Below are 113,535 nucleotides of genomic sequence, written 5' to 3' on the forward strand. Positions count from 1 at the left end.
GATACAACGGCGGAGGTGTGGTGGTTCGCCGGCGGCGCCACCACACCTGAATGTTTTCTGCAAATTTTTTACACCGTTGTGTTCACCTGAGCTTCCTCTTTACGATTTCGAAACTGATTTTTTGAAAACAGGCCTGGATTTGAACGGATCTACGCTTGAAGCTACATCCTAGGGTTTCGAAATTTTCTTCTAATCTCTTTGAAATTAAACCCTATCTTGACTTATTTTTCACACTGATGACGAATTTATACTTTGATTTGAAAGATAAACGGTGAATCTTCATGATCTTTTGAAATTAGGGTTTCGTTTCAACTCTTTAGAATCTTTTCGAATTTTCACTTCAATCCACCGTTTATCTTCCACTCAGAACCTTCGATGACGATTACGAATGAAAATGAGAAGGTTTACATGAGTTTACCTGGATTTGTTTGGAGATTCGAACAAAAGAGATCCTGCGTTCGTTCTTGATTGCTCTGGTGAGTATTCGAAGCCTCTTGTAACCGAAAATAAATCGGTGAATCTTCTTCTCTCTCTTGACTGGTTCAATTCTTCTTCAGTTCTTCTTCTTCTCTCTCTTGAACATTCTTCTTGTGATCGTTTCTGACTTGAATTGCAAGAAGATACGAAAAAACGTTCGATGATGATGATTTTCGTGGAAAATCACTGAGAACAAACTTAGTTCCAAGAAGTACTTCTTCGAATTGGATGCTTCAGTCTTTGTTTTCTGGAAATTTGTATTGATTTTCTGTATGAATTTGATGGAAGATTGGTGCTAATTTGAGAGTTTGTTATGGTGGTTTATGGTTCTATTGTGGTGGTTTTTCAATTCTGTTACGGTGGCTGTATTCTGTTACGGTGGCTGATGATTTGGGAGAGAGAGGGTTTGTTAGAACCTTCTCTGTGATGATGTGTCGTTCTTGGAATGGTGAATCTTCTGCATTGAATGATGTGGCCTCTATTTATAGGCCAAGTGTGATACTCTGGACCAATAGCCTTGTGACACCTGGATTATTTCTGGACTTTGAGGGCCTCTTTGCAATTTTGAAAATTCGAAGGGCTGACCTGCAATTTAAAAAAAAAAGACCACTCTGCAAACTTTGGACAAAAAGGACTTAATTGCAATTTTAAAAAAATGTTTAAAGGACTGTGGAAGAAAAATGGACCAAAAATGCAATTATTAAAAATTAAAGGGCTAAAAGAGAAGTAACAAAAAGGACTAACATGCAAATTTTAGGAATTAAAAGGGCTAAAGTGCAAAAATGAAAATGAAAAATAAAATTGAGTTAAAATTGGTAAAATTGACTAAACGTAAAGTGAAACGATTAAAATTGACAAAACGGACTAAAATGAACCAATGGCTTAAATGAGGTACTTTAAAGTAACCTCTCTCTGTCGAAATTTCGTGTGAAATGACCAAAATGCCCCTAGGGGCTAGAACGACTCAAAATGTCTCAGATGCAATTTTAAAATGGATTTTTAACAGAGGATTAAAGCAAACATTTATACAAGCACATTAAAAGACTCAGAGACAAATTTAGGGGATCAAACAGAGTTTTAACACATGAAAAGACTAAAATGCCCTCTAGGGGCAAAACTGACTCAAAATGACTTCAAATGCAACTTTTAAACTGGATTTTGTCATAGAATTGAAATAAAGACTTATTCAAACTATTTGAAAGGACTCAAACAATTCTTTTTTTAAAAGACTGAAAGAAGTTTTAACATAGGAAATGACTAAAATGCCCTTTTTCATGAATTTTGCAAGTAATATTGAAATAAAATGCAGAGAAAGATGTAATTGATCAGAGATAGTTCAAATGAATTGAAATGCAAGATAAGAAGAATTGAGTTGGTATTTTTAGGTCCAAAATTAGGGTATAACACCGCCCTCTCCCTTTCTTGGTCTACCTCATCATTTTCACTCCAATCCATGAAAGTTCATCATGTAAGCTTGCTTCTAGAGCACTCAAGGGTGGAATAATCACAAGGTAAATAGCATAATCACTTTTCATGGAATTTTATTCAATCCAAGCTTGGTGTATGTTGTATGTGTTTTTGAAGATGATTACGTGTAGTAATGGTGTTTAGAAACATGGTATGAAGTATGATAGAAAGCTAGACGCAATGGTGTGTGAATTTAGGACTTAAGAGTGTGTAAATTGTTCTCATAAGCCATTATAAGTGATTATTGAGTATAGCATGCTGTAATTTCGTATAATTGGTCCAGAAGGTGTGTAAACATGTTTGTATTCTTTCTGGAAAATTTGAGCATAAATTGAATTGTTTAGAGGGCATAAGTTGTCAGTTAAGCTGTTTTGATCAAAATGCCTTAAATGACTAAGTTGTGTATTCAAACTTCTGTATAAGTGGTTCATAGGGCTAATAATACATGTTGGAAATTCTGTGTTAAAGGTTGGGTCGAAATTTATGTGATAGAAGTTATAAGTTGGTAGTTAAGCCGTTGAAGAATAGCTTAAGTTGGAAGTTAAGTTGTTTCAAGTATTACTTTCTGAAGAACAGCTTATGAGAGATATGTGTAATTGACATATGAGTCATGGAAAAATGATAAGCTGTTTTAGTAATGGTAAAAGTGCTTAAATGATAATTAAGCTGTTTTGGAAGTGCTTAAATAGCCAAACGGTGAACTTCTGGTGCAGGAACTGAAATAAGAATTTTTGTATATGCTAGTTGATGAAGTAGGAGTATGTGACAAGTGGGTTGGAATGTTTCAGAAAAGGCAAGACCTAAAAGTCAAGGCATAAGCTATTTTCGAAAGTGATTATGGAGTTTTGGAGATAGCAAAAACTGTAGATTGTGGATAAGCTGCGTTGCAATTTCCGGGAGTGATTCACGGTGAGTTCCTTTAGATAGAAACCCCACCTTGGGTAGTTTAATTCTCCATGAAACTACATTAATTTATTTATTCTAGCTTATTAATTTATATATTAGTTTCTTATGTCAATATAAATTTATCAGGGCTTGGGAAATTATTTATAACTTTTAGGAATGGCATATGACAACGATATGCCTAGAACCAGAACAGGTTAGTATGATTAGACACAGGAAAATATTAGAATTTTCAGATTAATTACCAGTTGAAAACGAAATTCACTTCGTCTTTATTATCATTGTAAGAAAATCAGTTAAGATAAGTTATTCCTCTCTAGCTCCCCGTTAGTAGTGGAGTTGACGATTAACTCAGTTATCAGAAATCAGTTAAGTTATGGCTCTCTAACTCCCCGTTAGTAGTGGAGTTGAGATTAATCCATATTTATAAGAAATCAGTTCAGGTTATAATATTAAAACATGTTTAAGCCGTGACTTTCGCTATCCCGTCAGTTGGATACGAAAGGTTCCCGCCAGTTGGAACGGGCACTATCCGTGAGGATGACCCCACGATAATCAAAGGAGTCCGGTATCCCCATCAGTTGGAATTTACCGATTAGCAGTGGAATAAATTCCAGGGTTACTCCACTTGGGTTTATTCCGTAATAAATTCCCGCCAGTTGGGTTTATTCCCCCTGATCGCTGAGTTATGCAGATAAGAACAATATAAACCCGAAACGGGTTGAGATTAGTAACATATGACGATCCTAGGTTTTCCCGAGATTGCCTACAACCTAGGATAGGTGGAACTCACTGAGACATCTTGTCTCACCCCAATCTCTTTTATTTTATTTCAGATGCTCAGGTGGCGCGCAAGCTGAACAGTTCGTGAAGAAGTAGCAAAAGGAGTTGGACAATTGCGTTACTTGACATGTATATATATATATATATATATATATATATATATATATTTTGTTTACGTAAGTGGGATTTTTTCAGATGTATAAGACAAGTAATTATATAATTTGTTCGGAGGAATTTTGTTTATTGTAATTTTAATGTATCCAGTACTAAGTTTAACGCACATGCTAAATATTCTAGATAAATCTAGTATGGTTGTTACACTAACAAATTCCATCTAAGATGCAGCGCACCAATTTAACCTAACAAATTCCCTCTAAAATGCAACAATCCCTGATATTTCTCCTCACTGATGAGCTTTTCATTCATATCTTGTTGTGTCATCGTTTGTATATATCTATTGTTTCTATAGACTTTTTTTTGACAAGTTGTTGTACATTTATTTAATACGTTTACAAACAGAATACCCTAATTTTCATGCAAACTCGGCTACGCTAATTTTCATGCAAACTCGACTATATATAGCAAACCCTAAACCGTGTTTTCTTGGTTAAAAGATTTTAAACAATAATATGGTATGTCTGTGAATGATTTTATTTGTAAATTTAAATCATTCTAAATCAAATATGCTTATATATGCGTCTGTGCAAACGACCTTATTTAATATGTCTAATCCGGACAACGTCGGGTCTCTATCCTAGTTGCATTAATTTCCATTGAAACTAACGGTACAAGGAAATATGGTGCATCGTGATAAACATTACGGCTACAAAAATTAGTTATCTGATTCAAACACAATTTGACATTAAATACGGCAAAAGTTATGGTGCATAAGCCAAAACTTATGCACCATGCATAAGTTAATCACAACCATCAGATAATTGGACACGTGTAATGATCCTGTGGTTCTCAATTCATACCCCACAATTTTTCTCTGTTTTCGCGAAACCTCATTCTTCTCCGTTTTCGCCGATTCCGACGTCGTTTTCTGCCTACGTCACGGCGTGATTGCGCAATATTTCAAGCACTGTCCTGTAACAAAGCAAAAGCTGGACGGAAACGAAACCACTGTTTTTCATCGACAACCACAAACCGTTACAAAGTACGTTCAAATTTCCTTTTTTTCTTCTTCCGATTATCTTGTCACTCTCGATGATGCTATTCCGGTGCGTTTCCCGGCCGTTGTAAATGGCGGTGTGCTGGAGAATTGCGTTGGAGAAGAGATCCACTCCGCGACGCAATTCTGAGATTGCGCGATTTGCGATATTAACTGATTAAATTATCGTGATTTTTATATTTGAATAATATCAGTTTTATTGTTAATGGTTAATTTGAATCAGCTAATTAGCGTAAATGATTCACTGAAAATGATTATCATCGGTTTAGTGGGATTCTAATTCACAATTTCGCGAGCTTTGACGATTCTTAATAGAGAATTTTGATATGAAATTGTGTTTTACCGTTATTTTTGGATTAAATTTTATTTTGTTATCATTTTTTTATTTTGATTATCACTATTTTTTGTTAATCTGCTCAGCTAATTACATTATACTTGATAGTTTCACTTGATTTCTCAACTAATTACATTATACTTGATAGTTTCACTTGATTTCTCACTTGATTATCAGCTTAGCATGATTGTAATTTACAATTTGCAAAATTTGGCATTTTTTCTAGAGAATTATGATAAGAATTCACGTTTTATATATTTACTTTCATTATCACTATCTTTTGTTCATCTGGCACAGCTAATTACATTACACTTGGTGGTGATTTTCACTTGATTTCTTACTTCATGAATAGCATCGGTGTAGCGTGATTCTGATCTATAATCTCGCGAGATTTACCATTTTTTCTAGATAATTCTAATATGAATTTGTGTTTTACTATTGTTTTTGGATTACATTTTGTTTTATTATTGTTTTTTAATTTTGATTATAGTGAGGCATTGGAATATTCCTGACACTATCATCCCTTCCCTCCATATGACAGTTGCTGATTGTATTGAGGAGGGCAGGTGGTGCCTCCCTAATTTCATTGCAAACAGGGATGCTGCATTGGCTTCTCAGATTCAAAAAATTATCCTGCCGGTTGATGATGCCCCTGACAAGTTATGCTGGACTTGATCTCCTGATGGGGAACTTAACAGTTCAATTGCGTATAGAATTATATTTGGCCACAACCCTAAGGTTCCTTGGGCTAAACTTCTCTGGAACTCTTACATTCCTCCCTCTAGATCCTTCATCACATGGAGGCTGATCCATAACAAGCTCCCCACTGATGAAAATCTCAGAAGGAGGGGATGCCTCATTGTATCCATTTGTAATTTCTGCTGCAAAGCCACTGAATCCTCCCATCACATCTTCTTTGACTGCCCTGTCACATCCAGACTATGGGAATGGCTAGAAAAGGGCACTGAACAGGTTTTAGACTGCACTAGCTGCTTACACTTGATACTTGGCAGGGTGGGAGTTGGCAGCAAGCTTGTGCAACAGTTATTAAACTCTGCTATCATTCATACTATATGGGCTATATGGATAGAGAGGAACCAAAGGTATTTTCACAACAAGCAACAAGCTATGTCTACTTTATTTAACATAGTTCTAGCTGGAGTCAAGCTCAGCTTTAGCTTGAGTTTGGCCAAAGGGAGATCTGCTATGCAAGACTATAATGTAGCCAAACTTTTTAACATCCCCCTGAAGATCAAGAGAGTCAATCCTCTTCTTGAAATTGTTTGGATTCCTCCTACTGGTGCAACAGTTAAAATCAACTGTGATGGCTCTTCAATTGGTAGCCAACCTTGTGGAGCAATTGGAGTGGTGTTTAGAGATTCATCCTCTAACTTTTTAGGAGCAATTTCTGGTAACATTGCTCATGCCACTCCTTTAGAAGCTGAGTTTTGTGCAGGTATAGTTGCTCTGGAAAAAGCCCAAAACATGCACCTGATGAATATATGCTTAGAAACTGATTCTATTAAAGTCTTCAAAGCCTTCAAGACAGATCATGGAGTTCCCTGGAAACTGAGAGCTAGATGGCATAACTACATGGCATACGGCAGAAGCATCTCCTGCACTTGTGTTCACACTCTTAGAGAGGGCAACAAGGTGGCAAATGCTCTAGCTAAGCATTGCCAAGGTCTTTCCTTGCATTCAATTCAGTGGTGGCCTCTCCCACCCCTTTTATTTCCTCTCTCCTATTAAGAGACAGGCTTGGTCTACCCTTTACTAGAATTGCTTTGAATTAGTTGTTCTCCCCTCCTTATTGGTTTGGGGATGCTCTGTCTTTGAGTTGTTGGTTTTGTTTGGATTTTACTTGTATTTGGATCAGGCCTCTCCTGGCATGTTAATAAATTTATAGCTTGATCAAAAAAAAAAATTTTGATTATCACTCTATTTACAGGGAGTTGAATTTTGTGAATTTGCAATATGACGTCATTTTTGAAGCCTGAGAATGCTCTCAAAAGAGCAGAAGGTTTGTTCAGAAGATGACTTTTCTGTTTTTCTTTATAAACCGGAAGAAACAAAAGAGAGAATATGAAGCCTTAAACCAAAAAGTGGTCACCGATTGATTGTTTTTATGTTATAAGTTTGTACTATTATAAGTTTGTACTAGATTTTATTGGGAATATTTTGATATGATGTAATGAAAATTATACATTTCACATTCTTTATAACATTCTTTATTTTGATATTGATGCTTATAGGTTGTTACAAAACCATTATTCAATTAGTTTGGTTTCACAAAGAACACTATCAAAACCATTAAACCATACTTATGGTTTCAACAATAGTCTTTATTTAAAACCATTTATCAATAATGATTTTCACTATTCTTTTAGGAGCACTTGTTGTGGAGCACTTGTTATTGGAAATTATAACATTCACATTCTTTGTTGTTACGTATTCATGATTATAGGTTGTTACAAAACCATTGGACAGTTAGTTTGGTTTTGCATAGGACACTATCAAAACCATTGAACCATACTTATGGTTTCAGTAATAGTTTTTATTTAAAACCATTTATCAATAATAATTTTTATTATTCTTTTATTTTATTTACCATTTGACAATTATTTAATAGGTTATAAGTGTGTACTATTAAGTGGTTACTTAATAATGATTTTAATGTTTATTACAAAACCATTAGACAATTATTTTGGTTTCACATTGAAAACTATCAAAATGTGTACTATTAAGTGGTTACATTGAAAACTAATTTTAATAAAATTGAACATTCTTGGGCCAAAAATTAAATAAAATGAACGGTATACTATGATAGATACTATAAAAAGACACAACCAACTGATTATGTCACTTTTCGTAGAAACTCGAGAGGTTTAACACGAAAAACAAACATAAATTAAAGCAAAAGTATGTTTTCTTTTTCTAGAAGATAAATTGTTTAAAACAAATTAATAATTTCATTTAAAACCATTAGGCAGTTATTTTGGTTTCACATAGAACACTATCAAAACCATTTAACCGTACTTATGGTTTCAGTATTCCATACCCCTAATTTTAGTAAAATTAAATTAAATTGAACATTATTGGGCCAAAAATTAAATAAGATGAACATTATAATATGATAGATACTATAAAAAGACACACCTAACTATCAAAACCATTAAACCATACTTATGGTTTCAGTATTCCATACCCCTAAGTTTGTTTCACCATAAACTTGATATAAATCCATAAATTCATAAACTTGATTAACAAGAAACTTAACACTAATCTAGACATCCAGAAATTCAATAAAAAAAAAACATTAACGTGCTAGCTTTTGAATCAATTCTTCATAGTATGAAGTTGTTGCCTTCTCCACATAGTTTCTTTTGCAATTGCTTGAGTTGCTTAATATTGATGAACAAATTCCAATTCTCAAATCCATAGTTTTTGCAGCCTTGCCATTCTTCCCATGCTTTCTCGTTTTGGACCAATCTTTGAAAAAATCTATTTCGGTATTGCCACCCTCCCATTCAACAAGAAACTTCATGCAAAAGACTCCACAATTGTCTTTATCACATTGATTAGGCATCTTTGGGGTTTCCCACTTAAATGTGCTAAACTTGAAAGGCATTCTGATTTTTCTTTTCTTGTACAATTCTGTCACAAATGCTTCCACCTCCTTCAGCCATATATCAAACATCTTCTTGTACGTTGTCGCTTCGCCATTCTTCATGTGCAATGTCTCTCCTTTCAAGCTGTTCAGGAATTGAAATTATTGGCTCTTGAGATTCACAACAAAGCATATGTAATGATAACCCGGATATTATTGCTAGCGTCATTACCTATTTCACCAATAAAATAATCAACACCATATAATTCAAACAATCAATATGTAGAAATTTCCAAAACTATAATGAACTGAGTCTTACATATTCTAGACATGTAGGGTCAATAGCCTTCCAATCCATGTATTTGAACTTTTTCAGTCTTTCGATGAATCTTTTGCATGCAGCTGGGTTCGTTATTTCTAGGGCATCAGGTCTTTCTAAGTCAACCTGTTTATATAAAATGATTAAAATCAATTCCAAAAAGACCAAACAGTATGTAAACTTTTAACATTAATTTAATGTAATACATAATTTATTAATGGTGTAACCAGTCTTGTCATTTTTCCAGTTGGTTGATTCCAGTTTAAGCAATTGACCCAGGCATTTATCACAAAGAATGACACCCATTCATCTTTTTGAAGTGACCACAAGTATCTCCTTTGTAGAGTGAAAGCATGAGCCTTGTTATCCGAGCAGTACAAAATCTCCTCCCTAAATTATTCATGTAGTATTCACACACACATACAATAAAACCAAATATATTAGTGTCAGGCTTCATAAGGACGGAGCAAGTAATTGAAATGCGGCAAAACCATTGAAAGAAAACAACCGTTGGCGGGGCATCTTATGATTTTGAACTTACACTCAGTTTGGTGCTTTCCAGTTATATAGGGAAAAAGGAGGAACAAAAATGCTAATCTTACGATGAAATGCTACTCAATTCCTAGGGCTACTAAGAGTCTAACATCTCTCAACATATGCTCTTCTACCAATCTCTATTCGAATCTCTAACCGCATGTTTATGTGATCTAGTTATATACCAACCGTGTAACTACAAGATAGAATGTTTACTCTTTAAGACAGAACATAACAATAATATGATATATCAATTAAAGCAATAATAGCATGATCTACTTGATCAATTTATATAATGAATTAAAATCCCTACTTAATTTCAGTTGATTTCAATCGGAACACATGAATTTGACAATCGGTTGGTTTTGCAAAATCTAAATTACTACAGATGTTAGAGTTGTCTAACATCATCTTTAACATCGTATTTATGTTAGAGTATGTTAAAGAAATTGTTAAAAACAGTTCCAAAGAAAATCAACACTCCAAAACCATTTCAACAGCAAAATGGTTTCATAGTAGAACTTACAAAAACCATTTACAAAGCACATTGGTTTTGGCATAATTTTTAAACAAAAACATACTATAATAAGCACATTTAAACACTCTGAAACCATTTGTTTGAGTTGATTTTCCCCAATTCGAAAATAAAATCTCGATTTAGGGTTACACAGATGCAATTACTTCCAATCTAAACAAAAACCATTGTAATTACTAACAAAAACACTTTGTAATTACATGAAAGCACAAGATAAGTTCAAACATGTTTTGCTTTCATCATTTTGCAGTTTTGTTGAGTTTCAATGGTGAAATGTTGAAGATGCTTGAGCGAAGATGATGGAAATGCGGTGTTGATACTTGTCGAAGATGACGGAAATGCATAACGTCTAAAACTTTTATACCGATGCTGCAATTGGGGTTGCGAACCAGAATTAAGAGCTATTTTGTGACAGATTAATAATCATGATGCAATTATGAATAGCAAATTGAACAGTATAAAAATGAAGAGGTACTAAAATTCAGAGTCAGAACTTACAGAATTGAATTCAAATATGGAGCATAGATGAGTTTCAACACAATAATATCCTAAAAAAAGTTGCAAAATTAACGTGATCCTGATTCAAATGCTGCATCAAAACCGTGCCTCTAAAACAATAGTTTTCAATTCTGTAGATGCTTAGGGCTACGGTTGCGTGAAGATGCTTGCGAGAAAATGCGAAGGATGATGATGATGATGCTTGCGTTAGCTTATGCTTGCGTGAAAAACGACGGTGGTGATGATGATAGTGAATGACGGTGGTGTTGATTTGGTGAACGGCGACGGTGAACGACGGTGGTGGGAGTTGGTGGGAGTTGAACAACGGTCGTGTTCTAAGAGAAGTTTGTTTTTGGTTCCGGTGGGAGTTCATTTTCTTCAGTTTTGGGGAAGAAAGAAATTTTGGTTTTTTCTAGGGTGTAGAAAGCAATTTTGTTGGGCTAGGTGTTAATGGGCTGGACTTATGCATGGTGCATAAGTTTTGGCTTATGTATGATAACCACACCCATTAAATACGGTCCACATGTAATGTTCATCATATTTAAAATACTTTTTTGATCGTTTTTTTATTTTTTTTATTTTTAAATTAAATATATAGAGAAGTATATGTTGTAACACAGATATTTCAATATCTTTTTTGTGTTTTTATTTTTTATTTTTAAATAAAAAATATAGAGAAGTATATGTTGTACACAATTTTTTTTTAAGAAGCTAAATTAGCCCATCTAAATTGGCACCGGAGAGAAGCTAAAGTACGGAGGTTGAAGGTGAGAAAAACACAAGAAGGGGGTTGAATTGTGTTGGCTTCTCTAAAAACTTTATAAGTGTTTAACAAAATCAGTTCAAAGTCTGATCATAAATAGAGTTTGAAGATCAGAGAAAACACAAGAAGATGGATTGGATTGTGTTGCCTTTTTCAAAAACTTTTCTAAGTGTTTTTAAAAGGTTAAGAGTCTGAAGCAAAACAGAGTCTTGCTTAGAGTCTGAAATAGTGTTATGCAGTGAATTAAAATTAAACACAAAAAAAAGAGACAAAAAAATTACACTGGTTCCTCCACAAATCAAGAGTAGTCCATGTTGAGGCAAAATCCCTAATTTATTTTAAATATAATAAACCTTGATGATTAAGGAATTAATGGACTTTGATTAATTTCTTAGTATTTAACTTGTGCTATTGAGTGTTTTCACTAAGACAGGAACAATGTTTAAATCATACCAAGATACAAAAAATCAAAGGACATTTGGATTCATGAACTAACTCTGAGTTCAAAAAGTTAGTTCAGAATGTTGCTCATAGTTTAGATTGTTCAAGCAGAGCTCAGAAGGTTGTTCTTATATAAGCCCAGAAACTCAAGAACATTATCAAGAACATATAAGGCACATGTGACATGAATAAATGTTCAGTAAAGTACATTGTCATGGATCAATCAAGCAATAAATGCATTTACAAGATTAATGTAAAAAAGGATCTACAATGTTCAATTAAGACTAAGAACATTGAAGTACAAGGAATATTCCAAATAGGATATCATCCTAGATGTTATAATCACTGCTCTTCATTGTTGTTTCACTATTATGATTTGATTACCTTAAATGGAAGTCTTACAAATCATCCTAAGTGAAACAAAAGGAACATTCTGATGTTCAGAATGTTCAGCTCAGCACATGCTTTAACTGTGAACAGTATAGTTGGTGAGCGTTAGTATAGTACATGGATCACACAATCCCTCAAAAAATGGGCATGAAGATGCATATCCACTTTTCTCTCTCCTACACACATTCCAAGGCAAATCTGGAAAGGCATTGTCCAGCAACATTCTGATGTAGGTTCAAATGACACTACACTTGGACAAAGCACATAAATGATCATCTGACATGCATATGATGAAACCAGAAACTCATCATAAATTCATACATGATGAACCCAGGTGAAGATCATGATGAACCCAAATGAATATCATCAAGAACACAACAACATTCTGATGTTCAGAATGTTCACCCAGATTTTCAAGTAAAAATTGGTGGAGCCTAGGACACATGGCACAATACTATTGGTTACTCTCCAACGGCTACAAGAGGTCAAGAAACTCTATAAATAGGAGTGGAAGGCTCACCATTAAACACATTTGCAAAGCATACAAGAAAACAACATAAGAGTGTTTGAAGCATTCGCAAAAAATTGATCTCACTAAGATTCCTAAAATCTTTAAGAGTGTGAATCAATTCTCTCTTATCTTTTTAAAGATAAATTTCCCCCTCCATTCTTCTTCTTCTCTTGTCTGATTTCAATCATTCAAACTTCACAAATCATTGTAAAGAAAGTCTCATCTAGCTTTAGAGGTACTAAAGTGTTAGTTTGAGCAAAAGATGTAAAAGTCTAAGTGGGCAACTTAGCAAGAAAGGTGTAAGCCTGCTGAGGCTAAGAGAATACAGTTATTGTAATTGTTCAGATGAACAAGTTTATAAGGTGCAGGATTTGAGAGGTTATCTTAAGAATGATAGTGGAAACTCTCACAAGATTTTGATGAGTGGATTAACCTACATTGGGTGAACCACTATAAAATTTTGCGTGTTCTTCTTTTCTTCCCTAAACTCTTTACATACTGTATACACTACACACACAAACACATTTATTTATTTAAACAGTTTTTTCATAAACACTTTAGAACGTTTTGAAGTCTATTTACTAACTTAACTATTCCAAGTCAACAACTTGAGAATTAATTTTAAGTTATAGGTTTTAATTTTAAAGGGTCACACAATTCAACCCCCCCCCTCCCTCCCATGTGATTATTTTATCTACTTCAATCCAGTCTCCTTGCACTTTCAAAAGATATTCACTATAATCTCACAGATCAAAAATTGCTCAAACACACAAGCAATAGACTTTCTTCGCTCAATCACACAAGAAAGAGACGTTTATGGGTCAATAACACAAGAAAGAGACTTCTATGATCTAACTTAATCAAATAAAAATATTGTTGGTTTTTATAATTGATATACAATCAGATGTGTAATACAATAAAGTTTAGATGAACTCTAAAACATAAGAAATTCTAAAATATGAAATTTATAATAATTTCTCTAAGTGTTTTGTGCGCTATTTGATTTTGACAGAATAAGGGAACTTGTAAAATTTAGAGTGTTGTCTTGTACTTCTTTAACTTCTTAGGTCCATATGTAAGATAAATTCCGAGAGCCATTTTTGAAGAGTGCCACTGCATCAACTGAGTCTTTGAGAAGCTTAATCAGAGGAATTGAGATGCTGCCTCAACAGGTTAATGACAATGACTCATTCGAAATTTTATTGCTTCTAATAGAATGGTCTATTACATTCTTTCTGACCATGAATTCCTTTGTTTGATTATGCACGTGGTCAAAAGAAGACAAATTGTACAACTCAGAGTCTAATAATTACCTTTCTCTAGAAGACAACAAACTGGAGTCTTCAGATTCTAGAGTCCTTCAGAGTCTTCAATTCATCAGAGTCTGATGGAAATTCTCTTCAGAATCTTGACTTTCTGGTTGACTTTTTTAAGTCTTCACCTTCCCACTTACTTTAGATGCACTCAGAATCTTGATATTTCAGAACCAAAACTTAATTTAACAATTAGAATTAAATTCTATGAACCTGCATACTTGAACACACATTAGCATATTTAAATGTTCTTTTCATACTTTGTTATCTTCAAAACTTCAGAGGCATTGTACAAAACCTATCTTGGTTCAACAAAGTTCTTCTCAAAGTCTGAAATTGAGAATGCAGCAAAATTAACTTAAACACAAAGAGAGAGAGAGAGAGAGAGAGAGAGAGAGAGAGAGAGAGAGAGAGAGAGAGAGAGAATGTATAAAGAGACGATACAAGTCAATTATATTGGTTCCTCTCACAATCTGAGAGTTGTCCTGTTGATATGCGTATTAGGCCAGTGTACCAAATCGTCACCAAGTAATAAAGTGATAAGTAGAGTATCGTGTCCACAAGGATTGTCGTTTCATTCAAACAATTCACATTACTTATTTTTAGTTGACGATATAATAAAAGAGTAAAGAGTTAGAGATTTGCAATTTTTATTTGTTAGCACATGGCAAGTTTACCTGTTTTTGGTTGCAGAAAAGTAAGCAACAGTTAGGATTCTTCGAATCTCCCTATTTATATTGTTGGATATTAAATAACAGTAATGTTGCGTTTATTTATCTTATGTAGACTATACAAGTGATGAGGCTGTTGGGATGTTACTAACATAATCGGTCGCCAAGCTGCACATACTGTTCACACGGTAATCCTTACGTGTGGGGTCTTACCACCTCAAAGGCAATTGAAAGCATAGACTTTATATTGGCTTTCCACGATTTCCCAAGGCAATGAATGTCAAGGTTCTTGTAGGTCTACTTATATATGAATCTTAGGACACTCATAACTCTCTCTCTCTCTCTCTCTCTCTCTCTCTCTCTCTCTCTCTCTCTCTCTCTCGTACTTAGTATTTCTACAAACGGGCAACTCTACCAGCGTCTACCTTACCAAGGGTTTAAGAGAATGGTTCTACTAGGCTACGACTTATTTCCATCAAGCAGACACTTGTTTCCTTAATTATTAACTAGTTACCTCCTAGGTTCATAAGATTTTACTCAATATTAGTAATGTCACCTCCTAAGTACTTACTACTAGGGTCAACTCGTTTTCGGTATCTTTCGCTAGTTATAACTATTTACTTTCTAGACATATAGATATTAGTATCGAGATATAAATATCAAGATATAAGCATCAGGATAGTAATATCAATATTAGGCCCTGTCACAACCTAAATATCTAATCTAGGGTTGCGCTACTACAGATACAAAATAAATTCCTAATAAAACTTAATAGCAAACAAAAGATAAATAAAATATAAACCACATTAAATTAAATAAATATCCAACAAAAATAAATAGAGGTTCATCTTAGAACTCTAACCTAAAAATAATTAGTTACACATGGTAATTAAAAACGAATTACTAAAGATGAAAACATGCCCTAGAAAATCAAAGAGAAGATAGAAACTCCTCTGAAGCTCTAGAATTGCCTTCCTATTGAATTCTCCAATTCTGAACGAGACTTTCTGAATGAGGAAAGTTGGTATTTATAGTGAGTTTTTCTAACTAGGTTTGGGCTAAAAACACGGGCTTTACCCATAAAAAACAGGAAAAGACGCCTACACCTTCACATTTTGGATGCTCGGGGCGCATGAGCAAAGCTCTAGGCGCATGTGAGTGTGGAAAAAGCTATGCTCTAGGCGCATGGCCATGATCTAGGCGCATGGAAAGTTTTTGCCATGCTGTAGCTGTATGGCATGTGCTATAGGCGCGTGTTGCTGCCTCGCGGGAATAGTTTCTCTGATTTTTCGTCGTTTTAGGTCTTCGTCTTCAAATAACTTGCCTCAGAACTTGGGAACAAAATTCCTCCAACTGTAAAGTCTCTTGAGGCCTCTTAAATCTTCATTCTTGGTCTTCCCAAAGTATTCACAAATCTTCAGATGTTCTTGATTTGCCGATTTGCATGATTTCTTCGTGAATTACTTCAAACCCCCCCTCCCCCCTAAAATTGCTATGTTTCGGGAAATCCAGAATTACAGATTCAAATATAGAAAACATTACAAAAGTTCTGAAATCATAGGCAATCGTTCTAATACTCCTCCTTTTTGCTTCTGAAACATACTGAAAATGACTAAAAAACATGTAAAGAATAACGTAAGATGACCTGTCCCCTTGCATCTCTAAGGGATTTTTTACTATAGTCACACAAGATTACAATTTACTCAAACACACAACAAAAGACTTCCTTTACTTAAACACACAAGTAAGAGACTTCTGCAATTTGAGTTTAAAAACTAAATAAGATTGTGTTTACCCTTGATATACAATCAAATATGTAAGAAGCTTAAAGTGCAAGCAACTTCTGAGTGCTTAAGAGATTTTAGGATTGAAAGTTTGTAAGAGTTTCTCTACGTGATTGTGCGCTATTTAATTTGACAGAGTAAGAGCATTTATATTATCATAGAAGTATTCTTATTTTTCTTCAAATTCTCAGGTCCTTATATATGAGGGAATGGGAAATTGTTGTTGAAGAAGTGTCAGCACATCAAATTAGTCATTGAGAAGCTTGATCACAGACATTGAAGATTTTCCTCAAATGGATAATGTCGTTGAGTAGTAATTTGAAAATCACGTGCTTCTAATATAATGATTTGTTACATTTTCTTTGTCCTTGAATTTTATTGTTTGTTTCTGCAAGATGGACAGAAGACGACAAACTGTACTACTTAGAGTTCGAATGCAACCTTCCTTCAGAAGACGATTAGTGAGAGTCTTCTGCTGCTAACGTCATCTTTCGATGCTTCAACCTTCAGAGACTTGATTCCATCAGAAGCTTCTTAGAGGCAAACTTCTTTTGATTAGAGTGTTGACTTAACGATTGAACTTTCTTTAGATCATGTTCCAAGTTCCAACATTTTCTCCTTTTCGTTAGATAATTTCTCATGAGTCTAAAGTCTTGATATTTCAGAACCAGAACATGACTTTGAGAGCCAAAATTTAATTTTATGGTCCAGCATACTTAAACACACATTAGCATATCCAATTCTGCTTTCATACTTTGTTATCATAAAAAATTCTGAGGCATTGTGCAAAACCCATTTTGGTTCAACAGACGTGTGTAACTCCTAACTTTGATGGTGAGAAACTCTCGGCCTGCATGGCGTGAGAAACACTCAGACCGGTGAGCAACTCTTGGCCCGCAACGCAATCTGGTGGATTCTAATTTGTGTCCATCGTGTGGAATCACCTGCTTAATGGTCTCAGGTCAGATCCGAGTATAGTTGGATTGGGCCTTGGTCCAGTCCGAAATAATATCATTATTTGCTTGGAGTATTCTTCGCAACAGGCTGCCCTCCAAGGATAATTTATTTATAAGAGGCATAATCAATAATGACACTCATCTTTGTGTGTTGGTGGTTACAACAACTTTGAATTAGCAAATCATTTGAGTTTGGCTCTTAAATTTTTTAGTTCACTTTGACATCTTGTGCATAATTGGCTTAGTATTTTTGCGGTAGATCCTTTTGGTGTTACAATCATTTTCTTTAATTTGGTCACTCAGTAAGTGTTTCAAAACCTCGGAGATCTATAATGTATTTAATTTGACTCTCTTTTTCTTGGGTAATAAGGAATGAACGGATTCGGAGGATTTTCAACAATAAGACATGCTCAACTCATCGGCTTCTGGATGAAATAAAGTCGCTTTCTTTTTGGCTGAAGACAATTTGTTAACAATGCTTTCGTTTATCATAGTTGATGGCTTAATCTTTCTGTTTGTTTAGGCATGATTTAATTTCTTTATTTTGTGCTTTTTGGCGTGTTTGTTAACCCGGTTCGGTGCAACTTCACCTACATCTGGGGGCTACCAAGCCAGGAAGGAAATTCACTATAGTAGTATTAATTCAAAGCATACATAAAAACCATTGGTCTACTAGCTTCTCAGTTAATCACTACTCGTACAATTTCTACCCAAGACTCTCACTAGTCCTACATATTTTAATCACAACCCAGTGATTGTCATGTAAACAAAAGATAATGGAGACATACTCCGTGAAAGATAAAATTCATTCTTGCTTCAAAGCTTACGAGTGATTCAAAAATTACAACTCAAAGACAGTCCAACTCTAGCATCAATATGACACTGGAGTGACTCACATATCACAAAGACTAAAACCCAAAAAGACTCTTTTGTAAATTGCGGCTTCAGTACTCAATTAGGTCTTCTGTCTTTGTTTATATAACATGCTTGCTGAATGGGCTTGACGCACAAATCCGGCTAAAGATCGGCTGAATCACGATATTTCAGCACAAATATTATGAAGCAGATCAGATGGTTCCTTAAATGTTGTAACAACATTCTTAAGGACTAAGCTAAGTATAAACCGCCTTTCTCTGCTTCTAGAACCACGCTTTCTTGGTCAACTCTTCACGTGAAACAAATATCTAGATAATATATGAAAATCTTCACGTTTAAAACGAGTCTCCAAGTAAGCGGAAAAAGGTACGCTTTGATCTCGAACCAACATGTTAAGATATCGTGTCTGACATCTTGCTAGAAGTAAAGTTTTAACAAATTGCAGCTAATCGATGTCTAAAACCCTAACATGCCGGCTTCATTTATTCCATCGGAATCTGAGATGGAAAATTGAACAAAAATATTAATTCTGTTATAAATATTAATAGTGGATGTCCAAATAGAAAATGGCTTAATGAGCCATACTTCTAGATTATTGGGCTTAGTCCATAAGATATTCTATTTCCCTATAAATAGATATCATTTGTAACATTCTCAAACAAACCGAAAAATTAATAATATTTCTCTCTATTCTCTCTTCCTCTTCTTCTCTCTATTACTGTTTCTATTTACTTAGTTTAATAACAATTTCTTTATATTTATTTTTTTACCTTTTTCATTTCAACAATAAAAAAAAATTTAACAAAAAAATACATACGATGTTAGTATTTGAAACTAATTTCTGTGTTTAAATAACATTTTTTATATAACATGAACGCCTTAATTAAACCATGACAACCATATTCACTTTGCTTTGTCAAAAAAAAAAAACACCATATTCACTTGCGTTTAAACTTTAAAAAGGTCCTATTATTTTTTTTAATTATATTACAACATATTACCTACTTTAGTAACATCGTAGTAATCATCATTCAGAGTGCACTCTGTTATTTCCTGTAATCTGATCCGAAAAAATGAGTAATATATAATCTCTTCGGTCACATTTATAAGTAAATATTTTTTTTCTTCAGATTCATCGAGTAACCAATGTATATGAACAATATTATAGTCAGATACATTAGTTATACAATGATCTTAAAAAAAGATATTTGTTTATAAATATGATGAGAAAGAGTATTGATTTTTTTACGATAGAGCACTGGGCGGGTACAAACTTTCCAAAAAGATATTTTTTTCAATTTTTTTTTATTTCTTAATATTTTTGTGGTCATATTTTTTTAGCCCAAAACTCATTGAGCTGAAACTAAAAAAATAGAATTTTAGTAAAAAAAGAGTACTAATAATATAATAATTTCTAGTCTTATAATAAACATCAGAAAAGTTAAAAATAAATAAGGTTAAATAAGTAAATGGTCCCCTTAAATATACAAACATTTGATTTTAGTCTCTCTAAAATATTTTTTAGGTTTTAGGTCCCCCTAAAATTTTTCATCGATGAAATTAATCTCTACTTTTTATTCAACTCATATCTAACTTTCATATTTTTCAATGAAATTTTTCAGAAAAGTGTAGAATATTATGACAATCTCTCCCCATAAAAAATTGAATTTTTTTAAAAAACATGAATTTTTAAGTTTTAGGTGCTAAAAAATTCATATTAAATTCATGTTATGTAAAAAATTCTATTTTTTTTTAAAAATATTGTCAGAACTTTATACACATTTCTGGAAAATTTCATTAAAAAATATAAAGGTTAGATATGAGTTGAATAGAAAATAGGAACTAATGTCATGAATGAAAAATTTTAGAGGGACCAAAAACCTAAGAAATTTTTTAGAAGGACTAAAATCAAATATTGGTATATTTAGGGGACCATTTCCATATTTAACACAAATAAATATAATGCATTTTTAGAATGGTACTAATATTATAATATAATAATTACATGTGAAAGAGCTACATGCACTTGTCTAGCCATAGCATCAACAAAGCAAGTTTAGTCCTGTTACAATTATAACAAATTTATCATTGAAATATATTCCTTACAGTCCCAGATTAGAACAAAATCTAGACAATTCACAACACGACATACTTCCAAGGTCAGTGCCTATACAAAAATAATAGATATTAATAAATTTATCTATCTACTTACTATATATAAAAAATAAGTCCCCATGACTTTACCATTTTATCCCTAAGAGGGGCATTTTTGTAATTTTCTATTGATGGGGTGTGGTTAGTGCCACCTCATCATTTTTAGGGTGCATTTCCCATTTTGCCCCTCACCTTTTTTTGATTATTTTATAATTTTTATATTTTTAATAACTTTTATAATTTTTATATTTTTAATAACTTTTAACTATTTTCCAATTTTTATTTTTTTTTAACTATTTTTCAATTTTTTCACTCAAATTCAGTTGTTTCTACATTGCCGTTGTGGGAGATTAATGTATCGTTTGATCCGACTTTTTTCCAACTTCTCTAAATTTTTAAGGAGAAGTTAGGTCAAACACTCTATCACCTATTTTAATTTTAATATTGTTTAATCATCACAACCTCACAAATATTTTTATTCACATTGTCATTTAATGATACCAAATACTTTTATTTCCTTTCTTCAACCTCGCAAATATTTACACACACACATTAACGTTTAGAGTAATATTTTATGTTCGTCTGTCTGTGATTTTGTTACGCTGATGCATATAATTTTTTTTAGTGTTGCTTGGTTGAGTGCTACCTCACCGATTTTTTTAACTATTTTCCAATTTTTATATTTTTAAAAACATTTAACTATTTTCATATTTTTTTATTTTTAACTATTTTCATATTTTTAACTATTTTCATATTATTTACTGGAATATAAGGGGAATCGGTAACAATGATTCTCGTCTTGCGTTTGCTGATATGTATCGGTTGCATAATCCGTTGTTGGTTTTTATTTCGGAACCTATGGTGGAGTATGATTCTGTTCCTAACTGGTTTTGGAGAAATATACATGTTAATAATTATTGTCTGAATAACAGGGATCCTCTCATTCCAAACCTCTCGGCTGTGTGGGGTTCGGAGTATGTCTTTAATGTGAATTTTGTCTCTTCTCAATGTCTGGTTCTGGAGTATATTTGCAGAGGAACTAGATTATATATTGCTGGAATTTATGCTAGCACGTCGTACATTCTTCGGAGAAATCTTTGGGCGGATTTGACTAGGCTACAAAACTCTTTATTGGGTCCGTGGATTTTTTTGGGTGATTTCAACGCGGTTCTTGGTGCTCATGAAAAAAGGGGACGTCGTTTAGCTCCTTCGTTATCTTGTAATGACTTCATGTCGTGGACTAATGCTAACTTGTTGTTGCATCTGAATACTAATGGGGTTCAGTTTACTTGGAAAAATGGCAGGATGGACTCCGATTCGGTTTTTCTTCGACTTGACCGTGCTATATGTAATGAAGCTTGGACAGATTTTTGGGGCATTACTTCGTGCACATCACTTTTGCGATCTCACTCTGATCATCATCCTCTCTTACTTCATTCGGATTTCTCTTCGATTCGGAGAACATCATCTTTTAAATTTTTTAAGACTTGGACCGCACATGAGGATTGTCTGCAGTTACTCTTGAAAATTTGGAATAAAGAGGTTGTTGGAACCGGAATGCATAGGCTACAGACAAAGTTGCTTCGTGTCAAGGATGCTTTCAAAGTTTGGAATAGGTCGGTTTTTGGTGATGTCCAGAAACAAGTGCAACTCGCATATGATGAGGTAGTGCGAATTCAGCAGCTTATTGATGAGTCGGGAATAGATGCAAACCTTCACCACATGGAATTACAAGCTCAGATGATTTTGACTAGAGCATTGAATTGTCAGGATCAGTTTTGGCGTGAAAAGGTGAGAAATTAAAGCTTTATTCATGGTGATCGTAATACAGCTTACTTTCACCGTATGTCCCGTATTAAAACTGCAGCTAAGCCGATTTCGCTTCTTCTTGATGGGGATGTGCACATCACTGATCAGAGGGAAATGGAAAATCATGTTGTGAATTATTTTCAAAATATTTTTGGTACTCTTAATGAATGTACGAGCAATGATTTGATTGAGAGAGCTATTCCATTGATGGTGACTGATGATGACAATACTCTGTTGACAGCTATGCCTCTAGCGGATGAGATGAAGAAGGCAGTGTTTGATATGAATGCTGATGGCGCCCCAGGTCCTGACGGATTTGGGGGACACTTTTATCAACACTTTTGGGACATCGTAGCAGCTGATGTGGTGAGTTCCGTTCAGGAATTTTTTTACACTGGAGTTATTATTCCGAATCTAAATGCAAATATATTGGTTCTTATTCCTAAAATTCCCGGTGCTGCTTCTATGGCTGACTTTCGCCCTATTGCATTGGCCAATTTCCAATTCAAAATTGTCATGAAAATTCTAGCGGAGCGTCTTGCAATTATATGTATGCGCATCATATCCCCGGAGCAAAGAGGTTTTGTTCGTGACCGTAATATTTCTGATTGTGTAATTTTGGCTTCTGAGATGATTAATTTGCTACCTAAGAAGCAATTTGGAGGAAATATAGTGATCAAGGTTGATATTCGCAAGGCCTTTGACACATTGGATTTGAAGTTTTTGATTGACGTATTACATCAGTTTGGGTTCAGCAATTTATTTTGTGACTGGATCATGGCTATTCTGCGTTCCGCTCATTTGTCTATTCTTATGAATGGTAATGCGGTGGGTTATTTTAATTGTACCAGAGGTGTCCGACAGGGGGATCCCTTATCGCCCCTCTTATTTTGTCTTGCCGAAGAGGTTCTTAGTAGGGTGCTCAAGATGGAGCGGAGTTCTAGTGCACTTCAGCCTATGTCTTATTGTCGGGGTGTTTCCCTCCCGACACACATACTTTATACTGATGACGTGTTGATTTGTTGTGTGCGATCAAAGAAAAACATCCACTGTCTGTTGAAAGTTTTCCATGACTACTCTGAGGTGTCAGGTCAGGTAGTGAATTTTGACAAAAGTAAAATATTTACTGGTGCTATGACAACTGCAAGGAGAACTATGCTTGCTCACTTTTCAGGATTCACGGTGGGATATATTCCGTTTCAATACCTTGGCTGTCCCATCTTCCAAGGAAAGCCAAAATGCATACACTTCCAGCATATTATTGATAGAATTAAAGTGAAGCTTGCTACTTGGAAAGGTGTCTTAATGTCAATTATGGGTAGGATTCAGCTAGTAAAATCAATTGTTCATGGTATGTTAGTCTATTCCTTCCACATTTCTCGGTGGCCGGTTCGTTTATTGAAAATGCTTGATAGGTGGATATAGAATTTTGTTTGGAGTGGAGACATCAACACTCGCAAAATATGTACAGTTTCTTGGTCTCAAGTTTGTCGACCTTGGGATGCTGGTGGTTTGGATCTTAAACCCATTCGTGACATCAATGATGCTTTATTACTTCAGCTCGCTCTTTACACACGACTCTCATTGCTCCAATTTATTTCAGAAGCGGTATCTTTCCTATGGCAGGCCTATAAATCGATACTTCAAGTCTTCTATTTGGCTAGGGGTGAAAGATAAATTCTCTTTGGTGAGTGCCAATACTCGATGGATCATTGGTAGTGGTGAAAATATACATTTATGGTTTGATAATTGGATGGGTAGCTCTCTCGTTTCCATCATGGATCTGCTCTCGCACTTGTTTCACGGTTTGAACGCTAATCTTTCTTATATTATTGCTGATGGTAAATGGAACCTCCCTCCCATCATTCTTGATTTCCCATTGGTGGCTGAAAAAATTAGGCAAGTCATTCTTCCGGTTTCCCCATTGCCGGATAAGTGTGTCTGGATTCACTCTACGGATGGTGAGCTTTCTTCTAAACTAGCTTTCCAATTTCTTAACCCACCTCCTCCAAAACTGGATTGGTCCTTGGCTATATGGCGCCCTTGCATTCCACCGTCTCATTCCTTTGTTTTTTGGCGGTTCATGTTATCCAAGCTTTCAACGGATGAAAATTTACAGTCAAGAGGTTGCACTCTGGTTTCTATGTGTCCGTTATGTTCCAAGCAGGCAGAATCGTCTCAACATTTGTTCTTGGAGTGCTCTTTCTCACAAAGTATCTGGTTATGGCTCGGCAGCAAGCTTCAAAGAACCATTTCTCTTACTTCTCCAGCAGCGCTGCTGAATTGTATCCCGCATAGGTGCAGCTCCCAGCTGCGTGATATCATGGTTGTTGCCATTGTGCATACGGTGCACTCTATTTGGCTTGCCCGTAACGCGGTTCGCTTTAATGCTTCTTCTATATCCCTGCATGCGACTTTGGCAAAGATTTCTTCGATGATTGCAATGTCAGGAGGCATTTCAAAAGGTTATTGTTTACTTTCAGATGTTGTTATTTTGGAAAATCTGTTTGTTTCTCCTTTGCATAGGCGTGTTCGAGACATTATACCGGTTGTTTGGAAAGCTCCCACATTCCCTTGGGTAAAGGCTAACACGGACGGATCAGTTAGAAATTCGATGTCTGCTTGCGGTGGTATTTTTCGAGATTCTCGAGGAACTTTTCTTGGTGGAATTGCTAGTAATATTGGTATGGTCTCTATCTTTGAAGCTGAAATTTTGGGACTTATAATAGCTATTGAGTATGCAGCCACCAACAGCTGGTCTCATGTATGGCTCGAAAGTGATTCTTTTAGCGTGGTTCAGGCCTTCCATAAATCGTCTCTTATTCCTGTTTGTTTGCCAAACTGGTGGCACAATTGTTCTAAAAACAAGTTGTTTCTTATTTGTTCGCATATTTTACGTGGAGGAAATGTATGTGCCGATGGCCTTGCAGCTTTGGGACATGATATTCACGACACGGTCTGGTTCACTTTGTTGCCTCCATCTTTAGGAGCGGATTTTGCTAGGGACAGACATGGGTTATCGAACTTTAGATTTCCTTGAATGTTTGGTCCTTAGCTCTCTGTATATATTTCTTTTTCTTCTTTGTTGGAGGGTATTGGCTTAGTCCCCCCTCTTTGTAAATTTTTTCTCCTTTTTTTTAATAAAATATACGTATTGGAAAGGCGGCAGAGGATGGGGGTTTCTGTTGGGTGCCAACCTAGTTGGGATGTTTCAGTTTCCCCCGGATGCCTAACCTTTCTCTTGGCCTTATCAAAAAAAAAAAAAAATTCTCCCAAATTCAGTTGCTTCTACACTGCCGTTGTGGGAGATTAAGATACCATTTGACCCGGTTTTTTTTTCCTTCTCTACATTTTTAAGGAGAAGTTAGGTTAAACACAATATAAATTAAATACTTACTAGAAAGGGAACTTTTTTTTTAATGCATAAAATTGAATGGAATGAGCTTTGGCCAAAAGATGTTGAATGCTACTTCAAAAAACTACTTCTCGACAATTTATTTCACAAGCATCTCTCTTCAATTCACGTTGAGAACCTTTTCTTTTATTTTCTAATATTATATTTCAATATGTTTTTTTCTTCCATTTAATTTTTTTTAGCCGTTCCATTTAATTTTTTTAAGGAGGTTCCATTTAATTTTATTAACTTTTTTTCAAAGAAATTTTATTATCTTTTTATCAGTTATATATTTAATTTAAATATCGATTAATCATAACAACCTCACAAATATTTTTATTCACGCTATCATTTAATGATAAAAAATATTTTTATTTTCTTTCTTTAACCTCGCAAATATATAGACACACATATTAGCGTTTAGAGTAATACTTTATGTGTGTCTGTTTTTTTGTTACGCTAATGCGTATAATTTTTATAAAATTTTGATTTTAATTAAAAGTAAAATTGTAGATGTCTTTTCTTCAAAAAATGTATAGATGCCTAAAAAAATTATGCTTATCTTTTATATGTATATATATATATATATATGTATATATATATATATGTATATATATATATATGTATATATATATATATATATATGTATATATATATATACATACACACACACATAAAAGGTATAGATGCCTAAAAAATTATACTTATCTTTTATATATATATATATATATATATATATATATATATATATATATATATATATATGTTGCACCTTTATATTGTAACAAACTATGCATATCTTTTTCTTATTCAAAAAAACTAAACATTGCTAAATAGAAAAGGTATTATTTTCTATTTTGTCAGCATCAGATGATAGGAATTTGTATAAGTTTGATAATGACTCGAAAGATGTCTTTCCTTATGTAGTGGGAATATAGTTGATGTAACACTATGGGAAAAATACTTCGTAGTTTTATCATTTACCATCTATTTACCTTGAGTTCTTTGCTTCCATTTTGTAGTCAATGGCAACCCAAATATATGTAACAATTGGTCAGGTTCGAGGCTGCTCATCAACCTACATCATCCGGTTGTTGAGAAATTTAAGATTTAGTAAGTTTGCATTATGATTTCACAATACAGTGTTAGAGTAACTTATTATTTCACAATCCGATTTGATTGTTTTTTGACCATTTTTCTTGAATTGTTGTCGTGACCTTAACACTTCTCAAGCTCAGAGTCAAAGCTTCAGTTAGAACTTAAGTCAGAGTTCGATTTCTTCTCAACGTACTTCGTACAATGATTTTTCCAAACTGTCTCAAGTTAGGCCAATTGTTGAATTTATAAACTTAGTCAATGTCTGCTTTTTTTATGCACAAACATGCCTTGAGTTTTTTTACGCACATATTAAACATACATATTGCATTATTCTTTATTTCATGTGCAAAATCTGTGTTAGGAAACATACTGCATCACGATTTGGAAAACAACTAAATTCAATCCTAACCAGTTTGGATTGTATTATGAGAGTTGCACCAAATGTTTGAAGACATCAATGTCAAATGGTGCTAGCTATATATGCACATGCGGAAGTGATGCTTAATTGGTCAACGGGGTACATATAATGTACATGCATGCATTTATCTAAACTTTATAGGAATATAATAGGAAGATAAATTAGAAGTCATGCTACATTTTCTTTAGCTTAAAATCAGTTATGCTTCCTTTATTTTATAAATTATATGTAACTATATTCGCATACATCTTATCCATGTAAATATGCATTAGACTAATATTGCAGTTATTTTCCTGTTTAACATTTCCCAAACGAGGTGTCAAGAACAATTCTGAAAGGAAAGCGCAAAACAATCACTCTCATTGATGACTAGACACAGAGACAGTATAACTGTCACCTCATTATCGCCGATGGAGCAAGCTTTGAAAATTACTTGGGTGGGCAGTGGTTCAATTTCTTCAGATAACGAGTGATGGAAGACGGTGGTAAGTGTAACACCCCGTTCTCCCAACAATGTAATATTAATTATTATAATCAGAGTAATCACACAACGGAGTGTCACACTACTTTTCAAAAATTCATAAATAGAAAATATCTATTTATTTAAGGCCAACATAAAGAATCTTAATAAACTGCAGCGGAATAATTCTTTAAAATATAATTTCAACCAAAATTCAACATTAATGAAAATCTTGGCACAAAGGCCCCAACATAATTCAACTTTATTTTCAACAACGATAAACTCTAATAGCAAGTCTTTTCCAAAATATGTGATACATAAAAGAATGAGAAGACATTCGCAACGATTTCCCCATCCTAGTATGTATCAGAGCCCTAGACACTTGAGCCGAACAAACCTACAAGTCATCAGTACCTGCACATTACCCACGGTCGAGGCAACATATACGCAGAAGGGGTGAGAAACTTATCCAATAATAATAATATATAATTCATCAAATTAATGAAAACATCAACAATTCAACAACAAGCATTCTCAAGTTCATATATACATATATATAACTCAGCATCATATTCATTTTCAACAGCATTAGACAACATCCACCACAACATAAACGTCATTATCAACAAAGAACACCAACTCGACTATGCAACATCATCAACTTAACATCATTTAATAAGGATAAAGCATCCTACCACATCTTAGACATCAACAACATATATATTCATCATTATATAACATCAATTAATATCATCCATTAACGTCAGAACAACAACAACATCATCAAGAACAACAACAACATCTTCAAGAACAATAACAACAACATCATCAAGAACAACAACAACATCAACCTCAACATGTCCGAAACAAACAACAACATATCACAGCATGCATCATTAACAATGTATATAAAAATATACATATAGCAACAACATAATCATCTCCAACAACGCTGAACAACAACAACAACAAATTCGTTATCAATAACGACATCGACAACTCGACAATGCAACGACGGCAATGACAACAACAACAACTCGACAATGCAACGACAACAACGACAACTCGACAATGCAATAACAACAACGACAACTAATGCATCATGCATGTGGTACCAATCTACGCGCGTTGAATGCTAAGCATTCCAGGGCATAAGCCCCCAACAAATTGGATGGTTAAAGCATCCCAGGGCATAAGCCCCCAACGGTTGAATGATAAACATTCCAGGGCATGAGCCCCCAACAGATGTGAGTATGCAAATGGACTCAACTTGTGTATATCAACATACAACTCCAACAACGACTACAACAACAACATATGTGCCTACAACAATTATGACACACTCCCCAACTTCGACATTAGATGATATGACGACATCAACAACGGAAATCAGCAACATAGCATATATATAAATCAACTACATTCATCTCAAGTCTAAAACATCCCCCAAAAGCAATTAAGTTTTGATCAATAGAACATAAGTCAAATATCCATAAAACACCTCAACTTAATCCCTAACACTTAAGTTTGAAGTTGGAAAACCAACCATAAGTTTTTGGACTAACTAGAGATTAGTTACGCTAAGTTTTCTTAAAATTTTCTGAATACCCACCTGAACTATTTTTATCATAACTCAAAATCTACAAATCTTTTCCACTCCAAACCAAGGCCATTATAAAGCTAACTTAATTATCTACAACTTTCATGTTTACACCGAAAGCTAATTCAACACAGAAACAGGTGAAAATCAGTGAACAATCGAGGAAAAAGTTTGCAGAAAACGTGTCACGATTTTGGAAAACGTGCCACGTTTTTACGACCAGAAAAACCCAACTTTCGACATTTTAAAATTGTGCCACGATGCCCAAAACGTGCCACGTTTTTGACAGTACCAGGTCAAAAAAAACAGCTTTTCAAAAGTGCGATTTCAACATAGTTTCACCCAAAAATCCCATCTTTGATCCCTTAATCACCCAAATTGTCTTAGAAACATGTTTACAGGTTTAGTATACAACATAGGGAACAAAACAACATATAATTATGCAATTCAACAACAAGTTTCATCATAATTCATCATCTATCATAACTTCTCAAACCCTAGAAACCATGAACAACAAATTCATCAATTTTCAAATTATATATCACGATTATTGAAAGGAATCCCACCCTTACCTTAATTCAGCAAAAATGAACGAATAGCTACAACAATCGATTCCTTCCTAGCTCTCTCTTGGTTCTTCTCCTCTTCCTCTCCAAAACCAGTTGTTTCTCAATTGTACGTGAAAATGTTTCTGTTCTCACTTTTCTTTCTTTTACTCTCAAAAATATAACTCTTTCCTTTTCTCACTTAACTCCCACTAAACTCTCATAATTATTTACTTAATTCTCATTAACTAAAATAAATACTATTTCTACCTATTTCTATTTCTCCTATTATTTCCACAAATAATAAGACAATATTCATTCAAATAAAACACAACTCTATAAATCATATAATAAAATAGCATCACACCATATATCACATAAAATCACCCAAAACACATATTTCACGTAAAATCATCTATTTAACAAATAAATTCATATAAAAATACTCACACATCTACTAAAAATAATTAAATAAAAATGGGGTATTACAATAAGCTCATCTTTGATCTCGAAAAGTCACAGAAGAACTTGAAAATTCGAGTTGTTCCAAAGTCTATCTTTGTTGTTTAACTATTTGAACTTCTACTGTTTTGACGTATCGCTTTGGACTGTAGTCGTAAACTATCTTGACTTTGGTATGTCATTTGTTCTTTTCATTCTGTCTGATGTAAATACTGGCAAAAATCCCTTTTTGGTTAGTCTATGAAACTTGCAATCTCTTTTATAAACCTAACTATTATGTAACGTTAATCTGCACATTGTTGGTTCCTTCATTGGTTCCAATTAGTATCATCTTAATTGTAATGTTGTTTTCATAATCTCTTGAACAAAATAAAACATGCTCTTTTAATACAGTAAATCTTTATAATGCTTTGGTAAATATTTTAGAAATGTACATATATATAACTTCTAATTAACACTGCAATTTGTTTTGTACCTAGCACTTCTCAAATGAGATATCAATGACATTTCTAAAAGGAACACGGAAAACAATCACACTCATCGACAAAAATCTCAAAAAAGGTATAAATGTCACTTGATAACGGCAAATAGAGCAAGTTACAAAAAATACTTAGGCGGTCAATGGTTCAAATTTTGCGGAGAACATATGTTAGAGGTAGGTGATAAGTTAATTTTTGATCTAGAGAAGCCACCTAAAAATATGCGCGTTCAAGTCGTTTCCAAATAAAGATTTGGTGTTCATGATCCGCACTTTCAACATATCACCTTAACTCTAATCCTAGACTAGATTATCTTCACTCACCGATGCTACTTCTTTGCTTGATTTCATTTGATGTAAATATGAGTATCAATCATTTTTTGGTAACTCTATAACAACAACACTCTTTTTTATAATTTTGGATAATATGTAAATTCACACATCATTGGTTCCTTTATTGGTTCCAATTGTTTTCATCCTAAATATTATGTCAATTCCTAATCTCATAAACTGATTATATGCTCTCTTAATCAGCACATACATATTTTATGATGAATCACAATGTTCCGTCGTTTTAACATCTCTTCTTTCGAAGATTTTTTTTATCGAATACGTTAGTAAACCCGTGCGAAGCACGGGTTTGTAACTAGTTGATATAAGAAATAAACAACCAGTACATGCTTGTATTAAATTGTTATGTTACCATTGACATTTAATATCAATTTATCACCTCACTTGAAACTTGTATCCATATTTGATCAGGCAGCATCATCCTTTTAAAATCAAATTAAAAATTGTTTGCATTATTTCTAAATCACAATCAAGAAGTAAAATTCACCATTTCAAGGATTAGAGAAAATTGTCCAAAAGTTGCATCACGAACCTATGCAAGGGGATAAGTAATAGGATGGACATATATCATAACCAAGTAATAGCCTTATCTGCTATAAATAGATGTGTAATCATAATTTTTCAGCTATCACTTGTAATATAATATATTGAGAGAGAAATAAAGAGAAAGGCGTGAGCAACACCATAGGAGAGCTAGGGAGTTTGGATTCAAGTTTGTTGATACTTCTCCAACACATATCAAGTTTGTCTTGTTAGTTATGTTTTACATGGGTAATTAAACTCTTTTTGTGTTGGATTAGATGTAAATAACTAGGATTTTATGCAATACTCTTAATTGAGCTGGTTGTATATGATTTATGTATGAATTCAATATAATATTTGATTTATATCCGTTCTTAATGCTTCGATCGACGAGCACTCCACAAATGAACTTTTGATTTAGTTTGAGCAAGGAATTGTCTTATTATATAAGGGATCTGGTTTAAATAATGTATAGATCCTATCACTCTAGGAATAGCGGGTAGGTTTATATTCATGTGTAACTACCTGTGTCTATATCATTGAAACAATAAGCTATTTTGCCATTGAGCATCAGAAGTTTGTTGGTTTAGTGGATCTCGTGTAGTTGTTCATGAATGGAGACACATCTTGAGGGATAGATGGAGTTATATCTGAATCAAAAAAAGTGTCGATGAAAAGCTATCCAAATCTAATCCCAACACAACTTTCTCTAACTTGCTGTATTTTACTTGCGATCACGATACTAAAACAACTTTTAAGAACCTAATTTAGAATTTCTATGAACTTGAGTAATATCGAAATTAAGCATGGTGTATATGGTTCGACACAATTTATTTTTGATAAAACTGACATAATAGTTACTGTCGTACGAGGATTTGTTACATCCTCGTTATCACAAATCATTAAAGTTAAGAACATAATAAATCCATGCGGGTACAATTTTTTTACTACTTGTTGACTTAATGTACACTTGAACTCTACATGTTAAAAAAAAAATTGCAACAAGTTTTTGGCTCCCGTTTTTGGAGATCGCATGGTGTTAAAATTTCAAGTATTTTTATGAATATATAAAATAAATTATTTGTTTCATGGGTTCGATTCATGAAGGGGAAAGTAGAGAATACTATATATCCTTTTCAATAGAAAAAAAAACTAACTTGTTCTTTTTAATATTTTGGTGATTTGCTAGCAAGTGTGACTTATATGAATATATGTCACGATCATCACAAGAATTTCATATTGACCTGGAAATAGGGAGGCTATTTAGAAGAAATGGTGCCTTAAATAGGTCCAATATTGATCTTTTGCAAATCATGAAACCAACTTTCATCATCCTAGAGTCATGGCTTTCGTTCCTACAACAATTGAATTGGAAGATGACAAAGAGAAGACCATCAAAGAGTATGTAGTGTTTGATCCAAAGACATTGCTTACTAACATTGTTATTCCAAAAATGACACAGTCAGAAGTGTAGGCAAGCAAGCGCTAAAAATAGATCGAAAAGAAACAGGTTTGTAAGCGACAAACTTGTGAAAATATGGTCCCTGAATCCACCAGAAATTAAGAAAACTCTCTAAAATATAATATTATTGAATGAATAAAAGTTGCCTCTTTGGCTACAAGTGTTAAGTTTAAATAGGGAAATAACAAAACCCTAGTGATGCATGGAAGATGCTGGAAGCCATTGGATAGTGATGCATGAACAAATGACCTACATCTACATCTGAAGCAAAGAATGTTGCTAGAAATTTCAAGATCCCTGATGTGAATGAAGATGCATTCAAACTAGGGTCATTCCTTATTCCTTGAGAGGTGGAGTATATCCAAAGCTTGGGTCAACTCTTTGGAACCCAACTTTATAAATAATTGGTAAGAACTTGTAGAGAAGTTCTTGGTGAAATAATTATCTCCTCTCCCAAGTTCTATAAAGGGGAATGTTGTCATATCTTTCAAGGAAACTAATGAAGAAAATATATGTAGCCCATGTGAAAGGTTTAAAGAGATCCCTATACAGTTTCATCTTCATGGTATACTTGTATGTATTCAAATGAAAACTTTTTAGGTTTAAATTCAATTTTGACCCCCCTATTTACATATTTTTGAAATTTTAGTCCTCTTTTAAAATCAACTTTTTAGTCCCTCTATTATGAAAGTCAACAAAAACTTTTAGCCCCCTCTAAATTAAATGATGTGGCGCTGATTTGGCATTAATGAGTTGGAATAAATATTTTCCATGCCATTATTTTCTTTATTATTTTTCTTATTCATTTCATTAATATATTAAATTAAAACATAAAAAATCAATAAAATAACGGTTGTTAAGTTCTCTCCATCATCGTAAACACCCAGAATCCTCATCACTATCACTCTTCGCTTCAATTACCACCATCTTCATAAACACACACCATCAACATTATCCTTACCTTCCATCTCTCAATTTCTTTTCTGAAGGCTAAACCAAATAAATCACACGGTAAAAAACAATCAGATAATAATATTAAACTTCTAGGATGAACAACATCAAACAACACCAACCCACTTGGGTTGGTCTGGTGGTATTGATTTGAGATATGGGAGTGTGCTCCTCCTCAAGATCTCAGGTTCGATTCTCTCCGATGTCAATTTGGTGGGCTAATTTAGCTTCCTTCTTCAAAAAATAAAAAATCAAACAACACCATTCATGTCCATCAATAATTTTACCATCGTTTTCAGCTTCCTTCTTCAAAAAATAAAAAATCAAACAACACCATTCATGTCCATCATGTCCATCAATAATTTTACCATCGTTTTCAAAATAAAAATTTCAAACACTTATAAAATTACCATTCAAGATAAGGAATAAGCCAAAGATGTAAAATTCACATTTTAACCAATACAAAAATGTTAGCAACACACATTTTAACACACACTTTTCTATCCACTCTATTTGATTGGTTAAAATTCGCGTGGAGATTTTGTGAGTCCCATGTAAATTTTAACCAATCAAAAATAGTGTGTTGAAAAATGTGTGTTAAAATGTGTGTTGTTGGCATTTCTCATCTAAATAAAGTTTGATCTTCAACTTTTGGATAATCTAAATGAAGTCTAAGCAAAAGTAATAACCACTCATGTTTCAAAATTTATAAATATGTGACATTTTTTTAATGTTACTGATCGATGATCATATATAGCAAAATGTAAACAAGTAACATTTTTTAATTGCTACTAATATACTAAAAATTTCTAGATGAAACTCCTTAGTAAAATAGGATTGACCTAACAATTGTTCAAATGTTATTCTGTATAATTAGTAACATTTTTTCATTATGAAGTAACATTTTTCAAATGTTACTAGATGCTTATGTTGTAGTGATGTATGAGTGAAGTATGTTGAAAAGGATGGTTACCCAAAAAAATAACGTCAAAAGGGACAGTTATCCATCAAAAGTAATGTCTTAAAATGATTGCTTGCCCTACAAATTTTGAGCATGGAAAATATGTTTTGTATGGGATTTACGGTGTTGATACATATCTTATTCTGAATTATAGACCCTCAAATATCTATCACTTGTTTATTTTTATTATTTTTGTAAAATAAATTTGGTATCCTAAAATAATTGGTAGTGTATCTTTTTTTGTGTGTTAAGTTTTCGGTTTTTAGGAAAAATGAACTTTAGTAATTTAGAGTTTGACTTGAAAGTTGCTTTTGTTAAAAATTAAACTCAAATTCTCTTGAACAATTTGTCTTTGATTGATCTCATTAACCATTTAAGTTAATTGCTAGGTTAAATGGTATTGAATCTAACACTTATGTTATATAATGTTTATGAATAGAAAGTAAATTCCGTACGTATCCTAAAAATTATGACTCTTATAAACAATTAGCACCATCCATCCACTTTCACCATCGGACCAGTGTTGATATAATTTCTTTGTAAGGATCTCTTCTAAGTGGATAAATATAGTGGTTGAAAATGTCAATGCCATTCAAATTTTTCATCTAAGATTGATTAATGAAAAGATGAAGGTGTCACAATTTTTAACCATCAATTTAACACAATTAATTACAATTTTGAACGTTATTAATAAAAATAAATTGTGATTTTACAAGAATAACCAGAAGACTCAAGTGTTCTTTTTCAAGAATGTTGATAATCAACTCAGGGAGGAGATTTTACAACATACATAATTTTCCCAGGTTAACAATTTGGGCAGGTATCTTGGAGCTAACATAGCACCAGGACACACTTCGAGGGGGCATTTTAGTCATATAATCAGCAAGATCCAAAACAAATTGAGTGGGTGGAAACAACAATGTTTGAGCTTAGCTGGTAGAATCACGCTTTCTAATTCTGTCCTTAGTTCTATACCCTACTATCATATGCAGTATGCTAAACTTCCAAGAACCCTCTGTGCTGAAATGGAAAAAAATCCAATGAGGTTTTCTTTGGGGAGATACTGACCAGGGACGTAAACCTCACTTAGTTGGATGCGATGTTGTTTGTTTACCTAAAGCAGATGGAGGGTTGGGTTTTAAGCGCCCACATCTTATGAATGAAGCCGTTTTAATGAAGATGCTTTGGAATCTCACTACCAAACCAAATGATCTATGGTGTAGAGTGATCTACAGTAAGTATGGAAGGAATAATGACTTGAGTAATTCCATTCGCGCCCAAACCTATTACTCTCCTTTGTGGAAAGCCCTTGTGTTGAGTTGGGGGAGTTTCAAAGCAATATACTGTGGCAAATTAGGGATGGGCTTCGTACCAATTTCTGGCTGGATAAATGGGGGTCAAACAACTTTTCTCTCATCACTATTGCTACTCAATTTTTTATTAATACCACTCTTAATGTTAAGGATGTGACTAATTCCTATGGAGATTGGGACAATAATTTTTTGTTTAATAATCTTCCCGATAACATTGCAAATAAAGTGATAGCACTCCCTGCACCAGCTGAAGCTGATGGGCCTGACACTATTGGATGGGGAGGCACTAGTACTTGTCAATTCTCGATTAAGAGTGCCTATAATCTACTTACTCAGAGCCAGTATAGTGTGGAAGGGGATTGGAAAATCCTTTGGAGTTGGAAGGGTTCACATTGTATTCAAACTTTCATGTGGTTAGTGGCACACGGTCGTATTCTCACTAACTATCGTCGTAGTAGGTAGGGGGTGGGTATATCACCTACTTGTCCCTGTTGTGGGAATGCAGATGAGACTGTTCTTCATGTGCTTCGTGACTGCTCGACGTCTTTTGTTCCTTCGGATCGGAAAACTAATTTCTTTTCTTTTGTTGATTGCAGAGATTGGGTTTTCAAAAACCTTAGTAAAAAATGCAATGGAGTTTCTAAGTCTACGTGGCAAACAACTTTCATGTCAACCTGTTGGCATTTGTGGACTTGGCGAAACAAATCAATTTATGAAGAAGGATTCCAAAGACCGGCTAATCCAGCTTATGTTATCCAAAATTAGATCAGGTTCATTGAAGAAAGTTCTTAAAATCATTTGCAAATCAATCCTCAACCCAAGGAAACTATGTATATTGGATGGAAGATGCCAGTTGATGGTTGGGTGAAACTCAATTGTGATGGAGCATGTAAAGGTAATGGGGAGCATGCAGGTTGTGGCGGACTTCTTCGTCAATCTGACGGGAAATGGATTAAAGGATTTAGTCACAAAATTGGAGCATGTGACGCGTTACATGCTGAGATGTGGGGCCTCTATATTGGGCTTGACATGGCATGGAGAGAAGGTCTATCTCATTTAATAGTAGAGAGTGACTCGAAGGTGCTTGTCGATATGGTTTCTCACAATTGCAAGATCAATGGAGTCATTCCTTCCTTGATAAGACGTATTCAAGAGATTCTTCGACGAGATTGGCATACTGAAGTTATTCACATGTGGCATGAAGGCAGCAGATGTGCTGACTGGCTAGCAAACTTCAGTTTTTCTTCGAATTCTTGGAATTTGCTTGTTTTGGAGACTCCTCCTAGTGAGCTTCGAAGACTCCTTTTTGATGATATTTCTAGGGCTTGTATTTCTAGAAATATACATCTAGCTCCTTAGTTTTTTTTTTCTCTTTGGGCCTTTGGCCCTCTTTTGTACCAAAAAAAAATCGTGATTAATGAATATTATGTATTGTGGGAAAAATAGTTAAAAAAGAAAGTTAAAATTATTTTTCAGTAATATGGAATGAGTTGTAAACTAGGTCATTCTCTTTAAGATGTTTTCTGAAACTGTAAAAAATTATGCATGTAGACTATCAAATATGATGTCCCTATGATAAAGCAACCTAGCTACAACTGTATCAAAGTCTTACTGCAGTGTAGGATCCGTTCTAAAAATACACCATAAAATATGATACTGAGATCACCCAAGTATGACACAACGATCACTCTATAATTTCCAAAATGCCAACTCGAGGGGATTATGGTTTGATGACAAATCTATAACTTTCGAAGGGTTAACTCTTAGGGACTGTGGTCGATGATCGCCCTTAGAGGAACCAGAGGGACTAAATATCTCGAAATGGACTATGGCCGTAACACCAATCATTAAACCCTAAGGGACAAAAATTGACAAGCTAAAATTGTTAGACACGCATATGCGTGTGCCAAACGCGTGCACAAACAAAAAAATACCAAAAAAATAATTTATTAAATTTTAGATTTCGAGATATTACCTATGGAACTGCGACGATCATGTTGAGTGCGTCATCACTTGTTTACAAAACTCAATACCCCGAAGGACACACCCTTGGAAGTCCTACCTAGGGGTGTTCACGGGTTGGGTCAACCCTGAAAACCCAGTCAAACCCACCCAAAAAACCCAAAAAAATGGGTTGGGTTGGGTAAATGGATGGGTATGGTTTCTAAAAATGGAAAACCCTTAAAAATAAATGGGTTTCAGGTGAAACCAGACTTAAACCCAAAAAATCCACTTACCCAATAATGTTAATATTTTTTATCTTTATTTTCATAGGGTAGAAGAAAGTTATATTTCCAAAACATACACATTGTACCCTATATATTGAAAATCAAAACATACTAGAATTACAAATTAATATGTTGCATTTTTTGGATATTTTGATACTAATGCAATTTTATGTCCTGCAACATTAGTTTGTTGCAAGTATTTTATGATGGAGTTTACTATTTGATATTCTATGATGCATAAAATTATAGTAAAATAAGTTAAACATCTTTTTTAAGAAAATTAAAAAGTAGAGTACTATTTTAAAACAAAATTATGAGGACTTGTCATTTAGTTATTTAATATTAAAAAAATAGAAAAATAAGTTGGGTAACCCATTACTCAATCCAACCCAACCCAAAAATTAGTGGGTTTGCCCAAACCCACCCAATAATATAACAGGTGGTTATTTTTACCTCACCCAAACCGGAGTACTCTATTTAGTTTGGTTTTGGATTTGACCAAACCCAACCCAAACCCACCCACGAACACCCCTAATCCTACCTCCACCATATAAACACTAATGTTGTGTGTAAACTATCTAATGTGTGACATATGAATTATTATTTTTTTTGTCAAGTAGTCTAGTGGCTAGAATTCACCGTATAAGATGAATTTTTTGTCAAGTAGCCTAGTGGCTAGAATTCACCGTATAAGATGAATAAGTGAGGTGTCCGGGATTCGAACCCCGGCCCCTGCATATAATAATGCATTGTCCTACCAGCTGAGCTATGCTTACGGGACACCTCACAACACACATAGTGTTCCAACATGTATATTTGAACGTTTGAAAATCATGTATATATAAATCACAACCTGAATGGTTAACTAATGTGTGTGTTACTTCAAAAAAAAAAAACTAATGTGTGTATATGTATATTTAAACACTTAAAAATTGTTAGTTAAAGCCTTTTAAAAATTGGTTCATATCTTTCTTCAAAAAAAAATTGGTTCATATCTCTCAAAAAAAAAAAAAAAATTCGTTCATATAAGTCTTAGTTCAATTGTCAAAAATACGAAAATTTTCAGATTGGACACTATGATTGGGATTTGAATCCCGACTCCTCTACTTATGAATCTTTCCCATGACTATTGTTATTTCATATATAATATAAAATATGTTTTGCTTAGATGTGTTCAATATATTACAGCTCATTATATATTCATTAACTTATCAAAGTGGTGTCTCATATGTTGTTTGCAGACGATTGTTTCTTGTTTTGCAGGGCCAATGTGGTGGAAACACAATGTTTACTCACTATTCTTAACACTTATGAGGTAGCATCTGGACAAGAAATTAACTTATCAAAGTCTGAGGTGTTTTTTAGTCGCAATATGAGTGAGGCGGCGCAAAAGGATTTGTCACACATTATTGGTGTCCGACATGTGATGGGTATCGGAAAGTATTTGGGGTTACCTTCACTACTACAAAATACCCCCTTTAATAGCACTTATTTTGGCTCTTAATAGCGCTTCTCAAGCGCTAAGAAAGCCCCCGCTATAAAAGGTCAGGAGCCTATAATAGCGCTTTGCAAACGCTATTAAATAGCAACACGTTAATAGCGCTTTCAGAAAAGCGCTAATATAGCCTTATTCTAGTGCTATTAAAGTAGCTTTTCTAACAATTGTTTCTTAGCACTTTCTGATAAGCGCTATCGTAGCCTTTCTACTCAAATAGGGGTTTCTTAGCGTTTTACTAAAAGCGCTAATAAAAGTTGCGTATTTTTTTTTTTTTAAATTTGTAACCAAAAATGCTATAATTAAACACTGAAATATGAATATAGCAAATTACATTCATGAGTATTAATCAATTTTTTTTTCCAAAGTCTAAACAAAAGAAATATATCTAACTCAATCTGTTGAACTTAAAATTATAGATGTTACAAGGGAGAGAACTACAAAATCAAAACTACAGGAACATGGCCGCAACACTGAACGACTCAAATAATCCCAAATAAAATAAACAAATAAGCAGAGTTGCAGAGCAAACCTCTTCTAACTAAGCAGCTGCTACACGGCCAGCATCACGACCACGTCCACGGCCTCTTCCCCTTCCACGACCTTGGCCTACAAGTAATTAACACACCATTACTACAACGTGAACTTGAAGTTTTTATGAAATTATTTCAAAAATAAGCAAACAGCAGCACAAGAAGTGCTTGAAAATATTACTACAACGTCTACTTTAGTAAGGAGAAAAACTTAAAATGCCAGCAAAGAAAACTAACAAATAAATACGACAAGGAAAACAGTTTATGAATTCAAACCAAGTAATTTTTCTTCTGTCGCATATTTAATAGGAAGCATCATGTAATGCAAACAGCACACAGCAAAAAACTAGACAAGAGTGGTACACTGATCTTATCAAATTCCATACAATAATATAACATCAAATTCGTGCTCTCGCATTCTTACCACGTGGGGCAGGTGGTGCATCATATTCACCATTGTCATAATACCCAACCGGCTGGGCACCATAGCCAAGTCCTCGTCCCCGGAAAGCACGACCCCATGCACGGCCACGCCCTCTGCCACCATAGCCACGTCCACCATCATAACCATCACCATATTCCATACCCCCATTGTACATTCCTACAAAGAATACATTTTGTATTAATAAGAAAATTTTGTATTTTAAAGGAAATTATAAAATCTTTCAAGAAAGCATTTCTGATCATTCTACAATCTATATGTCACGGCCCAACGGCACATGACCGGCGCTCAAACTATAATTCAGTTGGCAAGCCTTAAAATACATGAATTGACATCAAACAATAATAGCAACAATACTAGAATTAATAAAAACATGTAATTTACAATATTTTCTACCGATAATTCGACAGAGTTTTCCCCTAGTATATAGAGGTTTCAAAATATCATGAACCTGTACATAATTGGCTCAAACAGTTCAGACCAACCAGTTCAGACCGCCGGTAACTAGTAATGATAGGCTCCCCGCCAAAGTGGCTCCCCGCCAGTAAATTACTATTAATAATAATGATGATGATGATGATGATGATGATGATGATAATAATAATAATAATAATAATAATAATAATAATAATAATAATAATAATAAGCTTTCGGACTTTAAGTAAGTCATAGTGTACCAATGACATTATCTACAAATACAACAACTACAATGTTCTGATAACATTTCTCAAAAACATTCCAAACCCAACATTATTCCACAATTTAATCTCCCAAAAGTATCCAACTAAATTCATGCATTTAACTTTATTAAACCCCAATTCAAAGTCATATTACCATGTCCTTCTAAGAATCAATGAATCAGACAGTGTAAATTGATAGATAGAGAGAAACTTAAAGTGATAACCTAGGACTTGTTATAGTCCCCATTATTAACTCACAAGTTTTCTAAGTTGTTGAGAAATGGATTGAGAGCTGAAGCTGGTAGATCAGATTCACCGTATAAACACAAATCCTTGTTCTCCCTCTTCTATCCTTAGTTTCCGAAAGTAACCGAATTCAGCCATCCCTTCCTTATTGCACGTTACACTACCCAGCAATAAACTTGATCTACACCTCTAATTTCATTAAATCTCTAGCTAATACCTTCAATTAAGACATTGATTTGGTGACCTTCTGCTGCTACAGTTCACTCTCTTTCTTAGTTTTTCCTTTTTGACTCCCCTTCGTACTCTCTTCTTTTTCTACTCCTAATTTCTTTTCTTTTATTGCTTCTTAATTGTTTTTTTTTTATTAACAACTAATTGGGGGTTTTTTTTTTTTGGGCTTCTTTGGAAGCTTCGCTGTCACCAAGATCATTTCACTTCATCTATATAAAAGTGAGAATACATATATAAACTCTTATATTATATGATAAAATTAGAGCATGTATAATATATATATATATATATATATATATATATATATAGTATAACTTATCTCTAACATTGGATACTAGTATTTTATTTTATTTTATATTTTTTTTATACTAAGAGTCTATGTAAAGTTCTTGTAAGCTTTCACTACTACATATACTAACTATTTTAACTTCTCTAAATTTAGTAACACTTTTGAGGGTATTACACTATAGGTTGAGATATTCTCTCCTGTATTTTCTTCCACATAGATATTTCCTATTTTCTTGCATATATCACTGATGTAGTCAATCACATGTAGACCATATTTAATCCCTTTAATTATTTAAATTCGTCTGTACATTTTTTATAAGTACAGCATGTTGATTGCTAATTTTTCAATCAATTCAGAACCAAAACCTTATTCTCAAGTCATCCGATCACAATTAAATAAGCAAAACAAAGTAGTGAGCAATACCTCTACCTCTACCTCTGCCCCTTCCACGACCACGCCCCCTTCCTCGCATCCTTGGCGAGCCTTCTGTGTATCAAAATTACAGTTAACAACTACACATGCCATAAAAATCACAACTTCTCACTCTTTTACAAAAATCAAAGACATCTATTAATTCACCTCCTTCCTCTTCATATTCATTTAAAGGTTTTACTTGATCAGCCGGAAGAGGAGGTTGATATCTGCATGAAGAAAAACAACTTAGATCTTGCCACAGATGATACATTTAAAGAAATAAACAAAAAACAAAACTATCAAACATAGTGGGAAAGACGGCAACACTAGTATAAATCATGACTAGACCTTAATACTTACAGAGTTGAAAATGTAATTGAATCCTTATTAGAAAACAAAAGTTAAAAGTACAAAATTACAAACATTAGAAACTGATACACTACTAAGACAGTGAAATCAAACCCTTCTATCAATCTACATTGAAGTCAAGTGACAATAAATACAGCAGCACGATAGAAGTAGTATTTACCACACTCCTTGAAGCAAGGGTCTAACATGTTATGAAGCATTTACACAAACACAGACCGGACACAACACTAACACATGGACAACAATAATAATTTAAGAAAATAAGTAACTAAACGTAATCTAATGTGTTAGAGTCATGTTAATCTTGGACACCAACTGCTTCAATCTGAAGCGTCAATATGCCACGTAGCTAACATGTTTCCTAATCCTTATGTAGTTTGCTTCAAAAATAACTAGGCCAATCAAAAGATAAGGCATGAAACAACATAATTTAGAGATGCAAATGTCATCCAACATCATGAAAGTTCATACCCAGTGGAGGATGTATCCAGCTCTTTCTTTGACAAAGTAATTGTGATCATTGAAACATGACGAGTAGTTTCCAAACTACGCAAGTAAAATGAAAACAATAACGCCCATGCTGTGCATATATAAACTATTTGACAAAGTAACACAGGGAAAACAATGAAAACATACGGAAGAAGGCCTTCTTCAAGTGGTTCCCATGTGTCAGTTATATCAGTTGATCCAATAATAGTGTTCTGATGCAGACCAACAATCCTTCTCTGAAACAAATAGACATGATAACAGTCATTCAAAATTTTAGAACAAACAAAACTCCAACCAATTTAATCCATAGTGATATCTATCTACCCTCTCACCTTAATTAGCTCAGTAATTGTCAGTCTTATTAATCGCTTGTCCCATTGCTTTGAGGACGATTTCTTCAGTTCCTTTCTCCTACAGAAAACACATAGTGCAAAATCAAATTAAATTACACACAAAATACCAAAATATTATAGTTAAATTAAGATCAATTGTTACTTGCATGTATGAATCACACTAAACAAAATAAAAGAGAAATATCCTATAACCTAAATCAAATCACTATAAAATAAAAATAAAAAAAACAAGTTTCACTCGGCAATTAATACACTGGCAGCGACAATGTTTTTAACACTATCAATCAATTATGTCCCTCGGAACATTAAAAACCTAATCATACCCAGTGGTTCCCACATATGAGTGGTATTTAAATTAATCTGATTATCTAATACGAATGAATTAAATTGTTACTAACCTGAAAAAGAGTGGTAGCATAAGTGATATAGTTTCTCATCCTTCCTTGAGTGGTAATGCGGATCTCATTTTCGTTGATAGGGCTATCTGCCTTGGGTTTCTCCACCCTCTGATACCCATCCATCTGAATAACACAAACACACGAAATCAAATTAATCAATTAACGATTACCATAAACAATTAAATCGAAACATTAATTGAATAAATCTAGTATCTCTTATTTGTTTATTTCTTTTAAACAATTGGAAACCTATCTATGCTTCTCGATTTCCCCTTTTATGAATCAGAATTCTGAATTATTATGACCTAAAAACAATATCAAAAACAGAAAAAATAATTAACACATTGAAATCATAGCAAAAACAATTGAGAAAAAACACAAGGAAACTTTTTCCATTTTCAATTTCAGGCATTAGCGACAAATGAAACTTTTTCCATTTTCAATTTCAGAAATTAGCTGGAATGAACTCAAAACCCTAAGTTATGTAATTCATGCATAATAAAGAGAGAGAAGATCAAGAGAGTGAAGATCTAACCAGAGAAGAAAGAGAGAAAGCGTTTTCCAACTTCGATTTCGACTTCGACTTCGATTTCGAGTGAGTGAGTGACCGAAGCAAGGAAGGACGGTGAGTTTTGGGAGAAGGAAAGGTGACCGAAGCAAGGAAGGACGGTGAGTTTTGGGAGAAGGAAAGGTGACTTCTGACTTTGACAGAAGCAAGGACGGTGGAAGATTTTTGAAGGACGGTGGAAGGAGGGTGAGTGAGTGAGTGAGTTTTGTTATGTGTTTTGGAAGGAGTGTTGTGTGTTTTTTCACACTTTTGTTATATGTGCGCGAAAATGAAAAAGTATACGCCCTTTTTTAATTTTCATAAAACCCAAACACAGCGTTTGTGAAAACGCTATCTATACCCCTTCAACAATAGCGTTTTCTTAAAAGCGCTATTAGTGCGAACAAGAATAATAGCACTTATAGAAAAGCGCTATCTAACCCAATTTTTTACAAGGTTTTTTTAGCGCTTTTTAAAGAGTGCTATAACAGGTCTATAATTTGCATTTTTAATAGCATTTATCCAGAAACGCTATTAAAATTGTGCTATTAAAAGTCAAAATTGTGGTAGTGCTTCCATGATCGGTAGAGATAAGAGGTCTGTTTTTTCTTTTATCAAGGATCATATTTGGAAACGAATAAATGCATGGAGGGGACGAGCATTATAGACACTACTACAAAAATGGGCTTATATAGCGCTTTTTTTTGGCTTTAGGTAGCGCTTTTGAAGCGCTATTGTACATGGCGCTGGTAAAGGTAATATAGCGCTTTTTTTTCCTGTATAAAGCGCTAGCTATATCAGGGTTTATATAGCGTTTTATGTCAAAAAGTGCTAGCAAAGGTTCTCCTTAGATAGCGCTTTCAAAAATAAACGTCATCTAAGACAAGTTTAAAAACAGCGTTTTTGTTTTAAAAGCGCTATGTAACAATAGGTTTAGATAACGCTTTATAAAGGAAAAAAAGCGCTAGGAAAAGCATTTATTTTATTTTATTTTTGTCAAAAAAATTCCTTTCCAGATAGCGTTTTTTTATTAATTTAAAGTAATATATATATATATATATATATATATATATATATATATATATATAAAGTCTGAAATTTAAAGGGAAATGTATATAATTTAGGCACATTATAATTGAGACTATTATTTATCAAATAAAACATAACCATATCATAAAAAATGTATGTATATATATAGCATAAAAGTCAGAAATGTATAGCCTCTAATATGGTAACATGGATATCTCTAAGAGTTACAACTAATTAGTTGACATAAAGATCAAAATCTTCTATGGTTTCATGCAGTCTTCATCTATCTTCTTGGTCTTCTCAACATTTTTATCCAAAACAAGCATGCAAATCATCATTCATTTCCAAATTTCGTTCACTCTCCTCCACCTGAATATATACCAGAAAACGCCATTAAGCAACAACGCTATACTATATTAGAGATAAATTCAAAGTACTACTGATCATGAGTACAAATTAAAGCAAGATTATAAATTAAAACAACTACCACTTCTAGCAAATATATTTAGAAACATTAAACTCACCTTATTATAAAAAAAAATCATATAACTTTTAGGCTGATCATGAACCGACACCATTCTTCTTAGATTTCTATTAGTTTATCTTTTGAGTATGTCACACACTTGAAACCATCAATGTACTGTATATATTATAACATTAAAAATAACCATGTTACTTAATAAACTTAATTATACATAGATATTATACTTTAATATAAAAAAAACATACCAACTTTGGGATCTCATTCAGTTTTGAAATGAGAATATCTTTCATAAACCTCATCACAAAGTACCCGACATCTATACCATTTTCTTGGCGAGGACACTACAAAAAATAAAATAATAAGTAATTGTATAAGTTAGTTTATTTGGTATGCCATGTAGAAGTCACGATGGACGATTATGGAATTGATTAGTAGGTTATACAAAAGGCATATGCATAGTGTATATCATATTATCACATCATTCAATTAGTTTATTAGAAAATAATTCTAGTCACACACAAAAAGTGTTATTGTTTATATATATAAAAAAAAAATTTGAACCAAAAGAAAAATTATTCATCTTACTGGTTGTGTAGAGTTTAATTAAACCCAAAATCTTTAATAAACAATTGTCAAATTTCAGTAATTATTCATCAAACAAAAATTTTGAATTTTCGATTGTCAAATTCATCCTAATCACTAACAGTGCAGTCTTAAATTTAGTTTGAACCTTGAAAACCTAAAATATCCAGATGAAAATATGAAAAAATTAAAGAATATTTGAGTTAAATTGAGGTAAGGAAAGAATGAAGATGGTACCTGAGATGAAGAATTGAGTATTGAAAAAGATGTAACCAGACGACGGGAGCGAAGATATGATGTACCGCAATTAAGAGTGAGATAGAGGTGGTTGTTCTGGAATGAATTGAAAGAGACGGTTATGGTTTTGGAATAGATCGAAGGAATCGAGTGATGGTGATGAATGAATTGATAGATATAGGTGGTTGGTGATGAATGAATCGATAGAGGTGGTGGTTCTGGACTGAATTGTCTGCACACGATCTAATGAAAGTTTTGAGTAAAGTAGTTTTGGGTTATGTTATTAATTGCTTTAAAAAATACGTTTAATGAAAATTATGTTATAGTTTTTATTTTATCTTTAGGATGCATTAAAATAGGGATTTCCATTAAAATTGGGATTCTTTGTTACTTTTGAGTATATAACAAAAAGGAGTTACGCTTTGTTGTTAGTGTATAAAGCGTTTTTTTTGTGTAACAAAAAAAGCATTTTTTTTTCAAATATAAATAAAAAAACAAAAAACGCAAACTTCATGAAAATTATGTTATAGTTTTTATTTTATCTTTAGGATGCATTAAAATAGGGATTTCCATTAAAATTGGGATTCTTTGTTACTTTTGAGTATATAACAAAAAGAAGTTACGCTTTGTTGTTAGTGTATAAAGCGTTTTTTTTTCAAATATAAATAAGAAAACAAAAAACGCAACCTGCAAAGTAGGATTTATGGAAAAGTAGGATTTAGTGGGACCATGACATTTGATTGTTTTTTTAGTTTGGATTTGTTTTTTGGGAAAAAAGTTTAGATTTGTTTTTTATTTTTTTTGAAAAGTTTAGATTTAGTTTGTTATATATATGATAAAAGAATTAAAAAAGGTTTGTACCAAATTTTTTTAAAAAAAAAGGTGTGCTTTGTTACTGCAATCCATTTTTCATAAAAATTCAAAAAATATTTGAAATATGCTATGCAGGAGATCGAACAGGGGACCTGTTAGTTAATGTACATTAAATCAGTTATATAAAATGGCGCTTTTTTTAACCTATAAGCGCTATCTTTCTCAAGCATACAATAGCGCTTTTTTAACCTATAAGCGCTATTTAAGGTTGAGTTATATATAGCGCTTTTCATAAAAAGTGTCATATACGATTAATCATGTTTTTTATTTAAATAACTATTATTTTTATTTAACCTATACTGACGCTTTCAATACAAAGCGCTATATATACTTAAAATGATAGATAGCGCTTTTTCAAAAAAGCGCTAGCTAAGACCTCCGTGTTTTAATTTACAGCGCTTTAGTCTTAAAAGCGCTATTTATGAGGCGCTATATTTTCCCAATTTTGTAGTAGTGAGAAGGCGGGAAAGGAAGTTATGATCAAATCTGTGTTACAATTTATTTCTTCATACATAATGAGTATTTATCTTTTGCCGAATTCAATTATAGATGATATTGAAAAGATGATCAATGCATTTTGGTGGGGAGGAAGGAGTAACAATCGAGGGATTAAATGGATGGTATGGGAGCGTGTGGCATGCCCCAAAGAATTTGGTGGAATGGGGTTTCGGAATTTCAAAGCTTTTAATCTCGCTATGGTAGCTAAGCGAGGATGGAGTATTCTGTCTAAACTTGAATCTCTGGTTGCTAGAGTCTTTAAATCGAGGTACTTTCCACGTTCCTTGTTTTTGAGTGCTAAACTAGGCCATAACCCGAGCTTTGCCTGGCGAAGTATTTGGAATTCGCGTCAGTTACTTTTATATGGATGTAGGTGGACAATTGGAAATGGGCAGCAAGTCAGCGTGATGAATGATCCATGGGTTCGAGGTGTTCATGGTAGCTGGATTCAATCTCCACAAAGTCAGGGTGTACATAGTTTGCGTGTGTTTGATTTGATAGTTGACGAGGAACAAGTTTGGGATATTGATAAGCTTGAATCTCTCCTTCTAGATGATATGGTGCAAGCTATTCTGACACACCACTCTTTGCAGAAGTTTAGAATGATAAAATAGTGTGGATGATGGAACGTAACGGGAGGTATACTGTTAAGACTGGTTATAAACTTGCAATGATTGAGTTGTTACATACTGATCGGTTCCATGTCGAAGGTGAGTGGCATGGAATTTGGAATGTGAATTCCCATCATAAAGCACGTAATTTGCTATGGAGGATTTGCAGAGGGTGTGTTCTGACGTGTCTCCGACTACAATCACGGCATGTACAATGTGAGGTGATATGTCCCTGGCGTGATATGGCTATTGAGGATGATTGGCATGCTTTTGTGGGTTGTACGGTGGAGTGTGAGAGTGGGTATTATGCAGGGCTTTCGACTGTGCTGCAACCGCGAGTTGGAACTGTGAGCAGTTTGGCAGATTTTGTTTTTGATATATGTCGTTCCGAAAGCCGAGACATTGCTGGTCGGGTGGCTTCACTTCTTTGGCAAATTTGGAATGCACGTAATGATGTCATTTGGAATGCCACTTATCATATTTCAACAAGCATTGGGAGGACGACATTACATGCATGGCAGCAATGGCAGGAGGTTCATAAACATCCCCCACAACCGGTTGTGCAACACGAGCAAAATAAAGTGCAAGGTAACAGCTCAATTTGGGAGAAACCACGCGAGACATGGTTGAAGTGCAATGTGGATGCCCCGTTCCATGACTGTAACCATATTACATCTTTTGCGTGTTGTGTAAGGGACTCCCGCGGGCAATTTATTCGTGCTCAAACGAAATGGCAGCGGGCAAATATGACATTTTTGGAGGGGGAGGCAGTAGCCTTACTCGAGGCTCTTCACTTTGCTGATGCGAACAGATGGGACCGGGTTGTCTTCGAGTCCGACTCATCTACTCTAGTGCAAGCTTTATCGGCTCCGGCCATGGTGATTCGGAATTCTATGCTATTGTTTCTAGTATTATTTATCAGTTATCTTTACATTCCAACTTCGAGGTGAAGTTTGTTAGGAGACAAGCGAACATGGTTTCTCATAGTTTAGCTAGGGCGGCCTGTTCTTGGGCTAGTCATCGTATTTTTGATTCTTATCCTTCTTGTATTGAACACTAGTTTAGAGACCCGGCGTTGCCCGGGTTAGATATTAAATAAGTTTTATAAGTTTGTGTGCACGAATACACGTGTCAGTATATTAGATTGAATTTATTTAAATTTACAATTATAATAATATCATAAAAATAAATATAAATATTTCAAAAAAAAATTAAAAATAAATATAAATGATGAGATGAATGCCCAATGTAAGAATAAAAAGTGTACCAAAATCAATAATGAATTAGTTCAAGTGGTAATAGTTTTGGGTCCTTTAAACATGGACTATTACTTTCCCACCCTATTGCCTTCTCCCGCGCCCTGTAAAATTTCTAAAAATGCCCTTGTGCATTCCGGATTTTAAAATTTGGATTCATGTTTACTATTTCGGATTTTATAATACGGACAATTCTTATGTATAATCAGCCATCACACTCTCTCACATTTCAATAGTTTTGAGTTTTCCTTTTAAAAACAACAAAAAACTAAGTAAAAAATGCTAAAAACATGTCAAATAAAATCATAAAAATATAAAAAAATAGTACCAAAAAATTCTAAAAATCAAATAAAACTAATGGAAATTTTTTTGGATTTTTCTGAGAATATGAAAAATTAATAAAAATGAAAAATGGGTCTAAACGATGGAATTTTGGATTTTGAGGGGCGGAGTCCCGTAAGAAGTCCCTTCTACGGGAGTCATGGTCCTTGAATTTTTTCTGATTTTCTGGGAATGTTTCAGAGCAATCCGATCAAGTAGCCCGAAAATCCGATTTTTGTTAAATAAAATATTGGTTTTTAAAAATAGAAAAAATAATAAAAATATTGAGAATGAATGTGGAAGTGACATGTGGCATAAAAAACCTTACTTTATATATATACTATTGATTGATTGATTGATGTGTAGTTTGTTGAGATAAAAAATACTGAGTGCATAAGATCAAAAGTTTGTTGAGATATTTATGTTAAATAAAATCAATCAATAGTATATATATAAAGTAAGGTTTTTTATGCCACATGTCACTTCCACATTCATTCTCAATATTTTTATTATTTTTTCTATTTTATTTAACATAAATATCTCAACAAACTACACATCAATCAATCAATAGTATCAATAGTATATATATAAAGTAAGGTTTTTTATGCCACATGTCGCTTCCACGTTTATTCTCAATATTTTTATATTTTTTCTATATTTTATTTAACATCTTATTTGACATAAAAATCTCAGCAAATTTTTGATCTTATCCACTACATATTTTATTTAATTTTATATTTAATTCCTAATATTTTGTGTAGCCAAAATATCTCAACAAACTATATATAATACTTTCAATACTATCCATTAAATCTTACTTTATTTTTTTTCTTTCTTTTTTTTAGGAAAAGAAGTTGCAATTAGTTTTTTTCATTGAGGAAAAAAAGGCTTCAAATTGTTTTTTTTAACTATAAATAAAGGAGAATTTTTTAATCACGTAAACACATATTTTGAGCAGAAACTAAAACTCAAACCTTTCTTTTGCGAAGGGACGAGAACGAAAGACAAGAGACCTGGACCAAGTGAAGTGTATTAAGGATGAAGAGGGTATAGTTTTGGTGCGAGAGAGAGATATTAAGGATAGATGGAAGAAGTATTTCCACAACTTATTTAATGAAGGATATGAGATCTTACCAGACTCTAACAGGTTAGACATCAGAGAGGAGGACCGAAACTATAACTATTATCGCCGGATTCAGGAGCACGAGGTGAAAGAAGCGTTGAAAAGGATGAGTAATGGCAAGGCAGTTGGGCCGGACAACATACCTATTGAAGTGTGGAAAAGTCTTGGCGATAGAGGAATTGGGTGGCTCACAAAACTTTTCAACGAGATTATGAGGACGAAGAAAATGCCGGACGAGTGGAGAAGAAGCACCTTAATTCCAATCTATAAGAACAAGGGGGATATACAAGATTGCGCGAATTATAGGGGAATTAAGCTAATGAGTCATACCATGAAGTTATGGGAAAGGGTAATTGAGCGAAGACTAAGAAAAGAGACTCACGTTACGGATAACCAATTTGGTTTTATGCCTGGGAGGTCGACTATGGAAGCGATCTACTTACTTCGACGCGTGATGGAGCGATATCGGACGGATAAAAAAGACTTGCACTTAGTTTTCATTGATTTGGAGAAGGCGTATGATAGAGTACCTAGAGAGATTTTGTGGAAAGCCCTGGAGAAGAAAGGGGTGAGGATTGCCTATATTAGAGCTATCCAGGATATGTATGAGGGGGCTTCGACTAGTGTGAGGACGCAGGATGGGGATACCGGAGATTTTCCCATAACAATAGGACTGCACCAAGGGTCAACCCTAAGTCCTTATCTTTTTACTTTAGTTTTGGATGTACTGACGGAACACATCCAAGAGTTAGCACCGAGATGTATGCTTTTTGCAGATGATGTAGTCTTGCTTGGTGAGTCGAGGGAGGAGTTAAACGGGAGGCTAGAGACTTGGAGGCAAGCCTTAGAAGCGTACGGTTTCCGCCTGAGTAGAAACAAGACGGAATATATGGAATGTAACTTCAGTAAAAGGAGAAGTGGGTCTACCTTAGAGGTGAAAGTTGGAGATCATATCATACCCCAAGTTACACGGTTTAGATATCTTGGGTCCATAGTACAAAATGACGGAGAAATAGAAGCTGATGTACATCATCGTATTCAAGCTGGGTGGTTGAAATGGAGAAGAGCCTCAGGTGTTTTGTGCGATAAGAAAGTACCACTTAAGCTGAAAGGAAAGTTCTATCGGACAACAGTCAGACCGGCAATGTTGTATGGTACGGAGTGTTGGGCGATTAAGAGCCAACACGAGAGTAAAGTAAGCGTAGCGGAGATGAGGATGTTGCGTTGGATGAGTGGTAAGACTAGACATGATAGGATTAGGAATGACATCATTAGAGAGAGAGTGGGGGTAGCACCTATAGTAGAAAAGTTGGTAGAAAATAGGCTTAGATGGTTTGGACATGTAGAGAGAAGGCCCGTAGACGCCGTGGTAAGAAGAGTAGATCAAATGGAGGAGAGTCAGGTTAAAAGAGGTAGAGGAAGACCTAAGAAAACTATTAGAGAAACCATTAGAAAAGATTTAGAGGTCAATGAGTTGGATCCAAATATGGTCTTTGATAGAACATTATGGCGGCATTTGATCCATGTAGCCGACCCCACTTAGTGGGATAAGGCGTTGTTGTTGTTGTTGTTTGGTTTGACAAACACCTATACTATTGTTTCTTTTACTTATGCTTATGCTTAGATTTTTATTTTTATATTATGAGAGGGAACTAACACCTACGTGTGAGTTTACCGATTGTTTTTTTTTTCCTTTCAGGTCCTTGAACTATTGTTGCTGGCATCCATTACAAACACCTACGAGTTTCAGGTCCTTAACTAACACCTATACTATTGTTTCTGTTTCAAGTCCTTGAACTAACACCTATACTATTTTTTTTTCTTTTCGTTTCAATAGTAGCGTTTTTATATTATTAATCACCTATACTGTTATCACCTATACTATTTTTTTCAAGTCCTTTTCGTTTTAATATTATTAATCAGTAGCGTTTTGATTTTAATAATAATATTTCAGGACTTGAAATATTTTTATTTAATTTTATATTTAATTCCTAATATTTTATGTAGTCAAACTGTCTCAACAAACTATATATGATACTTTCAATACTATCCTCCTTCAAAAAATAAAAATACTTTCAATACTATCTATTAAATATTACTTTTTTTTTAGGAAAAGAAGTTTCAATTAGTTACTATCTAATCTTTTAGCACCATATTATTCAATTAGTTTTTTTCATTGAGGAAAAAAAGGCTTCAATTTTTTTTTAACTATAAATAAAGGAGAATTTTTTAATCACGTAATCACATATTTTGAGCAAAAACTGAAACTCAAACCTTCTTTTGATCTAAGCTTTTTCTTTCTTCAGGTTTGACAAACACCTATACTTATGCTTAGATTTTTATTTTTATATATAATATAAGAGGGAACTAACACCTACGAGTGAGTTTACTGATTGTTTTTTTTCTTCAGGTCCTTGAATTATTGTTGTTGGCATCTATTACAAACACCTACGAGTTTCAGGTGCTTGAACTAACACCTATACTATTTTTTTTCTCTTTTCGATTCAACAGTAGCGTTTTAATATTATTAATCACCTATACTATTATCACATATACTATTTTTTCAGGTCCTTTTTGTTTCAATATTATTAATCAGTAGCGTTTTGATTTTATTAATAATATTTCAGGTCCTAAAATATTATTATTTCACGAATAGCGTTTTAATATTATTAATCAACTATACTATTATTTCAGGTCTTTATTTCTAAATAATTATTATACACATATATCAACCACTTTTTAATCCTGCTTTTTAATATAACATATTTTCATCTTTTTGTTATTTTTATTTTTCGATTTTTGTAGACAAATTTTTAAACTGCATTTTAAAAATTTTAATCATGTTTACGCACACTTGCAATACCTTCATTCAAATTTGATTCCTATTTAACCAATAAGTTTCATCAATTTGGTTTCTAATTTTCTTTTTCAGAAATTATGGCTGCCAAATTTGACCTCATTGATAGCATAACAATCAATAATAAGTACAGAGTATGGAGATTCAAGATTAGGATCATTAGAATGTGGAGAATGCCAAACTTTAAATATAGAGACCAGGTTGATTTAATCGATATGGTTTTCATGGATGAAAAAGTATGCATCGGTTCTTTTTCCTTATTAACTTTTATTTGTTTTGTTTTATTATTGTTTTATTATTCACAATTTTTGTTGACTGAAAGTAGGAGTCCCAATAATGTTGATGAGAAATATTGACCAAGCCAATGGATTGTGTAATGGAACAAGATTGAAGGTACGAAAATTGGGAAACAACGTCTTTGAGTGCACAATTCTGACTGGGACAAATATCGGAGACATTGTTCTCATTCCTAGAATGAGCATGATTACAGACAACCTTAATCTACCATTCAAGTTTAAAAGAAGAAAATTTCCAGTATCCATTTGTTTTTGTATGACCATTAACAAATCTCAAGGACAAACACTTTCAGTTGTTGGGTTGTATCTTTCAAGACCAGTCTTTAGTCATGGTCAACTGTATATTGCTCTTTCAAGGGTTAAAAGTAAGCAAGAGCTAAGATACTTATTGAAAATAGTGTTGATCTTCTTCCGAATACAACAATTAATGTTGTATACAAAGAAGTATTTGAAAACTTAATATAGAAAGATATGTAGCATTTGTCTTTTATACATTAGTTGGGATTTAATTTTATCGACAAAGTACTATTCCTTTCAATTATTACATTATTATATTTTATTTTTGCATACTACACTTATTAATTACTACTTTTGTATTCCAAGATTAGATAGCTTATTTTATGTTCGTTAATAATTTTTATTTTTAAATTTAAATCATTTCAATTTTTTTCATGTATGTGTCCATGAACATAACCTTATTTAATATTTTCTATGACTATCCCGGGCAACGCCGGGTCACTACACTAATATTTTCTATGACTATCCCTGGCAACGCCGGGTCACTACACTAGTAGAAAAAATAATAAAAATATTGAGAATGAATGTGGAAGTGACATGTGGCATAAAAAACCTTACTTTATATATATACTATTGATTGATTGATTGATTGATTGATCTGTAGTTTGTTGAGATAAAAAATACTGAGTGCATAAGATCAAAAGTTTGTTGAGATATTTATGTTAAATAAAATAGAAAAAATAATAAAAATATTGAGAATGAATGTGGAAGTGACATGTGGCATACAAAACCTTACTTTATATATATACTATTGATTGATTGATTGATTGATTGATGTGTAGTTTGTTGAGATAAAAAATAATGAGTGCATAAGATCAAAAGTTTGTTGAGATATTTATGTTAAATAAAATAGAAAAAATAATAAAAATATTGAGAATGAATGTGGAAGTGACATGTGGCATAAAAAACCTTACTTTATATATATACAATTGATTGATTGATTGATTGATGTGTAGTTTGTTGAGATAAAAAATACTGAGTGCATAAGATCAAAAGTTTGTTGAGATATTTATGTTAAATAAAATAGAAAAAATAATAAAAATATTGAGAATGAATGTGGAAGTGACATGTGGCATAAAAAACCTTACTTTATATATATACAATTGATTGATTGATTGATTGATTGATGTGTAGTTTGTTGAGATAAAAAATACTGAGTGCATAAGATCAAAAGTTTGTTGAGATATTTATGTTAAATAAAATAGAAAAAATAATAAAAATATTGAGAATGAATGTGGAAGTGACATGTGGCATAAAAAACCTTACTTTATATATATATTATTGATATTATTGATTGGTTGATTAATGATATTAGTTAACTTTGTTTCAGTCAAAAAAAAAATTTTCAATCACTACTTTTGGTCCCAATTTTTAATTTAATTTTTGTATTTTTTAATGAAATTGTTTAGAAATGTGTAAAATATTATAAAAAAATTTCCTAAAAAAAATAAGAATTTTTTAACAAAACACAAATTAAATATGAATTTTTAACTGTAAAAAATATGAAAATTCATATTAAATTCATGTTTTATAAAAAAATTATAAATTTTTTTGGGTGTGTAAAATATTCTAAAAAAATTTCCTAAAAAAAATTAGAATTTTTTAACAAAACACAAATTAAATATGAATTTTTAACCGTAAATAATATAAAAATTCATATTAAATTCATGTTTGATAAAAAAAATTCTAATTTTTTTGGGTGTGATTCTTCTAATTTTTTGAATTTTTCTGAAAAATTTTATTAAAAAAATATGAATTCTACATAATAGTTTACTTTAAAAGAGAGACCAAAAATGAGGATTAAAAATTTTATAGGGACTAAAAGTTGAATGAAAATTTTAGAGGGATTAAAACGAAAAGTTGACAAATTTATGGAGACCAAAAACATATATAACCCTATAATTTTTTTTAATATTTTAAGAGTGTGAATGAAAAAAAAATATCGTTGAAAAAGATATTCAGATTCCCTACATCATTAAACCATGCACCAACTTTGCAAGACAATTTAACCAAACAAAATAAAAGAGTACAAAATGAATTAAATCTTGTTCAAAAAAAAAAATGAATTAAATGAGTGGATAGAATAATTGACCCTTTCTTCAAAAAAAAATAAAAATAAAATAATTAACCCTCAAAGTCGTTAGCATAAGTTAAAATAATATCTAATTTTGGGGATAGACAAAATACATCTTTCAAACTGTAAAGTGTCTGTTAAATATTCTCTTTGTAAATGTAAACTTAAATGTTTTAAATTATCACATGATATGTTAGCTGCATGTTTGGCTCTTCTACATTGATATCACATCAATGTCACAATATATTAACTCTAACTTGCCAATAAAATTTGGTCTTTCACGACTAATAATCTTCCAATAATGATCATTACACAATTACACATTTGCAAATAAAATTACATAAATTTCATAGACTAGATATTCTCTATTTACTTGACATTGATGTTGGATTAACATGTAATGTGATATGTCTAATCTAACAACGTTTCATGACATAGGTGCGTTTGATTCCTAAAATAGTAAGTATTACACAAGACAATAAAATACAGAACAAGATAAAATTGTATTCGAGAGAGAGATGGAGATATGATATTTTTTATGTTAGAACATAAAAAGGATAGGCAAATTCTAACTTAAGCCTTCATAGGCACATGTTATGTAACTCATTATAGAAATATATGTATCAAAAGTCATGCATTGAATTTATTAAACGTTGACATATTATGTTTTCCAATATAAACTTGCTCTTTTTGAGATGCTTAACATGTGCCATAAGAGCACAAGTTAACATGACCTAAAAGATATTATAGTATTTTTGATGGATTGTACTCTTGATAAAAGTTGTCCCATGACCAATTTTTAAATCAAACAGGGTACACAAAAAGTTGTTCAGTCCCTTTTGTAATGAATTTTACCATTTTAACGATGTATATGTTGACAAGAAGTGCTAGGACCATTTTTTCATAAAGACCATTTAATTTCTAACAAAATCAATGTCCATCAATTCACTATAGCATACTCAAACTAAGTTCGTACACCATCACTCTTCCTATATAGACGGAGTTATATTTAGCACACAACATAAAATACAGACAAACCTAGTTTCATGCACTTATTGGTTTTCTCTATTTGATGTTTGCAACAATCATCTACTTCTCCTTTTAGAAGTATACACTAAACTGTTCACATTCTAAGGTATATGGCCTTTTCATCTTTGTTTTTTCTTATGGCTTATTTATATTGTTTTCGAATATTTTTCTTCTTTTTTTACTAATTCAATTTTTTCTTTTTATTTATATGTATCGACAAAAAATATAAATAAAAACACTACTTCCATCTCATTATTATTATTTTTAAATATATTTTGAATAACTCCTTTCATACAATTTTGAGTAACCCAATAAATGAGTTCAACTTCCAATTTTCAACATAAGCTTAATCTTTTTAAGTATACACTCTAATTAATAATATGTCCGTCTTGTCAAAAAAAAAATATAATATGTGCGTCTAAGTTTTTTTTGAGTCACTTCTATGTTAATGTTGGGATGTGACTCAAAATTGAATGTCGAACTCCCTGGAAAAATCGTCACACGATTTGGAAAAATCGCGGCTGCTAGATGAAACTTTATTGTGTACGAATTGGAACCTTGGCACGATCCGGGAACACCGTGGCAAGATTTGCTCGGGATTTAGATATTATATAAGCATTTAATCCATTTGTTGCAAAATCTCGTGAAACGAAATGAGGGAACTTTTAAGAAACTTAGAGACTAAATGCTCAGGGACGTTAGATGAACCAAAATAGGGGGCTCTTGGGAACGAGTTGGTGTCATTTGGGGAGAGATTCATGACTTGGAAAAGTTGGGGAACACATAATAGGTTGAATCTTGGGAGACCAAAAGAGGATAACCTTAGGAATTCAAAGGCTAAGGGTTGGTTTCTTTTGGGGTTCGATTCTAGAGTTCGGAAACAATTTGTAAACACCTTATGTAGTAAAATTATTGACTCTTTTGGTCACAGGAAGAGATTCGGAAAAATGGTAGAAATTAGGATTGCTCTTTGTATCACTTTATAAAGAAACTCATTGATGGTGAAGTGGAGATCTCACTCTCCTTCAGATGTTGGTCATTGTTGGGTCGAACCGTGTGAACAATTTCTTGGTGTGTTGTTCTCTATTCTCTACCATCTTTATATTATTTTTTGGTTAAAATGTGGTTTTGCTTTACACTTGGTTGCTAGATTAGATCTAGATCTGTTGTTATTGCTTGCGACTGTTTTGATTATTGGTTGCCATTGATACTTTCCCCAACACATTTAATTTCATTGACAAGAAATCAAATACTTGTTAAGCTTAAATGCATTTTTAACCCCTTAACTTTTAAAAAGTTGTGATCTTGGCTCCCTAACAAAAAAAATAACAATTTTACCCCCTAACTTTACAAAACGTTACAAAACTACATAGAAGACGCCACAAGTCCCAAAACAATGGGCCAAAATCGCAACTTTTTGTAAAGATAAGGGGAGCAAAAGAGCATATTTCTTTAAAGATAGAGGGCTCAAGAACATATTTCCCTATTGATATAGGGTCAGAAGAACATATTACCCTAAAGATAGCGGGCAAAATTGTTATTTTTTTTGTAGGGGGTCAAAATCACAACTTTTTAAAAGTTAAGGGGTCAAAAATGCATTTAAGCCTACTTGATAAAGTTAGTTTGATAAATATTGTTATTCTATTTCTTTCATATATAGCTTATACTCACTTGTAAAAAATAATCAAATGTGACATTCATAATGTGCTAGGTGAGGATAATAAGGCTTTGAGAGGAAGAATTGATCACTTATCATATAGTAGCTAGTATCAAGTTTTAGGAAAATGTTTTCTCAAAATAGTCATGATTATGTTTTTCCATTTTTATTATAGGGATTGAACAACAGAAAGAACATAAAAAGAAGATGGATAAATTTTGGAGCATGATTTGTGGTGACTGTCCTACTGAGAATGGAGAAAGGCCTTTTTGTTATGATGAAAACTTTTTGAAAGATCCATCCTCATGCATAAACCATTTGTTGGTAATTTGCTTTGATGTGTTCTTGTTGATTATATTATCATTCGTCATGATCCTGAAGTCTTCTTCAAGGCCATTTCGGAGGCTAGTAAGATGTTCAAACTTGCAGCTAGTTTCTGCCATTATCAATGGCTCTCTTGGTTTGTTGCATATATGCTTAGGAATTTGGGTATTAGAAGAGAAGATAAGGAAAAACCACAATTCCTTTCTTCTTAAGTGGTGGTTACTCGAACTCTTTCACGGATCAACATGGTTGTTTGTAAGTTTAACTATAAGTCTTCGGATAAAACAACTTCCAAGAGCATGGTTGTGGATGTTTTCTATTCTCATATTTTTTGCTTCTGCTATATTATGTTCTTTATCCATATTTTATGCAATTGGCAGCAGAAAATTATCCTTCAAGGTAACTTTAGATGTTTTGTCTGCTATAGGAGCAATTTTACTGTTGTTATGCACATACAAAGCATGTCAATGTGAAGATGTTGATAGAGAAACTGTTGAAAGCCTTTATGCCCCCTTAAATATGCAATTAAATGATGTTACTGATAGCCATGTAACCCCATTTGCCAAAGTTGGGTTCATTAGTAAAACATCGTTTTCGTGGTTGAATCCATTGATGAAAAGGGGTCAAGAAAAAGCACTTCAAGACGAGGATATCCCGAAGCTAAGAGAGTCTGAGAGAGCAAAAAGTTGTTATTCTTCATACGAAGAACAATTATACAAGCATAGGCAAAATGAACCATCGTCACATTCATCGGTTTTATGGACAATAGTTCAGTGCCACCGAAGAGAGATTTTGATAACGGGATTCTTTGCTTTGCTCAAGGTGCTTGCTATATCTTGCGGCCCTCTACTTTTGAATGCTTTTATATTGGTTTCTGAGGGAAATGAAAGTTTCAAATATGAAGGTTATATATTGGCCATATCACTTTTCTTCACAAAGATCATAGAATCCATATCACAAAGACAATGGTATTTTCGCGCAAGAGTTGTTGGGATGAAAGTTAGATCACTACTTACCGCAGTCGTTTATAAAAAAACATTAAGACTATCCAATTCTGCTAGATTGGTTCACTCGAGTGGCGAGATAATGAATTATATGACTGTGGACACTTATAGAATTGGAGAATTTCCATTCTGGTTTCACCAGACTTGGACCACAATCCTCCAAATGTGTATTGCATTAGTAATTCTTTTTGGTGCAATTGGACCAGCAACAATAGCTTCATTGGCGGTGATAGTTCTCACTATGCTTTGCAACACTCCACTAGCAAAATTGCAACACAAGTTTCAGAGTGAACTTATGGTGGCACAAGACGAGAGATGGAAGGCTAGTTCTGAGGCTCTTGTGAGTATGAAAGTGCTAAAGCTATATGCATGGGAAACACATTTTAAAAGTTCTACAGAAAAATTAAGAAATGTGGAACTCAAATTGCTATATGCAGTACTACTAAGAAAGGCATACATTGTCTTTCTATTTTGGACCTCGCCGGTGTTGGTATCTGCTGCTTCTTTTCTAGCATGTTACCTGCTTAAAGTTCCTTTGCATGCAAGCAATGTTTTCACTTTTGTAGCAACTTTACGCCTTGTTCAAGAGCCAATTCTAGCAATCCCAGATGTTGTTGCGGTGATCATTCAAGCCAAAGTCGCATTTTCTCGAATTCAAAATTTTCTTGAGGCTCCAGAACTGCAGAGTGAATATTTGAAGAACATGTGCAATAATGACAACCTCAATGGATCAGTTTTAATAAAATGTGCTGACTTTTCATGGGAAGGTAACACATCAAATCGAACACTAAGAGACATAAATTTGGACGTTAGACGTGGGCAAAAGGTGGCTATCTGTGGAGAAGTTGGCTCAGGAAAATCAACCCTCTTAGCAACAATTCTCGGAGAAGTTCCAAATACAAAGGGAACTGTAAGCTTCCATTTCCTTTCATACTCAAAAATGGTTATAGATGACATTCATATTTTTTATCCTAAAATTCAACTTAATACAATAATAGAAGATTCTCTTTCTTGAATTACAGATTGATGTTTATGGAAAGTTTGCACATGTTTCTCAAACAGCGTGGATACAAACAGGTACAATACGGGAAAATATTTTGTTTGGATCCGAGTTAGATGATCAAAGATATCAAGAAACACTTCAAAGGTCTTCACTGATAAAGGACCTTGAGTTGTTTCCCTATGGTGACCTCACCGAAATAGGTGAGAGAGGAGTTAACTTAAGCGGAGGTCAGAAGCAGCGAATTCAACTAGCTCGTTCTCTTTATCAAAATGCTGATATATATCTCTTGGATGATCCATTTAGTGCTGTCGATGCACATACTGCAAAAAGTTTGTTCAATGTAATGATGTTTTTTCTTCACTTTCAACATATACATGTCCAATGTCATTTTTTACTCATAGATGGCTTTGAATTCTGACAGGAATACATCATGGATGGACTCAAAGGAAAAACCGTCATACCCGTGACTCATCAAGTTGACTTTCTCCCAACATTTGATTCTGTCTTGGTAATTTCATTCATCTTATTGACATGGTTATCTTATTGTTCATCTTGTTATGGTTCCATAAATGTAACTAATTACTATAGATTTCTAACAAATTTGATGTTACTAATTTTAATTTTGTAAAATTTTCCTCCATTTCTACTTGTTTATCCTGCTACTACATATCAAGAGTGGCTTCTGTTGGATGTTTTTGCATTGTTGCTCACATATTGTATCTAACAGTTTTAATTTCTACCGTAGAAAATAATCGTATCTATTCATCTACTTCCTTTTTTATGCATTGTTAAACTATTTTATTTTCTTTACAGTTGATGTCAGATGGGCTAATCTTACAAGCTGGTCCTTATCATCAACTATTGACCACAAACAAGGAATTCGAAGACCTTGTCAATGCTCACAAGGAGACCGTTGATTCTAACCAGCTTGTGAACTTTTCTTTTTCTCAAGGATATTCAACTTCTAGAAAGATGGCTCAAGATATCATGGAAAATCCATTGAAAGAAACAAATGGAAATCAATTAATTAAGCAAGAAGAAAGAGAGAAAGGAGACAAAGGGTTGAAGCCTTACTTACAATATTTGAATAATATGAAAGGCTATATTTTCTTTTTTGTGTCTACATTTAGTCACCTTATTTTTGTGGTTTGTCAAATACTACAAAACTTTTGGATGGCTGCTAATGTTGACAATCCGCGTGTCAGCACGTTGCAGTTGCTTTTAGTTTATTCTCTGATTGGATTTTGTTCAGCATTTGTCATGTTGATACGAAGTCTATTTGTAGTTGCTTTAGGTCTTCAATCTTCAAAATACTTATTTTTACGATTGATGAAGTCCCTCTTTCGTGCACCAATGTCTTTTTATGACGCTACACCATTGGGAAGGATACTAAGCAGGGTAAGCTTATTAAACAAATATTTCTCTTGCTATGAAGTAAAATAGAATTTTTTTTCTTATATATTTTAATTACTATTATTTCCTTGTTTAGGTTTCATCTGATCTTAGCATTTTGGATTTGGACATGCCATTTAGCTTATGTTTTTCGGTGGGAAGCACTATAATTTTCTATTCTACCCTTACAGTTTTAGCAGTTGTCACTTGGCAAGTATTAATCGTGGTTATACCGATGGTTTATGTCACACTTCGCTTGCAGGTAACAGACATGTTCTTTGACTTATATTGCAATATTGACTTTTATCGTCATTCTTCTTTAAGTTTATGCACATGTTTTAACAAGTTTGCATCTTTTATGATATTAGTATAACTTTTTTTAATATTTTTATACAATTTAAACCATTCTTGGTTGGAAATGAATAGTTTCTTATCATGATTAGGTTCCATAAAATATTAACTCTCCTTATTTGATCGTAAACTAATAACTTAACCAGAGAGTAAATACCATAAAACATTATTGTGTTTTAAGCAGAGATACTACTTCACCGCAGCAAAAGAAGTGATGCGTATAAGTGGCACAACAAAATCCTATGTAGCTAATCATGTTGCTGAAACTGTTGCCGGATCAGTGACAATAAGGGCTTTTGAGGAGGAAGATCGCTTTTTTGAGAAGAATCTTGATCTAATAGACATTAATGCCAGTGCATTTTTTCATAATTTTGCCTCAAATGAGTGGTTGATACTACGGTTAGAAACAATAAGTGCAAGTCTTCTTGCCACTACAGCTCTTTGCATGGTTATTCTTCCACCGGGGACTTTCACTTCTGGTGAGAATTTGGTTATTTTAACATCCGAAATGTCATTGTTTTGGTATTATAATTATATTCTAATTATTTTCTCCTATCCTAGAAAAAATATCATCAACTCTCGTTATGTAAATAACCAAATTTCCATTTCCATCATTCCAGGATATATCGGCATGGCTTTGTCTTATGGTCTTACACTAAATGCTTCCTTTGTATATACAACTCAAATTCAATGCACTCTTGCAAATCATATAATATCAGTAGAGAGGCTAAATCAATATATGCATATACAAAGTGAGGCTATAGAAATTGTAGAAGGAAATCGTCCTCATTTGAATTGGCCAATTGCAGGAAAAGTCGAAATAAATGACTTGAAGGTAATTGGGACTTTATTTTAAAATTGTAAAACATAATGTTAAGAAAAAATGAGAGTTGACATAGTGTAAATAATTTGTTTGATCGTACCATGCTAGATACGATACAGGCCTGATGGGCCACTTGTACTTCACGGGATCACATGCACATTTGAAGCAGGGCACAAGATTGGTATTGTCGGAAGAACAGGAAGTGGGAAATCTACTCTTATTAGTGCTTTATTTCGTCTTGTGGAACCAACAGAAGGAAAAGTTGTAGTTGATGGCATAGACATCTCATCTATTGGACTTCATGATTTGAGTTCGCGTTTTGGGATTATACCTCAAGATCCTACGCTTTTTAACGGGACAGTAAGATTTAACTTGGACCCTTTATCTCAACACACTGATCAAGAGATATGGGAGGTATGGTTCTCTTACTTTTCTTTAACTTGAACAAATTCTATTTAATTTTTATTTGGATAGAAAATGTGGAATATGTCTTTTACAATATGAAGGTTCTTGGAAAGTGTCAATTGCGAGAAGTTGTCCAAGAGAAAGGCGAGGGCTTAAACTCCTCAGGTACACTTTCATTGTTAATATTTATACCTATGCTAGAAGGACTTCTTGAAATTCCATCTACAACTCTATTTTGAATTTGAGTTTTTATTCGAATAATGTTAGGATATTTACGAAAATTTATTTATCTATTGAATGTATTTCCTTGGTCTTGGTGATTTTGTCTTCGGTTAATTTGTAAATCGTGAAAAACTGTTGTGCAGTTGTTGACGATGGATCAAACTGGAGCATGGGACAAAGGCAATTATTCTGTTTGGGGCGTGCGCTTTTAAGAAGAAGTCGAATATTGATACTTGATGAAGCAACTGCATCAATTGATAACTCAACTGATCTGATTCTGCAGAAAACCATTAGAACTGAGTTTGCAGATTGTACGGTGATCACAGTAGCACACAGAATACCAACTGTGATGGACTGCACTATGGTTCTTTCAATCAGTGATGGTAAGTTTCTTTTTTAGTTTTTGTCCCTATGGCTAATTCAAAACTACATGGACAGTTTCTCATGTCTTAGAAAATAATTAAGTTTATCTGATACATACTTCGGACACACACCAAAATCAATATTTGTTGGGGAGATGATATAGTTTGATGAAAAGGAATTTGTTTGATCAGATATTTTTTTACTTCAAAGAAAAGAAAGACAATGACTACGTTTACAGGAAAATTGGTGGAGTATGACGAGCCAATGAACTTGATGAAGAGAGAAGAATCGATGTTTCGGAAGCTTGTAAAGGAATATTGGTCTCATTCTCAGTCTGGAGATTTGCATTGATGCTACCCTTATTTTCTTAAGCCATAACTATTTCTTGTTCTCCTTGTTTTCTCTTGTGTTCGCAATAAATCAAGAAAGTAAGCAGGATGTACAATGTGTTCTGTTAGAATATTTTGTGAGACATGGGAGATGATAGTGAAGTGAATTTAGGCCCATCAATAAGGCCAATAAAATTAGGGTTTGAGTTTATGAATAAGGCCAATGAAATTAGGGTTTGTGAATTTATGAATAAGGCCAATGAAAAATAACATAAAATGTCTTGTGATAAAGTGTATAGTTTTCCTCTCAAAAAAAAAAAAAAATAAAGTGTATAGTTTTTCAATTGAATATACTATAATATCATTTTCAAACTATCAAACTATCATAGAAATAAACTTCATGCAAGAAACCAAAACTGTTAAGTCGGATATTTGTGATGTCTTGGATTCAAACCTATGATCTCCCATTTATGTGTGTGTTTCGTGTAGTATTTATCGCTCCTATTGACCAAAAGAATAATGAATCTATAGCTACATGCAAAAACCTGCACTAGCATGGAGCACAATCCAAAGGCTGCACATGAAAACCCAAACATAGCCTGACTCAACCACAAGGTCACGGGTCGAACTCCCTCTGTCAACATGAGAACCTTCTTGGTGGATGATTTGTAAATATATCTCTAAACTTTGCTTTTGAACTTTGATACCTGCATGTCATAATCTTGTTTATTGTGATATTGTCCTCTATTATTATGCTAGATTGTTAGAATAATAGTTATAGTTTGATTTTATAATTTGGTTGTTCTTACATATAACTGAGAAATATTACTTTGATAGTTTTCAATTTTTATTAGATGTTTTCAGTTTCTGTTTTCATATAAAGGATTACAGTCCAATTTCTGAGAAATATTACTTTGATAATTTGCTTATTCTTATAAAAGACCCCTTACTGGACCCTGTGTATGCAAGAGCTTTGTGCACCGGCCTACCCTTATTTTATGTTTTCTGTGGTATTTGACTATTATGGTTTAAAACATGAGCAGTTGAATACTTTGAAAAGGGATGTATAAGAGTTATCATTCACAAATAGTAGAGCGTAGCAGGCGACCCCAAAAGCGATATAACGACTAAGAAGAAGACAGTGGGTAGTGGGATGGCCGCTATTTTGAAACTTTTATACGTTTTATATAACTTATACGCAATTGGTGAGGTGCACACGTCATATAAATCTCGTGATAAGCCACAATTGTATTCTATATATATCACGTACATTGCCCGGGACATCACACTTTTTAAACTAAAAAACTAAATCATATTTTTGAGATTATGCGAACATCAGATGTATTGGAGATGGAATTTTTTTTTTATAAATACTTGTAGCCTGTTCGATGAAAAAAAGGAAAAATAAAAAATCTATGTTGTGACTACTTTGTACAAAGCTTTTAGAGAGGAATTTAATGACAAAGGGTTTATCAGCAATGCGAAGGTTTGGGAAGCAGCAGTTAGAAAATCATCTGGACCAAAGATAAGGGCAAACAGAATCTTCTCACCAATGTCTTGTATGGATTATTTTAGATACTTTTGTGACTTTATGGTTTCCAGAATTTGATAGAATAAAGTTGATCAATATTTTGATTGAGATTTTGTAAAATATGTCAATATATTGTGTTTCTTGTTGGTTGAAAATGTGTATGATAAATATGATGCGCGATCCTATTGACCTTAAGGCGGGGAGCCTGCCATTGATATTATTGTGGGGAGCCTGCTGTTGATTTTAAGGCCGGGAGCCTATTATTGATTTAAGGCAAGGAGCCTACTATTCATTTTAAGGCGGAGAGCCTACCATTGACTTTAAGGTAGGAAGCATATTGTTGATTTTAAGGCGGGGAGCCTACTATCGATTTAAAGCGGGGAGTCGATTCTTGATTTTCAAGAATAGAAGGCCTAAGTGAATATCTAAGAAAGGTACTGATGCTAATGGAAGGCCGAAGTGAATGTTAAATAACAGTCTATATGGACCCTTAAATTTCTAAATCTAGTCCTTTTTTTGTTTTACTATATGTTTTATAATCATTTTTTTTTTTTTTTTGATAAAGCTAGGAATTCAATATAAGCCAGGAGAGGCCTGAACCTAATACAAACACCAATTCAACAAAACAAAACAAACCAACAATACAAAATCCACCTAAATAACATCAAAACAGCAAAACAGAAGAAACAAACAATACAAAGTTAAGGCAAATCCAATCTAGCAAAAGACATCCCTAATCTGTCCCTTTCCAGCAGAGAGAGAATGAAGGGAGGAGGGGCAGGCCACCACTGAGAGGAGAACCAAGAGAGCCCTTGTCCATGTTTTATAATCATTAGAACACAAAAGAATCGTTAATTAAAGCTCGTATATCATTCTAGAGATGGTATCATAACAGAACACATTTTAAATCCAACTCAAATTCTGGAATTATTGCTTGTACAAGAGAGGAAAAAAGAGAGAATATTGCTGGCATAAATGAAATCATTGTTCGCATCAATGCGATTCTGCAGACTGAAAATTTGACCAGTATTCCTTAACAAGCTTCCTGAACAATGATTCTTCTCTCTTCATCAAGTTTGTTGGTTCATCATACTCCGCCAGTTTTCCTGAAAGTACAGTCCGAGACTTTCATTTCTTTGAAAAAATCAAGTAAGTGAAAACATATTTTTAACCTTTTCTTTTTCATGATTTCAAATGTGAAAGTCAAGTACCATATACATTTTACATGTTATCATTTATGTGATATACAAGACATTTTATGCAGTTTGCACTCTTACCTTTTCCACACATATCAACAGAAAATTATTTGTCATCAATATAAAAAATGCTTATGGATTAGTCCTTTATTTTTTTGGTAAAATTTTGGATTAGTCTGATAGTGCTTGTTATATGAGTTAAATGTTGGATTAATTATTTAAATTAATCAATTATGGATTGACAATAATCAATTATTATAAGTTGATGTCATAATATAAATTATGGTCTATTGTGTTAAGCACTAATTATATGATGAATTTGAGTGATTGGGCTTTTGTTACTAAATGGACCGTGATGGGTTGGACCATTTAGATAAGCCCAATGAGAGGTCCCTGCCCTCAGCCGTTTAGCTATTTAAACGTCATCCCATTAGACGGTTAATTATTCTGAAGATTGGTGAGAAAACCTAGAGCTAGACGGAATGAGGGTAGTTACCCCTCTCATAGTTGTCGGCGTTGTCTACGGTTATCCTTCATCAACCTAATTCAAAGGTACACAATCTCTTGTTCTTTTTTTGTTATTGATGATATGCTATAATTTGTATCTAGTGATTCATGGCTAAACACTAAAATTTTCATCAATTGGTATCAGAGCCTAAATAGATACATGTTATGGCTATTTATTGAATCGGAATCAGTTTTGGCTATCATGATCTACGTAAATTATATTATATGATCATTTGTTTTATTCTCCATATGCCAAAATTGATGTATGATGTATTGTACCTAAGTCTAACACACGATGAGGTTTTATGAACATGTTGGAATTTTTTGCCTTTTTCCATCGAGGGTTTTCTAATTTTGCATAAGCAACATCCTTTGATTTGATTTGTAGGATTCAGCAATTAATTATTATATGAATCTTCATCAATCTTATATTTAAAGTGAATCTCATAAAGAATGCGTATGAATTTTTTTTTCCAGAAACGTATTTACAAAACAACATGTGTGATATAGAATAGAAATTCACATAAACCCTTGTTTTTATTCGATAAGTAAATTCGTTTGGAAGGATCAATGATTCTGAAATTATAAGTTTCTGAGATTTGATTGACTACTCTTGAAATTAATTTGGGCATCCCTGTTGTTTTTGAATCCCAATCAAAACGTCATTAAAATTTTTTTGAAACGCTGCTCATACTGTGAAATTGAATCCTACCGCACCGCGGGTCGTTTCGACCCGAATTCAGTTTAATGGGTGCAGAAGAAGACCCGGCGTGTGGTAACACGCGTGAACCAAAAATAAATTGGCATGTAACCCGTAAATGGGACCGTGTGACACTTTAAAATTCCAATATTTCTTGTATTTATATGCCAACTAATTATCAATTATTATTTTGATCCTTTTGGCATAAATTTTGGAATAGTTTGATACATGTTGATATTTTATACATTATTATTTGGTGGATAAATTGTATTTCTAAAATATCATATATTCTCCACATTTGAGTCTAAAATATGTTATGTGAAAATATTTTTATAGAAATAACACTTATGAAAAATTATTCTTTTAAAATGTTATGATTGTGAAAATTCTTAGACTCAATTTTGTATATTCTTGCATCAAATATTCTATATATAAATTACTATATTTTGGGATTTGTCGATACCCTCAATTATTTATTAAGTCAAGAGTAATTTGACTATTATAGCATATATATTCTTTAATTCATATTGTTTTAGCATAAAGATCCAAAATCTACTAATTGATCATTTTTTGGCGACATATTTAAACTAAGACACTTGTCTTTGATTCTTGTCACAAATTGTTTTGATGGGTCCTCATAATATTTTGTTTTCAAAATGAGTATAGTGAGTTGTATATATATGTCATTTATAGTAATTGAATTTAAAATTGGCATATTTCTTTTAATATACATTATGCTTTCTACTATACTCTCTAATCTAGACCCGTAATTTGTTACTCTAAATTTTGTGACAAACACCATTAACTATCTAATAATGTGTCTTGTCGCAATTAAATATTTGGATCACAATTATGTTAAACTATGTATTTTGTATATAGTAAATAATGCATTGTTGCATTTTTTATGCTAAAATTCTAATTATGGATTAAAATTTGTACGCCACTTTGTTGTTTATCCGTTAACTATTATCAAAACAACTTATTAAGAATGGAGGCAATTTTTGAAATATGTATCATCCTTACATCTGAATTCTTATATAAATCATATTGATTTATAATTAGAGTCTCACATATGCTTATTTATAATTGCTTATTCTCTATTGATGAATATTTTTGAGATGACTATATTATAAGATATTCTCGTTAAGTCATCAAAATTCAGTGGCTCTAAGTATAAGGATGAATGTGCGAGGTAAGTTGTTATTTAATTATTTTATCCTCTTGTGACTTATTGCTTATTATTGCACATATGAAGAAATTTAGTTCTTCTTCTCTTTTGTTGTGCAATTATGATATCCTATATAGAAGTGAAATCTTTTTTTCAGAATATTCTAAACAGAACTCTGTTGTTATATACTATTTTCTTACTATAATGCTCCATTTTGTATTTGTGTTTTTTCTAATTTATAGTTGGAGTATTGAAAAATTTTATTCTAAGAGTTCTTTTCTTGATAAATTAGAAAACTATTTGACACACTTCTATTCCAAATAACAACTTTTGTTATTATACTACTTCATATAAAAGAAATTCTAAAGTCGTATTTATGATGTGCTAATTTAAAATATTGTTAAGCACATTTTTCTATCATTTGAATATGACCGAAGTTGAGTAAATTTAAGTATAATTGTTTATGCATGATATTATTGTATCATATTCTCTTAAGCATAAACATTATTTATTTGTATAATTGTAATCTCACCTATCGTGGGTACAATTATGTAAATTTTGTTAAATAGATTAGCATTATATTGGTAACAGTCATACCCTATCGGTGTGTTGTTATTAATATAATTGTTATTATTCAATGTACCTAAAATGTTTATACTTATGTCAATTATAATTAGAATACTCTATCAATGTTTAAATTTTGTAAGACATAAGAATGGTACATTGTGATGATATAGTTCTTGCTTATTATCGTTAAGATCCTTGAATGAGATTAATATAAGTAAGTTACTTTGTTAAAAGACATGTAGAAAATTGTATAAATTTTGCAATCCAATATTATTACATTTTGAATTAATTCTACCTAAATGTGTATATTATATATATATATATATATATATATATATATATATATATATATATATATTCGGATTGCTACTATCCCTTTGTTATGTGAGTGACGGACGTACCCTATCGGTGTGACGTTACTTAACATATCATTTTGTGATAGAGAAATAGTTGAATATTTTATTTAAAATTTTATCAATTAAAATATCTTTCAAACCTTTTTAATTCAACTATCATTGTCTATTCTCTATCAAGTGGGAGAATCATTGTTATGTATTCTGTAACGTGATGGACATACCCTATCGGTATGACATTACTTAACATAATCATCCTTTTGTGGGTAAGATAGTTTAACTATCATTCTTCAACAAGTGAGAAAAATTCTACATGTCAACTAACTATATCTCATAAACAAATATATTTATTTGTTTTCATATTTTAGATATGAAATAGAGACTTATATTGAGGATATTAATTATGTTATTGCTATTCTTTAATACTTATGGAAGCTTATGACTATTTGCTCAAAAAAAGTCTTGTGTATTTCCGCTGCTTGTAACCTAATTGTTTCTCAAATTTGTGTAAGTATAATTGTAGCGTTTGAGTTTTGAGTGAGTTATTAAAATTGTGAACAGTCTTATATCCTATTTTTAGAGACTCATCTCACTCATATGATGATAAATTTTTTATATAATCATCATACTCTGTCATATAACGGTTACTATGTTTATAAAATTCTGTGGAATTTTAATTGTGAAAAGGAGATCTTGTGTTATAAAATTCTTAAATGAAAATTTACGTTCTCCTTAATTGTAAATGCAGAATATGTGGTTAACTACGAAACCCAATTCTTGATAATATCTGCCATTGATAAAATATGTATTTATGGGGTTTCATATTATCTTTGAGTTACCACTTGTGTTAATAATTCTGCTATGCTCATGTGCAAAATATGTGGTTGAGTTCATGAAACTCTATTGGCTAAAATTATATAACCACTTATGTTGATGATTTTGCACTAGTAATTGAGTATCCCACTGTTGAATATTACATTATTATAATATTTTGTATCAGTGATCACTAATGAGAATTCCACTTACTCTTGTTTATATATATGTGGGATCAGTGGGAGTGTGTACACAATATTATATATTATGAGCTCAAATGATAAATCTCACTCTTGTTTATATATATATATATATATATATATATATATATATATATATATATATATATATATGTGTGTGTGTGTGAGATCAAGAGAAATGTGTACACAATATTATTGTCGTTATCGCCATATACTCTTGTGCACACTATAAAATATGGCATAGCTTAAGAGACTTTAAACTTTAGTCTCATTCTATTATATTGAGATATATGTTAAAATTCTATCGATCTCAATGAGCATCATAATTGGATGCTTAAGTCAATTTTGTTGGAATATGCACAATAACTTCTTGGCATGCAAATATACATTGTGTTTCTGTTTTACCAACATTTCACATTTTTGAGGTCATAAATAGTAAGTACAATGTATAATATCAATACTCCTATCGAGTATGATATTGTGTTCTTGTGGTACTTATAATTTGAGATAATCATAAATGTTCTTTTGTTATTGACATTCTAGTGGCCACATTAATCCACATATTTTTCTTTAAACTACGTGTCTATGTTAATCCAATTTGGGGATTATTGAATTTCCTATTTTGCTTTTATGGATTTTCATAGTCACATTTTTTTTATAAAACTTGGATTAATTGAATGTCATAGAACATTTATCGACTTTGACTAAATGTAATTACTATCTCTTTATAGGCTATCCCTATAAGTAATTACTACTCTTATACCTATGTGGATATATGACTTTTATGGAATTGAAAACTCATTGGCAGAACCACTAACCACATACTTATATATGAGTATTGTAACTCATAATGATTTGATTAAGTCTATGTTATTTTGGGTTAGTGGGAGTTTGTTATAGCATTTTTAAAATGCTTGGTATATTCTTTAGTGACATATTCTTTTTAATTCAAACGTGTCACTATAGATTCATCATTTGTTAGAAAAGTGAGTCTTTGATCTGTATGATTTGTTTTCCCTATCGGATTCAATTTCTGCAGCATTAAAGCTTACTTCTCTTTTGAATGATTAGTGCTTTGACCATACATGTAATTTTAAATTTTTAAATTCTTTATGACAAGTGAATTTTTTTATTTTTTCAGTAATTGAGTATTGTCATCCAAGTGGGAGATTGTTGGATTAATTATTTAAATTAATCAATTATGGATTGACAATAATCAATTATTATAAGTTGATGTCATAATATAAATTATGGTCTATTGTGTTAAGCACTAATTATATGATGAATTTGAGTGATTGGGCTTTTGTTACTAAATGGACCGTGATGGGTTGGACCATTTAGATAAGCCCAATGAGAGGTCCCTGCCCTCAGCCGTTTAGCTATTTAAACGTCATCCCATTAGACGGTTAATTATTCTGAAGATTGGTGAGAAAACCTAGAGCTAGACGGAATGAGGGTAGTTACCCCTCTCATAGTTGTCGGCGTTGTCTACGGTTATCCTTCATCAACCTAATTCAAAGGTACACAATCTCTTGTTCTTTTTTTGTTATTGATGATATGCTATAATTTGTATCTAGTGATTCATGGCTAAACACTAAAATTTTCATCATTAAAGGGACAACTAAACTGAAGAAAAAAACTTACCATCACTTATAGCAAGAACCATAGTGCAATCCATTACAGTCGGTATCCTGTGAGCTACCGTGATCACCGTACAATCTGCAAACTCAGTTCTAATGGTTTTCTGCAGAATCATATCAGTTGAATTATCGATTGAAGCAGTTGCTTCATCGAGTACCAATATTCGACTTCTCCTTAAAAGCGCACGCCCTAAACAGAATAACTGCCTTTGTCCCATGCTCCAATTTGATCCATCTTCAACAACTGCACAGCAATTTTTCACTAATCATTACTAACTACTCTCTCTAGTCCAAAGAAATACAGCTAAAAGCTTTAACGCTAAATAAGTTTTCTAAAAATATCCTAACATTCATGGCGAAGATGATCTTTACGCAAATGCTCATATGGAATTTCAAAAATTAATACACTTAAAAAGTATACTTTAAGTATGAAAGAAGTCCTTCTAGCATAGGTATAACACTTAAACATGAAAGTGTACCTGGGGAGCTTAAGCCCTCGTCTCTGTCTTGGACAACTTCTCGCAATTGACACTTTCCAAGAACCTTCATATTGTACAAGAATTATTCCACATTTTCTATCCTAAGAAAAGTTAAATATAATGTAGTATAGCTTACCTCCCATATCTCTTGATCAGTGTGTTGAGATAAAGGGTCCAAGTTAAATCTTACAGTCCCGTTAAAAAGCGTAGGATCTTGAGGTATAATCCCAAAACGTGACCTCAAATCATGAAGGCCAATGGATGAGATGTCTATGCCATCAACTATAATGTTTCCTCCTGTTGGTTCCACAAGACGAAATAAAGCACTAATAAGAGTGGATTTTCCGCTGCCTGTTCTTCCGACAATACCAATCTTTTGACCTGCTTCAAATGTGCATGTGATCCCATGAAGTACAAGTGGTCCGTCAGGCCTGTATCGTATCTAACATTGTACGAACAAAAAAATTATGTTAAGTTGAGCTGCATTTTTTCTTAGCATTATGCTTCGCATTTTGGAAATAAGTAACAATTACCATCAAGTCATTTATTTCTACTTTGCCTGCAATTGGCCAATTCAAAGGAGGACGATTTTCTTCTACTACTTCGTCAGCCTCACTTTGTATATGCATATATTGATCTAGCCTCTCTACAGATATTATCTGATTTGCAAGAGTGCACTGACATTGAATTGAATTTACTAAGTAAGAATTTAGTGCAAGGCCATAAGATAGAGCCATGCCGATAAATCCTGGAATGAAGGAAATTTAAATTTAGTTATTTGAATAACGAGAGTTGACATAATTATAATACCGAAACAATTAGGATATAATTATAATACCGAAACAATGACATTTCGGATGTTAATATAGGAAAATCCTCACCAGAGGTGAAAGTCCCTGATGGAAGTATAACCATGCAAAGTGCTGCAGGGACAAGAACACCTGCACTTATTGTTTCTAACCGTTGGATCAACCACTCGTTTGAGGCAAAATTATGAAAAAATGCACTAGCATTAATGTCAATTAGATCAAGATTCTTCTGAAAGAAACGATCTTCCTCCTCAAAAGCTCTTATTGTCACTGCTCCGGCAACAGTTTCAGCTACATGATTAGCTACATAGGATTTTGTTGTGCCAGTTATCCGCATCACTTCTTTTGCTGAGGCAAAGTAGTATCTCTGCTTAAAACACAATAAAAAATCATGATAATCTAGATAAGAATCCTATAAGAATGATGATTAGGAAACAAATCATGATAATCTAGATAAGAAACTAATCTTTCCCAACCAAGAATGGTTTAAATTATATGAAAAACTATTACCTGCAAGCGAATCGTGACATAAACCATTGGTATAGCGACAATCAATACTTGCCAAGTGACCACAGATAAAACTGTAAGAGTAGAATAAAAATTCATTGTGGTTCCGACTGCAAAAGTGAGGCTAAATGGGATGTCAATATCCATAATGCTAAGATCAGATGAAACCTAAACAAGGAAAGAACAATTATATTATTACTTTTTCTATTTCATTTCATAGAAAATGAGATGATTGTGCAATATACTTACCCTACTTAGTATCCTTCCCAATGGTGTACAGTCATAAAAAGACATCGGTGCACGAAAGAGGGAGTTCATCAACTGTAAAAATAAGAATTTTGACGATTGAAGACCTAAAGCAACTACAAATAGACTTCTAGTCAACATAAAAAATGCCGAAGAAGCTCCAAGTAGGAAGTAAACTAAAATCAACTGCAACGTGCTGACACGAGGATTGTCTACATTTGCCGCCATCCACGAGTTTTGCAATATCTGGCATACCAAAAAAATAAAGTGACCAAGTGAAGCCACAAAGAAGAATATATAGCCTTTCTTCTGATTCAGATATTGTAAGTACGGCTTCAACCCTTTGTCTCCTTTCTCTCTTTCTTCTTGCTTGATTAATTGATTTCCATTTTCTTCTTTACCCTTATTTTCTACTAAAGCTTGTGTAATCTTTATCGAAGCTTGAGAAAAAGTAGCATTTTTAAGCTGGTTTGAACCATCAGTAACCTTGTGAGCATTGACAAGGTCTTGGAATTCTCGGCTTGTGGCCAATAGCTGCTGATATGGACCTTCTTGTAGGATTATCCCCTCTGACATCAACTGTACATAAAATTTAATATTGGAACAACCTTAGGCAAATCAATATCAACTTCTATGGTCTAAACAAACACTTTTATTTTTAGTTTAAGAAAATTGTTATTACAAATAGTGTGAAAATAAGAGAAATGAAAAATGAAATTACCAAAACAAAATCAAATGCTGGGAGAAAATCAACTTGATGAGTCACAAGTAAGACGGTTTTCCCTTTGAGTCCTTCCATGATGTATTCCTGTCAAGTTTCAAAGCCATCTTTTAGTAAAGAATAACACTAGATACGTACAAGTAGAATGTGAAATCATTACATTAAACAAGCTTTTTGCCGTATGTGCATCAACAGCACTAAACGGATCATCCAAGAGATATATATCAGCGTTCTCATAAAGAGCACGAGCTAGTTGAATTCGCTGCTTCTGACCTCCACTTAAATTAACTCCTCTCTCACCTATTTCTGTGAGATCACCATAGGGAAGTAACTCAAGGTCCTTCACCAATGAAGACCTTTGAAGTGTTTTTTGATATCTTTGATCATGCAATTCGGATCCAAACAAAATATTTTCCCGTATTGTACCTGTTTGTATCCATGCTGTTTGAGAAACATATGCGAACTTCCCGTAAATATCAATCTGTAATTCAGATAAGAGAATCAATATTACTGGTAAGATTTCTGACACATAAGAGAACATGAGAAAAAAAACAATTTTGAGAATCCATTCCCATATTACAACTGAAATGAAAGACTCGTAAACTTCACTATAGTAAGCTGAATTTACATGATATGTGTTAGAACAGAAATTAGTAACAAAAGATTAAATAAGAGAACGAAAGAGAAAGACAATGAACACGATCTTGTTAACGCAGTTCGGCTAATTGTGCCTACCTCTGCAACTATAGAGCAGCTATAGTTCCGTTTCTATTACTGTGATGAGAATTAGGGTTTCAGTGTTACAAGCAATATATATAGTCCTGAACCGTATACCCTGCCTTTTTCAGTGTCTTATATATACGAGTCATACTTCAACAATATGACATTTTTGCATATCCATTTAGACAATACAAAATATCTATTGTATTAAGTTGATTTTTCTTATAGAAAAATGAGAATGATATATGAGTAGAAAGGAAATAAAAGCTTACAGTGCCCTTTGTATTAAGAACTTCTCCAAGAATTGTTGCTAATAGCGTTGATTTTCCTGAGCCAACTTCTCCACAAATAGCCACCTTTTTCCCATGTCTAACATCCAAGTTTATGTTTCTTAGTGTTGGCTTCGATGCATTCCCTTCCCATGAAAAGTCAGCTGATTTTATTAAAACTGAGCCTTTGAGGTTGTCATTCAAGATGATGTTATTGAAATTTGCACTCTGTAGTTCTGGTGCCTCAAGGAAATTACATATCCGAGCAAATGAAACTTTTGCTTGAATGATCACCGTAATGACATCCGGTATACCTGTAATTGGCACTTGAACAAGGCCTAATGTTGCCACAAAAGTGAAAACATTACTTGCATGCAAAGGAACTTTAAGGAAGTAACATGCTAGAAAAGAAGCAGCAGACACCAACACCGGCGAGCTCCAAAAGAGGAAGAGAAGGTATGCCCTACTTAATTGAACTGATGATATCAATTTGAGTTCTGCATTTCTCAACTTTTCTATAGCATTTTTAAAATGGTTTTCCCATGCATATAACTTGAGCACTTTCATATTCACAAGAGCCTCGGAACTAGCCTTCAATCTCACGTCTTGTGCCGCCATAAGTTCACTCTGAAACTTGTTTTGTAACTTTGCTATTGGAGTGTTGCAAAGCACAGTGAGAACTATCACCACCAATGAAGCTACTGTTGCTAGTCCAATTGCTCGGTAAAGAATTACCAATGCAATACACAATTGAAGGATTGTTGTCCATGTCTGGTGAAACCAGAATGGAAATTCTCCAATTCTATAAGCATCCACAGTCATATAATTCATTATCTCACCACTAGAGTGAATCAACCTAGCAGAATTGGATAGCCTTAATATCTTTTTATAAATGTTTGCGGTAAGTAGTGATCTCACTTTCATCCCAACAAGTCTACATCGGAAATACCATTGTCTTTGTGATAAGGATTCTATGATCTTTATGAAAAAGAGTGATAGAACCAATATATAGCCTTCATATTTGAAACTTTCATTACCTTCAGAAACCAATATAAAGGCATTCAGAAGTAGAGGGCCACAAGATAATGCAAGTACCTTGAGCAAAGCAAAGAATCCCGTTACCAAAATATCTCTCCGATAGCACCAAATTATTGTCCATAATACCGATGAATGTGATGATGCTTCATTTTGTCTATGTCTGTTTAACTGTCCAACATAGGAAAGATAACAATTTTCGGCTCTTTCAGACTCTCTTAACTTTGGGATATCGTCATCTTGAAGTGTTTTTTGTTGACCCCTTTTCATCAATGGATTCAACCACCAAAAAGATATCTTACTAAAGAATCCAGCTTTGGCAAATGGGGTGACATGACATTGAGAAACATCATTGAACTGGCTATTTAAGGGAGTATAAAGCCTTTCAGCAGTTTCTCTGTCAGCATCGCCTTCTTCACGTTTACATGCGTTGTAAGTGCATAACAGAAGCAAAGTTGCTCCTGGAAAAGATATAACATCTAAAGCGGCTTTGAGGGACAGTTCTCTGCTTCCAATTGCATACGACACTGATAAAACACATAATATACCAGCAACAAAGAACATTACAATAGAAAACAGCAATAACCATGCTCGTGGAAGTTGTTTTATCCGAAGACTTATGGTTAAACTTACAACCAACCATGTTGAACCGTGAAAGAGTTCGAGTAACCACCAATTAAGAGGAAATGTATTGTGGTTTTTCCTTATCTTCTTTTCTAAAAGCCAAATTCCTAAGCATAAATGTAACAAACCAAGAGAGCCGTTGGTTATGGCAGAAACTAGCTGCAAGTTTGAATATCTTACTTGACTCCAAAAGGGTCTCGAGGAAGAATTTCGGAACATGATGATTATCAACATTATCACCATTAAGAAATCAAAGAAAAAGAGCAACAAATGATTAATGCACGAGGAGGGATCGATCAATAACTTGAAATCATAAGCGAAATGATTTCCTCCATTCTCGGAACAAATCATGCTCCAATGGTCCTCCATCTTCTTTTTAGCTTCTCTTTGCTGCTCAAACTGTCACATAAGGGGGAACAAAGTTATGTCTCTACTGAAAAAACTTTTTCCTTAAATTTCAAACATGCATTTTATACAATAAGCTGAGGACACTGATCAATTATCATATATATACATTAGTGTCAAACACCACTAAGATGATTTTAAAAAGAATAAAAAAAATCCAAAACTAAAGAAAAAAAAAAGTAAACCTTAATTACAATGTTTTAAAGTGCATCTGCCATACTGAAAAGTAGATGATTGCTGCAAACATCATATTGCAAACAAAGAAAAGTGTTGCAAAAAGCACTTTGCTACATTAAAGTAAATATTAGATAACCTTTCAGTTTTCAGCTTTTTCACTCAAGCTTTGTTAACATATCCTTAATATATACGGAAACATGAAACTAGAGTGTGATTGAAGGATGAATAAGGAGAAGAGCAAAGAACAAATCATAGTGATGTTTACCTCAAAACAGTTGAAAAAACTAGATAAGTATAATAATAAAATAAACAAAACAAGTCTCACAAATCATAGATATGGAACGTGAAATGAATATGAACGATAATAGGTAGGATGTTTGTATTTTTCTTCTCTTCTTGGTAAAAGCAAAACAGTGTATTAAGCTTCTTAAAAAAGTAATGCTATGTTGGATGTTTGTATTTATCTTCTTGTCTTCTTGGTGTTGCAAGTGGTGAAAATGAGAGCTTGGAAAAAGATTTGTGTGAAAATATAAACAAAGAAAAGAGCATCATGCTTCTTAGAATTTGAGCGGGTCTAACTTAACCCTTACAAAATCGTCTTGATCATCTCCTTATTCTAACTTATAACGTTGTCACATATCATCAAGTGTGAAACTTTTAACATTGCTCATTCTAACAATTTATTAAATGAGTCTTGATCAGTGGCAGAGCCAAATTAGGGCTCGGGTGGGCCACCACCCACCTAAGAAAAAAATAATTAATAATTTTTATATAAGGTAAAATATCTTTGACTTTTATATAAAATTATTTTATGGTCTGCCCTTTTTTCTTCTCGGTGCGTGTTATTATCACACTTTTAAGTCACCCAAAATGCATAAATAATTATTTTGAATTTTGTAGGTATGTAATTTGATTTTTGGATGATCAACTTTGTCCTTGGTGCTTTCGCCTCTTACAAACTCTCTTAAAAAAAATTGTGCTTCATGCTTATTTAAACATAAATTTTTGTTGTAACCAAAAAAAGAACCATAAATTTTTTGTATATATTTTTTAATTTATTTTTGTGATCAATCAAAACTTATTTTTATAGCTAAGCCATTGATTTTGGTGTATCGTTTTGTGGTGAAATGAATATGAATGATAATAGGTAGGATGTTTGTATTTTTCCTCTCTTCTTGGTAAAAGCATAACAGTGTTTTCAACTGCTTAGAAAAATAATACAAAGTTTGATGTTTGTATTTATCTTCTTGTCTTGTTGTTGTTGAAAGTTGGTCAAAATGAGAGCATAGAAGTAAGTGAGGAGTTGGAAAAAGATTTGTGCGAAAATATAAACAAAGAAAAGAGCATCATTCATCTAACTTAAAATTTGAGTTAGATTAACTTAATCTTTGCAAAATCGTCTTGTAAGGTGAGGATTCTTCTCACTTATAAATTTATGTTCATGTCAAATATCATCTGGTATGAGACTTTTAACATTGCTCATTCTAATTATTTATTCAAACGAGGCTTGATGCATATTTTTATTTGTTGACAAGTTATAGACGAGTAGGTGCAAATTATCCATCAAGTTTGTCGATGACTGATTTCTGCCAAGTATTTTGGCTGACATTCTTTTATGAAGTCTCTCCTTTTAGCTTTGTTTTTTTCAGTCACAAGAGTCAAGTCTTTGGTTCTACTTAAGGGATCCGACTCACGTTTCACCCAAACCATCACAATATTGATCGAAAATACACAAAATATACGTTATATATTTTTGACAAAAATATTTTTTTTGAAAGAGAAAATATATATTATATTGTTCAAACATCCTTAATGTATTTTATATTTACTAGTGAAAATACGCGCACTCACGTGTCCGTTTTTCCGCTCTTTTTAATGCGCAAACTTTTGAAAAAGTATGAATAATGCTTTTTATTAAATTTTAATTTTGATTGAAAGTATAAATATAAATGATTGTTAGTTTCAAATTATAAAAAAGCAAACTAACCACTTTTATCTATTTTAATGACATTACATATAACAAAATAATATAATAAAAATTCTTATGTTTTCAATGACACCAACAACAATGCTTATTATAGGAAAAATTGTTTAATGATATATTTGGATAATAAAAAAGTCAGCTCAAAGTCGCATATTTTCTTTATATTATAGTATAGATATAAATATTTATTCTTTTCTTGTTGATATTTAATTTTTAATAGAATTACATTGACGAGGAATGTTAGGGACAATATCTTTTTGATACTCTTCAACACTAATTCTCTTATTAGATGAAATATATGAGCCACCACTTTAAGTGAAACTCTACTCAAGATCAAGTACGACTCTCTCATGCGCAAATTTAGATGGGTTTATTTAACTTCTTCAAAAAAAAAAAATGGTGAAACCCTTTTCCAAATGTGAGATCCCCTGACCAATAAAAATGTATTCTTACCTTCACTATCATATGTTAACGTTAGAAAGAAACAGACAAAGTTATGTGAAAAAATTTAAGTGAGTATCTTTCCTCGTACGTGGAAAGGGAGATGACCGATGTCATCATGGTTCACAAAGATTCTACGACAAAATCTTTATTCATTTTCAACTTTTTTTAACGGGACACATAAAGGGTACCTATTATTTTAATGGTGTATACACTTATCAGTTTTTAATCGTCCTATTAAAGTTTATTTAATACAACAACAATTCAATGAATCAAATCCATTTTTCAGTGTAGAAAATAAGGTCAAATGTGTAAAAGTGTGTGGAAAATGAATCATATTTTAATGGTGAAGCGGAGTCACCCATATATACGGGGAGGAGTTAACGACGTGAAATGTGGCGCCTCATTAGGAAGCCATTGGAGGCCACGTGTATGGAGCAGAAAGCACATAGGCGTGCTTCAATGCAGTCGTGTGCACCGGAACTAGGTGCTCACTCAGACTGTAATGTCCTTTCGACGGTTTTGGGTCCACGTGTCTTCATGGGATTGTTGCTCTGGCCGGTCCAAAACAGATATTTTTATCCATAAAAAAATGAAATTGTTAACCATTTTTAATGTTTATTTTTGGCAAAAAAAAAACATTTTAATTAGATTAATTGTGGGGACCATAACCTAATTATACTTGATGAAACATTTTAATATGCTTTAGTTGTAGTGTATAAATTTTTTTTTTTGTTGAAAATGTTGGGACCATGGCCTCTACAGGCCCCCAGTAGCTCCGCCATCGTCTACGAACACATATATTGGTGGTAAAACAGTCTTTCGGGCGATAAGTCCAAAATTCTTTGGAGGTCAAAATATAATTTTGGGGGATCTAAGAGATATTGAGGGGTCTAAAAAGAAATGTTTAGGCTTGGGATCTAAAATTTCATTAAGCCCAGGTAACTACTCTTTCGGTCAGTTACTCTTTTCCTTATATATAATATATACTTGTCTCTCTAGGGTTGTTTACCAATTTCCATTCACATTCTCTCTCTCCTTAAGGTGTATGTATTTTCTGAGGGGTCTAAAAAGAAATGTTTAGGCTTGGGATCTAAAATTTCATTAAGCCCAGGTAACTACTCTTTCGGTCAGTTACTCTTTTCCTTATATATAATATATACTTGTCTCTCTAGGGTTGTTTACCAATTTCCATTCACATTCTCTCTCTCCTTAAGGTGTATGTATTTTCTTTTTTCCTAATCGTATCTTTACTTGCTCAAGTTAATCGTATGTATTTTCATTGAATATTATAGTAAAGAATAGTGATAGATTTAGTCCTCACTCATACATGTTTTGATAGGTTTTTTCAATTGAAACCCTAATCAAGAGACTTTGAGAAGATCGGTGCTAGCAACAGTTTCAAATGGATGAAGATGATATCGTTGAGATTCATCCCTTCAAAAAGCATAAACCTGTATGCATGCATGCTTCTATTTTCATTGCTTTTGCGTTTTACTTTCACTATTCTTCAATTTCATTATTATGAGATAACTGCAATACATGGCTTTTATTTCTTGTCACTTAAATTTATTTTTGGTTGGATTATAAGTGATTCTCTTGCTGTAAGTAGTATGCTTAGAAAGTTCTTTTGTTTCCTTTTAATTTAGGGTTTAAAATAAAATAAAAGCCGGGACCTACTTCTAACTTTTGAATCCTTTGACTGGGATGGTGGGATTGGTCTCTCGGAGGTCTTTGAATTGATACCGAGTTAATAGAAAAGGGTAAAACTGGTATTTCCCACTAATTACGGATTTGATGGGAAAAAACGGCAAGCAGTGTTGTACACTCGTGAAGGATTCGTGAGAGAATTTCTTGCGATATTTAGCATTTTTTCTATAAACTATTTCCACGGATTATAAAATAAGGAATTGATGATTAATAATCTAGAGATCAACTATAGGCCTCTTTGTTTACCATAATGATGATAATTATTTTGAAGAAAAATAAAATAAAAATAAAACAGTTGTTCGATAAGCTGTCCAATAGCTTCTCATTTGAATGTTTTTAGATTTTTTTTTTTCGACTCTCATTTTTGTTTAAATGTGCAACAAACAGATTAGAACTCGTAAAAGTGAATATTTTATTTTAAAAAATTATTATTTTTTCTACCAAATAAGGTTAAGTTGTTTCGTATTATAGCTAAAAATGTTTTTCATAAGCTGTCTTGGAGAGTTTATGAAAATAAGTTCAAAACAATTTATGAACATGTCATAAACTGTTTTAATAAGTTCTCTCAAACTCTCTCACAACTGGTTAAATTAGTTGATAAGTTCAAATAAAGCAATCCATAGAGGCCTATAGTCGATTGTTTCAATTAGAAAATAATAGTTTCTTTTGGAATAAGTTTACTTTTTATTTCATCAATGAACGTCATTTTACAACATATAATTAGTGTATTTTAATTTTTTAGGCCATTTTGCACGACGTGATTGTCATTGACGACGATGATAATGACTCTGATGATTTAGTGATAATTGGTGAAAAAGTCGGTAAAAGTAACAAGAGGAAGGCAGTTGAAGTCACTCATCAAGTTGTGGTTTGTATAGCATGTTATTTGTCATTTCTTGCACTGGATTGATAATAGTATCTTTTCTAACTTGTAAATGTTACTATAATCGGAATCCTTTTCAGGATGTGTCGGATTATATATGTTTGAATAAGAATACATTTAAAAGTAGTCCTTCAAATGACAGACATTCATATGCTAAAAATAATCATGCGACAAAATCCTCTCAGCCTTCTCAAGTTGAATCAGTTGCATCACAACACATCGGTCGTGGTTCGATTCTTTCAGTAGGAGTAGAAACATCTAAGCAATTCCAACGTTTTAAGCAATTCGACATTATTAGTGACTACGATATTGACCATCACTATGCTGGTGAAATGTCCTCGATGACACCGGTAACTTTATATTTTTCATACTTTAAAAAACACATTTTGTTTATGCTTTTATCTTATATATAACAGTTTAAGATGAACCTATTTTCTTGATCAGCGTACAAACAATTGGGCTAAAGTAATCCAGAAAGAGTGGAAGATTTTGGAGGAGAGTTTGCCGGGTTAGTTTTTTTAGCATTTCTGTTATAAAATAGCTTGTAATATTCACATTTATTTTTAAATTTTCCTTATTCAAGGTGATATACTTGTCTCTGTTGTCAATAACGGCCGCTACCGGCGCCATCGCGGCGCGGAGTGGCCAAAATGGGTATGAAACTCTAACATTGCTTTTGAAATTGTAGGTTTGATTATTGTCATATTTTTCAATATGGAAAGCTTATTAAGTCTTTTCCTAAGTGGTGTGCATATATTTATTTTGAAATAGGAATTTAGAACTTATAATTTTATATACAGATAACTAAGATTATAGTGTGAATACCATAGAGTGCAACGAGTTTATAGGATTTTGTTCAATCTCGTTGTTTCTTTGACGCTTTATTTTATCCTCATCAGATTTAATATTTGTTCGAGTTTATGAATCAAGGATGGATTTGTTGAGAGCTGTTATTATTGGAGCAGAAGGGACTCCTTACCATGATGGTCTTTTCGTTTTAGATCTTTACTTTCCGAGTGATTATCCTATCGTACCGCCGGTAAGTGGTTGAGGAAACTATGTCAGACTTACATTATGTTGCTGTCAGTCACACTTTTTTATAGTATGATAAAATGGACTTTTTTATCGCAGCTAGTCACCGTCAAATCGAGTGTAGTACATCCACAAGTTGGTGGTCTCCATGGTATATGCCTTAGTCTACTTAGCACTCGTCCAAGATATGGGACGGAAACACGGTCTACACTTTATTGGATTTCACATGTTTCCACAACTCTACAGGTTCTGGTTTCCATACAAGGTCTAGTATTGACTGCAAATCCTACCCTAAATGATCATGACCGTCTATCTGGAGTAGCTCTAAATATTGAAATAAATCAAGCCCGATGGTATAACAAGACGGTGTTCCTTAGTTCATTGCGGGAAATGACCTATATGTTAAGATGCCCACCAAAGGTTTGATTCAATTTTTTCTATATTTAACAAATTTGGTTGTTGTTGTTGTTGTTGTTGTTGTTGTGTATCTTTGAGATAGATATCAACAAGATAGATCATACATTCAGATAAAAAATAATATGTTAAATTCCTTCGCAACCCAACATATGTTAGGATAAAAAATTTGGTTGCTGTTTTTCTAAAAAGTTTAGGATAATAAAAAGGAAATCATATGTTGAATTCCTTAGCTAATTCAATTTATCAAATCACTATAATCATACTACCTTGTTCCTAGGATAACAAAAAAATTTAAACTGTTTTTTATTTGTTTCAGAACTTTGAGGACTTCGTTGTCGATCATTTTGTCACCCGAGCTCATGATATTCTCGGGGCTTGTAAGGCATACATGGAAGGTACTCGAGTGGGTTCTTTTGTAAAAGGTGGTGGTGTTCAAGTTGTTCATAAGAGTGAACAACTTTTAATATATGAGAATTTTAAGGATGAATTAAGTCGACATATGAAAGAGCTTGTTACATTGTTTTCAAGAATTGGAGTTAAGGACTGTGAACAATTCCTTAGCTATAGAAGACCAAAACCGCATGTGGAAATACAAGATGAAGACTTTCCGGGGTTATATAGTAATCATGAAATGGTGGAATTGCTCACGGGTGGCCGGAAGAGGCGGCGGCACAGGGCACAATTTTTTTAGATGTAATAAAATTAAAGCAATGCTAAGGACAAACTCTTTGTCAGACTTGTTAGATAATAAACTATTGGGCTTAAGTTATTGAGTTTTTATATTAGTAAGTTAGAGTCCGTTTGGTTTTATTATATATTCTCTATAACCTTTTGTCATGTCAAGCAATTGTTATTCTATGAAACCCTAGCCTCCGTTTTGTGTCATACTCTCTTTCTTTATTTTGTATTAGTATTGTTAACATGTTATCAGAAGCATGGTTTGATCCGCCTTGAACAACTCGTTGCTTCCGCTTTTGAATTCTCAAACCCAAAGGTTTGAGAACGTGTTTGTTTTGCTTTTTGATAATGGATTTCATTGGTTGGTTCTCCTTTAGAAGTTTGGCGGCTCTTGTTCACTTTTGATTGCATCTGGTTGCGGTTCATGACTGTGATTTGTGAATGGGAAAATTTATGTTTAGCCCACCTTGAATTTAGGATAATTGCATTGCCACCGATTGGAATCATTGCTTCAAAGCCACTTATTTGGATATTATTGGGTAGGTTTTCATATTGTTTGATAACAGCATCTATAAAGCCAATGTTTTGGAGTCTTTTCATTGGTTTGGATTATGGATCGTAACTATGTGATGTTGGTTCTCTCTTTTCATTTGGATCTTTTCATTTGGATGTTCTTTTTATTTTTGAGTTTTGTGTTTGGATCCGTCTTAGTTTTTTTTTTTGGTTTATTTGAGTCTAGTCCTCTTTGTGGGTTTGTTTGTTATGTTAGTCTTCGTGTGTTTCTTTGTGTTTGTGTTTGGTTAATTGGTTGTTCGTCTATGTATATTATTTTGAACTTAATCATATTTCCCTGTCAACTTACAAATTTCAATTGACATAGGAACATGATCAAGCTCAAAACAACATCTTAGAAAAGAATTCATGTTTGTCACACTCATCTTATACGAAGGAATTCGATGTGAGAACATATCTAGTTGATTCGATATAATACAACATATGTTTTATCCATTCTTTCGAGTTTTCAAAGAGATTGACAAACTGTATCATTAAGTATAAGACACTTCAATGCAAACATCTTCAGCAAACTACCATGAATTAAAACTTAAGTTCAACAAAAAAACGACACTACATAATAATACAATTTAATACAACATAACACCTTCATCTCGTCGAATCAAACTCTTCAAAATATCATCAAAATATCTCAGCAATGAAACATCCAACTCAAACGTTAAGAACATGATGTGCTGACCAAATATCGAGAACATGCTCCTCACGTCGTTAATTGCCGTATTTTAGCATCATCTAGCTGAACTGCAATCTCCTGGCTGAGTCGATAGATGAACGTCGATACCCAACACCATCCACCCTACTCATGTCTCTGTGGTTGAGTTGTCGGTTGATTTGATCCTTAAGATCTACTAACGTGACATCGATCCAAACCATGAATAGATTGGGCTTTCCACCATTGTAGAAGACTGCAGCTAACTTCGTGTTCGGATCTACTGGATATTGTTAATTTGTTCAGATCTCCACCGTAAGAAATTAAAAACAATCAATGAAAAACTCATTTGAATATTTCATCAAACACTTGGAGTGCAAAATATACATAAACCCTAAAACTAAATATGAAAACATAAATATGTAAACATGTAAACATTTAATCAACTTTAATCTAGTCTAACAAGGATTCATAACATAAACATTTAATCATTTAATACCAAAAAAAAAAAATCAAAATTTAGATAAACCTTAAAACTAAAACATTTCTAATTTAAGAGGGAAAATGTAACGCAAACAAAAACTATCAATGGTAATGGATTATGGAAACTTGCTTCTTATTGGAGTCATGGTTGATTTGAATTTGAAGAAATTTGGTACTGGATGATTTGAGAGTTTTAGAGATTGAGTTTTGTGAAATGGAAGAAATGAGTTGTTGTCTTTTATTATAAAATAATATAATAGTAGTTAACTGCCACTAGGGTTAATTAAGAAAATTCAGGGTGGGAATGAGCAAAAATCAAAAGGGAGATTAGCAATTTTCATCATAAAGAGGGAGGCTTGGGTTTGGGCTCTAAATTTTTTGAAGTACACAGAACTACTCTTTCAGTCGGTTACTGCTTTCCTAATATATATACTGTTTCTTTAGGGTTTGCTTACCAATTTCCAATCACAATCTCTCTTTTTCATCAAGGTATGTATTTTCATTCTTTTTCTCGTCAAATCTGAAATTTTTCTCTACTTTCATATTTGCGTGTGGTAGGATATAGGAGAGAACAATATGGGTAATTATATTACTTCAGTAAAATAATTTTCAAGTATTTGATGCTGATTTGTTCAAAAGAACCACTTTGATTGAATGATAGTGTAAAGTTGAGTTTATATTATCAGTGCATATCCATTTGCACTCTTCCTAAACTTTTAAACTATCAGTGCGTATGGGTAATTATATAAGTTCACTCATAGATGTTTTGATAGGTTTTTTCAATTGAAACCCTAATCAAGAGACTTTGAGAAGAACGGTGCTAGCAACAGCTCAGATGGATGAAGATGACATAGTTGAGATTCATCGCTTCAAAAAGCGTAAACGTGTATGCATGCATGCTTCTATTTTCATTGCTCTTTGCGTTTTGCTTTCACTGTTCTTCAATTTCATTATGAATTAACTACTATAAGTGATTCTCTTGCTATGTGTTGTATGCTTAGAAAGTTGTTTGGTTTCTTATATTTTAGGGTTTAAAAAAAATTTAGGGCTTAGAAAGACTGATGTTTGAATACACCAGGTGCCAAAAATTCCCCTATTCCCCTTACTATTGAACAGTGGGATTGGTCTCTCGAATTAGTCGGTCTTTGTGTCGATGCCGAATTTAAAAAAAAAAAAACACTTTATTTAGGTCTGTTGGGATGTGATGGAATTTAAGGATTTTGGGTAACATAGGTCCTGTTTGGATAAACATTTTAATTTGTAGCTTATAGCATAAACGCACAAAAGCACTTATTATTTATAAACTATTTCCATGCATTGTGTAATAGGTTTATAGATTAGTTTTAGAAATTTTTTAAAAAGCAATAATATCTATTTTATGTTGGTTTACCGTAGTGAAAATCACTTCTTAGAAATAAAAATCATTTGTAAGAGTAGCCGCCCCAAGCAATTTCTCATTTGAATTTGTAAGAGTAGCACTCCTTTTGGCACTCCTTATTTATTTAATTAAAAAACCAATAGAAAACTTACTTGTTGTATGTAATTTGTGTACTTTGACAAAAATACAATATAAGAAAGATGATCTTAGCAAAGAAGTATTCTGCTTAATTTTTTGTTTATTTTGAAAATTGCACAGTCACTATACAGATTTCTTTGATCTATATTTCCGCCTTTTTATTTTGTCTACGCTTTACAAGTGTTTCTAAAGTTTCTATTTTTCTTTTCTCACATATGAAGAATGTAATTTACATTTTCAGGCCATTTTGCATGACGTGTTTGATATTGACAATGGTGATGACTCCGAGGATTTAGTGATAATTGGCGAAAAAGTTAGTCAAACTAAAAAGAAGAAGGTAATTGAAACCATTCATCAAGTTTTGGATTGTATACGATGTTATTTTTTCATTTCTTGCAATAGATTGATGACTACATTGATATCTTGTCATATGAATATATGAATGAAGATTAAGGGTCTGTTTGGATTGGCCTATTTTAGAGCTTATGCACAACAGCTTGTGCAAATAAATAAGTATGAATGTATTATTTATAAGTTTGTTAATGTAGTTTATGAAAAAACAACTTATGGATATACAATTTTTGTTAGTAAGATCTTATGAATTAACATAAAAGCTTCATTATTTGAATAAGCTCTTTTTCTTAAGCTCAAAATAAGCTCAATCCAAGCAGGCCCTAATATGCTTTTTCACAATAACACTTATTAATGTTGATCTATTCATATGTGACAGATTCCTCTACACATGACCTATTGTTTTCTAATTATTTTCCTTATTAGGCCTTGTGAATGTGTCCCTTTTGTTTCTGATATAAAGATTGTAATTTGATTTTGCAGGCCATGATACATGATGTGATTAACATTGATGATAGTGACGACTCTGATGATTTAGTGATAATCGGAGAAAAAGTTAGTAAAAGTTATAAACGGAAGCATATTCCTCAATTATATTCACAAGCTGGCCCTAGCAAAGAGAAATCAACATTCAGCGGGGATGATTTGGATATTCCGTTAGGAGAACTAATTGAAAATGCCTTGAATTCCATTCCTGTTTCGCCAGAAGATCAACTAATTGCAAATGCCTGGAATTCCATTCCTGTTTCGCCACCTTTACCATTCCGATTCCCATTCCCATTCCCATTCAAATCTGATATAGACGTTCTCAGAAAAATTGCTTTGAAATCGAAAAAGTTACATCCATTCCTCAACCGATTCAAAAAGCTCCCCCAATTATGAGATAGACTTATTCTTTTGATTTATGCTTCTCTAAATTTTCCCTTCCATTATCTTCAATTGAAATGGTCACTTTTAACTATTTTCCAATACTGCTAAAGATTTTTTATTTGCTTGATGTTGTTGGTTAAAACATGTATGTTTGATTTCACCAATTCCTCCAATGTGTTTGAATCATAGGTGCGAACATGTATTTTATTTTTGTACATTCTGTTTTACATATCCTACACGACACTCTATATTATTGAATCCTTGACTCAATCGTTCGATTTAATATTGTATATCACAATGTATATTATCAAACTTTAATAGTAACACTTTTTTATTCAATATCATTTTTCAAATATCACATGTGATAATGCCTCGATTGCTTCTCTCATTTGAGAAAACCATCATATCATCAACATAGAGAAATGATACTATAGAATCTGTCATAATATTTCACTCATTATAACTTGAGAAGAATGAAGAAAAAAAAAATACTTGCTTGCAATATGAGACTGAACTGTTAATTGTAGAATTGACCACCAAATTGTAGAATACGACAAATTAACATCTATTGTTTTAATTTCTTCTCCGTTCAAATCGGGTAATAAACAAAGTGTTGTGTCACATTACATTCTCCCTAAGGACATCACGGTGTTGAATTAAATTTAAATTCGCTGTTGTTTGCTCAAAAGGTCTAGTCTTGACTGCAAAAAACTTCCACACCTCCAACTTTTTGTTGTTGTTGTTTACTGTTGTTGTATATCTTAAACAGGTTTGCTTTTCTATGTTCACTTGTAGAAAGACGACGAAAAAATTACTGGAAAATGTAGGAAACAAGTCTTACATGTATTATATTAGGAGGATTAGGATATGTCATATACATATATACCTTTTCAAGACCCAAAAGGAAACCATATTTATCAAATCACAACAAAGAATCATACTACTTTATCCCTTTGGATAGAGTAAAAAATTGTTGCTGGTGTAATTTTCATTTTCAATAAACAACATTGCAAATACATTTTAGAGAATATTGATTATGAATGAATCTTTTACAACAAAAAATGCAAGAAGAAAAAATTTAGAATATAATTAAAAGTGCACAACTTTTTTGATTCTTTAGGGCACAAAAGTTTGAGAACCTGCCCCTGCTGTATATAAGACATTTTGATCTTTAACACATTGGGTGAATATTACCTCCTTTAATTTTCCATGTTTCTCTCTCTCTCTCTTGAAGCTCTACAAAAATCATGAAGAATTAATGAAGCCTTAATTAATGCCAAAACTCCGAGGCATCATGCCACGTTGGAGTTGGTAACAATACAGTACTTGATCTTTTCTCCTGCATTGTGCCACGTTGCTCCTGCATCGTGCCACGTTTCCATCTTGCCACGTTACCTCTGCATGATTCCAAGATTTTTCCAGTGACATCCTCCAAGAAACACTCCCAAGATTTTTCCGATCTCATCCTAACGTGTCACAATTTTTCCAGTCTTCAACATCAATTTTGAGACACATTTCAACAGAGCAGCTTCTATATTTTCACAGTTTTCAGAATCAAGCATGGAAACTAGAGGAACCATAATTCAACTTTCTGCCAAAATGTGCTTTTTCTTATTCCACAAGCTACTAAGTTAAATTTCAAAGGTTTTCCGAAATCTCTTTCTCCATTGAACTTATTGCTTCTTTTGTAGTGCCTAACTTCATGGCCTATACTCTATATTCTTAATTTGATAAGGAAAGTTCTTGTGGCTTGAAGAGGTAATATTTTTTAAGCTACAAGCAACATAATTCCAAAGGTTTTCCACAATCTCTTTCACCTTTTGTAAAATGAGAGTGCTTTCTCCATATGTTTCCACAATCTCCTCCTTTGTCTTTGTTTTTCGGCTATGTTCCTACTCTTTTCTGCCTCTCACCATCTCTTATATCACTATATGTATATTTTTAGTTCTCTCCTACTTCATCCCCTCCTTGTTGTCTAATTTATTTTTCTCTCGATTTATAGGCTCAACATGAGATCAGTTTGAATGCTGAATTTGTTTATGGATCAACTCTGAACTAAATTTGGAAATTTATAGCATGTTCGCCGATAAAAATAGGATCGCCTGGTGAATCTGGCAGTTCTCAACTGATGCAGATTTTCTCATTTTGGCTCAGAGGGATTGTCAAATACTCTCATAGAGAAGGCTATATTTGGTGAAATAGTTGTATTCAATTCAAAAAAATTCCGTGACCCTTTCTATCTCATAGAGATGACCCTTTCTTTGCTATCATTACCATGCATTTGTTGATGATTCCACTCAAACCTTGGATGTTCAGAGCTTTAACATCATTCATGCATACAATACAAGATTTGAAAACAACCAAACACCATTCATATAAAATAAACTTGTTCGCACTCTAAATCTTATGTTTCAATTGAAAGTATCATAATCCTAACATAAATAAACAAAGAATTGCATGAATGTGTTCATGAAATTAAATAATGAACAGATGAGCAGCAAACTGTAATTGAAATAAATAAAGATCGAAAGAGTTATAAAATTTCCACCTCCTAGGATGATCATGAGTATTCCTAGCACCACCTCTCCCGACTGATGTTGAATGTTTAACGTCTCTCCAGATGATCACCCTTTGTACATGAAAGTCAACTTGCAAGTGTCGCTGTTTTCAACCACCTTCTTCCTCTTCCCAACAATTGTTTCTCTAGAGAATTTCTCAATTTCACACTTGGTATCCATGGTTCTCGCTTAATGTTTTGTTCCAATTGCCCGATGGTGAGGCCAGTTGTTTTGAATTCGTATAAAACTCACCAATAATATTTAGAGTCACATACAACCTTATTTGAATCGGGGGTTACATAAATACAAAATTATCGACCAAACAAAGGGATATTCCACACAATGTTTCAAAAACCGATTTCAATTGGTCCGTTTAATCAATTGAATCGAGCATCAGAAACAAGGTAATCGTATGTGTTTTCAGAATATATTTTAGTCACTCAAGGTAATCATATGTGTTTTCATTCTTTTTCAATTCATGATGATTAATTTTTTTTTTTTAAAGAATTCTAGTTGATTATCATCTAGTCAAGAATAGTGATTATTATATATGTCTCTTTTTTGGATGCTAGTTCCATATTTGAGTGAGGTAACTGGTAAGATATGGGAGAGAACAATCTGGGTAATTATATTATTATTTCAGTAAAATAATTTTCAAGTATTGAATGCTGATCTGTTCAATAGAAGCACTTTGATTGAACAACAGTGTAAAGTTGAGTGTACATGTTTTGATAGGTTACTCCAAATGAAACCCTAATGAAGAGACTTCAAGAAGAACAATCTGGGTAATTATATGGTTATTCAGTAAAATAATTTTCAAGTAGTGAATGCTGATCAGTTCAACAGAAGCACTTTGATTGAACAATAGTGTAAAGTTGAGTTTATATGTTTTGATAGGTTTTTTCAATTGAAACCCTAATCAAGAGACTTTGAAAAGAACGGTGGTATCAGCAGTTTTAAATGGATGAAGATGACATTGTTGAAATTCATCCCTTCAAAAAGCATAAATGTGTATGCATGCTTCTATTTTCATCGCTTTCGCGTTTTACTTTCACTCTTCTTCAATTTTATTATCATGAGATAACTGCAATACATGGCTTTTATTTCTTGTCACTTAATCTAGTTTTGGTGGGATTATAAGTGATTTTCTTGCTATGTGTTGTTTGCTTAGAAAGATGTTTTGCTTCCTTATAATTTAGGGTTTTAAATAAAAGAAAAGTTCTTGTAAAAAAAAAATAAATAAATAAAAGAAAAGTTGACCCGTGATTGCCAGAACTTAGGTCTCGGTTTTGAATCTCTTTGACTGCCAAAAATTTCCATTGGTAGTGGATAGTGGGATTGGTCTCTCGGAGGTCTTTGGATCGATACCGAGTTTTAAAAAAAAATAAAAAAAGACTTTATTTAGGTTTGCGGGATGATCGAATATAAGGATTTTGGGGTAACATAGGTCTTATTGGATGATAGAATTAATTTGTAACTTATATTTTCCTCCAAAAAAAAATTGTAACTTATTGTATAAGCGCTTATTCTTTCAGAAAAAATAAATAAATAAGTAAGTTCTTTTTTTTTTTTGACAAGAAATAAGTAAGTTCTTATTATGTATAAACTATTTCCACGGATTATAAATAAGGAATTGATAGTTAATATTCTAGAGATTAATTTTAGAGATTTAATAGTTTTGTTTACTATCATGAAAAAAAATTGGAAAAAAATAAAATATCATTGCTTAGAGAAGCTGTTCAAAACAATTTTACATTTGAATGTTTTTAGATTATCTTTTTTCGAATGTATATTTTTTTATTTGAAAATTTGTAACAAATAGATTAGAACTTCTAAAAATGAATATGTCATTTTAAAAAATTAATCTTTTTTCACCAATAAAGGTGCAACACAGCCTCAAAATAAGGTTAAATTGTTTTGTATTGACTAAAATTGTTTTTGATAAGCTATTTTGGAGAGTTTATGAAAATAAGTTGAAATTTGTTTATGAATATATCTGTTTGAATAAGTTCTCCCAAACTCTCTCACAAGAGCTTATATTAGTAGGTAACAAGGGGAAGGCAATTGAAGCCACTCATCAAGTAGTGGTTTGTTTGACATGGTATTTGTCATTTCTTTAACACTTTGCTTGGAATCCTTGTCATGATGTGTAGGATTATATATGTTTGAAAGTAGTCCTTCATATGACACACATGTTTGGTAGAATTGTTGATTTAATAGTTGGTTGTAATACTCTTCATTTCTACCATCATCTTTGTCACGATCTTAAACACTTGTATAGAAACCCTACAATGTTGGCTATAATGAGATTCCTGCGAAGGTTGACACCATAACTTCAAAAAATGAACAGCTGAGACAAAAAATGACCGATGCTGAAATGTTTAACGTGGATTACCATGTTTTGATTGGGTTTCCACGTGGGTGTGTTCGATCAGAATTGGAGAGGACGTACTATTTGCTTGATTTGAGGCATAAATTGGAGACATCGACAAGTTTCAGCAAACAGTTTAAACTGGATGATGATGATTGGGCTGTTTAGTCAGTTAAGGATATAGTGAAGATGTATGTTGATTTGTCGTATAAAGTGCTTGAAAAAGGAGAATTCAAGTGTTATGAGTACAAGTATTGAAGAAGAAGTAGAGAAATGGAAGAAATTGTTTTGTACTTACAACAAACATTTGTAGATATAAATGTATTTGCATCAGCAAAAGTTTGCTGTAACTACAAAACCATTCCATTCATTTCTCGGCGTCTTCTTCCATAATTGTATTTACAACACTTGAATACCCTTTCTCAAGCAATTTCTACAAAAAATCACCTAATACCCTTAATCTATCCCTAGCTAGCTAAACATCTTGTTCATCATTAGTAAGTTCAAATCGATGAAACTTATAGATGTCGCTTGTTTACGCCTCAAATCAAGCAAACATGTAAGATCTCTCCAATTCTGATCGATCACATTCACATGGAAACCCCATCAAAGCAGAGTAATCCACATTAAACATTTCAGCATTGTTCATTTTTTTCGTTTAGCTATTCAATTTTCGCGGTTATGGTGCCAACCTTCTTAGGAATCGAACATTGCTGGGTTTCCATTTACAGCTAGAGAGTTTGCGATCAAGAAAAATCATGTTCTATTTTATCTTCAAGTATTCAAGATTGTGACAGCAATCATCGTAGCAATGGATAGTTTCAAAAATAGATGCTCTAGCTTCAAGAGCACGGAAACATTTACATTGATCTATAACAATCAGCTATTGAATCGGCAATTCTACCAAGAATATGTGTCATATGAAGGATTATATATGCTAAAAATAATCATGCGACGGAATCCTCTCATCCTTCTTGGTCGTTAGATGTCACAAAATCCAAGAATCAAGAAGCGGTAGTTCTAATTTTCAAAATGAAATTATTTTCTCAAGTTGATCAGTTGCATCACAATGCACTGATTGTGGTTTGAATCTTTCATTAGGAGTAGAAGCATCCAAGTCTAATTGTTTGTCGAAATATTTCCACAGTAAAATAAAATCTACTAGTTTGGTTGACAATCTATTCTATCCAAATCCCATGATGAAGCTTATACATGCAGCCAAGAAACTGGCTGCCATGAAATTTAAAAGTGATCATAAAGAAAGTAGCAGTTGCAGCTCATGCCATGCAAATTTCAAATATGAAATTAGGAGGAAATTCAAAGTTTTAAGCAATTCGACACACTTTTAGTGACACTTCTAACCGTCACAATATTCGTGAAAATTCCTCGATGAAGCCGTTAACTTTATATTTTTTGTACATTCAAAGACACACTTTGTTTATGCTCTTATCTTATTTATATCAGATTAAGACAAACCTATTTCTTGATCAGCGTACAAAGAAGTGGGCTAAAATAATCCAGAAATAGTGGAAGATTTTGGAGGATCGTTTGCCGGGTTAGTTTGTTTAGACTTTCTGTTATAAAATAGCTTGTAATATTCACATGTGTTATTATTATCTATCTATTCTATTATTATTAAATAGACCCTCAAGCCTTGGAAAAGAAATAGTTCAATTTGTACCAAGTCATGTAATATTTGATGTGGCAGCTTGCAAAACACATCCGGTTGACATTCTATTAACTTCATTAGTACCGTTTCTCATTCTCATTATATTAGCTTGACAGTTTCAATTCCAATTCTTCACTGTTTCTTCATTATGTCAGTTTCAATTCCAATTGTTTACAATTTATTAATCTCATTATTATATCAGTTTCATCCCAAATATTGAATACATATCCAAATGCTGCACATTACATTTATCCTCCTTCAACAACCCAATAAGAAAATCACCAGCAATTGTTTCCGAGAGAAACAAATTTTTGTTAGTGGTGAGTCAACCTAGCATATCTTCTTTTCTTTTTCTCTGTTTAGGAGCAATAGAAATATGGGTACTGTATAAAAGGTGATAGTCTTGTATTATCCAATCATTTCTTTATAGACATGAAACTTTGTCATAGCTCACTCAGTCTTTTGGTTACTGTCATATCCAAATGTTCTTCGTATTTTTCATGATTTATATATATCCTTATGGAAAGCTTACTAAGTATTTTCTTAAGTGGTGTCTAAATATTTATTTTGAAATTGGAATTTAGAAATTATAATTTTATAAATAAATAACTAAGAATATTGTAGTCTGAATACCATAGAGATCAACAAGTTTATGGTATTTTGTTCAATCTCATTGTTTCTTTGACTATTTCTTTAATCTCCATTAGATTTAATATTTGGCCGGGTTTATGAATCAAGGATGGATTTGTTGAGGGCTATTATCATCGGAGCAGAAGGGACTCCATACCGTGATGGTATTTACTTTTAGATCTTTACTTTTCGAGTAATTATCCCATTGTACTGCCAGTAAGTGGTTGAGGATACTATATCAGACTAACATTACGTTGTTGTCACTTTTTTTTATTGCAGCAAGCCGCTCTCGATCAAGAGTAGAGAGTCAAATAATTCAACATGGTTATATATGCCTTAGTGTACTTCACACTCATTGGGGTAATGCAACAGAAAAATGGATTCCACAACTCTACAGGTTCTAGTTTTCATACAAGGTCTAGGCTTAACGAGCATGTATTTATACATTAAGATAAGATACCCTCTAAAGGTTTGTTTCAAGATTTAGAGGACTTTGTTGAGAAACCCTAAAGCACTACTCTCTCTCTCTCTCTCTCTCTCTCTCTCTCTCTCTCTCTCTCTCTCCCTCCCCAGTTCACACAAACAAAAATGCTCCCTGCCTCTCCACCTTGCGGTTGCGCGTTATCTTCACATTTCATCACTCTCTCTTGTTGACACTTTCAAACCCATAGGTATGTATCTCTCTTTCTTCATTGGTAGTTCCCAATTTTCTGTGTTCCCAACTTTAGATTGTTTATCCTTAGATAATGTACTTCATTTACATGCAATTTTTTTCAAAGTCTATATTTTTGAATATATGTGAGATTTTTTCAAAAGAATAACGAGATTCATGATCCAAACATACCTTGGATTGTGAGTTCTTCTGCACCTGTTATGGCATTATTATGATCAATATTTTAGAATTATCTGTTCAACTGATGAATTGATCAATATCATGAATTGAGTTTGATGCATGCCTTTATCAAAGCGAGAGAAAATCTCCAATATACAAATTCTGCATTCTTTGTTTTTGATTTTTTTTTTCATTCGAGTCTTAGAAATAGAAATATCTTTGTTTATAATTTAATTATATATATGGTATTGTTTATTTTGTTGTAGGCATAATGTTTTTACAATCGTGCCTTAACGACCTCGCTTATGTTATTTTGTAGAGTACTAGTCCATGTGTTCGAATAATAATATCATTTTATCTGCAATGTATGTTTTGTTTTTTTGACTTGTTTACTTCGCTTATAGATAGTTCAGATAAATCAATTAGAAATCGACACAAAAATATTCTAATTTTTCATTTTTTTCTTCCCAAATTTTTGAATAAATGAAATAACATGATGATACGATTAAGAAGTGGTAGGTGGATAATACTTGTCACCATTCGGAAATTTTATTTGAAGATGAAATAACATGATGCTACGATTAAGAAGTGGTAGGTGGATAATACTTGTCACCATTCGGAAATTTTATTTGAAGAATGACATGGATTCTCCTTCTAATAAATATAAATTGTACTGAGTTTTACACCATATTATCCTATTAAACTTGTCAACTTCTTAATCATATTATCATGAGGAGACAAGTTTCATACGATAATATGGTGAAAAAGCACAAAAGAGTTTGTTTTTATCAAAAGGAGAATTCATGTCATTCTTCAAATAAAACTTCCGAATGGTGACAAGTATTATCCCCTTCCACTTCTTAATCGTCACCATCGTGTTATTTCTTTTAATCTAAAATATAGCAAGAAAAAAAAGGAAAAATTATAATACTTATGTGTCATTTTCTCATTGATTTATTTTAGGTATCATTCTGCAAAGTAAATAAGTGTAAAAAGATGAAACATACCTTGTAGATAAAACGAATGTCATTATTGTTCGGAGACATGGAATAATACTCTGCGAAATAACATAAGCTATCATTGAGACACGATTCTAAAAACATCATGCTTACAACAAAATAAACAATACCATATATATGATTAAAATCTAAGCAAAGATAATTCTAAATTTAAGAATCCTTATGAAAAGCTTACTAAGTCTTTTCCTAAGTAGTGTCTAAATATTTATTTTGAAATTGGAATTTAGGAAATATAATTTTATAAATTAATAAGAATATTGTAGTCTGAATACCATAGAAATCAACAAATTTATGGTGTTTTGTTCAATCTCATCGTTTCTTTGACTATTTATTTTATCTCTATTAGATTTAATATATGGCCGGGTTTATGAATCAAGTATGGATCAGTTGATGGCTATTATTATCAGAGCAGAAGGGACTCCATACCATGATGGTATTTATCGTTTAGATCTTTACTTTTCGAGTAATTATCCCATTGTACTGCTGGTAAGTGGTTGGGTATACTATATCAGACTAACATTACGTTGTTGTCACTTTTTTTTATTGCAGCAAGCCACTCTCGATCAAGAGTCAAGAGTCAAATAATTCAACATGGTTATATATGTCTTAGTATACTTCACACTCATTGGGGTAATGCAACGGGAAAATGGATTCCACAACTCTACAGGTTCTAGTTACCATACAAAGTCAAGGCTTAACGAGTAGGTAGGTATCTATACATTAAGAAACCCTAGAGCGCTGCTCTCTCTCTCTCTCTCTCTCTCTCTCTCTCTCTCTCTCTCCAGATCACAGAAACAAAAATGTTCCCTACCTCTGTCCCTTGCGGCTGCACGTGATCTTCACATTACATCACAGTCTCTTGTTGACACTTCCAAACCAACAGGTATGCTTCTCTCTTTCTTCATTGGTAGTTCCCAATTTTCTGTGTTTCCAACTTTAGATTGTTTATCCTTCGATAATGTACTTCATTTACACGCAATTTTTGTCAGAGTCTATATTTTTGTATATATGTGAGATTTTTTCAAAAGAATAACGAGATTCATGATCCAAACATACCTTGGATTTTGAGTTCTTCTGCACCTGTTATGGTATTATTATGGTCAATATTTTAGAATAATCCGTTCAACTGATGAATTGATCAATATCATGAATTGAATTTTCTCTCGCTTTGATAAAGGCATGCATAAATCAAACCTCCAATATAAAAATTCTGCATTCTTTGTTTTTGATTTTTTTCATTCGAGGCTTAGAAATAGAAATATCTTTGTTTATAATTTAATTATATATATGATATTGTTGATTTTGTTGTAGCCATATTGTTTTTACAATCGTGCCTTAACGACCTCGCTTATGAAATTTTGTAGAGTATTAGTCCATGTGTTCGAATAATAATATCGTTTTATGTGCAATGTATGTTTTGCTTTATCGACTTGTTTACTTCGCTTATATATAGTTCAGATAAATCAATGAGAAAAAGGACACAAAAATATTCTAATTTTTCACTTTTTTTTCTTCCCAAATTTTTGATTAAATGAAATAACATGATGGTACGATTAAGAAGTGGTAGGGGGATAATACTTGTCACAATTCGGAAATTTTATTTGAAGAATGACATGGATTCTCCTTCTAATAAATGTAAATTGTACTGGGTTTTTCACCATATTATCATATTAAACTTGTCAACTTCCTAATCATATTATCATAAGGAGACAAGTTTCATACGATAATATTGTGAAAAATCACAAAAGAATTTGCCTTTATCAAAAGGAGAATTCATGTCATTCTTCAAATAAAACTTGCGAATGGTGACAAGTATTATCCCCTTCCACTACTTAATCATCACCATCGTGTTATTTCTTTTAATCTAAAATATAGCAAGAAAAAAAAAGGAAAAATTATAATACTTATGTGTCATTTTCTCATTGATTTATTTTAGGTATCATTCAGCAAAGTAAATAAGTGTAAAAAGATGAAACATACCTTGTAGATAAAACGAATGTCATTATTGTTAGGTGACATGGAATAATACTCTGCGAAATAACATAAGATATCAATGAGACACGATTCTAAAAACATCATGCTTCCAACAAAATAAACAATACCATATATATAATTAAAATCTAAGCAAAGATAATTCTAAATTTAAGCATCCTTATGGAAAGCTTACAAAGTCTCTTCCTAAGTAGTGTCTAAATATTTATTTTGAAATTGGAATTTAGGAAATATAATTTTATAAATTAATAAGAATATTGTAGTCTGAATACCATAGAAATCAACAAATTTATGGTGTTTTGTTCAATCTCATCGTTTCTTTGACTATTTATTTTATCTCCATTAGATTTAATATATGGCCGGGTTTATGAATCAAGTATGGATCAGTTGATGGCTATTATTATCAGAGCAGAAGGGACTCCATACCATGATGGTATTTATCGTTTAGATCTTTACTTTTCGAGTAATTATCCCATTGTTTTGCTGGTAAGTGGTTGAGTATACTATATCAAACTAACATTACGTTGTTGTCACTTTTTTTTATTGCAGCAAGCCGCTCTCGATCAAGAGTCAAGAGTCAAATAATTCAACATGGTTATATATGTCTTAGTATACTTCACACTCATTGGGGTAATGCAACGGGAAAATGGATACCACAACTCTACAGGTTCTAGTTACCATACAAGGTCAAGGCTTAACGAGTAGGTAGGTATCTATACATTAAGAAACCCTAGAGCGATGCTCTCTCTCTCTCTCTCTCTCTCTCTCTCTCTCTCTCTACAGATCACAGAAACAAAAATGTTCCCTACCTCTGCCCCTTGCGGCTGCACGTGATGTTCACATTACATCACAGTCTCTTGTTGACACTTCCAAACCAACAGGTATGCTTCTCTCTTTCTTCATTGGTAGTTCCCAATTTTCTGTGTTTCCAACTTTAGATTGTTTATCCTTCGATAATGTACTTCATTTACACGCAATTTTTGTCAAAGTCTATATTTTTGTATATATGTGAGATTTTTTCAAAAGAATAACGAGATTCATGATCCAAACATACCTTGGATTGTGAGTTCTTCTGCACCTGTTATGGTATTATTATGATCAATATTTTAGAATAATCCGTTCAACTGATGAATTGATCAATATCATGAATTGAATTTTCTCTCGCTTTGATAAAGGCATGCATAAATCAAACCTCCAATATACAAATTCTGCATTCTTTGTTTTTGATTTTTTTCATTCGAGGCTTAGAAATAGAAATATCTTTGTTAAAAATTTAATTATATATATGATATTGTTGATTTTGTTGTAGCCATATTGTTTTTACAATCGTGCCTTAACGACCTCGCTTATGAAATTTTGTAGAGTATTAGTCCATGTGTTCGAATAATAATATCGTTTTATGTGCAATGTATGTTTTGCTTTATCGACTTGTTTACTTCGCTTATATATCAGATAAATCAATGAGAAAAAGGACACAAAAATATTCTAATTTTTCACTTTTTTTTCTTCCCAAATTTTTGATTAAATGAAATAACATGATGGTACGATTAAGAAGTGGTAGGGGGATAATACTTGTCACAATTCGGAAATTTTATTTGAAGAATGACATGGATTCTCCTTCTAATAAATGTAAATTGTACTGGGTTTTTCACCATATTATCATATTAAACTTGTCAACTTCCTAATCATATTATCATAAGGAGACAAGTTTCATACGATAATATGGTGAAAAAGCACAAAAGAATTTGCCTTTATCAAAAGTAGAATTCATGTCATTCTTCAAATAAAACTTCCGAATGGTGACAAGTATTATCCCCTTCCACTACTTAATCGTCACCATCGTGTTATTTCTTTTAATCTAAAATATAGCAAGAAAAAAAAAGGAAAAATTATAATACTTATGTGTCATTTTCTCATTGATTTATTTTAGGTATCATTCAGCAAAGTAAATAAGTGTAAAAAGATGAAACAGACCTTGTAGATAAAACGAATGTCATTATTGTTAGGTGACATGGAATAATACTCTGCGAAATAACATAAGATATCAATGAGACACGATTCTAAAAACATCATGCTTACAACAAAATAAACAATACCATATATATAATTAAAATCTAAGCAAAGATAATTCTAAATTTAAGCATCCTTATGGAAAGCTTACAAAGTCTCTTCCTAAGTAGTGTCTAAATATTTATTTTGAAATTGGAATTTAGGAAATATAATTTTATAAATTAATAAGAATATTGTAGTCTGAATACCATAGAAATCAACAAATTTATGGTGTTTTGTTCAATCTCATCGTTTCTTTGACTATTTATTTTATCTCCATTAGATTTAATATATGGTCGGGTTTATGAATCAAGTATGGATCAGTTGATGGCTATTATTATCAGAGCAGAAGGGACTCCATACCATGATGGTATTTATCGTTTAGATCTTTACTTTTCGAGTAATTATCCCATTGTTTTGCTGGTAAGTGGTTGAGTATACTATATCAGACTAACATTACGTTGTTGTCACTTTTTTTTATTGCAGCAAGCCGCTCTCGATCAAGAGTCAAGAGTCAAATAATTCAACATGGTTATATATGTCTTAGTATACTTCACACTCATTGGGGTAATGCAACGGAAAAATGGATACCACAACTCTACAGGTTCTAGTTACCATACAAGGTCAAGGCTTAACGAGTAGGTAGGTATCTATACATTAAGAAACCCTAGAGCGATGCTCTCTCTCTCTCTCTCTCTCTCTCTCTCTCTCTCTCTCTCTCTCTCTCTACAGATCACAGAAACAAAAATGTTCCCTACCTCTGCCCCTTGCGGCTGCACGTGATGTTCACATTACATCACAGTCTCTTGTTGACACTTCCAAACCAACAGGTATGCTTCTCTCTTTCTTCATTGGTAGTTCCCAATTTTCTGTGTTTCCAACTTTAGATTGTTTATCCTTCGATAATGTACTTCATTTACACGCAATTTTTGTCAAAGTCTATATTTTATATATATGTGAGATTTTTTCAAAAGAATAACGTGATTCATGATCCAAACATACCTTGGATTGTGAGTTCTTCTGCACCTGTTATGGTATTATTATGATCAATATTTTAGAATAATCCGTTCAACTGATGAATTGATCAATATCATGAATTGAATTTTCTCTCGCTTTGATAAAGGCATGCATAAATCAAACCTCCAATATACAAATTCTGCATTCTTTGTTTTTGATTTTTTTCATTCGAGGCTTAGAAATAGAAATATCTTTGTTAAAAATTTAATTATATATATGATATTGTTGATTTTGTTGTAGCCATATTGTTTTTACAATCGTGCCTTAACGACCTCGCTTATGAAATTTTGTAGAGTATTAGTCCATGTGTTCGAATAATAATATCGTTTTATGTGCAATGTATGTTTTGCTTTATCGACTTGTTTACTTCGCTTATATATAGTTCAGATAAATCAATGAGAAAAAGGACACAAAAATATTCTAATTTTTCACTTTTTTTTCTTCCCAAATTTTTGATTAAATGAAATAACATGATGGTACGATTAAGAAGTGGTAGGGGGATAATACTTGTCACAATTCGGAAATTTTATTTGAAGAATGACATGGATTCTCCTTCTAATAAATGTAAATTGTACTGGGTTTTTCACCATATTATCATATTAAACTTGTCAACTTCCTAATCATATTATCATAAGGAGACAAGTTTCATACGATAATATGGTGAAAAAGCACAAAAGAATTTGCCTTTATCAAAAGGAGAATTCATGTCATTCTTCAAATAAAACTTGCGAATGGTGACAAGTATTATCCCCTTCCACTACTTAATCGTCACCATCGTGTTATTTCTTTTAATCTAAAATATAGCAAGAAAAAAAAAGGAAAAATTATAATACTTATGTGTCATTTTCTCATTGATTTATTTTAGGTATCATTCAGCAAAGTAAATAAGTGTAAAAAGATGAAACATACCTTGTAGATAAAACGAATGTCATTATTGTTCGGTGACATGGAATAATACTCTGCGAAATAACATAAGATATCATTGAGACACAATTCTAAAAACATCATGCTTACAACAAAATAAACAATACCATATATATAATTAAAATCTAAGCAAAGATAATTCTAAATTTAAGCATCCTTATGGAAAGCTTACTAAGTCTTTTCCTAAGTAGTGTCTAAATATTTATTTTGAAATTGGAATTTAGGAAATATAATTTTATAAATTAATAAGAATATTGTAGTCTGAATACCATAGAAATCAACAAATTTATGGTGTTTTGTTCAATCTCATCGTTTCTTTGACTATTTACTTTATCTCCATTAGATTTAATATATGGCCGGGTTTATGAATCAAGTATGGATCAGTTGATGGCTATTATTATCAGAGCAGAAGGGACTCCATACCATGATGGTATTTATCGTTTAGATCTTTACTTTTCGAGTAATTATCCCATTGTACTGCTGGTAAGTTGTTGAGTATACTATATCAGACTAACATTACGTTGTTGTCACTTTTTTTTTTTGCAGCAAGCCGCTCTCGATCAAGAGTCAAGAGTCAAATAATTCAACATGGTTATATATGTCTTAGTATACTTCACACTCATTGGGGTAATGCAACGGGAAAATGGATTCCACAACTCTACAGGTTCTAGTTACCATACAAGGTCAAGGCTTAACGAGTAGGTAGGTATCTATACATTAAGAAACCCTAGAGCGCTGCTCTCTCTCTCTCTCTCTCTCTACAGATCACACAAACAAAAATGTTCCCTACCTCTGCCCCTTGCGGCTGCACGTGATGTTCACATTACATCACAGTCTCTTGTTGACACTTCCAAACCAACAGGTATGCTTCTCTCTTTCTTCATTGGTAGTTCCCAATTTTCTGTGTTTCCAACTTTAGATTGTTTATCCTTCGATAATGTACTTCATTTACACGCAATTTTTGTCAAAGTCTATATTTTTGTATATATGTGAGATTTTTTCAAAAGAATAACGAGATTCATGATCCAAACATACCTTGGATTGTGAGTTCTTCTGCACCTGTTATGGTATTATTATGATCAATATTTTAGAATAATCCGTTCAACTGATGAATTGATCAATATCATGAATTGAATTTTCTCTCGCTTTGATAAAGGCATGCATAAATCAAACCTCCAATATACAAATTCTGCATTCTTTGTTTTTGATTTTTTTCATTCGAGGCTTAGAAATAGAAATATCTTTGTTTATAATTTAATTATATATATGATATTGTTTATTTTGTTGTAGGCATATTGTTTTTACAATCGTGCCTTAACGACCTCGCTTATGTAATTTTGTAGAGTATTAGTCCATGTGTTCGAATAATAATATCGTTTAATCTGCAATGTATGTTTTGTTTTATCGACTTGTTTACTTCGCTTATATATAGTTCCGATAAATCAATGAGAAAACGACACAAAAATATTCTACTTTTTCACTTTTTTTTCTTCCCAAATTTTTGATTAAATGAAATAACATGATGGTACGATTAAGAAGTGGTAGGGGGATAATACTTGTCACCATTCGGAAATTTTATTTGAAGAATGACATGGATTCTCCTTCTAATAAATGTAAATTGAACTGGGTTTTTCACCATATTATCATATTAAACTTGTCAACTTCCTAATCATATTATCATAAGGAGACAAGTTTCATACGATAATATGGTGAAAAAGCACAAAAGAATTTGCCTTTATCAAAAGGAGAATTCATGTCATTCTTCAAATAAAACTTGCGAATGGTGACAAGTATTATCCCCTTCCACTACTTAATCGTCACCATCGTGTTATTTCTTTTAATCTAAAATATAGCAAGAAAAAAAAAAGGAAAAATTATAATACTTATGTGTCATTTTCTCATTGATTTATTTTAGGTATCATTCAGCAAAGTAAATAAGTGTAAAAAGATGAAACATACCTTGTAGATAAAACGAATGTCATTATTGTTAGGTGACATGGAATAATACTCTGCGAAATAACATAAGATATCAATGAGACACGATTCTAAAAACATCATGCTTACAACAAAATAAACAATACCATATATATAATTAAAATCTAAGCAAAGATAATTCTAAATTTAAGCATCCTTATGGAAAGCTTACAAAGTCTCTTCCTAAGTAGTGTCTAAATATTTATTTTGAAATTGGAATTTAGGAAATATAATTTTATAAATTAATAAGAATATTGTAGTCTGAATACCATAGAAATCAACAAATTTATGGTGTTTTGTTCAATCTCATCGTTTCTTTGACTATTTATTTTATCTCCATTAGATTTAATATATGGCCGGGTTTATGAATCAAGTATGGATCAGTTGATGGCTATTATTATCAGAGCAGAAGGGACTCCATACCATGATGGTATTTATCGTTTAGATCTTTACTTTTCGAGTAATTATCCCATTGTTTTGCTGGTAAGTTGTTGAGTATACTATATCAGACTAACATTACGTTGTTGTCACTTTTTTTTTATTGCAGCAAGCCGCTCTCGATCAAGAGTCAAGAGTCAAATAATTCAACATGGTTATATATGTCTTAGTATACTTCACACTCATTGGGGTAATGCAACGGAAAAATGGATACCACAACTCTACAGGTTCTAGTTACCATACAAGGTCAAGGCTTAACGAGTAGGTAGGTATCTATACATTAAGAAACCCTAGAGCGATGCTCTCTCTCTCTCTCTCTCTCTCTCTCTCTCTCTCTCTCTCTACAGGTCACAGAAACAAAAATGTTCCCTACCTCTGCCCCTTGCGGCTGCACGTGATGTTCACATTACATCACAGTCTCTTGTTGACACTTCCAAACCAACAGGTATGCTTCTCTCTTTCTTCATTGGTAGTTCCCAATTTTCTGTGTTTCCAACTTTAGATTGTTTATCCTTCGATAATGTACTTCATTTACACGCAATTTTTGTCAAAGTCTATATTTTTGTATATATGTGAGATTTTTTCAAAAGAATAACGAGATTCATGATCCAAACATACCTTGGATTGTGAGTTCTTCTGCACCTGTTATGGTATTATTATGATCAATATTTTAGAATAATCCGTTCAACTGATGAATTGATCAATATCATGAATTGAATTTTCTCTCGCTTTGATAAAGGCATGCATAAATCAAACCTCCAATATACAAATTCTGCATTCTTTGTTTTTGATTTTTTTCATTCGAGGCTTAGAAATAGAAATATCTTTGTTAAAAATTTAATTATATATATGATATTGTTGATTTTGTTGTAGCCATATTGTTTTTACAATCGTGCCTTAACGACCTCGCTTATGAAATTTTGTAGAGTATTAGTCCATGTGTTCGAATAATAATATCGTTTTATGTGCAATGTATGTTTTGCTTTATCGACTTGTTTACTTCGCTTATATATAGTTCAGATAAATCAATGAGAAAAAGGACACAAAAATATTCTAATTTTTCACTTTTTTTTCTTCCCAAATTTTTGATTAAATGAAATAACATGATGGTACGATTAAGAAGTGGTAGGGGGATAATACTTGTCACAATTCGGAAATTTTATTTGAAGAATGACATGGATTCTCCTTCTAATAAATATAAATTGTACTGGGTTTTTCACCATATTATCATATTAAACTTGTCAACTTCCTAATCATATTATCATAAGGAGACAAGTTTCATACGATAATATGGTGAAAAAGCACAAAAGAATTTGCCTTTATCAAAAGTAGAATTCATGTCATTCTTCAAATAAAACTTCCGAATGGTGACAAGTATTATCCCCTTCCACTACTTAATCGTCACCATCGTGTTATTTCTTTTAATCTAAAATATAGCAAGAAAAAAAAGGAAAAATTATAATACTTATGTGTCATTTTCTCATTGATTTATTTAGGTATCATTCAGCAAAGTAAATAAGTGTAAAAAGATGAAACATACCTTGTAGATAAAACGAAGGTCATTATCATTAAGACACGATTCTAAAAGCATCATGCTTACAACAAAATAAACAATATCATATATATAATTAAAATGTAAGCAATGATAATTCTAAATCTAAGCATCGAATGGAAAAATATGTTTTTACAATCGTGTCTTAACGACCTCGCTTATGTTATTTTACAGAGTATTAGTCCATATGTGTCCAAATAATAATGACCATCGTTTTATCTACAATGTATGTTTAGTTTTTTCGACTTTTTTACTTTGCTTAATGATACCTCAGATAAATCAACGATAAAATGACCCTAAAATATTATAATTTTTCATTTTTTTTTCCTCCCAAATATTGCCTTAAAAGATATAACATGATCGTACGATTAAGAAGCTGAAGGGGAAAATACTTTTCGCCATTCGGAAATTTTATTTCAAGAATGACATGGATTCTCCTTCTAATAAACGTAAATTGTACTGTGATTTTTACCATATTACCATATTAAACTTATCTCCGAATCCATATTACCAGAAGGAGACAAGTTTACTAGGATAATATGGTGAAAAAGCACATTACAATTTTCCTTTATCAGAAGGAAAATTCATGTCATTCTTCAAATAAAACTTCTGAATGGTGACATGAATTATCCCCTTCCACTTCTTAATCGTCACCATCGTGCTATTTCTTTTAATCTAAAATCCAGGATAAAAAAAAGGAAAAATTATATACTTAAGTTCATTTTCTCATTGATTTATCTGAGGTATCATTCAGCAAAATAAATAAGTCTAAAAAGATGAAACATACCTTGTAGATGAAACAACGATCATTAATATTGTTTGGAGACATGCACTAATACTCTGTGAAATAACATAAGTGAGGTCATTAAAGACACGATTCTAAAAACAACATGCCTACAACAAAATAAACAATACCATATATATAATTAAAATTTAAACAAAGAAAATTATAAATCTAAGCATCAAATATAAAAAAATGTTTTTATAATCATGTCTTAACGAACTCGATTATGTTATTTTGTAGAGTATTAGTCCATGTGTCCAAATAATAATGACCATCGTTTTATCTCTAATATATGTTTCGTTTTTTAGACTTGTTTTCTTTGCTTAATGATACCTCAAATACATCAATGAGAAAATGACACTAAAATATTATTATTTTTCATTTTTTTTCCCAAATTTTGTCTTAAAAGAAATAACATGATGGTATGATCAAGAAGTGGAATGGGATAATACTTGTCACCATTCGGAAATTTTAATTGAAGAAGGACATGGATTCTCCTTCTAATAAATGTAAATTGTATTGTGCTTTTTCACCATAGTATCATATTAAACTTGTCTCCTTTTAGTAATATGGATTCAGAAGGAGACAAGTTTAATATGATAATATGGTGAAAAAGCACAATACAATTTGCCTTTACCAGAAGGAGAATCTATGTCATTCTTCAAATAAAATTCCTGAAGGGTGACAAGTCTTATCCCCTTCCACTTCTTAATCGTCACCATCATGTTATTTCTTTTAATCTAAAATCCAGGAAGAAAAAAAGGAAAAATTATAATACTTAAGTTTCATTTTCTCATTGATTTATTTGAGGTATCATTAAGCAAAGTAAATAAGTCTAAAAAGATGAAACATACCGTAGATGAAACGACGATCATTATTGTTTAGAGACATTGACTAATACTCTGCGAAATAACATAAGCTAGGTCATTAAGACACGATTCTAAAAACAACATGCCTACAGTAAAATAAACAATACCACACACACACACACACACACACACATA

At 32.7% G+C, this 113,535-nt stretch overlaps 6 protein-coding genes, 2 long non-coding RNA genes and 1 pseudogene across 12 annotated transcripts; 6 read left to right on the forward strand and 3 right to left on the reverse strand.

Moving 5' to 3' along the window:
• Nucleotides 1–22,335: 22,335 nt before the first annotated feature.
• Nucleotides 22,336–25,339, forward strand: LOC146914195 (uncharacterized). Its single transcript, XM_085721015.1, has 2 exons — nt 22,336–23,650; nt 23,715–25,339. Exons 1-2 carry the CDS (start codon nt 22,336–22,338, stop codon nt 25,337–25,339), a joined length of 2,940 nt encoding a protein of 979 aa, XP_085577141.1.
• A 15,006-nt stretch (nt 25,340–40,345) lies between these two features.
• Nucleotides 40,346–44,604, reverse strand: LOC146914196 (uncharacterized; annotated as a pseudogene). Its single transcript, XR_015014033.1, has 8 exons — nt 44,482–44,604; nt 44,063–44,141; nt 43,878–43,966; nt 43,713–43,787; nt 43,038–43,099; nt 42,882–42,944; nt 40,995–41,171; nt 40,346–40,646 (listed from the first exon to the last, which is right to left on the reverse strand). The product of XR_015014033.1 is annotated as an uncharacterized LOC146914196 (transcript).
• A 1,508-nt stretch (nt 44,605–46,112) lies between these two features.
• On the reverse strand, nt 46,113–47,475 carry LOC146914197 (uncharacterized). Its single transcript, XR_015016478.1, has 3 exons — nt 47,361–47,475; nt 46,582–46,882; nt 46,113–46,426 (listed from the first exon to the last, which is right to left on the reverse strand). It is a non-coding gene; the product is annotated as an uncharacterized LOC146914197 (long non-coding RNA).
• A 1,878-nt stretch (nt 47,476–49,353) lies between these two features.
• On the forward strand, nt 49,354–50,092 carry LOC146914198 (uncharacterized). Its single transcript, XM_085721016.1, has 2 exons — nt 49,354–49,930; nt 50,037–50,092. Exons 1-2 carry the CDS (start codon nt 49,354–49,356, stop codon nt 50,090–50,092), a joined length of 633 nt encoding a protein of 210 aa, XP_085577142.1.
• A 4,882-nt stretch (nt 50,093–54,974) lies between these two features.
• LOC146914199 (uncharacterized) lies at nt 54,975–55,780 on the forward strand. Its single transcript, XR_015016479.1, has 2 exons — nt 54,975–55,135; nt 55,225–55,780. It is a non-coding gene; the product is annotated as an uncharacterized LOC146914199 (long non-coding RNA).
• Nucleotides 55,781–58,453: 2,673 nt separating this feature from the next.
• LOC146914200 (ABC transporter C family member 10-like) lies at nt 58,454–66,834 on the forward strand. Its single transcript, XM_085717100.1, has 12 exons — nt 58,454–58,701; nt 60,428–62,490; nt 62,603–62,923; nt 63,005–63,091; nt 63,397–63,981; nt 64,073–64,237; nt 64,511–64,805; nt 64,947–65,161; nt 65,258–65,563; nt 65,656–65,719; nt 65,920–66,159; nt 66,378–66,834. The coding sequence occupies exons 2-12, from the start codon at nt 60,460–60,462 to the stop codon at nt 66,488–66,490; spliced, it is 4,422 nt and encodes a 1,473-aa protein (XP_085573226.1). The 5' UTR covers nt 58,454–58,701; nt 60,428–60,459; the 3' UTR covers nt 66,491–66,834.
• A 2,016-nt stretch (nt 66,835–68,850) lies between these two features.
• LOC146914201 (ABC transporter C family member 10-like) lies at nt 68,851–81,768 on the reverse strand. Of its 3 annotated transcripts, none has more exons than XM_085717102.1 (12): nt 81,144–81,768; nt 78,898–80,952; nt 78,066–78,386; nt 77,906–77,992; nt 77,188–77,763; nt 76,942–77,106; nt 76,504–76,798; nt 76,156–76,370; nt 75,759–76,064; nt 75,623–75,686; nt 75,148–75,387; nt 68,851–69,105 (listed from the first exon to the last, which is right to left on the reverse strand). In XM_085717102.1, exons 2-12 carry the CDS (start codon nt 80,920–80,922, stop codon nt 68,993–68,995), a joined length of 4,407 nt encoding a protein of 1,468 aa, XP_085573228.1. In that variant the 5' UTR covers nt 80,923–80,952; nt 81,144–81,768; the 3' UTR covers nt 68,851–68,992. The 3 variants fall into 3 exon arrangements, with proteins under 3 accessions (XP_085573228.1, XP_085573229.1, XP_085573227.1); XM_085717103.1 differs by having other exon boundaries at nt 81,272–81,393; XM_085717101.1 differs by lacking the exon at nt 81,144–81,768 and having other exon boundaries at nt 78,898–81,133.
• Nucleotides 81,769–84,724: 2,956 nt separating this feature from the next.
• On the forward strand, nt 84,725–88,487 carry LOC146914202 (putative ubiquitin-conjugating enzyme E2 38). 2 transcript variants are annotated; one of them, XR_015014034.1, is made up of 9 exons: nt 84,725–84,777; nt 84,903–85,016; nt 86,013–86,138; nt 86,234–86,503; nt 86,598–86,661; nt 87,053–87,192; nt 87,285–87,336; nt 87,432–87,605; nt 87,919–88,068. XR_015014034.1 is itself a non-coding variant. In XM_085717104.1 (8 exons), the coding sequence occupies exons 2-8, from the start codon at nt 84,966–84,968 to the stop codon at nt 88,291–88,293; spliced, it is 1,347 nt and encodes a 448-aa protein (XP_085573230.1). In that variant the 5' UTR covers nt 84,725–84,777; nt 84,903–84,965; the 3' UTR covers nt 88,294–88,487. The 2 variants fall into 2 exon arrangements, 1 of the variants encoding a protein (XP_085573230.1); XM_085717104.1 differs by having other exon boundaries at nt 87,285–87,605; nt 87,919–88,487.
• Nucleotides 88,488–90,820: 2,333 nt separating this feature from the next.
• Nucleotides 90,821–92,949, forward strand: LOC146914203 (uncharacterized). Its single transcript, XM_085721017.1, has 3 exons — nt 90,821–90,871; nt 91,743–91,838; nt 92,336–92,949. Exons 1-3 carry the CDS (start codon nt 90,821–90,823, stop codon nt 92,732–92,734), a joined length of 546 nt encoding a protein of 181 aa, XP_085577143.1. The 3' UTR covers nt 92,735–92,949.
• The last annotated feature ends 20,586 nt before the right edge of the window (nt 92,950–113,535 follow it).

Source organism: Medicago sativa, chromosome 6 (genome assembly GCF_051527215.1).
Source record: "Medicago sativa cultivar Bolivia chromosome 6, Bolivia_mono, whole genome shotgun sequence".
Taxonomy (NCBI): domain Eukaryota; kingdom Viridiplantae; phylum Streptophyta; class Magnoliopsida; order Fabales; family Fabaceae; genus Medicago; species Medicago sativa.

Bases quoted from the DNA above. Each gene is read 5' to 3' on its own strand.
- LOC146914195 (XM_085721015.1), top strand. From the start codon at position 22,336: ATGTCCCGTATTAAAACTGCAGCTAAGCCGATTTCGCTTCTTCTTGAT. The intron at 23,651-23,714 runs GTATGTTAGTCT...AATGCTTGATAG, and splicing joins AGTAAAATCAATTGTTCATG to GTGGATATAGAATTTTGTTT.
- LOC146914198 (XM_085721016.1), top strand. From the start codon at position 49,354: ATGGAACGTAACGGGAGGTATACTGTTAAGACTGGTTATAAACTTGCA. The intron at 49,931-50,036 runs GTAACAGCTCAA...GTGTTGTGTAAG, and splicing joins CGAGCAAAATAAAGTGCAAG to GGACTCCCGCGGGCAATTTA.
- LOC146914200 (XM_085717100.1), top strand. From the start codon at position 60,460: ATGGATAAATTTTGGAGCATGATTTGTGGTGACTGTCCTACTGAGAAT. The intron at 64,238-64,510 runs GTAACAGACATG...TGTTTTAAGCAG, and splicing joins ATGTCACACTTCGCTTGCAG to AGATACTACTTCACCGCAGC. The intron at 65,162-65,257 runs GTAATTGGGACT...GTACCATGCTAG, and splicing joins TCGAAATAAATGACTTGAAG to ATACGATACAGGCCTGATGG.
- LOC146914201 (XM_085717102.1), bottom strand. From the start codon at position 80,922: ATGGAGGACCATTGGAGCATGATTTGTTCCGAGAATGGAGGAAATCAT. The intron at 78,387-78,897 runs GTAAGCTTTTAT...TCTGAATTACAG, and splicing joins TTCTTAATACAAAGGGCACT to ATTGATATTTACGGGAAGTT. The intron at 76,371-76,503 runs GTGAGGATTTTC...CCTTCATTCCAG, and splicing joins ATCAGGGACTTTCACCTCTG to GATTTATCGGCATGGCTCTA.
- LOC146914202 (XM_085717104.1), top strand. From the start codon at position 84,966: ATGGATGAAGATGATATCGTTGAGATTCATCCCTTCAAAAAGCATAAA. The intron at 86,504-86,597 runs GTAACTTTATAT...TTTCTTGATCAG, and splicing joins AAATGTCCTCGATGACACCG to CGTACAAACAATTGGGCTAA. The intron at 87,606-87,918 runs GTTTGATTCAAT...TATTTGTTTCAG, and splicing joins TGTTAAGATGCCCACCAAAG to AACTTTGAGGACTTCGTTGT.
- LOC146914203 (XM_085721017.1), top strand. From the start codon at position 90,821: ATGGATGAAGATGACATAGTTGAGATTCATCGCTTCAAAAAGCGTAAA. The intron at 90,872-91,742 runs GTATGCATGCAT...TTACATTTTCAG, and splicing joins GCTTCAAAAAGCGTAAACGT to GCCATTTTGCATGACGTGTT. The intron at 91,839-92,335 runs GTAATTGAAACC...TTGATTTTGCAG, and splicing joins GTCAAACTAAAAAGAAGAAG to GCCATGATACATGATGTGAT.